This window comes from Spea bombifrons, chromosome 9 (genome assembly GCF_027358695.1).
Source record: "Spea bombifrons isolate aSpeBom1 chromosome 9, aSpeBom1.2.pri, whole genome shotgun sequence".
NCBI lineage: Eukaryota > Metazoa > Chordata > Amphibia > Anura > Pelobatidae > Spea > Spea bombifrons.
In genome coordinates, this window is record NC_071095.1 from 31971292 (window position 1) to 32115470 (window position 144179).

Sequence of the window (144179 nt, forward strand, 5' to 3'; positions counted from 1 at the left end):
GATAAAAGGCATCTTTTATTATTTTTATGTCCGTACATTTCGACCCAGTCCTGACAAGATCTTGGATATAAAATGTTAAGAAATACAGATCATTCTCCACTTGGTAAAAATGTTTGGTACTGGAACCTTAGTTTTGAGACCATGGCAACTTTCTGATGCTGGAAGACATCATGGCATACTTTGATCTTTATGCTATAGTTAACATAATTATGTTTTGTGCTTTATTTATAGGATGTGGCGTATATGATTTTGGAGATTTGAACTTTCCCCAAGTTCCTAATGACATACTTTACAATAACAATGTGAAACATCCTCGTACGGTGGGACTTGCTTGTCGGGTGTTGGCTGATGCAGTAAGCAGGGCAATTGGTGCTGGACATACCTGTATAACCCTGGGAGGAGATCACAGGTGGGTGTTTGAAAGTCTTCGTTCAAAAATGTATCTACAGTTAAATCATACTTGTGAAAACATCCAGTGTATAATTAACACTTACACTCTGTAGAATTGAATCCCCCCCCCACCAAAAAAAAGCCAACGTGTTTTGTCCTCTTGGAGTTCCTCAGGGCTGTATGATAGACAACATTCACAGCATTTAACCCCTTGAAGACAATGTGATGTCGTGCACAAACATCCAGTTAGCGACAATTGATGTGCCAGAACGGTCATGGCTTTAAACTGGTGTAGAAAGACATTTATGTTCGCTTTCAGCACCCAAATGGTGTTGCTGTAATGCCTCGATGTGGCAACACTGACATCGGCATCAGGGGCCATGCTTGGCCACTCCCCGGGATGCCCGTTTTAAAAGTTTAGGAGGCAATTAACGATCGCCTCCTAAACTACAATGGTGTTGCTGAAATGCCAGAAATACCAGATTTGGGAAAAAATTGTTTTGAAATAGCAAAACGCTACTTGCAGTTATTGCCCTATACCGTGCAGAAAAACGCAAAAGAAACCTAAAAACATTGGGCATTTCTAAACTCAGGAGAAATAGTAGAATCTATTTAGCACATTTTCCATTAGCTTTTATAAATTAGTAAAATATTTTTAAAGTCAAAGTCCTTCCTTTACCCAGGAAGGGTACAAAAAATAAAATCAGCTACTGTCACAAAGGGGTTAAATATACAAGCGGATCAACTAATTCATCATTTTCTAACATAGTAAAGTGCAGGTGTGTTTTATGAGGTGCAATTGATGCAATATATCCCTCATAAATAAATGCATTATACAATTTATAAAGAAAATCAATTAAAAAAACAAACAAACACATACTTCATACATATAAAATAGGAGTACTAAATTATAAAAAAATAAAATAAAAAACAGTATATATATATATATATATATATATATATATATATATATATATATATATATATATATATATATATATATATATATATTGTAGGGAACAGCTCACACATGGGGCGGCAATGACAGTATTCACACAGGCAGCAGGTTTCAAAAGTTCAAGAGGGTTTTATTTAAATGATTTAGGCACAGAGCACCTCGCAAACAAAACAAACTCGAAGCCTGTCCGGCTCTAACTAAACATCAGGATACCTCACTATCCCACTACAAGCCTAAGGTCTGGCACCACGCAAAATAACAAGTTGTCTATAGGGGAAGGTTCATACCTGGTGGGCTGCAGCGCTGGCTGTAGCCGCTCCTTGACTCGGTCTCTCCTACACCCTGCAAACCTAACAGCCCTCTCTTTTTAAGGCTTCCTCCCCAGTAATAAGCATAGGAAGCCTCAGCTGAGGACCCCTGGGAGTAAGGAAAACCCGTAGTGGACTAGGGGTGTGGACTGGAGCTCTCCCACTTCCAACCTGTCCTCCAGTCCAAGAAATCCAGCCCATGTAACTTTAAACAAAAGAGCCCTAGCAGACTACGCTCTGCTAAAGCAGCATGGATCCTCCTCCCGTCCTTGCTATATGGCTCTTGATTGTTTGCCATCTATGTTACCTGGTTTTGTGTACTCACCTCGTCACCTATGTGCTTCTGACAATAGCTACCTTGGAAATCCTGCCTTGTTTTTCTGTTATATTTTGAAAAATATAATACATTTCTTCTAAAAAAAAAAAAAAATTAAAAAAAAAAAAAAAGGATGTAAAGTCATAATTTTATAAATCCAAGAAACTTTGTAATCTGCAAGTTCTGTCATTTAAATCAATACCCAAAGAGATACTATAGGGAGACACTTATTTGATTTATAAAATTGTAAACTTTACTTCCTTTTGGTTTAAAGCCTTTCATGTATTATAGTATTTTTTTATATTGGTTTTATATATAACTGTATTTACAGGGGATATATTGCATCAATTGCACCTCATAAAACACACCTGCACTTTATTATGTTTTTTTTTTTTTACTTTCCAAGGCACTGTAGTCTGTTTCTCTTTGGGGGGGGGGGAGGTTGTGATCGAGAAGGGAAGCTGCTGAAGTTACCAGAGATTTTGGGGTGCCTTTAGGGTGCTTTCAAACCAGTCTTCCCACCCCCTACATTTCCAGTCCAGGAGGCTAACATAATAATATTATTAATAATAATAAAGTTTCAAACCATATGGCATCTTGCGTTGTTTATATCACATTTAGGATGTGCAATCACAACAGAGCTGTGCCAACTGTTTGGTGGCCCCTCCTAATTAGTCAGTACAGTACTTATTCCCCTTATTAATAATCAAAAATATCTATTTTTACTGCATCTCATGATATGGACAAGGCCTCTTCTAGGATACTAATATTAATTACATAACTCATTTTTGTTTTTCTTACATGACCAAAGTATTATTTTACAATGCAAAAGGATAACCCGTCTTTCATTTCTTTTTTAATCCAGTTTGGCACTGGGGTCAATCAGCGGCCATGCTCAACACTGTCCAGACTTGTGTGTAATATGGGTGGATGCCCATGCAGATATCAACACCCCATTGACAAGCAAATCAGGAAACCTTCATGGCCAACCTGTATCATTTCTACTCAGGGAGCTGCAGGATAAGGTACAGCAGGGGAACACTGGCATTCATTAAGTGTGACGTATTGGTTTGTTTCCAGGACACAATAAGACTTGTTTTTTTTTTTTTCTCTAGCTATTTTGTTGCCATTTCACATTTTTTATTTGGCCTCTCTGCTATTTAAGTGTCATGTCTTTGCAAAAAGCCCAGTCATTCCTGCATTATCTTCGGTTGATCTTTTAGAAAATACAGCTTTCAGTCCACCTGCTCACTTACTTATAAGCTGCTCACATCTATACAATTCTGTCTCGGCATGTTACAATCAAAATGAAACTGCAAAGGAAGAGGTTTAACTGTGGAATTATTATTTCTATACAGGTCCCACTAATTCCTGGATTCTCTTGGACGAAACCATGCCTTTCTAGGTCTGACATCATTTACATTGGTTTACGGGATCTTGATCCAGCAGAGCAGTAAGTTTTATTGTTTTGACATATATATATATATATATATATATATATATATATATCATATATCACTAATGCATTTTTCGGACTCATTATAATGAATTGGGGGTTTTATGCATATCTTTTTACAAATATCAATTAAAGAAAAAATTACCCCTAATGGAGCTAGTATATAGACCAGGCACTATGTTTTATTGCACCTTAAAGGTGCTGTTCCACCTAGATTTTTCTCCAATTTATTAATCTTGTGTAAATGTTAAATAAACCCGTTCCTGTTTTAAAATAATGTGCTGTTTTTCCTAAAGATTCTTATTTTTAAACCTTTCACCAAGAACTCTTAATTTATTCCCTCTGCAATATTCTGCTCTCTCTACCAGTCTGACATCACAGAAGCGGTTTTTGCTTGAAGCTCTTCTAGTTTAATGGAGTAGTTGTAGAAGGTCAGACAGTTGTGATGTAATACGTAGTTTCCCTTCTCTTTACATGATGCAGTACTTATCTGGTCATATTTTATGAGGCAATGTAGACAGAACTGCACCTTTTTAAACAGTGTTTGCTTCTCAGATGCCTTCCTTTCAGGTCAACAAGCAGTGTTTTAATTTGGGGCAGCAGCCACTAGGAAAGCAAATCGGTCTACAACACATGAGTGCATGATTAGCACCCATGCACTCACATGCTCCCAATGCATCCTCTATAAATGGTAGAATATAGGAATCAACATGGCTACTGTTTGAGACGCGTCAGCAAAAGTTTTACTTTTCTGAGAAGGTGGTAGATACATTTATCAGAAGTGATGGAGGCTAATCCAGTAAAATTTAAACATGCATCTGATGAAGCTATCCTGAATCTAAGACAAGATCAAAGACTGATTAAGGTCTGCTGTCAAATTCTATGTTTCTATGTAGGGAAAAAGTGAAGCTAAGTTCACATGGTCAGGAGAGGCTGCGGTGCGGCTTCAAAAGAACAGAAGTAAAAATAAAAAATGACATGTTTTATGTAACAGGTGCCTGTTAAGATTTGTTTTCTGCCTATGCAAAACTTTTTAAATTCTTAATCACGCAATTCCTCCAAATCTGGGTCTTTCTTAACTCTACCTATCATTAATCTATTTTTTATCATTGATTAAACACAAATGTAGATTTCTTGTAGCAGTATCACTAAAAGTGTATTATAGCTACAATAACTACAACTAATCAATATGATTTCATTTTCACCATTTCAGGTTTATTTTGAAGAACTATGATATTACATATTATTCAATGAGACACATTGATTGCATGGGAATACATAAAGTTATGGAGAGGACATTTGATCAGCTACTAAGCAGGTACATTTTGGAAGAAAAACATTGCATATTTTTTTAAGCATGTGTGGGCCCTGTTACATGAGGGCCGGCGGCTACCAAATGATATGTTGGATACATGTGGCCACATGTTAGGTTTTTATACTTTTGCTTCGCATATTCAGCTAGCAGCTGCACACTGCTGGACCCGTTCTGCCACTGGAGTGTGCCAGATGGTCAGTGTGGTCATGGTGGATGATGTTTCCAATTATATGAAAGAAGTTAAATATATCTCACAGGTCCTAAAATAAAACATTTAATACCTGTCTGTTCTCTACAAAATCCTACTGGAGGAAGATATTTTACAGAAGACCATGACACAGGAGAGTTGGTCTAAAATCTGCATCCTAGTACATTCTTGCATGTTGGCAACTGAAGTGCAGGAGAACCCCTATAAAGTATTAAACTTCTGGTATTGCACGCCTCTCAAGGTTCACAAGATTTTCCCAGAAGCAGACCTGATATGCTGGCACTGCCGCAAGTTGGAAGGCACTTTTCTCCATTTATGATGGAAATTGGAATTTGTGTGGCCATTCTGGGAGACAGCTCACTCTATGATTGCTTGATTGGTCCACCTCACTTGGGTCTGGGAGCAATGCTCCTCCATTATACCCTCTATGATGTGTCACCCTACAGACCCTTGCTCAGAATCCACCTCCTTTAACACTGCAAAATGCTTGATATCCATGCACGGGAAACTTGTAAAATCACCCTAGTCTCCTCTACTTTGGCCACCCGGTCCCTTATGGGGATAAGGGACTGGGTGGCCAAAGTAGAGGAGACTGGGGTGATGGAGGAACTATTAAAACAAACAAAAGGCAAATAGGAGGGGTATGTGGCAACCTTGTTTCCATGGACTCGGTTTACCTCTCCTAGACTGGGCCCTTCAATGTCCTTTCTCTGTTCTCTTTTTATCTTACTCTTTCGATCTCCCTCCTGTCCTTTTCCACTTATATATATATTCATTTTCTTTGTTTCTGGAAAAACATAAATAAACTTTGATATACAAAACACATATGATGCCAAGCAAAGTCAATACTGAGCCAGCACATTCATCCTATATGTACTATGTGAATTATAAGATCTCCTGTTTAATGTTCACCCTCTTTTTTTTTTAGAGAGGGGTGCACATTTGATGTAGTAGTAAAAAAATGCCTACTATACACAGGTGTATATCTCATACTTGAGATTATATGGTAGAAAATAATGGTACAATAAGAATAGTCATTTTATTGGCATGTTTAACTATTATATGGCAAAGGGATGGATGACTTTACTGAGATTATATGGACAAGAATACTTTATAATTATTTACCAGATATATTCTCTCTCTCTCTCTCTCTCCTTTTTTTTTTTTTAAATATAATTTAGGAGACAGAGACCTCTTCATTTAAGCTTTGACATTGATGCATTTGACCCATCCCTTGCTCCAGCAACAGGAACTCCAGTTATGGGAGGATTAACTTATCGAGAAGGTATATACATCACAGAGGAAATCCATAACACTGGTGAGTGTGTTCTGTAATTGCTGTTTAAAAAAAAAAAAAAAAATATATAATACTTAACATTCAATACTATATTGTACTTGTTATGAAAACCATGCCATAGGGTTGAATATAACAGATTTGTAATTCCAACTTTATATGTTAATTGCAGGGATGCTGTCAGCCATTGATCTTGTAGAAGTGAATCCAATTCTTGGGGCCACATCTGATGAAGTCAAAGCAACCGCCAGCCTAGCAGTAGATGTAATAACCTCATGTCTTGGCAAAACAAGAGAAAGCGGTCACACAATTATAGGTGAACTACCAACACCCAACACAACATATGAAATAGACAACGAAGAGCAAGTGCGGATTTAGTTATGTTACTGTTACCAGCACTGTGCATTCCTGGACTATAATATAGCACTTAAGTATTTAATAATGGACCTTTTTTAGTATCCATGTTATATTGACCAATTATTGCCAATAACATGATAATACTAAGAACACAATGTGTTTAAGGTATCATTTATCGTGTAACTGTAAAAGAACAGTATGGTTTTATATTTATTGCTTTGAGAAAAGGTGCTCCTCCATTCAGTTTCCACTGAGTAGTGCATGGTTTGGTTTGTGGCAGCCCAATATAATTATGTTGCGTTGTGTTCCTTACCTGTTCCTCTAGTCCAGATCTTTCATTGTTTGGCTCCTAGTAAATTATTAAAGACCCAGAAGGGCTGGTTGACCCCTCTTGATTAGTTATTTAAATCGCTATATAAATAAAAGAATAATAATAAATTGGTGAAAAGTCAATTCATGGGAGATGGTGTCTAAAATATCCCACCATTAAAAAAAAAAAAAAAAAGCATATTCAAATCCCTTAATATTCTACTACTATAGCTCATGTTATACACATTATTTTATTTGACTGGGGAAAGAATTGTGCTTGACTGGGCATTTAATTCCTGAAAATATGTTATAGTAAGTACACCATATTCATATTATGTTGCTCCATAATATAAACAGATCTTTGTTTAGAGACATAATATTTGTCAATTACACTTTCAACCTAACTAGCCAAGTATAAGCAAATCTGTGAAGACACACATTCTAAAATCTGAGAAGCAGAATTCAATCTATTAGATATATGAGGGTATTTTGTCTTGCATTGTCAATCAAGGCCAATGATGGGTATAATTAAGTAGATAAACATAAGCCTGGATTTTTTTTTTTTATTAAGGGTCCTAGGGTTGATGCTTAATATGGAAATTATAAAAAAAGAATATGGGCTTGACACGAGAAGAGCATAATTTAGATAAATTAAAATTGGATGGGACATAGGTAAAAAGGAGACTGCCTTTAAGACCATCCCTTTTGTCTCCAACAACACTCCTAAATATATGGCATTTAAGGGACATGACTAGTCTGCTTGTTGGAAAAAAAACAGCCATGTGTATCACTGTAATAATTTTTCTCATACTCATGCACGAGAAAATGCAGTGTATATAAGGCCATAAAATGTACACTGTTTTTAAGTGGGATCTTGTTTGTGATAAATATGTATTGGTCACTTCCACTATGGCTTTCTTAAACATATCATTTCTATTTTAATTTTGTTTTTAATAGCATGTAAAGTTTGATTGTGATATGACAATATGTATATGTATCAACTATATTTTAAACTTTAGTCTTGTTATATTATGATCAATAAACCAATGTATTATTCATTGTTTCAATCACTGTTACCTCTTATTAAAATATTTTAATTAAAAGAGACTGTCCTTGACACTTCCACTATATTCATTCTTCTAAACTGGAAAAAAAATTAAAGCACGTAGCCAACATGGAAGTTTGGCGGCAAAGGTGGCGCTGAGGGACATGTTGCTTGTGAAGTTAGGGCCTCGGTGGACCCTGTGGTTTCTAGTTATGCCCCCGGTGTGGTTGGAACATGAGCTCGACCACACAATAAAATAAAATGGTTGGTGTCCAAATATTCCCAGTCCGGCCCTGCCCTTTAGCCCCCAAACAACCCAATAAACCCATGCATAGGTGGTATCACTGTACACATATTGGAGTGTTGTGTGGAAGGGATGTATGCCAAGAGCTGTAAATTCATACCTGAATTACAATGTGTGTGTCAGGATTCCACCCTGTTAGCCCGGACTCTGTATTTGTGTATACGTGTCATATCTGGCAGCCTCTAGAGGTCACCTGTCTGATCACAGCACTGTGTGGACTAACAACCTGACCAGCTGTATCTCCTTACCTGGGTGCAGCCCTCCCCCTTAAATACCTGCTTACTCCTCTATTCAGGGCCTTTGCACTGCAGTTTATATGGCCCTGTTCTCCTGCTAGCAGCATTCTGTTTTCGATTAACCTGTTGTGACCTGGCTTGCTTCTGACTTTGTCCCTTGGTTCCTGATTTGGCTCTTTCGCTGCTCGTGTTGGCCCGGCTTATTCCGACTCTCCTCCTGGATTACAATTTGGCTTTGATACTGACCCGGCCGGCCTGACTATGTCTGCTCTGCCTGAGCGTGTGCCCTGCCTGAGGGCTCTCTGCCATGTGCCCTGCCGTGTGTCCAGTGCCCTGTCTGAGGACCTTCCAGCCATGTGTCACGGACAGGACACCCCTCTACCGGGGTTACAAGACAGGACACCCCTCTACCGGGGTTACAATACAGGACACCCCTCTACCGGGGTTACAAGACAGGACACCCCTCTACCGGGGATACAAGACAGGACACCCCTCTACCGGGGATACACAACAGGACATCCCACAGGATAGCCTAGGACTGTATGATAACTATTGGAGATTCCATCACATCTTACGGCCATAGTATGCTTTGCCCACCATAACGCCAAAGTACTCCAATGATGGTGGGTCCTAACGCTAAATTCCTGTCTACAGAGGTACTAAACAAACCAAACATGAAATCCAAACACATAGCACTGAGACATACCTTTAGACTGCTGACTGAAACAAACAGAACACACAGGTGGGGCACACCTTATAAAGGAAATAGAGCTGAAGCAAAGAGCAAGACTGGAATCAAGGAATCAGGTTCAGGACAGAAAAGAATTCAGAAATGGACCACAGCAAGACAGGGAAACATAAGACATGCAGCTCCGCAGCCTGGGTAGAGCGTGACAGGGTGGTAATACATGGGAGAGTTAATTATTTATCCTCCAGCCTTAAGCATTGTACACAGACTTTAAAATTACTTTATGAACAAATGTACCACATTTTCAAACAGAACAACATCTGCAGAATTTAAAATAAAACTTCACCTCTAAAGGAAACTGAGTTTAAAGTATGCTCACCAGCAATCTCGGAGCACAATTAAGAAAAATAAAAAATTAAATATCTAACTCTAACGCATAAGTTAATTACTCCCCAATGGCTCCAAATGGAAATGTCGTCATTGCCGTTTGGAGCCATTGTCTATAACGATATCAGGACCGGATGACCCCTGCACGAGTTTCCATTTTTTTGCCTTGGCCACGAGCTGTCTTATCATGCTGTAGGGTCACCATTGAATCCTGAATTGTGTACCACAACTCTACTTTGCTTTGACCTTTATTCCCGCCTCATGCCTTTGTACTGCTTCAATATACTCAACCTCAGCCTGCCCTGACTGGGATTTTGCCTTGCCTTCCTGTACTACGTTCCTGCTGTTCCTGTCCCGTATTTTGTCCATCGGGCGATACCTTCTCTGTACTCCTGTACCTGGCGTGGAAATTATGCTGCCTATTACTAACCCAATTATCTTGCTTTCTTACTTGCATAAAGAATATAGTTCAGTCTGAGTGCTGCCTAATACAAGGATTGTTTCAGATATAATCAAAGCCCTTAAAAAGTCATTCCCATATTAATGGAGCTACGATTATATTAAATATTTGGTTACTAAAAATGTGGCTCACATTTATAAAAGAAAATATATGGTATAAGAGAAAGTGGAAATCGGATATTTGGTCTTCATTTAAATTGTCATGGATAGGTCAGGTCACATTTCTAACCCCTTCGTGACAATAGCTGTTTTTTTTGTATGCTTCATGACAATGGCTGTTTAACATTTCTGCGGTGCTTGTGTTTAGCTGTAATTTTCTTCTTTCCCATTTACCGAACCCACACAACGGCTTTCTTTAGATGTCATTATTTTGATTGTTTCATATAATTTACTATAAAAAAAAGGTATGGTGAAAAATTTAGAAAAAAATGACTTTTTCTGACTTTTACTTGACAAATCTCTTACTCATTTGCAAGTTAAACGGTAATAAGTACAATAAGGCAGGTAACCTGGAGGTATTTTGCCATGATGAATGGGCAGCTATACCTCCTGCAAGAATTTGGGGCTGTTTTTTTTTTAGAAGGGGTTAATACAGGATTACCACGGTACACACTACGCAGCAGCTCTGGCGCCAGGATTTTAAAGGTCTGTACAAGCAACTCTATTGCCCGCCGGCAGGGGCCTCCTCTGCCATCAACCAATGAAGTGCACCAGTACATTACTGGTTGATGGCAGACAAGCCAACTGCTGGGGAGTCGCTCGTACATACTTTTAAAATCCTGGTGCCGCAACTTGGCCAGGGTGGTCTCCCCGCTCCAAGAGTTAAAGGTCCGTACGTATGACCAATAGAGTCGCTTGTATGGAACTTTCACTTTTGGAGTGGGAGGCCATGATCTCCCCAGGCCAAGTTCCGCCGTCAAGAGTTAAAGGGCAGTGCAAGCAATTCTATTGGTCACCTGCAGGGGCCTCTTCCTCCTCCCTGCAGGCGACCAATGGAGTACAAGCGACTCTATTGGTCGCTGGCAGGGAGCTTGTTTGGTGGCAGACGAGCCCCCTACTGGCTACCAGTAGAGTACTTCTGCTGGGGCTTCTATGATGGAGCGCCAGCATCACATGACCTTCCGGTGCTCCACCATAGAAGCACCGGCGGAAGTGCCGGCAGAAGTGGAGGTTGTCCACGTCTACTTTTGAGCACAACTGTATATTTCTTCTAGTATTATTAGGGTCTGACCTGCACATTTTACAGAAATGATTGAATTTGTTGCACTTGTAACACCTTTGCACTTCAGCAGGATACATGGTTTAAAATGTTTAAAACCATACTAATTACATACACAGTTCTTTCCTTTGCGTACATTTGCCTCTGTGCTTTCCACTGTGTGCTACCTTGTACTACCATTTGCTTGTTTGCAGTATGAGATCATCCTCTAGCAGTAAATCTTTGTGCATGTAATGGAAGTGGCTTCTGAAGAAGCACGGTAGTACAAAACGCGTCAAGCATTTGCTTTCATGTCTCTGCATTTAATTTTGTTTGGTCTCCAGAAGAAATATATTGTTGTTTTTTTATATTCATGGATTGTAATAAAGAACAGCTTTTATTACATTGTTACCACTCCTGGGCTTCTACCCTTCATTTCGGTGTGACCACCTTCATCTCTTTTGGAGTCATGCCACAGCATCTCAATCAGATTCAAGTCAGGACTTTTACCTGGCCACTCCAAGAATTTCATTAAGTTTCTTTTGAGCCATTCAGAGGTGGACTGCTGCATTTTCCAACTGTGCTTGAGCTTTAGGTTCTCCTTTAGGATTTTCTGGTAGAAAGCAGAATTCATTGTTCCATCAATTATGGCAAGTCGCCCAGGTCCTGAAGTAGCAAAGCAGTCCGAGACCCACGAATACATTTACCTTCTAACCCCAGCAGCCCCCTCCACGTGGGAGTCTGTGCTTCCTTAAAAGGTGCCATTGCAGTCTGTTTCTTTTAGGTGCACAGCTCCATGGTGAAAATCGGCAGGTTGAGGAGATGAAAAATCTCCCTTGGAACCGGTCCATTAAGCAGCAGGATACTGTTTGGCAGCAGGGGGCTAAAGGTAGAAAGTTATATCCCACAGAATTGGCAGGCTCTGAGGGAAAATATACCTGGATTGGAAGTTGGTGAAAATTCTCAGACTCGATCAATGTATTAAGTGGAGTACCTCAGGGGTCTTTTTATTAGTGAACTCAAATATAGCATTGAGAGCCACGTCTCAGTGTTTGCTGATGATATAAAATAGGTAATACTGTCTAACCTTACAGTTGCTTCTCTGCAGAAGGGAATTGGAAGATCTAAAAAAAGTTGCATCTATAAACGTTAGATAAACAGATTCTTAGAGGCGATATTATAACATTGTAAAAATATGTGCAGGGCCAATATAAAGACCTCTCCAAATAATTAATTTTGTTAATTAACAAAAATGTACAAAGAACAAGAGGTCATCCTTTGAGACTGGAAGAGCAAAGATTTCATACACAACAAAAGAGGGGATTCTTTACAATAAGGGCAATAAAGGCATGATAGATGATGCTATCAAATACAATGATGCCTTCAAAAAAGGGTCTGTGTATTTTTTTAGAAAAGCAGAATATACATGGCTATAAATGCTAGAATAAATATTAATATTTTAGAGCTTCTTGAAGAAGGATCCCCCCCCCCCGTGTGTTTCTGTGGGGATGTTTGTCCATTCATCCAGTAGAGCAAAGGTGTTTGATGGGGTTGAGGTTAGGGCTCTGTGAGGGCCAGTCAAGTTCTTCCACACCAAACTCATCCAGTTGTGCCAAGCCAGAGAATGCACCCAAATCTCCAGGGGAAAAATATTACCCAGTCTGAAACAAGGTAAAAGAACTCCAAAATTTACCTTAAAAAGTGTGAGGACGTTTGGGAAGTGGCACCCAAAAGTCTTGGAGTCCTGGTACGTGGTGCTGATAGATAATCCGAAAATCGTGGTCACACAGGCAAAAGGTCAGGCCTGACAGCAAGATTTGTAAAAGTAAAGTCAAGCAGAGTCAAAATCCAGAAGAACAATCAGGACAATACTAGCATGCAGTCTGGTACAAAGTATCACTACAATTGAGCTACAAAAAGAAAGGGCAGGTTGCATTTTATTTTAAGACATCCTAATTAACAGGATCCTGTGACTATGCAGAGATGTACTCTTAAAGAGGTGCACGCATCTTACGTGTGCATAGGGGAGCTCCCTCTAAATAGAGAGAGAAGCTGCAGCTGTCTGGTACACAGTGGCGACTCTAGAAACAATATATAGGGGGGGCACACAAGATATCACAGTCAAACTGGGGGGGCATTCATAATTTCCAAAAGTAATGTGCTATGGAATTATACTTTTGTTATTGGACTAAAATAATACTTGATCATTCAACATGGGAAGCCTGAAGCCACAATCGAGTGCGACTAATCCTTGAAATAAATATTATAACACAATAAATAACTTTTCCACTAAATGATTTCAGGGCCTTGAACGTTTTGTCCCCTGAAGTCAATACAACTTCAGGAGGGCATTTTATCTCTGGATAAATATAAATTAAATAATTCCTACTGTAAGTTAAGTGCCAGGAACAGATGACCAAACACACACACCAACACAGGCTCTGTCACACCAGCACCCAGACACACACACCAACACAGGCTCTGTCACACCAACACTCAGACACACACCAGGACAGGCTCTGCGACACCGACAACCAAACATACACACACACCAGGACAAGCTCTGCCACACAGACACCCACATACATCAGGACAGGCTCTGCCACACCCACATCCAAACACACACACACCAGGACAGGCTCTGCCACACAGACACCCACACACATCAGGACAGGCTTTGCCACATCCAAACACACACAGACACACCAGGACAGGCTCTGCCACACAGACACCCACACACACCAGGACAGGCTCTGCCACACTGACAACTGAACACACACATCAGGACAGGCTCTTCCACACCCACATCCAAACACACACGGACAGGCTCTGACACACTGACACCCAAACACACACCCTAGGACAGGCTCTGCCACACTGACAACTGAACACACACACCAGGACAGGCTCTGCCACACTGACAACTGAACACACACACCAGGACAGGCTCTGCCACACCAAAACCTATACACACACACCAGAAGACAGGCTCTGCTACACTGATAACCAAAAACACACAAACAGCAGGACACAATCCACGTCACAGAAGTCTGCATCAGGGTGGATTTTTCACACTGCATTGTCGTTTATACCCCCCTTAGTGTTTTTGCCCCTGCTGCCCATATATATTAATATTAGCCCCAGTTGCCGATAGCAGGTATAGATCAACACATTAACTCACAAACCAAGCTTTGCATGGATAGATCAACTGAAATTCACTTTTGATCTCAGCACTGAAGGTATATATCAAATAAACAGAATCAGACATACAAATCCTGTATTTATAACAACGAAAAAAATCCAAAAATACGTGCTACTTAGGTGAAATGTGATAAATAATAAATGTGTAAATACTTCCCTAGTATGGACCGCAGCTGCCCAAGCGACACTCTTCCTCAAAGTGTAGAAAATACAAGAAAACCAGAAATGTATGGGGCGCAGGTACATATATAGGGAAAAAAAACAAAAAACAACACAATATAGTGTAGATAGTATGTTCAATAATAGTTGCTAAGTGATATGTTGCACTCACAAGGGAAAGAGGCAAATCCAACCCATCAATATGGACTGTAAAAACTTTAATGTTCTTCAAGGTAAATCTAAAAAACAAACTAAAATAGTGCAGTATCTTCAGGTAAAACAGTATATACCAATGGTAATGCACTCACAGTTTTTTCATGCACAAAGTGCATATGCAGGCATTTGGTTAAAATCTCATCAAAAATACATAAATAATGTATGGAAATATATAGATATGGATCTACAGAATAAAGCAAAAACCCAGCTTTGTAGGTAAAGATCAATTGGAATTCACATAAAAACACGTCATTAAAAGGTATATTTAAAACCCCCTAAATTACAGGCATAGATCACAGGTTGCACACCCCAAAGCCAGCCCTGCCATCCACACTGCCCACACAGCAATCACACTCCTATCATACCCAGGCAACCAGTAAATGCTGGTACCTAGGCATGATGGAACTGTGCTTGCTATGATTGCTGTTAGCAATCACACTCCTATCATGCCAGGTCAGCCAGTACATGCTGGTACAGGGTGGCTGTAAGTGATGTGTAGACCCCATACTGCTGGCAGCATCAATACACAAGGGGGGCAGCTAGCTAGGTTTAAGCATGTACTGGCTGACTTGGCATGATAGGAGTGTGATTCCTAACAGCAATCAAAGTCCCATCATGCCTAGGTTCCAGCACTTACACATCCAACCAGTAAATGCTGGAACCTAGGCATGATGGGAATGTAATTGCTGTTAGCAATCACACTCCTATCATGCCAAGTCAGCCAGTGTATGCTGGTACAGGGTGGCTGTAAGTGATGGGCAGACCCCATACTGCTGGCAGCATCAATAGACAAGGGGGGCAGCTAGCTAGGATTCAGCATGTACTGGCTGACTTGGCATGATAGGAGTTTGATTGCTAACAGCAATCAAAGTCCCATCATGCCTAGGTTCCAGCACTTACACATCCAACCAGTAAATGCTGAAACCTAGGCATGATGGGACTGTGATTGTTGTTAGCAATCACACTCCTATCATGCCAAGTCAGCCAGTACATGCTGGTACAGGATGGCTGTAAGTGATGTGCAGACCCCATACTGCTGGCAGCATCCATAGACAAGGGAGGCAGCTAGCTAGGTTTCAGCATGTACTGGCTGACTTGGCATGATAGGAGTTTGATTGCTAACAGCAATCAAAGTCCCATCATGCCTAGGTTCCAGCACTTACACATCCAACCAGTAAATGCTGAAACCTAGGCATGATGGGACTGTGATTGTTGTTAGCAATCACACTCCTATCATGCCAAGTCAGCCAGACGGGATCCAAATTCGGCAGGGGGGGCAACAGGGGGGGCAAGGATTAACCTAGGGGGGGCAATTGCCCCCCCTTGCCCCCCTGTAGCGACGCCACTGCTGGTACACAAGGCAACGATTGGGCATCTCCCTGTCTAAGGTACTCTAGAATGCTGGCAGTGTTTCATGCTGTCAGCAGAACACATTTGACTAGTAGGGTGCACAGGGCAGCAAGGATCCTGACCTCGCACCCCTTAATTACGGGAATTCCTAAAGTACATTCCTAAAGTAAGGACAGCGTGAGATGCCTTCAATGTCTTGAGTCGGGAGGTAATGTGAGCAGTGCTTGCACATCCCTAACAAGACAAAACGAAATCCAACATTCGTCAAGATGTCTTCCCAGATCATTTGAGACAGATCATTGATAAGTAACCAAATAACCCAAACAAATCTCTTATCCTCTGGTAAAGCCCCCTTTCCATCATATTGGCATTAGTAACTCTTATAAACATGAACATACAAATGTACAAAAGATAATGATTAAACATAAATTAAACCCCTTCACTACCAGGGTGTTTTAGTGCCCCACATACCACACGCTTTTTTCAATTTTTACCATCTGTTGGTTTAACGCCTTAAGGACCAGGCTATTTTTTATTTTCTGTACCGTTTGTGACTAAGGCTTTTTTTTAACACTTATATATAAACTAATGAAAAAAACCTGGTAAATAGATTCTACTATTTGTCCTCAGTTTAGAAATACCCAATATTTTTTAATGTTGTTTTTGCTTTTTTTTTCTGCATGTTATTGGGCAATAAGTACAAGTAGCGTTTTTCTATTTCAAAACCATTTTTTCCCAAATCTGGCAATTCTGTCCCATGTACTATTTCGGGTTTCTTTGATGCAATGCAATTTACCCCATTAGACCATATATTTTTGAAAACTAGACACCCCAAGGTATTTCAAATGCTGGTAGTAGAATTAGTGCATGGAAAGGGTTAACCTTGTGGTAGAATTTCTTTTTTTTTATCATACAAATTGTAATTCAGGTATGGATGTATAGCTCCTGGTATATGTCACAGCCAAACAAAACCCGAATATGTGTTCAGCAAGATCTCCCGATTACAGTGATACCCCCATGAGTGGGTTTGTCGGGTTGTTTGGAAGGTAAAATGCCACATTTGGGAAGTGTGCATTTTTTAACTTGGAACTTTGACATCTAGTCCTACTGCCCCCATGTCCTAAGTGGGCCATCTTTGATGCCAGCTAATACAATTTACCCCATCAAACCATATATTTTTTGTATTTCAAGTGTTGGTATATTAACCCTTTCAATGCACGAGATTCAACCACCAGCCTTTTCCAAAGTTTGTGGTAGTAATTTCTTTGTCTCTTTTTTCACAAAAAATGTATATTGTTATATCCCACTGTCAAAAAGCACCACAATATGTATTCAGCAACATATCCTGAGGACAGTGATCCCAACCACGCATGGGTCTGTCGGGTTGTTTGGGAGGTAAAACGCCACATTTGGGAAGTGCGCATTTTTTAAATTGGATCTTTGACATCTGGCCCTACTGCCATTATGTCCTAGCTTTAATATTCTGTGGGGTTTTTTTTGTTTTTTTTTTACAAATGCTTTGACATTCCATAGGACTTTTGCATGAGTTGTGTGCAACTACAGTAACATTAACTAAAACTTGTTCAGCTATATTTCCGGATTACAGAAATACAAAAAACAAGCATATGTTTTTCATATTTTTAGGAAACTACAGGACCTAAATTGGCACATGCCTGTTACATTTTCTAAACTTCATAAGGATCTAACTATATTGGTCCAACACGTTATAGTTTTAATTCCAAGGTAATACTGGGAAATCTGGAATAGCTTTATGCATATCCCATGCATGTTTAAATTCCCGCCCTGCTTTGTGCACTCATGATTTGGGGGTCTCTCATAGACGTGTAATTCTATTATACTACACAGATGTGGTATCTATGTATTCAGGATACATGGAACATATTTTTTTGGTCTTTTTTTCTTGTTCCATTTCACCCAACATGCAACATTCATATTAAAATGTAAAAAAGAAACTGAGAACAAAAAAAAATTATCCGCTGCTCTTAAAAGATTTGAGGGTTCTTTTGACAATCTCAGTGAGATGTGACACTTTTAGTCACATATTATTGATCAGATAGGTACTACAGATTTAATATTTTTAAACCTGATAAATTGCTATCTGATTACTCATTAGTGACCCTTAAGGTCACTGATCATTAATCTGTCCGACCGAACAATAGCCAGTGATCATCCCTATTTCACTAACCATAAACAGCACCTAAACACTACAAATTGACCTAACAAAGACTATTTAGCCTATTAAACAAAAAAGCTAAATATAACCACCAAGCTGTTTTTTTTTTCATTTTTTGTGCCCTAGTTGGTTTTGAGATGTAAAAAACTATTTCAATTATTGCACCCAAACCCAGGCGACACCAAAAAGCATTTTGAAAACTATCCCCTAGCCCAGGGGTGGAGAGACACCAAAACAGATATTACTTTAAAAAAAATTATTTTATTTTATTGAAATAATGTTTTAAAGTAAATATCTGTTTGATATGGCACCGCGGCCCCAAAAAATTACATCTTCAAGCCTATTTTATCCAGTATGAAACATTGTATAAAGATATGGTTATTGTCATGGTTATGTACAGTACGTTTTATAACATTATCTTATGACGTGCGATTTATAATGTTGAGGCACAAATGATTGTGATTATGACTGTGTTGGGAAGCAAGGTGTGGGGAGTATGGAATGCAGCTTTGTTTTATCCTAGGTTGTTATTTATTTGTTTCCTAGCTTACTTTTACCCAAACTAGGTAAAGTAATACAATGTGAGCGGGATATTACAGTGCTGCAGAGGGATCTAGATAGACTGGGGGTCTGGGCACACAAATGGCAGATGAAATTCAATGTAGTTAAATGTAAAGTTATGCACTTCGGGGTAGCGAATGCACAAGCAACCTACACCCTAAACAGTAGTGAATTAGGGGTTACGACAAATGAGAAGGATTTGGGAATTGTTATAGACAACAAACTAGGCAACAATGTGCAATGTCAGTCTGCGGTTGCTAAGGCCAGTAAGGTATTGTTGTGTATAAAAAGAGGCATCAATTCGCAGGATAAAAACATAATTTTGCCTCTGTATAAATCAATGGTAAGGCCGCACATTGAATATGCTGTGCAATTTTGGGCACCTTTTCTAAAGAAGGATATCATAGCACTAGAAAGGGTGCAGAGGCGGGCTACAAAATTAATAAAAGGAATGGAGCACTATAGTTATGAAGAAAGGTTAACAAATTTAAATCTGTTTAGTTGAGAAAAACGGCGCCTCAGAGGGGATATGATAGCATAAATAGATAGCATCTGTTCATAAACAGGACTATGCATAGGACACATGGTCACGCGTTTAGACTGGAAGAAAGGAGATTTAGCCTAAAGCAGAGGAAAGGATTTTTTACAGTAAGGACAATAAGGATGTGGAATTCTCTGCCTGCAGAGGTCGTTTTATCGGAGTCTGTACAGACGTTTAAACAGCAACTAGATGGATACTTGGAAAAACATAATATTCGGGGATATAATCTTTAATTATGGGGAAACAGCTTAATGATCCAAGGAGAAATCTGACTGCCATTTTGGGGTCAAGAAGGAATTTTTTCCATAGTTTGTGCAAAATTCGAAAGAGCCTTCTTTTGGATCAACAGCAACAAATTAACCGATATAGGAAAGGCTGAACTTGATGGACGCTTGTCGTTTTTCAGCCTATATGTAACTATGTAACTATCACGCAGATATTATTGCTGGCTGATTGTGCCTTTCTTCAGTGTAATCAACTGGAGACGGCACTGCTACGTATGGATTCCCGTTTGTTAGAGTTGGGTTCTAAGGAGTTAGGTGTAGCGGCCAATGGCTTGCTGTTTGGCAATACTTTTGTAAAGGAATTGAATCGACAGGTCTCCATGTTAACTTTTTGGAACAAGGCCGAGACATCTCTGAAGAAGGTTTTTCACGATACATGTTTTTCCTACAGGGCTTGGTGACCGAGGGGCCGGGTCTCCAGCTTTCTCCACAAGGTGTCAGAGGAAGGGGTACTACTGGTTTTTCCAGAACGCTTCAACTTGGGTAAGTCATCAAAAAATGTTATCTTTCTTCCTTGTTTTTGGAGGTTACGTGCAGGATATCAGGTTTTATCCCCAACTGGGAACTGATTACCTCCAATACAACTCCAAAATAATGCCCCAGCGGGGACAAGGGTAAGTTACAACTACAACCAACCAATCCCGTTCCTGGGATCAAAAATACCCTTATTATTACCCCACCCTAAAACATCACTTTTATTAACATGTTTGTTAAAAGGTATAACCAAAAAAGATGTTTAAAGACACCAGTGTCACCAGTCCTACCGTAAAAGGTATACGTCACCGTGACATGAGGGCATATGCCCACAGTCGTATAACACTAATAGTATCACATCAGCTGCAGTCCTAACAACAAGAATAATAGAATTATGACCAGGGACACGGGCTTATTAAAAACTCAGACAAATAGCCCCCCTGACATGTTTCGCTCCTCAGAGCTTCATCAGAGGTCTGGGCTAATGGCTTCCAAAATGGAGACTGTTTGGCCTTATATCTCCTTTGTTAGTGACATCACGGATTAGGGGAGGGAACAACCATATCCAATGGTTATCGATATATTAGATGTCCAAATCCCACCAAGGACACCAAGATCCATCAAGGCACTATATCCAAAAACACCAGTGTAAATTCACATCGTTTTAGCATATCCGCCATAAACATCACAATTTTTAAGAGCAGAGGATATTTTTTTTTGTTCTCAGTTTCTTTTTACATTTTAATATGAATGTTATACCCATCACAATTGAATAATTCCGTTCCCAAAGATCCCTATCACAATATAAGTCTCCATAATACAGTCATACCTCCCTATAGAGTAAGTAAATCATTATCAAATAATCAATATTACAAGTCAAAGAGAGTCCTATTATTTGGAACCTACAAATAGGCTGAGAAGGAAAAACCTTCATTTAAGCCTAGAGGACTCAGACTTTTGAGTCTATAGATCCACTTGGCTTCCTCTTTTAATATTAGTCGATCCAGATTCCCTTTTTCGTGGACCAAGTTTAAGTTGGGAGATACCCCAAAACTTCAGAGACTCTAGATCTCCACCATGTAAAAAATTAATTAACTTGACGGGCCAGAGGTGTTTCTTCTTTCCTCCTTATAGTGCCCAAGTGTTGGGATATACGTCTACGGAACTCCTGGATGGTGATCTTTCTTGTCTGAAGTTCATGCGTGAACTTCATCCCAATGGTATTATTGTTGAGACTATTAACAAAATCCAAGTGCAGGATCCCCATCCCAAAAAATCTAAACGTCATCAAAATAAAACGTGACTAGTGTAAAATAATAAATCCTCATTAAAAACGTGCTCGTGCTCCCACCACCCCAAAAATAAATTAGCATAAATGGGAGCACATGTGCTCCCCATAGCGGTTCCCCTAATCTGGTGATAAAAAGTGGAATCAAACAAGAAAAAATTGTGTGTGAGTACAAACCGTAGTAATATGAGGACAAAAGAATTATGTTCCCTAAGAATAATACTTCTAGTGTTCAAAAAACTCTTCACTGCTTGAATCCCTAAATCGTGCTGGATATTAGTGTACAAAGATTCTACATCAAGACTTGCCAAAAGTGTGGTGTTAGTGACCGTAATATCATTAATTTTCTTCAGCGTATCTTTGGTATCCCCTAAAAATGAGGGTAAAGTCCTCACAAAAGAAGAAAGAATCTTGTCAACATAAATGCTGGCCCCTTGTGTCAGGCTATCATTGCCTGACACAATGGGCCTCCCTTTCATCAGTAAAGTGTTCTTATGCACTTTTGGGAGTGCATAAAATGTGGCCAAATAGGTGATACATTTAAAATGAACAATCTCATTGACATAGCATCATCTAGGATACCCCTTAACGCCTGCAGAAAATCAGCGGTAGGATTATTGGGCAGGACAGTATATGTATCAGAATCATCCAGCAGATTCTTAACCATAGAAACATAATTGGACTTTTCCATGAGGACAATATTGCCCCCTTTATCACTTGGTTTTACAACCACATTATCCAGACTTCTTAGCTCATCCACCCACCAAAGCTGATGGTTCACCAGTAGTCAGATTTGAATGAATCCTATCCATCCTGGGGTGTAGCTTCTTAATATCCTCCATGAGAAGAGTCACGAAAGTCTCAACATTAGGATACTGTGAGATACTTGGTGTAAATTGTGACCGCGGTTTTAAATTTGTTTGGGATGTCAATGGAACCAATTAAGTCCCCTCATTCTCTCTCAAGAGGCTATCCAGAACCCCAACCGCTACTGATTCTCTGTCCCTTAATAACCTAATATCCTGTTCCCTATTGATATGCCACTTGTGTAGGGCCAGTTTTCTGGCAAATAGATGGATATCTTTTGCCCACATAAACTCATCGAATTTAGGAACCGGAGTAAAGGATAAACCCTTTCTGAGAACACTAATTTGGTCCTCAGTTAACTGATGGGATGATAGATTAAAGATCTGTAGGGAGGAATTACTATCTTGATTCCCTCCAATAATATCATCATAGCCGTGACCTATGTGGAGGGAAGGGGGTTGGTCATCCCTAAAAAATGAAGAGAGGGTACAGGGGCTCCGGTATGTTGGGAGGATTGTCCCCCTGCAAACACATTTTGTGACATTGGTAGGAGTTGACCGGCTATATGTGAGGTCTGGTGTGATGTTGGATGAACCATGGGACCTGTACTATGCCAGTAGTCACTGGTCCACTGGGCGCAGCTGATAAGCCAGCACCCAATGATAAAAGGCCTGATCTTGATTGTACCGATATGTTTGGCCGATGTGGTTGATTTAAACATGCTGTACTACTACCGGCACCAGAGTAAAATGGAAATTGATTAGATTTTTTGGGAGCTTCTTGTGGTTTATGTTGTAATCTTCTCCCTTTCCGTTTGGTCCCCAAACATCTGAACCCATCAGCTTCCGAGCTGGATTCCTCGGGACCAGAGGTTTCAGAAACCGAAATGTCTGTGTACGTATTCTGCGTATTATACCTATTTTTGGTTCTATTCTTATAATCGTACACGTGACCAGTCTCAAAGTCCTGCCAGTCCCTGATAAATTTCTTTTGTTTACGCTCCTTGATGTCACTTTTAAAAATCTCAAGATTTTTTTGTAAATGAATCTCAAGTTGTTGGAATATGAGGTTATTAATGAACACCTGTATTTCCCTAATTTCCTTCTCTAACTGCTCCTGTATCTTATTATAGTACGTCTTCTCGTAATCGAGAAGGCATCTAATCATTCGCAGTGAGTTCTCAGTTAGTAATTTTCCCCAACCTTGAATAAAGGAGGGATCCTCTTTATGAGAATTCGATACTATAGGGATCCTCAACCCCCTGTAAACAATATTTTTTGGAGGTAGGTTTCAAAGCTAGTAATTTAACACCAGGTCTTAATTTGCTGGTTATATGTTTTGGTAATATTTTTGAACGCTGACTGAATCTCAAACTGGTGGAGAGGAAGACTCTCAGTGGTAAACACTTGTGCTCCCTCGGCTAATAGGCTCTCTACATTAATATTCTGCTGTAAAAAACCTGCCATATTGCAAGTAGGGCAACAAAAACCAATGGGGACATAACCCCACTCAAATACAATTCCAAAATAATGCCCCAGCAGGGACAAGGGTAAGTTACAACTAAAACTAGCCAATCCCGTTCCCGGGATCAAGAATACCCTTATTATTACCCCACCCTAAAACATCACTTTTATTAACGTGTTTGTTAAAAGGTATAACCAAAAAAGATGTTTAAAAACACCAGTGTCACCAGTCCTAACATAAAAGGTATACATCACTGTGACATGAGCAGTGGCGACTCTAGAAACAATATATAGGGGGGGCAGACAAGATATCACAGTCAAACTGGGGGGGCATTAATAATTTCCACCATTAAATCATACCACTGAAAAAACACACACACACACACATATATATATATATATATATATATATATATATATATATATATATATATATATTGCCAAAAGTAATGTGCTATGGAATGATACTTTTGTTATTGGACAATACAATACTTGATCATTCAACATGGGAAGCCTGAAGCCACAATTTAGTATGACTAATCCTTGAAATCCTTTAAACAACACAATACCTTAACTTTTCCACTAAATATTAGTCCCTGCTGCCGATATATATATAAATATATATATATATAAATATTAGACCCTGCTGCCGATAGCAGGTATAGATCAACACATTAACATACAAACCCAGCTTTGCATGTATAGATCAATTGAAATTCACTTGTGATCTCAGCGCTGAAGGTATATATCAAATAAACAGAATCAGGCATACAAATCCTGTATTTGCAGCTATACAATAATAATATATGAAATGTAGCATTGCAGGTATAGATCAAATCAATACATGGAAACAGCATTGCAGGTATTAATCAACTGAACAAGACATACAAACCCTGTATTTGCAGGTATACATAAATAATGTATGGAAACATAGCATAGCAGATATGGATCTACAGAAGAATACACAAACCAAGCTTTGCAGGTACAGATCAATTGGAATTCACATAAAAACACGGCATTAAAGGTATATTTTAAACCCCCTAAATTACAGGGATAGATCACAGGTTGCACACCCCAACCACACTGCCCCCATAGAACCTGGCCAGCACCCAGATAACGCACATAAGATTTGCCATCTTTGTCCCATATACACCCTGCCTGTGCCATCTCGATCCCCAAGGCTCAAACACCCTGCTAGTGCCCTCTTTGCCCTTCCACAATTATACATCTATGATACACACAATCACATTAACTCATGCTCTCCCTCATTCAGACAAATCATCCACATATTAACTCATGCTCTCCGTCATTCAGACAATTCATCCATTTTAAGAAACTACACCCCTTGGAGCTTCAAATGAGGAGCTACATGTATTTCTAGGACAAAAGTTGAGTGCACAAATAATGATGGAATATGTTGCTTTGGCTTGAAAATATGTTTTTTCTAACCATAACGACATGTTCATTTGTGTCTTGCGCACTCCAGGTTTGTACTAGAAACACATACAGCCCCTCATTTGATGCGCCAAGGGGTGTAGTTTTTGCAAATGTGTACTTTTTGTGCCATAATTTAACTTCCTACGTGAGCAGTAATGCCACGTCAAGGCTTCAACCCTAATTACTGATCATTCACACGCCTTTCATATCTCCATTCACTCACAGAAGCACACACCATTCTTTCCATACATTTACTCACAGTAGCACACACCATTCTTTCCCCTTACAATTCCAAAGAAATGATGGTAAAGGGAGAAAAAAAAAATCACTTTTACAGCAAAAATATATTTTGCAGTAAAAATGCAAGGCGCTCCAGGGATGAGATGGTTACTCACGTACCGCACAGGCTAAATGGCTGATTTTAATAATATTTGCAGTTCATCAGGATTTCAAAAATTGCCTCCCTCTACCGTTGGCTAAATTTAACCCCATGATCAAAGGGATCATAGGATTAAAAATTAGTATCGGCCATTTTTAAAAAGGGAATGTGACTTTTTATAGCTATATGATCGCTGTGGTAACATTGGCTACAGTGATCATTTAGCTAGAATACTTAAACTTTTTTTTTTTTTTTTTTTAAAGTTAAACTACTTTATTTTTAAATAATTTAATTTGGGGGTCTCTAGGCAATTTTGATCTTTTTTTATCTGCCTTTAGAGACCCCCAAACCTTTTTGTTTACATTTTTATTTTTTTTAACTTAATATTTTTATTCTTTTTACAATCTATATACCGTTGGAAAGGTGAGGCGATTACCTTTCCAAGGGTATATGTTGGGGGTATGTAGCTGCTTAGATGCCTGAGATACAGGCATCTAAGCAGCATGCCCCCATACCTCTTTAACTGACAATTGTCAGTTGTTAATAAAGTTACGCGGTGACGTCATCGCGTCATTGCGCGAGACGTCACTGGGCAGATCAGGTGGCCCCGGTGATGCCCTTCAGTGTGAGGGGCAGATCGCCAGGGTAGGTGGTGATGGAGGTCCACAGACCTCCATCAAGGTAAGATAGTGCTAGTGACGGCATGGTGCCGTCGTTAGCACCTGACTGGGACTGCTAGCGATGGCACCATGCCGTCGTTAGCAGTCAAGGACTGTCCTAGGTGGTTACAAATTCGGCGGGGGGGCAACAGGGGGGGCAAGGAATAACCTAGAGGGGGCAATTGCCCCCCCTTGCCCCCCTGTAGCGACGCCACCTGACATGAGGGCATATGCCCACAGTCGTATAAGACTAATAGTATCACATCATATATACTGTTGATGGCTGCAGTCCTAACAACAAGAATAATAGAATTATGACCAGTGACACAGGCTTATTAAAAACTCAAACAAATAGCCCGTCACACCAACCGGTGTAGTACGTACATGGACTGGCTACCCGGTAGAGATGGCACAGCCAATTTCAGTATGTGAGGGGTTAATTCGATTGTATAGGCATGTGGCGCCAAAAGGTCTTTTTAGATAAATTGGTCTTTTGAAGCTGGGACTCCAACCAAGGCCCTCTGCAAGGTGTGAAATTTCACAGGGAGGCAGTGCCTTTAAGTCTGCTAGCCGAGTCCTTCACCATATGCCTGTATCCCCTCATATATAATGGATTCTTTGATATGCTAAGTGACCACTAGCAGTCAGGAAAACCATTTCATATCCAGGTCATATCCAACACACATCAATAATAACTCATATATTCATCATCATACCTCCTTGTGTGCATACCTAGAACGGGGAAAGCGCACCCTACAAAAAGAGTACAAACATGGCAGCGCCACTTAACCAGTTTGGAAGGAATTGTGAAGTCTATGATGTTTAGTCATAAGTAGCTAGTGTGACATATCTATGGGCTTCACAATTTACAGGAAATTCATAAGTGCATGAATTATGGCTGTGGCGAGCACAGGAGGGACGATAAAATGAAAATAAGTTATTTGGACTGATATGTTTCCACCACACAAGGGGGAGGTCACTTATGGTACACCTTCCCTCCGCTTATACCACCTCTGGGCCGGCTTGGAAACTCGAGATGAACTGGGAAAGTGTATAAAATTAACGAGAGAAGATGGGTCATTGTGCTTACCAGGGGCCAAGATCTAATTTTGAGTAAGTCGCCATCTTTCCTTGCCGGAGCCCTACGGACAGAAAAAATGTTACTTGACCATTCAGTGAGTAGTTAGGTTTTCTGTAATTTTCTCCTTTTTATTTTATCTGTTGGTGTAAATAATCTGTTTATCATCTTTTTGTGTATGCACTGTGATTTTTTGTTCATAATAAATATCTGCCTTTGTCTGGTAAAGACTCACGTTACCTGATTAGACCATTTTATCGGTAATCTGAAATCACATAATTATTGTGTTAAAATATATTGTGTGGGTTGTTAGTCTGGTTCGCTTGGGGGTACCAAGGCACCCCATTTCTAAATTGTCTTGGTGGTGGCAGCGTTATTTTGATATTTGTTACATCATTATAGTTAATTGCGGGTGGTATTAAGGGTGGATATTTGTATTTTTATTACTATTTTCGGTCTAGGGCAGACAGATAATGAATTTTAACCCTTTTACCACCAGAACCAAGTCAAGCGCACGCTTGGAGTAGAGTGTGTTCGTGACAGCCCCCCTGACATGTTTCGCTCTTCAGAGCTTCATCAGAGGTCTGGGCTAATGGCTTCCAAAATGGAGACTGTTTGGCCTTATATCTCCTTTGTTAGTGACATCACGGATTAGGGGAGGGAACAATCATATCCAATGGTTACCGATATATTAGATGTGTTGCCAAACCCAGCCAATTGCTTTAAAGGTAACTAAGCATGACATCACCCACATAGTCCAATAGAATTCCATACACATGATGGACAGCTGTTCTCTCCAATTCCCAAAGGTGAACAAACAAATTGACTCACCAATCATTGATGTTCCTTGCCGCTCAGAACCACTCCTATTACTGGATTTCCTACCTGTTGTAATTCTTATTACTCACATTACACCCGGTTCACCAATACAAATTGCTGGGCAACGTTTGAGCGTTCCAGGTTAACGCCATCTTTTTCTTTCCGGAGGGAGTTGTTTTCTCGGTCCATCAAAGGACAAAGAATCTTTTGTCGTCTGTTTCTTATCCATATTTCTCTAAACTTCCCTAAACTTTGTATAGCTAAATGCTTACATTCCTATATCTCTATCACTTCTACTCTTCAGTCTCGTTTGACATCTCAACTACTCATTTCTTATGTAAAGCCTTTCTGACCAGTCTCCTCTGCTACTGTAGCCAGATGGGTTTGTTGGTTACTTACCTGGAGGGATTGACAGATAGTTTGGTGCACAGTCGGTCAGAGGAGCAGCAGTGTCAGGGGCTTTTAGATGTAGTTTGTCCGACGTTTTGAGCACAGCAGATTGGTCTAGTTTATCTAGCTTCCCCACATTTTATTTTAAACCTGTTTCTTCAGCGACTTTGGCTTTAGTTTTGCAGCGTTAAAACTGCTAATATGAGCCTACTGTAAATCTCATGACCCGACGCAGTTGCAGCCCGAAGAGGCCTAACATAACTCCTTTGTCTACCAGTACAGGTCCGGATCTGTTTCTTCCTGCTTTGCAGGATGGACTCCCATACGTAAAATAGAGGGACTCCAGTGTGCAGCATGCATCCTGATACCTCCACTAACTATGCAAAGACAGAAGAAAAAAAAAAAATTCTGAGTTTCCACTAGATTTATGGCTGTTGTGGTCCACCTAGAAAGGTAAGTGTGATGTGTTTGAGATTGTAAGGCAATGTGTTTTCATACAGTTTATGGGGGTTTAAAAGTTAGCTCCACCAACAAATAATGAGGTTTACATCCTCAGGATTTGGGGGTCCCTTGTAATTGTGCAATGACATATAACACATATGTGGCATCTACAGTACGTGCTCAGAAGGCAAAAGCATTTTTTTGGTGTGTGTGTGGGGGGGTTTCTTGCTTGTTCCAAGTAGTTCAATGTGTAGCATCCACCCCACAACATGCCTGACATATGATAAGATGGAGGGGGGCACACATAAAATCCAGTGTTCCTATTAGATTTGTGGGAGTTTTATTTGGTCTGGGCCATCTAGAAATACACAAAGTGTCTCAAATCCTCAGATGTATTATGGAATACATAGTTTGTGGGTATTATTTTGGTGTTCAAAGGTAGCTTTATCCCCCAAAATCATGGTGTCCCGTTTCAACTATAAACCCCACGTTTCAACTGTAAACCCATTCATGACTTGGCCTCTTGTCACTGTGCAGTGCTGCCACACCACATGTGGTATATGGCCTCTGTGTGCGCAGTGGATTAATTTTTTTTAATTTCTTGTTGCACTTGCTATGTGAAAGGAAAGCAAAGCAAAAAACCCTCAAAATCCTGAGTTCCTGTAAGTTTTTTTTAAATCCCCCCACTACGTCAGTTTGCCTGGTAGGGCATACAGTCCACCCCTCCCTTACCTTTTTAAGGGCCCATTCAACTAGACCCAAAAAAGCCCAAAGCTTTACGCATATCGTCTACATTTTTTTATTCTCACACAGCATGTGGCCGGGCATATCTAGTCAGCAGCCAATCTCACAGTGGAGAGAAAGAATGTGTGAGCGTTTGGCAATATCTGGCAAATGCAGATGTCCAGAGTGCCAGGTTGCCTGTCCGGCCCCGACTGTCACCTACATTGTCGGTCAGGCGTCAGTATAACCTAAATCTGTAGAAACAAAGAAGCCTCCCAGCAGCAGTTATGATAAAAGACTGCTTAGTCATATAAGGCTAGTCATTATACTAAATAAGCGGTGTAATAACCTAGAATATTATGAAGAAGCTGAGTAAAAGCGGTTTTATTTCAAATAGTTAGACCTTTTTAACTCAACATCATACACAGGCAGACAAAACTACCTAATTATTTTAGATCAATGTGCAACCTTGGTTAACCTTTACCAAGAAACTTTAAAAGGAAACATCAGTGGAGACTGGTGGCCTTGCTGCCGCACGTAGTCTAAACCAATTCTTTACGGAAATATCACACAGGTATAACAGGTTTACAACATGCTTTGGCTGTAAAAGCACAGGAAGGCAAAATTCTATCTCAAATTTTAATTGCCAGACACCTTGGTACTCAAAGTTGTATATGGCACCAACGATTAGTAGACAAAAATACACTTGTTTATTTAGTGCCATTCTCGATAAACAAGAAACCATCAGAGAGATACTTATTTGGAATGTTTTAAAGAAAAAAAATATCCATATACATGCATTGTAGATAGTACCTCTCAAACTGACACAAACATAGATCAAAAATATACTGTTTTACAGTATAGGCATTTACAATGGCAATTTGCTAGCTAGATTAATGAAAAGGAAAAAAAAGCAGAGAAAATATTTACAAATACAATGGCCATGGGCTCTAAAATAAATAAATGCACAGTCTTAAATTAACCTTAATAATCCTACAGCTATTATATTTAAGAAACAAAAAAAATGTAAAATTCAAAAATGAATAATGTTAATCAATAAATACATTCCTCATAAGTTAAGATGCTGTTTCATATTTTATATGCAGTGACAAGCAAACATTTCCACACTCCAATTTTTCTCCGGAAGTTAGACACTATTAAAAAACGGTTAGAGAGGAAAAACAAAAAACAAACACAACAACCCCATATTCACTCTGCACCACCCAAATGCTACATTAAAGCATAAATGGGTTCTGTAAACCTAACGTTAAGAAATCAAACAGGTCAGGGGCCTTCTTGAAAAACTTCTCTCTACACAACAAATTTGGATTAGAAGAATCAAACAAGCACGAAGATGATTTTCACAATCCTGTTCCACAATCAAGTTTTTAATCTATCACAGCTTGTTCTCCTTGCAGTGCAGGCATAATCACTTTGCAAAAGCAGTACAAAATGGTGCTCTGGGAATAGAAGGTACCAACATACTGCAAGTGTTGGGGTGGTGGTTCAGTTTGAAATGATTGTAGCAGAATTATATTGTGGTTGCCACCAGAGGGCATTTTGGTAATTTGTTATTCGTGTATTCAACGATCAGGAAAAGTATGGTCATTGCCACCTTCTACAGGAAACAATACAAACGAAAATTGAGAGATAATGGGTCATTACAGTTAAATAGACGTATTGGCAAAACTTGGCTGGGCCAAGAGATCAATATAATAACGATGGTATGTTCTATTGTTTTATTTAGATCAACTCATCCTCAATTCGTTGCACTGAGGTGAGGCACAGCACAGTGGAGACTTTCCTGGCTTAGTCATCAAATATTGACAGTCTGCTAAAGATTGGGAGACGTTTAGTGGTATCAAGGGTAGGGGAGCCTGAACCACTGCTGGAGCTGCTCAAGTAGCCTTCTTGGTCTGATAGGGAGTCTGGTGGGCTGACGGGAGGTTCAAAAACTTCTGGCGATTCAGACGTGGGTGGAAGGGTTAATGTAGAGGGCTCATGGCCTTTCCCACTGCTTAGGGGCACTTGCATTTCCAAAGTTTGGGCAAACAGGTTGGGCAGCTCTTGGTTGGATATAGTAAAAGAGTTGTTAGCCCAAATCAAATCTTCACCGCCAGAAAAAACTGGAGTAGTGGCACATGTTGGACTGACCAGCAGCCCGCTAGTAGTGGGAAAACCAGCAAAACTAAAGCTATGATGGAGCCGAGGTCTCTCTGTTTTAGTGGCAGGTACAGGCAACGGTGCTTGGTCATGTAACGTAAAACGACGTTCTTCCTCATTATGTATGAAGTGGCACCTTGGTCCATAAGGACAAAAGCCAATGGTGTGGAAGGTGCGACACAGCTCAGTCTTGTACTTGTGGTGCCTTATCAAACTTCTAAGCTCACGGATGCCATGAGCAAACTGACACTTGTCACCATATGTGCAAGATCCATTCTCTTCAAAGGGACGACACAGCTCTGTCTTGTAACGGCTGGAGTTCACTTGCACATTATGTTTTGGAAGTAATCGCTGTGCACTGTCAGAAAATGATCGGTCTCGAAATTTGCTTTCATTATTACCCGTACTCATGGAAAGTTCAACTTGAAGACCAGGAAGCAGATTCTGATTGTACTTGGAGCTGGGCAAAGTAACAGAGTGCCTCCTTGAGAAACCCACTCTAGCTGGTGTTCCAACTGCCTTCCTGTCCATCAAAGAGACATTTGGATCCCTTGAGTTTATTACATTATTGTCATAGTTTTTCATTGTGTCACTCTGTGGCTGGATAAACAAAACACAATACAGAAAAACAGTGTAAGGAACAAATCTACTCTTGATCTATCATTACTGCAGAACAGTTAGAATTAAGACAAAGGAAGAGTGGTATATACTAAAAGAAAATGGAAGAAGGACCTCCTCGCATTTTAATACATCACAACTAAATTAACAAACGTTATCCTGCAGTAAGAGTATGCGAGGAAAGACTCTCATGAAGAAATCACACAGATTTCGAACAAAGAAAAGGAAATCAGCATGGTTACCAGATATACAAAAGCATATTAGCAAAAGGAAACTAAAAGATCATGAAAAATCAAGGAAGCTTATATTCATTGGTGTAGAAAATAAATAAAATAGACAAAATTGGCCATAAAGACGAAGGCTTAATTGATGACGTGTATATATATATATATATATATTACACTTAAAGATAAGTATTTCGTCTGTTAAACAATAGAGGAAACTCATGACGTAATCAACAATATGGTTTTGTTTATAAAGCGGCTACATATCCTCGTTACAACACGTTAAACATCTACATGGTTAAAAAGGAGAAACGTTACTTGTGCCGTAACAGCTCTTACCTTGTTTAAAACGTCACTTAAATCAAAAGTTCCTGGCCAGATCAATACTGCAGACATATTGAAAACTTCGTAAACCCGCTCGATAAACTTATCACGATAATCACAAAGTTATAAAGTTATAGAGTCCCAAAAGCGGGTGACCACCACGTTTCTCTCCCCTCCCCGCCGTCGATATAAACTTTTATTTCGCTCTTCAAATGATAAAACTCTTCTTCCAGACTTATAAAGTTTTTGTTTCTGTGGCTCGATCGGGTGGAGACTTCGCTGATTTGAATAAGGAAGTGAACGAGTAGGAGGGGAAATAAGAAAAGAAAAAAAACAACAACACCGATTGACGTTGAAGTAGATTATATCTCCAATGCCATATGACAGGGGCGTCCAACATGCGGCCCGCGGGCCAAATGCGGCCCGCGTGAGATCGGCAGCCAGGATCACAAGAGCCCGGCTGCTTGCTTGTGGGAGGGTCTATTGTCCTGCACAGAGGAAGCGGGAGGCCACGCCCCCTGCTGAAGTCTGTGAGCGGCATCGAGAGCTGTAGTGCAGGTAAGGGGGTGGGGGAGGGTGTTTGAATGAGTATGCGTGATTGAGGGAATGAATCTGTGAATGAATGAATTTGTGTGTGTGATAGCATGGATGTGTAAGAAGTGCTGGAACCTAGGCATGATGGGACTGTGATTGCTGTTAGCAATCACACTCCTATCATGCCAAGTCAGCCAGTACATGCTGAAACCTGGCTAGCTGCCCCCTTGTGTACTGATGCTGCCAGCAGTATGGGGTCTGCACTTACAGCCACCTTGTACCAGCATGTACTGGCTGACTTGGGATGATAGGAGTGTGATTGCTAACAGCTAACAGCAATCTGCTAACAGCAGTCACAGTCCCATCATGCCTAGGTTCCAGCATTTACTGGTTGTCTGGGTATAAAAAGAGTGTGTTTGCTGTTAGCAATCCCACTGCTATCATGCCAAGTCAGCCAGTACATGCTGAAACCTGGCTAGCTGCCCCCCTTGTGTATTGATGCTGCCAGCAGTATGGGGTCTGCACTTACAGCCACCCTTTACCAGCATGTACTGGCTGACTTGGGATGATAGGGGTGTGATTGCTAACAGCTAACAGCAATCTGCTAATAGCAGTCACAGTCCCATCATGCCTAGGTTCCAGCATTTACTGGTTGCCTGGGTATAAAAAGAGTGTGTTTGCTGTTAGCAATCACACTCCTATCATGCCAAGTCATATTGTTGATTTTTTTTTGTCCAATTGTGGTGTGTTAACGCACTAAAATTGGACAAAAAATACAATAACTATTAATTTATATATGATTGTTGACAGCACTCCTATCATGCCCAGCCAACCAGTACATGCTGGAATCTGGGTATTGCTGTTAACAATCATAATATATAATTTTTTTTGTACAATTTTGGTGTGTAACTTACTTTTATTAAAAGTGTGGGATTTTTTAAATTATTTTTAAAGGTGAGAGGGGGGGTCATTTTCGGTTTCGTTTAAGTGAACCCTGAATTTTCGGTTTTGGTCCAGAATTTTCATTTTAGTGCATCCCTAAAATGAATAGAACTATTTCATTTTTATTTATCCAGAATCCTGAATTTGTAGTCACAAAACTTTCTAGGCCCAGAAATCAGTGAGAGGAAAAGTAAAGGTTTTGTGTCATTTACTTTATTTTAATCTGCATATCTTATTAAAGGCCATATTTTCTCACAGTGAAAAATGAGTGCGGCCCTCGCACGTATATAATTCTGATTAAGTGGCCCACTGCAGAAAAAACTTGAACACCCCTGCCATATGGGCTATTTTAAGATGTTCCGTTAAAAAAAAAAAAACGATGCTTAAAGCTAACGTTAAAATATCGGTAACATAACGGAAGTGTAGGGCCGGGTTCTTAAAGCAAAGGAAGCAGGTTTCTTACCCATACGGAGTTCAGCATGTTTTTCAATGGCTACCAGCTGGGATCAATTTAACCATAAGCCTGCAGCCAATCAATAGTTCTTGTGTTGTAATAAAGAAATGTTCTAAATGACACAATAAGTGCCCTGATTTATGACCCTCTTTATAGATGTCATTCTTTCTAGATGGTAAGTTGAAGCAGGGGATCTCCTTACCTGTGCTGAAAGTATGATGGCGTGATTAATTCTTCCGTAACCCTTCACCTTAAGGATCAGCTGGGACTAAAAATGGAGACAACTCCCACTTGCTTGCAAAGCCATCTTCTAACAAAATGTCTCACGATTTTTGCAGATAAATCCGGCATCAATCTCGCCAATTGCGTAGGGCACCTATACCAAAATGTTTATTATAGACATTTCCCTGGATATTAGAGGCTTAAGAGCCTGCCTGCATTAACCCATTACGGTCTAAGGGTTTTCTTATAATAGTGTGAATGAGTATATATAAGTGTGTGATGGCATGGATGTGTAAGTGTTGGGGGCACTGGCAAGCTGTTTGGGAACAAAGATGGCAAGTCATATGGGTGCATGTCCTTTGGATGCAATCTGGGTGCCAGGGCAAGTCCTGCATGTGCAGTATGGGTGCCAGGGCTGACCCTTTGTGTGTGCGTCGTGTGATCTATGCTTGCAATTTATGGTTTCCATGCATTATTTATTTGATCTATACCAGGGGAGTCCAACCTGTGGCCCTCCAGCTCCTGCAGGACTACATCTCCCATAATGCTCTTTCAGTTAAGGTGCTGGCTGAGGAGTATGGGAGATGTATTCCTGCAGCAGCTGGAGGGTCGCAGGTTGGACACCCCTGATCTATACCTTCAATGCTGAGTTTGCTTCAATGCTTAATTACTTCTATAACTGCAAGGCTGGGTTTGTACAGTATGTTATTTGTTTCCATGTCTTATTTATTTGCTCAATACCAGCATATACAGGGTTTGAATGCCTTATTCAGTTGATCTATACCTGCAATGTTGTGTTTTCATGTGTTTATTTCATCTATACCTGAACTACATGAGAGCGGAAAAGAGGTGTGGCACAGAGAAGTGGACAAAGGGGTGCACCATTCATGTGCTCAGGGCCGGCCTCCAGGGGGCGCCGCCGCGGGGTCCGCCACCGCCGCGGGGTCCGCTGCCGCCAGTAGCGTACCTAGCGGGGGGGGGGCGGTCCGCACCGGGTGCCGCTCATCAGGGGGGCACCCGGCACCCCTCCAGAGACGGACAATAATGTCCGCCGCTGGAGGAGCAGGCTCGCAAGGGAGCGGTATCGGAGGTCTTTAACAGACCTCCGGCTCCCTTGAGTGATTTTAAGCCGGTTCAAGGATCTCCCTTGAACCTGGCTTAAAATCGCTCAAGGGAGCCGGAGGTCTGTTAATGACCTCCGATATCGCTCCCTTGTGATCCACGCGGCAACAGCTGCTGTGCGCTGGGGTTTGTTGTCAGATCCCGGCGCACAACACTGAAGCCGCGCCCACCGCTGTCCGTGCCCTCTGACCCGGAAGAAGACAGAGAGGACAGAAGAACTGAAGAAGAGGAGCGAAGAGGAGGAAAAGAAGCTGTAAGGAGAAAAGAGGAAAGGTAGGAAAGCATTTAGTGAGAGTGAGAGTGGATGTATATGTGTGGATTAGTGTATATGTGTGGGTTGGTATATGTGTGGATTGGTATATATGTGTGGATTGGTGTATATGTGTGGATTGGTATATACCGTATTTGCTCGATTATAAGACGAGGTTTTTTTCAGAGCAAATGCTCTGAAAAATACCCCTCGTCTTCTAATCGGGGTCGTCTTATAATCAGACCTCAAATAGAGGTCTGATTAGGAGACTAAGATCCAGATCCCCCGCACCGCTGCAGGGGACCTGGATCCTCCTGTCTCACCACCCCCCATCACTTACCGGTGCTTCCTGCTGTATTGCCGGGGCAGCGGGTTGACGTCTACGCGATCCGCGGAGACAACGTCCGCTGCAGCCGGAAGGAGGTGTGGCTAGCAGCGGGGGTTGTCTGCGTCCGTCGCGTAGACCTTCCCCGACTGTCAGAGATCAGAGTTCTCTGATCTCTGACAGCCGGGGAAAGTATACGCGACGGACGCATTCAAACCCCCGCTGCCAACTCCACCTCCTTCCGGCTGCAGTGGAAGGCGACGTCAACCCGCTGCCCCGACTGGAAGCACCGGTAAGAGAGGGGTGAGAGAGGGGGAAGGGGGGTGAGAGAGAGGGGGGGTGTGTGTGTTAGTTAAATGGGGGTATAGGGTGTGTGTGTGTTAAATGGGGGCATAGGGCATTTCTGGAGTGACGTTAAGGGGGCATTTAATAGAGCACTCTGCCTCCTGAAATGCCTTATACCTCCCTATATGCCACTCTGCCCCATAATATGCCTTTTAACCCCCTAAATGCCAGACTGGCATATAGGGGTATAAGGCATTTCTGGAGGCAGAGTGCTCTATACAATGCCTTTTAACTCCCTTAATGCCACTCTGCCTCCTGAAATGCCTTATACCTCCCTATATGCCACTCTGCCCCATAATATGCATTTTAACCCCCTAAATGCCAGAATGGGATATAGGGGTATAAGGCATTTCTGGAGGCAGAGTGGCACATAGGGGGTCAAAAGGCATACCATGGGGCACAGTGGCATATAGAGGGTTAAAAGGCATATCATGGGCCACAGTGCCATATTGGAGTGGCAAGCCTGGGGGCAGATGTGCGTAACTGGGGGACAGGTTGGAAAATACAAGAAATAAAAACAAAAAAAATATTTTTCTCAATCATAGGTTTTATTAAAAAAAATAGTTTACATGAATTAACATTTACTGGTAAAACTTTTTTCCTTTGGGGTCGTCTTATATTCAGGCTTTTTCTTTTTTTCCTAAGTTAATATTCAGATTTTGGGGGGTCGTTTTATAATCAGGGTCGTCTTATAATCGAGCAAATACGGTATGTGTGGATTGGTGTATATGTGTTGATTGGTATATATGTGTGGATTGGTGTATATGTGTGGATTGGTGTATATGTGTGGATTGGTGTATATGTGTGGATTGGTATATATGTGTGGATTGGTATATATGTGTGGATTGGTGTATATATGTGTGGATTGGTATATATGTGTGGATTGGTATATATGTGTGGATTGGTATATGTGTGGATTTGTATATGTGTGAATTGGTATATGTGTGGATTAGTGTACGTGTGGATTGGTATACGTGTGGATTAGTATGTGTGGATTGGTATATGTGTGTGGATTGGTATGTGTGTGGATTGGTATACGTGTGGATTGGTATACGTGTGGATTGGTATACGTGTGGATTGGTATGTGTGTGGATTGGTATGCGTGTGGATTGGTATACGTGTGAGAGTGATGGGTGTTATGCTGTACCATTTCCAATGTCTTTTTCATGATCTAATTATGCTCTAAAAGTACATCATAACTCCCATCACTCTATACTGTTCCATACAGTGGCAGAGCTGGGAGGCAGAGGCCTTGCACCCCCACCGCAGGACTCCTGAAAGGTAAGTGAACTTCAAAGAGGGAAAGGGTAGATAGTTAGGAGGGGGTAGATAGGGAGAAGGGAGTGAGGCAGGGGAAAGGGGATAGATAGGGAGAAGGGAGTGAGAAGGGGTAGATAGGGCAATCATACTCCTATCATGCCAAGTCTGCGAGTACATCCTGGAATCTGGGTATGCCTGGGCATGATAGGAATGTGATTGCTGTTAATTATATATATATATATATATGAATATATATATATATATATATATATATATATATATATATATATATATATATATATATATAATATTGTTATTTAATTGTTTTGTCCTATTTTGGTGTGTTACTTACTTTAAATAAAAGTGTTAGATTTCTTTATGGTCTGGGGGGGTCATATTCGGTTTTGGCCAGGTAAATGCTGCACTTTCGGTTTCAGTCTAGAATTCGTTTCGGTGCATCCCTACTACTAAGCCAGACAATGAAGTGGTAGGCCTACACCACATCAATGTTTGGCGTAGATGGTGATTGGGGTTTTGTTACAAGTTTTTATTCCTTTCTTTTTATGGGATGGGGGGGCGCCAGAGGAGTAGTCCGCACAGGGCGCCAGAACACCTAAGGCCGGCTCTGCATGTGCTATGTGATCAGCATAGTATTGTGCTCCTCCCCTATCCTGCATGTTTGATGAGAGGACATCTCAGTGTGGCAAGTACTTCTTCTGGGGGGTTTTGTGTTGGGGTGCAGGACGTGATTGCTTGCTAGGGAGGGGGGGGGATACAAGCAAATGCTTGCCCAGGGTCCAATCAATATTAACACAGTTAAAAAATGGCAGCCTTAGAGGGAACAGAAGGGGATGCTGCCCTGGGTGGGGCATTATCTTGAAGGAAAACTTGCAAGGGTCAGCCCTTCATGAACTCTAAATAAATAAGGGAGGTCAGGCTAATTTATGGAAAATTAAATACACTAATGTCAACATGGATATGTCTAACTCATAAAGTATATCACCTTTTTGTTTCATATCTCATTATATCCTTTCTCATTTGCACAAGCCTGTTGTTTTACACACAGCCTTTAAGCAAACATAGTTGGAGATAGGATTGCCTGCACATTCTTTGAAGGTTAAGAAAAAAAGGATGGGATATTGGTAGGATATGAGAAAAGAAGAAAGAAATACAGAATACCCAGACATTCACACTAACACACAGCCTATGTGAAGCCACAGCTTGTCTTCAGGGCAGCTGGCAACAATATGTGACTGTGCTGAACCTTACCTCTGCCTGGAAAATATTGTATGGAGATACCCCACTGGTGGTGGGGGTGCCAACCAAGGGTGGTCCGGGGAGGGAGCCGGCTGTAGATTCCCGGCCGACGAGACTTCCAGGAGAGCGGGGGTGAGCCGGCACGGTTACGGAACCTGCGCCCGACTACCTCGCGGTTCCTCCCGGCGGTACTTTGAACGGCTATCGGTACCCTGGGTGAGGAGTACAAAGACAAGTGTGTCTTGCCTACAGTCAAGCATGGTGGTGGGAGTGTCATGGTCTGGGCCTGCATGAGTGCTGCCGGCACTGGGGAACTACAGTTCACTGAGGGAACCATGAATGAATGCCAACATGTACTGTGACATACTGAAGCAGAGCATGATCCCCTCCCTTCGGAGACTGGGCCGCAGGTCAGTATTCCAACATGATAACGACACCACCAAGACCCCCACTACCTTGCTAAAGAAGCCGAGGGTAAAGGTGATGGACTTATTCAGCATCTGTGGGGCATCCTCCAACGGAAGGTGGGGGAGCGCAAGAGCGCTAACATCTACCAGTGATGTGAAGCTCTGGTGAACTCCATACCCAAGAGGGCTGTACTGGAAAATAGTGTTGGCCATACAAAATATTGACACTTTGGGCCCAATTTGGACATTTCCACTTAGGGGTGTACCCACTTTAGTTGCCAAGGTTTAGACATTAATGGCTGTGTGTTGAGTTATTTTGATGGGAAAGCCAAATTTACACTGTTATACAGGCTGTACGCTCACATTTCTTCAATGTTGTCACATGAAAAGATATAAAATATTTACAAAAATGTGGAGGGGTGTACTCACTTTTGTGAGATACTGTATATACAATGTAAGTCAAAAGACATATAGTACATCAGCTTTACATAGGCCTTATACTACCTCCTTGCTCAGTTAACAGTTAACACACAAAAGAAAAAAACCACAAGGGCAGGGATGGGTGAAAGGAAAGTGGGATTGGGTATAGGATAAAGAACAGAAGGGTATGACCATAAGAGATAAGCATCTTCGGAGTGAGTAGGGTGGTGAGAGGGTCAAGGGGCCCAAAAGCACACAAATGCACCAAGTCTGTTTGCACTTAGGGGAGCATTGACCAGTTACTCCCGTCAAAAGTTACTGAGCCTTCTTTACACAAGATAAACTCAAACCAGTTGAGCCATGTATGTATGTAAGGTATTCATTAGGTCCGTGACGGATCTGATCACTTCTTCCATAATCCTGACTTCCTTCACCTTAAGGATCTGCTCTCTATAAAGTGGGACTATTGAAGCCTTCCAGTAAATAGAGAAAAACATCATACACTGGGTTGCATTCAATAGATGTTTAGTGTGCGCTTGGATGTGGGGATCCCCTGTCTAGTATGGTGAGGAGCATCTCTCCTGGGGCAAAAGGTGGAGGCAACTCCACTGCCTTGCAAAGTTTTACAAATATTGCCCCAAAATGGCCTTATCCTAGGCAATTCTAGAGAAATACCAAACTATAAGTTTTTTATAGGTATTTTCCTGGATTAGGAGGCTAAAGAGCATACTTACATTACCACAGTCCAAGTTTTTTCCTACCCTAAAAATCTCATATGAATACAGTATATATATATATATATATATATTGGTATATAGATATTTAATACTTCTGACTTGAGTGATTTGGGCGTAGCAATTTAATATTTGTATTCTTGTAGTGGTACTTTTTAAACATTTTTTGTGTACATTTTTTCCATTGTTCCCAACCCAGTATCTTGCAGTTGGGTTCCCTATAATGCTTTGTTTATTTTGTTTTTATTTTTGTTTGCTTAATTTATAAAACAAATGTTTTACCTTTGTTTTTCATTTCAGGTCAGATTGTGTATTGTCAGCCAATAGGGAGACACATAGGGCCTCGTCAGACTGGGTCTTTACACTCCTCCTCAACCTTCTGGCAAGAGTTAGCATTGAGAACCGACATAAACGCCTGGTTCCACATTGAGCATTCAAACAGTGATGGCGGACAGGCCCTCGTGCCGTTAGACCAGATCTGTCAGCAGGAATTTATTGTGAAATTTTTGAAAAGCACTATACCTCTCTGTCAGTGGGTTGGGGAGGGAGACCCTAGGTTGTGTTGACAACTGCAACAAATCATGCGCATAGGCATAACATTTAAATTGCCTATGGTAACATATCAGTATATGGACTGTATCGCCTCCTGTAGTAGCTCAAGTGTCAATGCAAAGAGCAACAGTAAAAGAAGGCAACCCTTTTTTTTTTTGCTGAAGGAAAGGTTCTGCTCTCTAATTCCCTTTTTAAATCCCATAGGCATCTGGGCATATGCCATAAACCTCCACTCCACCCTGTCGAATACCTTCTAGGCATCCATTCACAGGAAGAATGCAACGTGAATGATATTAAGCCCTTATAGTGTTATCCCTGGTTTCACACCCTGGAGTAATCAGCTTGCTTGAGATGTATAAAATAAGATTTCATAGTACGTTAGGGTGGGACCGTCTGGGCCCATGGAATTACCTTGCTGCATTAGTTGAAAAGCTAACATATTATACATGGTTGGCAACAGTGTATACAAAACTAGTAGTGAGGCAAATGGGTGCTAAACTTTCTGAGCTTTTCCTGAAGACCTTTTAAATAAATGAGGTTATTTGAGAGAGAATAAATGAAGGAAAGAGTATGCATTCCTTGAATCATTTTACTTGGATTAACTATTGATTTTCACAGAAAATTGAAATACCTATTAAAAACAAAATTTCGAAGCTACTTCACCCCCTTTCAAATATTTCACATGGTGAAAAAAAGTCACTTTTGTTCTTAGTGGGGTAGGGTGGGTCTGGGTGACCGCGAGTGGGGTCTGTTGGATGTGCCTAAAACAAATCACTGCTCTCTGGCACTGGTTTAAGTACAGGGGTTGCAGCTGCGACCAGGCTTGTGCCTCCACTACACTACAGAAGGGGGACCCTTTAGTGCCACCACATATGCAATATATATGCTGTATGGACACTAGCTACAGTCCCTTTAACAACTAAATGAGGTGGAATAATCATAAAAACATAATAGCTGCTGTTAAAAAAAAAGCAGTTTGCCCATTTTTTGTCCTTGGTGTTGTCTTAGATTCAAGATACTGAATGCCTATTCCATGCATGTTTAAATTCCCTTCTGCTTTTAGTAAATTAGTTTTAGATGATGACCTCTTCTTCGAACATTTCTTTAAAATGTTTGGGGTACAGACTGTTGGACCTTATAGTGCAATGAAGGTATTTTACATATTTCACTTGTTAAATGCCTTTATCAATATAAATGTTTTTTTATCAGGTCTCCTTTCTCTCTTCCTTCCCTTAATTTTCCCTGATAATGCTTATCTTGCAATCATTCACCATCATAGAGATCCCAAAAACAGGAACCTTCTCTTCATATAAGCAACATATATATCATATATATCATAGAATATTGGTTTTAATATGCTATCTTGTGTATAACGCATCCTATTATGTTATTTCGAACATGTGCAATCCAAATAACCTCCCTAACTGTGGAAAAAATGTCACAATATGAGCATTACACATGAGATTCTACAATATATATATCAGAAACACTCCATAGTTTAATCTGTAGTCATCATTACATAAGTTTAGTATACCAAACTGTAGAAGAGAAGATCAGAGACATGTCATCCATAACATGTTTCAGAGACACCCAAATAAGCCTAAAGTCCCAGACTCTGGGTGGAGTGAACTCTTGCCTTGCCCTCCAATTTGTAATCTGCACACGCAGAACTACCGACATTCCCAATCTTAACATTTTTCTGGGACAGCTGAAGAAGGGCATAAGCCTAGTTATAGTAATATCTCAGCTGATAAGGGACTGTTGGAAGCAATGCATGCAATATACATTGTGATGAATCTTGATGAAATGGAGAAATGGAGAAGTTTTCAAGCTGTCTGACCCAGAAATTTTCCAGCTGGGGATGGAGGGCACATAATACTGGTATGATTACAGTATTATACATCACAAAACTGTCCATTTGAAGACATTAAAAGACACTTATTATCAGGCCTAGACTGGCCAACAAGCACGCCAGGTTAATGTCCAGTGGATCAGTGCCACCCACCTACCTTTACCGCCAACCTAGCATGCGGGAAAAGGGCGTTTTTTTCCTCCTCAGGTTTGCCCTGCTTATTATGCACAACCACAAAATGCATTTCAGATTTTAAAACAAGTTTAATCGTCATTATGTGTATCCAACTGGAGGTTTTTTACAGAATCTCCCCTTTAGGTTTTAGTTCATTTTCCTATTAGGATATATGTTCACATAGTTCGTTATGGCATTCATTCACAGCTACAAGTTTTCAAAGCATTACACAAGAATAAGGTGCTTCCAGATAAGAAGGGGAATTTTATGGGACATTTGTATTATTGTTTCAGGAACCAGGAATTAATTGATTGATTAGGCAGATTATTACAAAAAGTTATGCCCTTTAATAGGTCACCTCACCAATAACAACCATTTAACTTTTTCTTCAAATCGGAAAATGTACCAACTGATAACATGGATCACACCAATTCTTTAAAGAACACCAACATTCATTTTTGTAATATTTTAATTGTTTGTTATCAAAGACAATGCCAATAAACTTGAATAAGAATCAGCTCATGGAGTGTTGTACAAAAACAACATAAAATTTGCAAAAAAAAAAAAAAATCTTTCCTACTATAACAAACAGTGAATGGTTTCTCTTTTCAGATGGAGTGTTCATTACTTTATTACTAATGTCCTGACATTCATTAATTGAAATATCTGGAAAAAATATTCTTAAATACAGCAATCGCTAATTTTAACTCTGGAGTATTCCTGGCAGTTTGTTGTTAATTAAGGGTAAACTGCACAGTATTTTAAGATACACCTGGCTCTCGTGTACAGGCAACCAGTTGGTCACAGGCACCAGTCATAATCTTGCACGTATAAAATAACTTCATGTTAATTGCACAACATGGCAGTGTTAATAGTCTGAGTGTTACTGTCAGTATGTGGCGTTAGAGAGCACCAATGCTCCATTTGGATCATACTAAGGCAGTAGCCCTCCCTTCATTCAAGCGCATGTGAGTGAGCATTTGTACTGTAAAAGTAACAGTTCTCCAAACGTATTGAATATCATAAGTTTAAACTTCCGTTCTTGCACTTAAAGTAAAACCGATTCTTCTTAATTTTTTTTTTTTTTTTACTTAAATTAAAATGGGAATTAACCATCTGCTTCACTTTGCACTTGGCACCAATGTTTCCAAAAAGGCTGTCTTATGTTCTACTTTCCTGCTTCTTGGTATGTTGGATATTTAACAGTCTCAATTTTTTCCTTTACTTTATAGGAGGGATAAAGACCAGTCCTGCCTAATTTGCGGTTAATGCCTTTTGAGTAGCCATCCCAGTGGTTTCCAGCAACCCCAATAATGTCTCCAGGTTCCATGGGTATTTCATCTGCATTCCGCGGATGGTGGGGGTAGATTGCCACCTGATTATGAGCATTTTGTCCACCAAAGTAATAAATATCATCCAGGGAACGAAAGTAGGTCGACGCATCAGGATGGTGTGTCTGCATGATTTCATAGGCGACTCGACAGACCTCAAGTGGACAGAAAAAATAAAAAAGGAGAAATGTGTGTTTAGATAGACTAAGACTTGCAGCAATTCCTTAATACTGTAACTTGTGCTGGACGTGTAAAGTGGAATGGTATAATGCGGTTGCACCACATACTTGAATATAATAAATCGTTTTATGATGTTGATCTAGATACATGTTATACTGTTATCTACAAGCATCAAGTCAAAACAAGAGCCAGAAGATACTTAGGATTCCAAAAACGTATTCCTGTATGTTTAGCATATCTTTCCTGTATACTCCATTATAGTTTAAATGTGGGATTATGTATTATGCAACAGTCCACAGCTAAAATCCTTTTGCCTACTTTTATACTGCCGCAACGGATTGAGAAAGTTTCCAATAGTTATATGAATACATTTCTTTTATATTCATTACACACAGATTCCCACTATATTCACTTCTTTTCATTTCATGCAACATTGTGTGGTACAGTAAGTTAAAAGTCATAGTGTGTGACAGGGCTGCAATTGGAGCAGATCAGCCTTCCAAGGGCCATCTTCTATAATAATACACTAATTAATACACACTCACAGGTAAACTTCAAGTCTGAGTTGAATTCCAGTAGTAACAACAAACAAACCAGAAATTTGAGGGATGTTGTGTTGGTGACCCTGACAGTTCACCTTATCTCCTCCTGAGGAGTCTCAAGCCGTTTTTTAACATCTTGCAATATTTTCATCTTTGCAGATGAATTCACTTTAGTGAATACATGAGTTGGTTCTAAAGCGTTAACTGCCACTCTGTCTCAACTCAACTTCTGTCAAAGTCTGACAGCACACACAAGGCTTAGTAAAGGTCTCCTCCCACTATATTATATACATATACCGTACTTGCTCAATTATAAGATGACCCTCCCCAAATTTGAATATTAATTTAGGGGAAAAAAAGAAAAAGCCTGAATATAAGACTACCCCATACAAAAAAATTTCTTCGCAAATATTAATTCAAATGTAAACAATTTGTTCATCTTTAAGAATGATTGAGATTTTTTTTTATTATTTCCTTTAATTTGCCACTCTGCCCCCAGTTATCTTCCAGCAGATCTTCCCCCCAGAAATGCCTTATACCCCCCTATAATGCCACTCTGTCTCCCAGATATGCCTTGGAACCCCCTACTTGCCACTCTGCCCCAGATATGCCTTTTAACCCCCTATATGCCACTGTGTCTCCAGAAAACCATTATACCCCCTGACTTACCAGTGCATCGCTAGACTTGTCCCCCGTGCTTCAGACTCCCTGGTATCTAGTGGGGACAGCCGGTTGAGGTCTGTGCGATGCGCGCAGACAACCTCCACTTCTGCTGGCTGTTACTTCACCCGGGGCTCCTATGACTGAGCACTGGAAGGTCATGTGACACCAGCACTCCGTCATATTAGCCCTGGCAGAAGTGCCGGCATAAACTGCCAGACAGGAGGATCCAGGTCCCCTGCAGCTCTGCCGGGGATCTGGATCTTAGTTTTGTAGGCAGACCTCCACTTGAGGTCTGATTAGAAGACGACCTTGAATATAAGACGAGGGGTATTTTTCAGAGCATTTGCTCTGGAAAAAAAAACTCATCTTATAATCAAGCAAATACGCTAATATATAGCTAATGGGAAATCTACACAATCAGATATATTTTTGCTGTGTTAATTAATGACTGCATACATTTAAATCTGTATAACTTACCTGGGAGGAAAATGTACATACAAGGAAGTCTGCTTGAGATAAGAAGTGGATATCAAGAATTACACCTCTGAGAGAGTTTTCAGTATACCTGTTATGCAAACCGGCTGACCACGATATGGAATTATCACTAATAAATTCATACTGTGGGTACCTTAAAAGAAAAAAAAAATGAATTGACTGACATATTTAGAAAATCACATATATGTAAAAGTTGTACATGACACATACCAATAAAGTTTATGTGGATTTAGTCAAATCCATATGGAGACAAAAGGGGTTTTCTGAAGGTCATATGTAACAAAAATACCTTTGTATACAAGAAAGATGTGTGGTTATGATTTGTAGTCAATTATTCTCACTGAATATTCTTCTGTATTGCAGAACAAAGTATTTGTGCACAGAAATTGTGACATGGGGCCATGGGGGTGGTGAATTCAAGATTTGAAGTTGAACATGAATGTACCTGAAAAAGAACAGCCCCTATATTTACTGCATAAAATGCCCGGGTTACTGTCTGCCTCTGCGTCCAGGGTTCGCTCCAAGTCCCAAACGGTAGCAATATGAAAAATCAAAACAATGACGTCGGTTCCGGAAATAACAGCAGGCTGCTTTGTGAACAAGCACCAGAGGCGGGAAACGTGGCAAAGCGTGGCCCTTATTCCTGCTGGATCCTCTGTTATGCTGTGATTTTGCTATTATCCAAGGACGTGAAAGTTTGTTTAATTTTATTTTACCTCGACTTGTTGTTATTTCCAGAGCCAACATCTTCAATTTGATTTTCCACCACTTTCTAGGAGCCTGCATTCTGTGGCAGTATTTTGTCCATATACCTAGAGCAGGCACAGACAAACCAAAAAAGGTGCTATGCAGAATACAAAGAAAAAACAATATTTTATTCTATCCTATGAGTCTCATATCATTAATTTTTGGTGAATGGTACAATAAAATATTATTTCTATTAGAATGTTCATGGCACCTTTCTTTCTTTCTTTTTTTTTTTTTTTATATAACCTGTGGTATTGTTCCCTTTACCTGATTCATCTTGATAACCAAATTTTACATTCTGTTTTGGTGCTACAAACTCTCCTTTTTTCAGACACTAGGTAGTTTCCATGTAAAAGAGACCAAGTACCAGGGATGTGAAAGGAGTTGGGGGAAGCAAGTATTTGGTACCGTATAGTTTCCTACCTACTGTTTCTGTGTGAAATTTTATTGTACTAATGGATTTTTATTGAAAATTCAATACATAAAATAAAGAGGCTTCACCCAAAGCACCATGAAGGGTTCTTTACAGTAAGAACAATAAATTGGAATTGATGCCTTTACAATGTGGATGCTTTTTTGTAGCCCAAAATACACAGGGATATTGAGGGAAATAAGGATTATGTACTTTGATCCAGTGAAAAATAAAGCACAAAAATATACACTCACTGGCCACTTCATTAGGTACACATTGCTAGTACCAGGTTGGACCCCCTTTTGCCTTCAGAACTGCCTTCATTCTTTATCGCATACTCTCTACAAGGTGCTGGAAACATTCCTCTGAGATTTTGGTCCATATGGACATGATGGCATCACGCAGTTGCTGCAGATTTGTTGATTGCAAATCCATGATACTAATCTCCCGTACCACCACATCCCAAAGGTGCTCTATTGGATTGAGATCTGGTGACTGTGGAGGCCATAGGAGTACAGTGAACTCATTGTCATGTTCAAGAAAACAGTTGGAGATGATGTGAGCTTTGTCCTGATTTGCATTATCCTGATGGAAGTAGCCATCAGAAGATGGGTACACTGTGGTCATAAAGGGATGGACATGGTCAGCAAAAATACTCAGGTTGGCTGTCGCATTTAAACAATGCTCAACTGTTACTAAGGGGCACAAAGTGTGCCAAGAAAATGTCCCCCACACCAATCCACCACCACCAGCCTGATACAAGGCAGGATGGAGCCATGCTTTCATGTTGTTTACGCCAAATTCTGACCCTGCCATCTGAATGTCGCAGCTGGAATCGAGACTCATCAGACCAGGCAACGTTCTTCCAGTCTTCCATTGTCTAATTTTGGTGAGCCTGTGCAATTTGTAGCCTCAGCTTCCTCCTCTTAGCTGACAGGAGTGGCACCTGGTGTGGTCTTCTGCTACTGTAGCCCATCTGCTTCAAGGCCAGACGTGTTGTGTGTTCACAGATGGTATCTTGAGTTGCTGCCACGTAATTGGCTGATTAGCTATTTATGTTAACAGGCAATTGAACAGGTGTACCTAATAAAGTGGACAGTGAGTATATAATTCAACATGTAAAAAAAGTCAAATTCTTTGAATAGATTTTATTTGCAGAAGTTTGGATTCCCTGTAATCACAATCTCTATATTAAAAGGCTGTATATGTATTTAAAATATGGCCACATCCAGCTGCTGAAAAAAGGGCTTAGGAAGCCATCAATGATGGCATCCTAAGCTCAGCTGGTTTTACAGGGGCCCCATGTGTGCCACAAGATGGCTGCGCCCAGTACAAAGTAAAAGAGTTCCCAGAGGGTCTGTCATGGGTAATGTGCTAACATGTAAAAATAATTCTCCAGTGATGTCAGTTCCTACAAATTGTTATAAAAAAAAAAAGTCCAAAAAAATCTAAAAAATAAAAAGTTTATTTTCACGAACCTAAAATAAACACTGTATGTTCCCAAAAATCCTGGCATGGAGAGTTAAAATACAATCATTTGAAATACCCATGGGGTGTCTAGTTTTCATAAATGTATGGTTTGATTGGGCAAATTGAATAGGATTCAAAGATGTCCCAAGTAGGACTACAGATACCACAGTCAACCATGCAGGTCAATGGAGCCCAGCTTATCTAACTTAACTAATCACCATATAATCAATAAAATACAAAATGAAAAAGAGTTTGATAAATAAATAAAAATGTAACAAGTGATGTCACCATCCAGTTCCAACAAATGTAAAAATAAAAATGTCCAAAATAATACTGTGCAACTTACTTGGACTTTGCTTCTTGAAGTAAAGAAGGGTCATCAGTTGCCAGGTAAACACGTTTTTTATCAATCTGCATCCGCCGAGCAAGAAGCTGGAAATGTTCTTCTACATGCACCATGTACTCTTCTATCGGGTGAAAAGCTGCTTCTGTCCCAACTTTATCAGTCCTCCTGACATGAACCCTGAGAAACGGCATTTTTTTTTTAAAATCTCGGTTTATTAGGTATGCATATTGTCAAAACAGAGAAGATACAGGTAAAACGTGTATAATATGCATGATGAAGTACAAAACTGGAGGACAGCGGATAGCCATGATCCACAAGTCTTAACTGCAAACAAGCTAGTGACGACATAGTGAATGGATCATGTGCAGACGGCAAGCCAGAGTCCGTGTAACCCTTAAGCATGCGTGTAGCAACTGGTAACCCAGTGTAATGTTGACGGAGCGTGAATCGGAGAAGTACGGTATAAACAATGATACAAAGTATCATGTGGTTTAATATACGAACAGTGACTGAGTCACACCACACAAAAACAAAAGTTTTAGATTTTAGAAAAGCTGACTTTTCTAAAATGAGAAAATGTATAGAGGAGTCATTATCAGACTGGCACAATTTAAATGGTGTTCAGGAGAAATGGGATTTTGTAAAAGCTGTTTTATCGAAGATAACAGAAAATTGTATTAGGTTGGTCAGTAAGAGTAAAAAATTAAGGAAACCGCTGTGGTACTCTGCAGAAGTGGCCAAAATCGTGAAAGACAAGAAGTTAGCCTTTAGTAGATACAAAAATACCCAAAGTGAGGAAGATAGACAGATCTATAAAATTAGGCAGAAAGAGGCAAAGAAAGTTATAAAAACTGCCAAATCACAGGCAGAAGAGCGAATTGCCCTATCAGTAAAAAATGGAGATAAAACATTTTTTAGATATATAAATGAGAAAAGGAAAGTTAAACAAGGATTAGTTAGACTAAAAACAAAAGGCATATATGTAGAAGAGGATAAAGGTTTAGCTGACTGCCTCAATTAATATTTCTGTTCAGTTTTTACAGATGAGAATGATGGAATGGGACCTCAGTTGGGAAAAAAGACTGAATCATTTGAAATATGTGAGTTTATCGAGGCGGAGGTTTTACTTCAGTTGTCTAAGGTAAAGACAAATAAGTCGATGGGGCCTGATGGGATACACCCCAAGTTATTAAAAGAGCTTGGGGGTGTACTAGCAAAACCGTTAACTGATATATTTAACGAATCATTGGTAACGGGAGTTGTCCCTGGGGATTGGAAAGTAGCGAATGTTGTGCCTATACACAAAAAAGGCAGTAGGGAGGAGTCGGGCAACTACAGGCCAGTTAGTCTTACATCTGTAGTGGGAAAATTAATGGAAACAATGTTAAAGGAAAGGATTGTTGAACATCTGAAGTCACATGGCTTTCAAGATCAAAAACAACATGGGTTTTCCTCAGGAAGATCTTGCCAAACAAATCTTATTGATTTTTTTGATTGGGTGACTAAAGTAATTGATCAAGGTGGTGCAGTTGACATTGCGTATCTGGATTTCAGTAAGGCCTTTGACACTGTCCCACATAGAAGACTTATAAATAAACTGCAAAAATTATCTCAGCTATGACCTTAAGACCGTTCTTCCATCAGTGGCATGCACAGGTTGGGTATTAATATTTTTTAGTTGTTACACAGAACCAATATTGAGTTAAAGGCTGCCCTTAAGACAGAGACAAGGGCTGCTTCCATCATGATTTCATTCCTTAGATGGTTTCTCACCCTGTCTTCAACTAAGAAGGAAGAAAGCTGCTTGAAAACCAATATTAACCTCACATACAGCACTTGTCGTACTTACCCAATAACGGGATGCTTGAATCCCAGTTTTTTGGTAGATTCCTCTATCTCTTTCTCAAGCCATGGCTGAGGACGGATCAAGTATTTCACAAACTGCGAAACCCACCACACAGCAGGATCACCATGTAAGCGCATTAATCGGTCAGCAAGGTCTTCTGGCACACCGAGCGGCAGGTATGGTGGCCTTGGATGCAGGCTGTCAACAATGGGTAATTCTACAACTTGGACATGTTTATCATTTACCTCACCTGAAAGAGAAGATATATAGATTGCTCCTGAACAGAATAAAAACACAAGTGGCTTGTTTTTTTTTTCTTCTTCTTTCTTTCCTCAAAGGTTACAGAAAATAGAAATCTCTGAGGATTTCCCAATGTCCACAAACTAGTTGATATTGTTCATTTCACTTGGTGCTTTCTTTAGGCGCACAAATACTAGCAGAGTAGATCATTACAAAATTAGCATTTAGGGACGCATGGTAAATACCCAAGGGTACTTAAGGAATTAAGCCTATTTCTGGCCAGACCATTACTTTCGATCTTATGGTATTCTTTCAGCTCAGGTATACTGCCAATAGACTGGCGCAAATCAAAATCTCAGCCAGGAAATTACAGGCCAGTGAGCTTGACATCTGTAATGGGGAAATTATTTGAAGGGTTGCTAAACGTATACATTTATGAATGCATCCTAAACAGAATATAATTAGATGTTAACATGGTTTTGTGAAAGGTCTAGTCAAACCAACTTAATAGCATTCTATGAGGAAGTCTGTAAAAATATAGATCTACGTGTGATACCTCAGGGGTCTGTCCTGGGGCATCTTCTTTTTTAAAACCTTTATTAATGATCTCCCACGTTGCACTGACAGCCATGTTTCAGTGTTTGTTGATGGCACAAAATTAGGTAGGGTTATACAGTCTAACTTAATGTTACTTGTCTGCAGGAGGACTTAGACAAAGTGGGGGTTGGGCAAGCAAGTGGAAAAAGGTTCAATACAGATGAACGTAAAGTTATGCATAATGGGGCAACATGGAAGAAGTTGCATCTGTATACGCTAGAAAAACGGCCTCTTAGAGGGGATATTATAACATTCTATAAATATGTGCAGGGACAATATAAACAGCTCTCCAGTGACCTGCTCATTAACAGAAATGTACAAAAAACAAGAGGTCATCCTCAGCCTTGAAGAGCGTTTTTCCCAGACACCATAGGAAGGGATTCTTTAAAGTAAGGACAATAAAGGTATTGAATAAAGAGGTGTTTCTACAAAATACAATGGATTCCTCAAAAAGGGTCTGAATATTTTTTTTTTTTTTTATAAAAGCAGAATATACAGGGCTATAAATAATAGAACAAATATTAATATTTGGAGCTTCTTCATCCTAGGACAGGGGCGTCCAACATGCGGCCCGCGAGACCCCAAGGTGCGGCCCGCGTGAGATCGGCAGCCAGGATCACAAGAGCCCTGCTGCTTACTTGTGGGAGGGTCTATTGTCCTGCACAGAGGAAGCGGGAGGCCACGCCCCCTGCTGAAGTCTGTGAGCGGCATCGAGAGCTGTAGTGCAGGTAAGGGGGTGGGGGAGGGTGTTTGAATGAGTATGGGTGATTGAGGGAATGAATCTGTGAAAGAATGAATTTGTGTGTGTGTGATTGTATTGATGTGTAAGTGCTGGAACCTAGGCATTATGGGACTGTGATTGCTGTTAGCAATCACACTCCTATCATGCCAATTCAGCCAGTACATGCTGAAACCTGGCTAGCTGCCCCCTTGTGTATTGATGCTGCCAGCAGTATGGGGTCTGCACTTACAGCCACCCTGTTCCAGCATGTACTGGCTGACTTGGGATGATAGGAGTGTGATTGCTAACAGCAATCACAGTCCCATCATGCTTGGGTTCCAGCATTTACTGGTTGTCTGGGTATAAAAAGAGTGTGTTTGCTGTTAGAAATCACACTCCTATCATGCCAAGTCAGCCAGTACATGCTGAAACCTGGCTAGCTGCCCCCCTTGTGTATTGATGCTGCCAGCAGTATGGGGTCTGCACTTACAGCCACCCTTTACCAGCATGTACTGGCTGACTTGGGATGATAGGAGTGTGATTGCTAACAGCAATCTGCTAACAGCAGTCACAGTCCCATCATGTCTAGGTTCCAGCATTTACTGGTTGCCTGGGTATAAAAAAGAGTGTGTTTGCTGTTAGCAATCACACTCCTATCATGCCAAGTCATATTGTTGATTTTTTTTGTCCAATTGTGGTGTGTTAACGCACTAAAATTGGACAAAAAATACAATAACTATTAATTTATATATGATTGTTGACAGCACTCCTATCATGCCCAGCCACCCAGTACATGCTGGAATCTGGGTATTGCTGTTAACAATCATAATATATAATTTTTTTGTACAATTTTGGTGTGTAACTTATTTTTAAAGGTGTGGGGGGTCATTTTCGGTTTCGTTTAAGTGAACCCTGAATTTTCAGTTTTGGTCCAGAATTTTCATTTTAGTGCATCCCTAAAACAAATAGAACTATTTCATTTTTATTTATCCAGAATCCTGAATTTGTAGTCACAAAACTTTCTAGGCCCAGAAATCAGTGAGAGGAAAAGTAAAGGTTTTGTGTCATTTACTTTATTTTAATCTGCATATCTTATTAAAGGCCATATTTTCTCACAGTGAAAAATGAGTGCGGCCCTCGCACTTATACAATTCTGATTAAGTGGCCCACTGTAGAAAAAACTTGGACACCCCTGTCCTAGGAGAAATACGATTGCCTTTTGGAGTTAAGAAGGAATTTTTGAAAAGTACCCTTAGGCTAGGTTTCCACTTGGGTTTTTGTCCTGCGTTTTTTTCTTGATGGAAAACGCCAGGAAAAACGCCAAGAAAACTGCCACTGCATTTACCTGCCTTTTGGCGTTTTTTCTGGAGTTTTTTCTGGCGTTTTAGCCTTTCTGTGGAAATTGCTTTTTTTGACCTTAGGCAGTTTTTCCAGACTTTACAAGTTAGAATTTTCACCTAGCAAAAAGGGATTCGGATAAATGGCAAGCATCTGCCCTCTCCTGATGTCATTTACTTGGTAGAGTTCTACTTAAACTGGCCCCGGCGGACCCTTTTGTCTCTTTTCTGTGGTTTGTAAGGCATGCTTTATTCCGAATGTCTGCTCCTCTAGGAAGATTGGCCCCAAATGATGGTGCAAATTGTTTGCTGTTGCTTTTGGCACGCAGGATCCAGTCGGGTATGTTTGTTTGTAATGGCATGTTTGTTCCAAATGGTGTAAAATTCAATATGAACTTTGTTTTGTGTGAAACTGTTTGTTTCCAGCCTATTTCTCGTAGGACACACAGATACTGGGTCCATCCTTTGCATTGTAAGTGTGGAAAAAACGCCAAGGCAAAAAACCCACATGGCTTTTTCATGGCGTTTTTTCTCTCCCATAGACTTCTATTGAGTGTCAACATGCTGCGATTTTGAAAAACTGCCACAGAGCCCAAAAAAGCAAAAAAACGCCAAAGAGGACTGAAAAAACGCCAAACAGAAAAACGCCAAGTGGATATGGCATTCTGCGATTTCCTATTGAAGAACAGCTAACATCTGGCTGCAGCGGTTTTTTCACTAAAAAAACGCCAGGTGGCGCTATTGGCGTTTTTATGGGCATTTTTAGCAAAAAAAAACAAGTGGAAACCTAGCCTTATTAGGGTATTTTGGATCAAAAGCAGGAAGGATAGGCAGAAGAGTTGATTGACTTTTTTCAACCTTAATTACCAACTACTCCCACTGGAACTGAAATTTGCATCACCCGAGGCTGATCCTTTCCCCCTATATTAAAGTGTCAACTATGTATGGTTTGCAGCTGGTAAACTGGACAGGGTATACCTAAGATAATTACCACATGTAGTGGCACTTTTAAGTGTCCCCATATTAATTAACTAAAAAATAATTATAAAAAAAAAAAATAAAGAACAATATTCTGTAGTTTACCTCCCTAAGAGGAAGTATCGGGTGATTTCTGTTAAATACGGATACCTTCCATTTATACTAACAACATAATGGTGCTAATTGGCCAGCGACTGTTTATATCACTATTCTCCATATTTTTTAGTGAAATAAGTGTTAAATTCTGGCTACCTTTCTCATCCCATTCATGTCAATCTTGTATCTCTTACTTTAGATGACAACTATCTCATTAAAAAAATAAATTAAAACCTAATATAAAAGGAGGCATTTATGGAGACACTGGTCATGTTATGGAGGCTTTATGGTGAGAACAATAAAGATATGGTAATCATTACCAACAGGCATGGTGGTACCCGACACAAAACGTGATATATACTATATGGACAAAAGTATTGGGACACATGACTATTACACCAACAGGGACTTTTATGACACTGGATTATTAAATACATAGAGATTAATATGCGGTTGGTCCCCCCCTTTGCTGCTATAAGAGCGTTCACTCTTTTGGTAAGGCTTTTCACAAAATTTTGGAATGTGTCTGTAGGAATTTTCGTTCATTCATCCAGTGGGAGCATTTCTGAGGTCAGGCACTGATGTTGGATGAGAAGGCTTGGCTCGCAATCTCCGTTCCAGTTTATCCCAACGGTGTTAAATGGGATTGAGGTCAAGTTCTTTCACACCAAACTCATGCAACCATGTCTTTATGGACCTTGCTTTGTGCACTTGAATGGAAAAGGGCCTTTCTCCAAACTATTCCCACAAAGTTGGAAGCATAGCATTGTCCAAAATGTGGTCCTGTCCCAGCATAGCTCCCTATTGGTCGGCCATTCACTCTCATGTTCGATCCCTCACTGACAGGGACATTCCCCTTTCGCCGGAATTCCTTCTCCTTCTCCACATGCCCTACCCGATTTCGTGGTACAAGAATTCAGTGGTCCGCTACCTTCTGACAGCTGCGAAAGCCCTTATCCCCTTGCATTGGGGTGATTCTTCCCCCCCTTCTATTCGGGAGTGGATCCAACGGGTGGAGCGGACTCGAGTCCTTGAGGAACTGATTTACTCTGCCACGGACCGGTCTGAAAAACATCACCGCATCTGGTTTCACTGGTTGCAGCTGCTCGCTAGCCCCCAACTTCGGCCATTGCTTGACGGCGTGCCCTCCTGAGCTGCGGCCTCCGAGTTGCCTTGCCTCCCTCCGGGTAGTGGAAACGTGGTCACTTTGCCCCTCCCGACCCCCCTCTTTTTTTTTTTTTTTTCTTCCTTTCTGTTTTCGCCTTCCCTTCTTCCCTTCCCTCTCGTATCCTTGCCCTGCCCTCCTTCCCTGCAGGTCCAGGGCTATGCCACCAAAGCCGGGTGCTGGGGGTGTTCGTGCGGGTTATCTCGCTGAGCTCACTCAGAGTTGCACAGGGAGTGTCGGCGTTTTTCCCGCTTCGCCCCCCCCGTCATCCAACCCTAGCGCGTCCCCGCGCCGAGCATACATGGCATGCAGTCTCCGCGTCAGTTGTACCCGCCTGCCTGGTTTCGAAGTCTGCCTCGGCACGCATGGTTGCCCCCTGCTCCCCGGCGCCAGCGCCCCTGCTCCTCCTGGCACGTAGGCACAACGCCTCGGCACCCCCCCCCTTGTGGGTAACGAATGCCGGAGTGCCTGCGCACTCCCTTTTTCACGTGCTCTGTCTTTGCGGAAAAGGTGTATTTGTAACCTTGTGCCCTATTGCTCTGGAGCGGTCTGTTCCTGCCGTGCCGTTTGATCCACTTTATTTCTATGTTGTGACCATTTTCCTTTGTACTCATATTCTGTCGACGTGATATCTGTACATTGCTCATTGTCAATTGTACCTGCTCCCTCCCCCCCCCTTTGATTCTTTTGATTTTCTGTATCCTTCCCCCTTCCTTCTCCCATAAAACTGAAAAACCTTAATAAACATTGATTTACCCTAGCATTGTCCAAAATGTCTTCTTGGGAACCGATTGGGGAAGGCCCTTTTTCTATTCCAGCATGACTGTGCCCCAGTTCTACAGTGAAACATTAGTATGTTTAGCTGCCAATGTCATAAACAGAGCTAAACCCACCAGGGTCAAAATTATTTTAAACATATGTCCATTAAAATGGCTACAGCATAAAGTGTAAAAAAAAAAACAAAAAAAAAAAAAACAAAAAGCTAGGAATGCACCGAAATGAAAAAAAAAATTCGGGACCGAAACGTAAACCGAAATTTCAGGATTCACTTGGCCGAACCACAACCACACACCCTTAAAAACACCCCCCCACACACACTTTTAATAAAAGTAACACACCAAAATTAGAACAAAAAAACACACAACAATATTAATATATATGATTAACAGCAATCACACTCCTATCATGCCCAGGCATACCCAGATTCCAGCATGTACTGGCTGACTTGGCATCATAGGAGTGTGATTGCTGTTAATCATATATATATAAATATTTTTATTGTTTTTTCTGTCCAATTTTGGCTTGTTAACCACACTTTTAATAAAAGTAAGTAACACACCAAAATTGGACCAAAAAATCATATACATAATTGCTAACAGCAATCACACTCTTATCATGCCCAGGCAGCCAGTACATGCTAGAACCTGGGCATGAACCTGGGTGTGATTACAGGCTCCCTATGCCATGGTATCCCCCCACACTTACACATCCATGCTATCACACACACTCATTTACAAACATTCATATACTCATTCATTCCCTTAATCACACATACTTGCTCATACACCCTCCCCCACACCCTAACCTGAACTGCAGATCTCTCACTCGAGGGCTTCTGCAGGGTACTGGCTGTACGAGCAACTTCTCTGGCCCTGCCCCCAGTGGAAGAAGGAACTGAGCAGAGTCCCGTGATGTGCATTGCCATGACTCAGAGTTCCTGCTTTTCCTGGCCGGTACAAGAGACGCTGCTCGCACACTGTGCGACCAACGCACAAGCAAGCAGCCCAGCCCCTGCGGACGATTATTTTCATTTGCGTTTTGCCGATTATGCCCTTTTCGGCCGATATATTTCGGCCACCGATATATCGGTGCATGTTAACTGCCCCATGAAATAAATATATAAAATAATGCCAAATATTTATACAGTACCAGAGAGGTTTGTCCAAAGAAGTTTGTAATATTTTCTTAGTGGACCAGCTGTCATACAGTAAGATGTCGAGTAACATAAGCTTTGAAGACCTCAGAGGTTCCTTCTTCAGATGTAAATTCTGAAAAAGAGATGCCTGCCGTTTTGAAAGCTTATGTGACTACATTTAAATTTAGGACAGCAGTTAACATCCAACTGGCCCACAAAGTCTTCCTATTTGGATATATAGGGTTCTATTTACTAAAGGGATAGTTGGCAGGAGAGTTGTGGCTTTAACTTTCTCGCTTCATTAGCCATCATGAAGGGCCAAGACTTTGGAGACATCTGACCATACATTATATAAAATAATCTGTTACACCTATCTAGTCTTGTATTCAGCGATGTACAATTTTGACATTGTCTTTTACTTTGTATTTTGTTTATTTTTATTTATTTCTTTTTTTATATATGTCTTTTATATACATATATACTCAATAAAGAACAATAAATTATAAACCATACATTATACAGGCCCAGCAAGCTCTTCTTGCAGCAGGATGGGCCTTTATAATCTATAGGTGCTGAAACACAGCTATCCTGCAAACTCTCATGTCAACTCTCCCTTTATTGAACAGACCCCATAGTAATTTGGGCCATCAATTTTAACCCGTCAATTTTACTTTGTTAACCGGCAGCGCAGCTTTATAGAATCCAAAGCAATCATTAATTATTTTATTGTATCATCAATTATAAAACACACATATTAATGGATGGTATACACATAAGCTGTGTTTTTAGTACCAAATGTTGCTTATTTTTATACTGTATGTAAATCACTTTACATTAAATATTATGTATATAGAACTGTTTGATATGCTTATTATACAAACACAGAGCATCTGTCATGAAAGTTGTAGTGCTACTTCAGGAAGATTATAAGGTTACAAATTCGTAACCACAGTAAAAAAAAAAAAAAGTTGGCATTAGGTTGTTTGGTTAAAATGGAAGATTCCCTTTAAGGAATATATTTGCATGTGTAACATCAACTGCTCGAATACTTTATCCCTGTGGTTGTTACAAAGATTAGCATATCTTACATTTGTGCTACAGTTGATCTGCTTACCTGACCAATGCCCTGTAGAGGTACCAGATCTATCTGTGCATGTGTCGCTGACCGGCTTAAATACGGTTTCCCATCCACCAGTGGCATACCTCCAGCTTTGAGACTCAAGGATAAGTGTCCTCTGTGTACCAAATGCAATCATAAAGCAATAGACAACATGGTGCAACTGGCAGCCATACCCACAGCCCTTGTTGATGTTGCACACAAGCTTCTTAGCTTTGCTGCAATCCTTAGGGTTCTGTAACAGTAAAGGAGAGAATTAGAGGGCATACAATAAAAAAATATATACAAGTTTTCTTAAGATTAACTAAAAAGTTAAAAAAAGTATGTGAATACTCGATCGAACATCCAAAATCACTAGCATTAACATAGTGTTTGTCCTCATTCGCTGTTATAACAGCCTCCACTCTTCGGGAGAGTTTCAAACACTACTGTAGAGTTTTACTTACATTCAGCCACAAGAGCATTTTCAAAGTCAGGCATTGAATTTGGCGATTAGGCCTAGTGATTAGTCAGCATTTTAAGTATTTTTCATTTTAGGGTTATAGGCAAGGCGTCTTTAGTTTACTTGTCGGAGGGAGTATTTCCAAATGGATTTTCACTTGGAATACCAGTAGCCCTTTTGGACCAGTGTTTGCAGTCACCTATTATTTATTGCAAATGCATATGTTACATATATATACAAGTTGCATGACCTGTATGTTGTAGATGTATAAAAATATATGTGCTACTATTTTGCACATTAAGTACTGCAGCCATATGAAGTACAAACTAAACGCTGATAAATTAGAGAGAGAAGTGGAAAGAGTAGGTTAAAAGATGGAAAGGAATTTTTTTACTTTAGTTCAAAAAATTCATTCAGAAACCTTAGATTCACAGGTTCAAATCCCATCCCTTCATCCTTCTGAGGTCGACAAATGAGTACCATTGATTGGGTAACAACAACATCTATTATTCAGCTGCTGACTCGGTTAATTACGAGAGCATGCACTAAAAAGCACTTTGAGTCCCACTGGGCACTATATAAATATTAGTTATGTTATCAAAATATTAAAAAGTATGAAGGCGGCACCCACTAAAAAATAAACGGGTTCCCATGCGGTTCTGTCCAGACCATCCTGTGAACTCTGAGCGCTCCCTGCAGAATCAACCATGCAAGTTGATGGAGCCCAGCTTACTAATCAAAATGTGAAAAGTAATATGTATAAAAAGGAAAAAACAGTTAAAAATAAAATAAAATGTGGTAACATGCAAAAATAATGCTCCAGTGACATCCTGGCACGGAAAGAGGTAAAATACTAGCATTTGAAATACCCATGGAGTGTCTCGTTTTCCAAAATGTATGGCTTGATGGGCAAAATTGAATTGAGTTTAAAGATTGAACCTCCCAAATGTGGCAACCTGTTCACGGGTAGTACTCAGGAGATGCTGAACACACCCGGGGGGGGGGGGGGGGGTTGTGGCAGTGACAGATACCGGGAGCCAAAAATTATTTTAATGTGATTTCCATTAATTTTCTAACTACAGACACTGGATTTACTGATCTGTATTTGCCTGAGTCTTCAATGCTACCTTTTTTTGTGAAGCGGTACTATAAATTACTAACTTCCAATCTTTTGAAATCATGTCAATAAGTCTGCTAGTGGTTTTGCCAGAAGGCTCTGAAGCACTTTTAACAAGTTTGCTGTATATCATGTGTTTGTACTTTTAAGTATTACTTCTCCTTCCATTCATTTTTTTCAAACTGAAAAGAAGTATTTAAGACCAGTTTATACATTTCTAGATCTTTCTGTTCTAAGAGTATCAATTTAAGACTTGTCATACAGATTTTGACACAATTAGCTACACTAAGTAAAAACTAAATTAAAGTTGAATTAAAACATTACAAAATGCTTGCATTCTCTCGAGTGAAAAACATGATGTGTTATCCAAGCTGAATTCTGGTATCACAGTTGCAAACTGAAACTTTGAATGGAGTTTAAGCTACTATAATGTGTAACAAGTGATAAACCCTAGGTTGTTACTTCATGTTTAATGTTTTACCAAAACAGAACTTCCTTACTTGAAGATATGTGATCCTTCTTTGAACCAGATCTGTTAAATCTTTGGCCTCGGTCTCCCGCCACTCCCCTGCACCATCTGTCTGACTGAGGTAGTAGAGATCCGTCATCACTGATCTAAAGGAGAAGAAAAAGCAAAGTTTAAGTAATAGATATATACTATGGCAGCAGTGCATAGACATGTCAACAGACTGGGTGCAGCATAATCAAGACATCAAACGAAAGATGAAGTGGTACCTTTCTCTAAATCTTTGGCTACAGTCAGGCTCATGAATACTTATTTACCGTTCTTGTGCCTGCAGTAGCTCCTCGTTTTTACGATGGCTCGACTTATGGTATTTATGATGGTGAGGTAGCGATGCACATTCAGTACATTTACTTGATTACCCAAGGATCGCACAGGTACAGTGTATGTAGTGATATGTGGATTCGATATATTAAACTTAAGATGGGTTCCTCAAAACGTTACCCTGTTGTCATTTGAAGAGCACATGTATTTCAACTTCAAGATAGTGCTATATATTTTAAGGACCAAATATCTGAGGTTGTCCTGTGAAAGCTACAATGCATGATTCATTCAGATAACTGAATGGAATCGCGCCACATTTTAATTATGAATAGTGTAGGGTCACCTACGTTTCTATTTTATACTAATCCTGGGTGACTTCAAAATACCTGTCAACAATCCCTCTTCTGCCGCTAAACTAGTTGCCACCATCTCCTCCTCTATACAACGTGATGGCCACAAACTTAACTGGATTTTTTAAGGCTCCTTATTGGCTCACTATCACCAGCTTAACCCACATCCTTTCCTTGCCATACGTCATATTCCTCTTCTACCCAAAGGAAACCACAAACCTTTAAGAGGTCTGTGACCTTGATGCACTAGTGCTAAATGCTCTTTATTCCAATACCTCTTCCTCCTTGTACCCTGATCTTGTTAGCAGTCCTACATGGAATTGCTTCTGCTGGGGCGCCCCACAACCCACACCTTCCACCACCGCACTACAAACAGACCACCTGCCTCCAATAGGTGTTCTTCTACACTACAAATTCATGCTCTGTTCACATACCTATGCTCTCCACCTCACCCTAGAAAGTTAACTTTGTTTCAAAAATCTAATCCTCTTCTTGCAATCCTAAACATCTGTTTTCCACTCCTCTATCCCCAATGCCCCCTTTCTAACTGCTGTTGAAGACCCTGCCAACTATTTAAAACATCAGTTATTATATCTTATGGTACCACTTACACACTATCATAATCCATCTCCTTGCAAACAGCCACTGCTGCTTTAGTCCGATAACGTCTAGAAAAGGTTCTGATGTACTCTTGCCCCATTACCTCACAACCTGCCCACCTCATCCTATTCTTTCCTCTAACGTGCTTGACCTTTTCCAATCCAGTTTCCATCCACAAAACGACTATCTAATTATTGCTAAAACAAAAAGGTCACTTTTCCTTACTTACTACATGGACCTCTTTGCACCCTTTGAGACTGTTGACTTCCCTCTTCTCTTGCAAACCCTTTATTTTTTATGACACCAATGACACAACTCTCCTGGCACAAATCCCACTCCTTTATAATGTTTCCTTCTCTGACAATTGTTCATTACTCCATGACTCCATTGGTTTGCTGAATGGCACAGTTCTGAGGAGTCTACTCTTCTCTACTTACACTTCCTCTCTTGGAAAATTGTATCCTTGAATATCCCTCCAATCACTGCTGAAATTACAAAACCTAGCCATCAGCTCAAGTTCATTGTCTTGGTTTTACACTTAACTCTCTCCTTCATCCAGACTCTCAATTCCTGCCACCTTCGCCTACTAAATATCTCTCAAATTCGTTCCGTTCCTCCTACAAGACACTACTGTAATTCATTATTTTGTGATATTCTGTCTGAATTATTGCCACTACTCTAATCCATTCTGACTTTTTTCATCCGATTGCTCTCTAACTGTCAGGACTACCCGTACAATGGCACTTACCGCAGGAGTTATTCTGCCCAGTCCCCTGATACAAAGGGAGAAGCCCCAAGTAACAGAGAACCAGGACTTAGAGGATCCCAACAGTAAGGAGGCCTAGTACAGGCAGGTAGATATAGGTACTGAGTAAACAGTTGAAGGAATCGCCGGACGAGCCAAACTGGTACACAGAGCAGGTAGTCACACAAGCCAGGAGTCGAGACACGTATCGGGTAGTCAGAAGAGCCAAACTGGTACACAAATCACCGAGCAGAGGTACAGAAACGCAATATACGAGGTATAGGACCACAACAGGGTGCAGGAGAAACGGACTTCCGGCTATTTAAAGCCGGCGCCAACCTAAAACCCCTCCTCCAAGCTGACGTCACGGCCGAGCCCTCAGCCGTCCGTCACCACCCCGATGTCAGCCACGCGGCATAGCCGCGCCCCCAGAGTTCCTGCGCTAGCCGCCAGAGGAAGAGGTAAGTATGGAGGCCGGGGGGACCTCAGACTCAATCCCTTGAGTTCCGTGCCAGCGGCGGGTATTACGGCCACCGGCAACGGAGCTCCGGGGAGGGATCTCGAACTCCCGGTTACTGCGGACGGTAGCCCGTCCTCCGGTACCGGGAACCGAGGGATTGAGAACCCGACGTCTGCGAGCGGCGGTCCGCCCGCCAACGCCGGGAGTCGGATCAGTGACACTAACTCTACCAGCTCCACTTAAATATCGATTGTGTTCCTGCCTTCTGTTCTAAAACCAAAAAAACTAACTTTTAGGTAATCGATACAAATTATATTTAATGTTTTAAATTGCTTAATCTGGAATAATTCCGCTCACAAAAACGTTATAAGGTTTTGTTTCATCCACAGTTAATAATACGGAATTGTTTCTAATATTTTATTACATAACAAATTGCACAAACCTTTTAACCCAGGAATTCCAACTGTCATTTCGCCTGTTAATCTCTTGAATTAACCATATTCAGATCAATGATTCAAAAAAGCAGCTTGTTAAGTAACTAACATTTGCCACTGTAATGTTTGCAGGTTTCAGTAACAAATGTCAGAGAAATAGACAATGCAAACCTGCAAATCAACTATAAAACTATTACAGGTTAGTTGCATGGTATGCAACTGTGTGTTATGGTGGCCCATGTTGAACACCTTGTCTCGAATATAGCGAGGAATTTCAACCCCAGCCATTTTGTGGCACGGCTGTAGTTGAAGCGAGCTGGAGAGAAACGGGATGCGATGGAGCATGCTGATACGAGAGAATCCACAGGACGGCGTGGGACTGGGGATGGTGGTCGCCCTCAATGGTCGGGAAGAGCGAAACTTGAGCCACTGGACCAGTAGGTGCACACAAAATTAATAAAAAACATTTACATATTTTTTATAAACAAAATTGTGGTGTCTGCCACCATGCGGGTTTATTGATTTGCATAAAGCTGGAAAAAGCTTCAAAGCAATATCAAAGAGTTTACATACTCATCAGTCCAAAAATTGTTTATACACGTAGATGATTTAGTACTGTGGTACTCTCCCTAGAGGTGGGCACCCAACCAAAATGCCTCAAAGAACACAAGGCAAAACGCTTAACGAAGTGAAAATGAACTCTACAGTAACAGCAAAAGGTTTGAAAGAATCATTGGCACTGGCTAACATCCTGGTTCATGAGTCTACCATATGCAAAACAGTTAACAGGTGTGGCGTCCACACACTACAATTTAACATTGCCTTTCACCTGAAGTTTTCCCAGTACGAAACCAAGATTACATTTTTCGGGAAGAACATGCAGCACTATGTATGGTGTAAAAAGGGCACTGCATACCTACAAGAAAATGGTGAAGTATGGTGGAAGAAGCATCATGATTCCAAACCAAATAGTGAAAGTAGCAAACTGTTACATCGTTAAAAGCTGTCCTAAGATGTCCATTAGTACTTACTGGTATGTCCTGACTTTGTTGCAGAAGCAGGGACATGCTACTTCTGCAACACAGAAGATCAGGCTGTCTATTGACCTGACGACCAAACCTGTATACCATTGCACACTAGTATGGTGATGGGAGCTGTAATTCACAAAAAAATCTTATCTGTCCATGTTTTTTGTTTAAAAAAATGCATGTATTTAAATAAATGTTTCTTTGCGTCTATTTTGTGGTTGGTGGCATTGTGATTTCATGATTCTTGATCCCTGAATGGATCTCGTAATTGTTCAGCATATTGGTAGGTTAATCCCCCTACCATAGTAACATGATTTCCCATTATATAGTCTTTTATTAATAGAATGCCAGCAGATCCCTTGGCAGTAATACAATTATCCTACCATAGTCCTGTGTTGATCTATGATGAAGGAAAAACCAATGCAGTTTTAATATAAAACATTATAAAACCAGTGGATGGCTTGAGTTTATTCCTTCATATTATTTGAATTGTTATGCGAGGAGGACCACCTTTCTGGGAACTGGCCTACCACCTTTTCTGTTTCGGGACACTTATGAGGCCATTGGTCCAGCTCTCTATTACCAAAAACCATGTGACATTTACTCATTCCTACAGCTTTATTATATTGTTTATCTTCTTTTCATAAACACCCTATTAAGATGGCAACTTCTTCATAGGCAAATGTGCAAGGAAACATTCCCAGAAAAAATACTTTCTTGGCTAATTTATAATGTGTGATACTGAGGTATGGTAACCAACACCACTTGCAACTTATAGATATGTTTTTATTATTGCAGATATGCTTTAGTTACCACACACAGTTAGACAATGTTTAACCCCTTAAGGACAGAGCTGTTTTATTTTTTGTACCCTTCATGACAATTGCAGTTTTAACATTTCTGCTGTGCTCATGATTAGCTGTAATTTTCTTCTCTCTCATTTACTGTACCTGCGCAAATTACATTTTTTTAATGACAAGAAGGGGTTCATTTAGATACCATTTACTATAATAAAAAATGGGGAAAAATTTAAAAAACAAACACCTTTTCTGATATTTCTTTTTCTTCTACTCATCTACAAAAGCTAATGAAAAAAACTGCTAAATAGACTAATATGTATCCCGAGTTAAGAAATACACAGTGTTTTTATGTTTTTTTTTGCATGTTATAGGGCAATTTTTCACAACTGTCATTTTACCTGCAATGTTCCATGCACTAATTCTACCCCCAGTCTCTGTCAAGCTTTTTGATAGTAATTTTTTGGTGTGTTTTTTTTTTTTTATTCACACATATTGTACTTCAGGTATGAATTTACAGCCCCTGGTATATTTCAGTGTCACAATACACCCCATTGTCTCTGAGTTAAAAGGCAACATTTGGGAGGTGCGCATTTTTCAATTTGGAATTTTGACAACTGGTCATCTGGCCTCCATGTGTTATTTGGGACACCTTTAAAGCTGGCCAAGTCAATGAACCCTATCAAACCATAAATTTTTGAAAACTAGACACCCCAGGGTATTTCAAATGTTGTATTTTAACCATTTACATGCACTAATTTGCACTAAATTTATCACCAGCCTTTGTCCAAAGTTGTGGTAGTAATTGGGGACTAAAAGGCCACATCTGGTAGGTGCCATTTTTTGGAATTTTGACAGTCTGTGCCCATGCCCATTTTTGAACACAGCCAATTAGCTTTACCCCATCAAATCATACATTTTTGAAAGCTAGACACTTCATGGGTATTTCAAGTACAAGTTAATCCTTCCATGCTTGGATTTTTTGTGAAGATATAGCCCTAATTACTTTTTCTTGGAAATGGATAGTTTAGCTGATGGTGATATCACTAGGAAATTATTTTTAATTTTAACTTATCACATTGTGATTAGTAAGCGGGGCTCCATTGACTTGCATCGTTAAATGCAGTACCTGTATTCAACCTGCAGGGCGAGCTCAGGAGAGACCCTCTTGAGAACTTTATTCTTTAATGGGTGCCACTATCTTGTGAGAGGCAAAATCTCTCACTACGGCACTTGTGACTGCTCATTGATCGTCTCTTTAGTTCTTTTAAGCACTCGCCCGGCAGAAGTGCCGTTTGGGAGAAGGAAAAGATCTTTGATCACTTTCTAAGCCCGTTTAACCCCATGACATGCCAGGCACGTCAATTGTTGTCAACGGATGTATTTCCGTGATGTCACATTTCATCGTCAATTGTCCTATTAAAATTCCTGCAGCAAATGATATTAAATGTTTACAACACACTTACCTTTGTTGATGACCCATATCTATCAATATCTCATCCACATGTCTTTGGAGTTCACTTCTGTCCAAATTCTTTAGCTTCTTTACTTCACTCTCGACAAAATACCAGAATTCTTTAGCCCCATTTTCAATTGATCTTCTTAATATTTCATGGTCTTTTCCAATGCCAGCCACTATGACAAGTTAAAAGATGCATACAAATCAGGGGAATGTTTCTCTGATGACAAGACTGTATTGTAATTATACATTATATAGTGATATATAATATATACATTGATGTCTAACTTCAGAAACAAGACAATGTTTCCTAACCTCATGAGAAAAAACTTTCCTTGAAGGTCATCTCTCTAATTTAACCAAGCATTATGCAAGAACTACTCACACCTTCCTATAGAAGTCACTATTTTTTCACTTCATAATGAATATTTGAGTCTAGGGCTGCAACTAACGATTATTTTAATAATCGATTAGTTGGCCGATTATTTTTCGATTTATCGATTAATCGGATAAAAAATACATTTTAAATTGAAGAAAAATTGCAATAAAAAACGTACAATTTACACTTTCATCTCTTTATTGCAATGGCCTCTCTCTATTCACCTTCTTATTTTACTGACAAAATAATAAAAGCTACAAGAACCCAAACACAGTGTTTCTCAAACTAGGTTTTAATACAAAGTTATTAGTAAATATTAATTCATATGTTAACTATTTTTCATATTTAATAAAAACTGAGAAAAAAGCCTTGTTTAAATTTTTTTTATTTACCAAACTGCCCCCAGTTATGCACATCTGACCCCCAGCTTACCACTCTGCCCCCATATATGCCTTATACCTCTTATATGCCAGATTCCACTGTGCCCCCTGATATGCCTTATACTCCTTATATGCCAGTGATATGCAACTGAGCCCCCTGATATACCTTTTACCCCCTGATATGCCTAATATCGATATGCCTTCTACCCCCTATATGCCCTGAAATTCAGAATACCCCCCATACACCACTATAACTCACCCATACACCACTCTGGCTCCTCCCCCTCCCATACACAACTCTGGCTCCTCCCCCTCCCATACACCACTCTGGCTCATCCCCCCTCCCATACACCACTCTGCCTCCTCCCCCTCCCATACACCACTCTGGCTCCTCCCCCTCTCATACTCCACTCTGCCTCCTCCCCCCTCCCCCCTCCCATACACCACTCTGCCTCCTCCCCCTCCCATACATCACTTTGGCTCCTCCCCTCCCATACATCACTTTGACTCCTCCCCCTCCCATATACCACTCTGCCTCCCCCCCTCCCATACTCCACTCTGCCTCCTCCCCCTCCCATACTCCACTCTGCCTCCTCCCCCTCCCATACATCACTTTGGCTCCTCCCCTCCCATACTCCACTCTGCCTCCTCCCATACACCACTCTGGCTCCTCCCCCTCCCATACACCACTCTGGTTCCTCCCATACTCCACTCTGCCTCCTCTCCCCTCCCATACATCACTTTGCCTCCTCCCCCCTCCCATACATCACTTTGCCTCCTCCCCCCTCCCATACTTCACTCTGCCTCCTCCCCCCTCCCATACTCCACTCTGCCTCCTGTGAACCTCCGTTGCTGACAAGACACCAGGGAGCCGGGTAGAGAGGCAGAGTGGCGTATGGGAGGGGGAGGAGCCAGAGTGGTGTATGGGAGGGTGGCTCCCATACATCACTCTGCCTCTCTACCCGGCTCCGTTACTGACAGGCACCTTCACTGCAGCTTCATAGAAGCCTCAGTGTAAGTGAAAGGCAGTAACGGAGTCTGTCTGTGCGATGCAGACCCTCACCGGCTGACAGAGAGGATGATTCTCTGTCAGCCGGTGGGGGTCTGCACCGCACAGACAGACTCCGTTACTCACCTTCACTTACACTGAGGCTTCTATGAAGCTGCAGGGAAAGTGCCTGTCAGTAATGGAGCCAGGTAGAGAGGCAGAGTGATGTATGGGAGGGGGGAGGAGGCAGATGGGAGGGGGGAGAGAGACGGAAGTGAGAGACCGGCCGACAGTGAGGAGAATCCAGGTCCCCTGCAGCGTTGCGGGGGATCTGGATTCTAGTGTTATAATCCGATCTCTGTTTGAGCTCGGATTATATAAGGAGAGGAGTTTTTCAGAGCATTTGCTCTGAAAAAAACCTCTTTTTATAATCGATAAAAATTGATTCGATTAATCGATAATGAAAATCGTTGACAACGATTTTCATTATCGATTTTATCGATTAGTTGAGTCAGTAACTTTGAATGATCAACTCCCCTGCAAACACCTGGGTAAGTGAATATAGCAACTTTTTGTTCTCATATGTCTCACTTTGAGCGGTGCCACATTCGAACGCTTGGCTTGGGGTTATAAATAAAGGTACCACCGCTCCTACTTTTCTGCATCTGCAAATATTAGATATTTTTACGAATCTTTGGTTAATTTTTTGTCCATTTGTTTTCAGAATACGAATTCCGTTCCTTGACCATTCATTTCGGATGAAAATCCGGGGTCATTTTAAAATTAGGAACAAAATTTGTTGTCAGCCGCCCACATTTACTCTCACTCACTCACTTTCTTGCACTCTTTTTTTACTTTCTCATCCGCTCTACCTTCTCTGCTGAGCATCTTTGCTTCCATGTCTCGAATTTTCTTGTTCTGCTTTTTCCTCTTTCCTTATCCTTTTTTTCTTTTCTTTATCTGCATCTCCGCGGGCATTACCTCTCTGCGAACTTCTGCAAAAATGGAGGAGGTTCCATTGATGTCCTCTGAAAGGATGTCACCAAATGTCCCTCCATTTCTGCTGAAATTCACACAAAGTTATCGTATCACAAAACGGCGACTGGATAGGATCAATTGGAGGATCGGGGAGCGGACGTCACCAGAAGCTCCATCATTTGGCGGAAGTTCACACAAGATTATCTTTGGGCAAAACAGCAGAGTTTCCGGTGATGTCCTCTCCCTGATCCTCCAATATGATCATCGGAAGCTCTATTTTGGTGGAAGTTCACCAGGAGGTTATGTCCGTGGAGATGAGGATAATGAAGAGAGAGAAAAGAGAAGAACAAGAAGATGCAAGACACAAAAGCGGAGCTATGAAACATAGAAATGGTCGGCAGAGAAAGTAGGTAGACATTTGGAGAGTGTGAGTGAAAGATTCTGCAAAATTTGTAGCTTTTTGCTTTGGGTTTGTCCATTTCATGGGGGTCTGGCTTTGTATCAATTGACAAAATCTGGAAATGCAGTTAAATTTGCAACTTGCAAGCATTATTTTTGAATAAAAGATAAAAATCGAAAAAATCTTGAAAAATAATGTCCACAATGCTCGAGAAATATGTTCATTTACTTGTCCTGGTTTGCAATGATTTTCTATTGAAGAAATAACAGAGCAACATCACCTAAGCACAGTGCTGATCCACATCCCATGACATCTACTGACATGGTGTTATTAATATAACTTTTATATAACGTTATTTAGCTGTTAATACACATGCCAGGTGCACAGGGGATAATGTGTGCAAAACAAAGTATCACAAACCAATTGATTTAGTGACATGGTGTTATTAATATAACTTTTATATAACGTTATTTAGCTGTTAATACACATGCCAGGTGCACAGGGGATAATGTGTGCAAAACAAAGTATCACAAACCAAATGATTTAGTGGCACCAGGCATCAGCTTTGATTAAAAAAATATATTTTGTATCAGGACAAAAAGATTGTCATGTTCGACAAGTAGATTGGGCTACCACTTTAGTCCCTTGGACAAGTAGATTATATAAAAACTTCCACACCCCTATATAACAAAATCTAATCTATTTTGGTATGCTAGAACATGAAACATAGAATCATTGATGCAGACAGGAAGGGCAGTGGTACCTGGAGTCCTTCCCAATATGCTTTTTGTAGCTGGACTCTGGATCTTTTTTGAGGCTTTCATTTAGTTTTGGGTGTTGTCCAAGGAAAATGTAGGACATTCGCCTTGCACATTTTGAATGGACCCCTCGAAGAGGATCCCTCTTAGGATTTTTAATTGGAATTCTGGGAAAGTGTAGGTCTTTCCAGGCCCAGGCTTCTTTGACACCACATATATGTTGCACATGTTTACCTGGGCAAGCTAAACACCATCCTTTTTGTACCAGGTTTCCTTTTAAGCAACTGCAGGTATGGCTGTAGATGCTGTAGTAGAGGTTTTAGGACCCATTTATGTTGGAGAACACATCTTTTTTGTCAGTGTACCAAAAAGAGTTGGTACTAGGTATGCTGCATTTTGGGGGGCTGACCCAACTGCTTGGGTTAACCATTATTTTTTTTTCCCCAGTGTCACAAGCTGAGGTGTCAAAAAAAATAAAAAATTATATATATATAATATATATATATACAATATCTTCTCACTAGTGCCAATTGATTCTGGGCAGTCTGGTGAATCTAGGTGACTGTCCTTTACTATATACTCTGAAGGAGACAGTATATACGTTATTGCTCTCACAAAGTTTGTACAACTTCATGCCATACCTTTGCCATGTGCTTGGATGGAATCTACTGCATGAAGTGCAGTCTGCCCTTGAAAGGTATTCTGCAATTGAGACATTCTGATCGGGGTATGAACTACTGAAATTTGATTACAAAAAGATTTGAAACTGGACCTTAACTTATATAATTGGTCACCTCCGGCCATTATATCATCTTTAATGCATATGAACGGTCCCTTTACATTTAGATGGTGTCCCCTTACAAAAGGCGTGGAGGAGTTGATGCATTTGCCTCCTTGCACCACCCCCAGCTATTTTCTGTGGAGGAGGTGTGTTTATCTAAACACATCTCCTGACAGGTAACACAGTTCTGGCCAAAAGTTTTGAGAATGACACAAATATTAATTTTCACAAAGCCTGCCGCCTCAGTTTAAAATATGATAATTTGCACAAACCTTCAGAATGTTATGAAGAGCGACCAGATGAATTGCAAATCAATTGCAAAGTCCTTCTTTGCCATGAAAATTAACTTAATCCCCAAAAAAACATTTCCACTCTATTTCAGCCCTACCCCAGAAGGGCCAGCTAACATCATGTCAGTGATTATCTTGTTAACACGGGTGAGAGTGGTGACGTGGACAAGGCTGGGGATCACTCTGTCATGCTGATTGAGTTAGAACAACAGACTGGAAGCTTTAAAAGGAGGATGGTGCTTGAAATCAATTGTTTGTCCTCATTGCTTTGCACAAAAAGAGCTTCACATGCAATGTGCTGCTAGTAAGATTGCACCTAAATCAACTATTTATCGAATCATCAAGACCTTCAAGGAGAGGTTCAATTGTTGTGAAGAATGTGTCAGGGCGCCAAAGAAAGTCCAGCAAGTGCCAGGACTTCTCCTAAAGTTGATTCAGCTGCGGGATCGGGGCGCCACCAGTGCAGAGCTTCCACAGGAGTGGCAGCAAGCAGGTGTAAGTGAGGCGAAGACTTTGGGAGAATGGCCTGGTGTCAAGAAGGGAAGCAAAGAAGCCCCTTCTCTCCAGGAAAAACATCAGGGACAGACTGATATTCTGCAAAAGGTACAGGGATTAGACTGCAGAGGACTAGGGGTAAAATCATTTTCTCTGATGAATCCCCTTTCCGATTGTTTGGGGCATCCAGAAAAAAGTTTATCCGGCTACTGGTCAGACAAGGTGTAAATCAGTAAATCATCCTGAGACCATTCATGTGTGGGGCTGCTTCTCAGCGAAGGGAGTGGGGCTCACTCACAATTTTACCTAAAAACACACCCATGAATAAAGAGTGGCACCAACACTCCCTTCTAAAGCACCTACTCCTAAACATCCAAGAACGGTTTGGAGACGAACAATGCCTTTTCCAGCATGATGGAGCACCTTGCCATAAGGCAAAAGTGATAACTAAGTGAGAACTTGTGGTCAATCCTCAAGAGGTGGGTGGACAAACAAAAACCCAAACTCCAAACATTGATTATGCAAGAATGGGCTGCCATCAGTCACGATGTGGCCCAGAAGCTAATTGACAGCATGCCATGTAATTGTCAAAAAAAAGCCTTTGACACTTATGAATTGCTTGTAATTATAATTCAGGATACCATAGTAACATCTGACAAAAATATCTAAGAACACTGAAACAGCAAACTTTGTGAAGACCAATACTTGTCTCGTTTTCAAAATTTTGTCCCACAATTATACTTACTGTCACCCAGCTCCAGCACTAGCTCCACAACTTCTCCCTTTAGGGAAACCCCGTTGTATTCTGTTTGCAGCAATCAATGACAGGATTTGTGCATCCCTACTTTAATAGGTTTGTCACATTTGGGGCTCTTTTGTTCAAATTATATGCTTCTAAAATGTAGATAACCCAGTGTATTTTACTATACTTCTCATGCAGCTATTTCACAACCAATCTTACAAAGTTTGAGGCAAAAAGTATGGGCCTAAAAGTGTAACATGCACTCTTAGAAATCTCCTTGCATGTTACACTTTTGGGCTATAACCATAGAACCTGACCCTGTTTAAAGTTCCATTAAGTTTGTTTTTGGATGAGAGTAGAGGCTTTTGTCTTGAAACCCTTCCAAACAACCTATGTTGGCGTAGGGGACGTCAGATTGTAGTTTTGGAGACCTTCTGACCCCAAGATGCTACTGAGTTCTGCAATTCTCCAGCTGTGATCCTTGGCGATTTCTTAGCCAGTGGAATCATCCTCTTCACAGTGCATTGAGACAATATAGACACACATTCTCTTCCATGTTGATTCATAACATTTTCAGTTGACCAGAAGGTCTTAGTTATTGCCCTGATGGTGGAAATTGGTATTTTCAATGAATTTGCTATTTTCTTATAGCCACATTCCATTTTGTGAATCTCAACAACCTTTTGCCACACATCACAGATTTACAGTATTTCATTGTCTTTCATTGTGATGAATGACTAAGGCAATTTGGCCTATGTGTTACCTAACATTATACCCCTGTGAAACAGGTTTCATGGTTGAACAATTTCCTGTTCCTAATCTGCAAAATATCAATGGGAAAAATATTTTTGGATTTGCAAATTGAGAGCACTACAGAATGAAAATTATTCTGCAGGCTTAAACAGAGAAAAAAAATGGTCAGTGGTTTTGTAGAATGGGGTATTGTATTTTTGTGCATTTTCATTCGCTATCAGATTGTTTTTACCTACAAATTGAATTTATGTGCATGTCACTTTAATTGTAACACACCCTTTTTGGGTTAATTAACCCTGTGGGAAGTAAATATAAACTACCTTGTTCAGTTATGTATGTTTACGCATCACCTTGAAGATAGCGTCTGAACGGCGAAACCGGTTGGTGTTATGATTGCCAAAAATTAAAATTACCACCATGGTTTATTTACAGTTCTTTCCAGTGAATTATTCATTCCGATGGGACCGGCTCTTTAGTCAATACACTGCTAAATTGAGATACATTGTTTCCAGCAGACACGTGAAGCTCCTCTACACTTTGCCCCCATATTGGTGAGGGCTATTTTGTGGCTAAAGATAGGATACATAGCATGTGGATTTTGTATATCCCAGGATAAAGTGTCAAGATAATGAAAGTTGATTCTTAGTTGATTGATTAGCATTATTCTTCAACGAGAGACCATATTTTAGCTGTCATATGTAATGGTAGCGATAGTGCAGTCTATGTTCTAATTTACCAAATTGTAATCTCATATTAGAGGGAAACTCTAGGAAGTGCTGGAACCTAGGCATGATGGGACTGTGATTGCTGTTAGCAATCACACTCCTATCATGCCAAGTCAGCCAGTACATGCTGAACCCTGGCTAGCTGCCCCCTTGTGTATTGATGCTGCCAGCAGTATGGGGTCTGCACTTACAGCCACCCTTTACCAGCATGTACTGGCTGACTTGGGATGATAGGAGTGTGATTGCTAACAGCAATCTGCTAACAGCAGTCACAGTCCCATCATGCCTAGGTTCCAGCATTTACTGGTTGCCTGGGTATAAAAAGAGTGTGTTTGCTGTTAGCAATCACACTCCTATCATGCCAAGTCATATTGTTGATTTTTTTGTCCAATTGTGGTGTGTTAACACACTAAAATTGGACAAAAAATACAATAACTATTAATTTATATATGATTGTTGACAGCACTCCTATCATGCCCAGCCAACCAGTACATGCTGGAATCTGGGTATTGCTGTTAACAATCATAATATATAATTTTTTTCTACAATTTTGGTGTGTAACTTACTTTTATTAAAAGTGTGGGATTTTTTAAAATTATTTTTAAAGGTGGGGGGGGTCATTTTCGGTTTCCTTTAAGTGAACCCTGAATTTTCGGTTTTGGTCCAGAATTTTCATTTTAGTGCATCCCTAAAATAAATATAACTATTTCATTTTTATTTATCCAGAATCCTGAATTTGTAGTCACAAAACTTTCTAGGCCCAGAAATCAGTGAGAGGAAAAGTAAAGGTTTTGTGTCATTTACTTTATTTTAATCTGCATATTTTATTAAAGGCCATATTTTCTCACAGTGAAAAATGAGTGGGGCCCTCGCACGTATACAATTCTGATTAAGTGGCCCACTGCAGAAAAAACTTGGACACCCCGGTATATAACTATAAAACAACAAAACACTGACAGATGAGATGCAAAGCGATTTGTTTTCCTGGGAAGTCAAAAACAACCAAGGATTTGTGATTAGTCAAAAAACTGGGTTTTGGAACCAGTCACAACTTACCAACACTGCTGGACTGCTGCTTGTACATCTCTATCTGTTCTTTGGCCTTTAACAGCTGTTCCTCTAACGCCCGTATCCTCCCTGCTGCAGCTCCCTGTTCAATAGGACCTTCTGGTATCCTATTATAAAAGTAAATAAATAATGCAACTTAAAGAAGATATTATTTCAACAACTTCTTATTTATAGTGCATGTATTTTTATGGCAAACAGGGTTTTCATTTGAAACCACTGATCCCGATAATTTATAATAAGGTAGCAAAACGGGGGGGGGTCTTATTTTTGTTTAGGATTTCTTCCACAGTATATGTGCCACTACAAAAAAAAGCCTTTTTAACCTTCCCTAAGTACAGCAAAACCTTATATGCATGGATTTCTTTATGTTTTGGAGAGCCAAGCTATGTTTCTCTCTCTTTTTACTGTGACCTCCCTGCTTGCTGGTTAGTGACGTATCCTGACCTAGGCCAACTAGGTCAAGGGTGGCAGGTCCCTAGCTGCAAAATGGGAAGGGGGGTAGATCATCCTCTTTGGTGATCAAGCCCCATGGTATCCCACTGTACAATGGGCTGATTACAAGGGAAATCTTACCTAGGTCATAGAGCAGGGCTTTTGTCGTGGCGCCCAGGTCAGGGGCGTCCAACGTGCGGCCTGGCGGACTTCAATGTGCAGCCCGCGTGAGCAGGGCCAGACTGGCCCTGCTCACGGTGCAGCACGGTGTGTGCAAGCCGGCCGCCTAAGAAAATTTAAGCGTCCAGTGTGCACACACAGCGGTCTTATCACCTCACGTCAGTGAGGCTCTTCTTCCCGCCTCTCAGTGAGGCTCTTCATCCCGCCACTTTCAAGACGCGACGCTCGAGGGGGTGGGGCTCACAGAAGAGTTCCTCGTGACGGGGAGAGGATCGTCGCGTTGGTGGAGTAGGAGGAAAAAAGAAAAGCGAGAATGTAAGTATTTAAAAAAAATAGTTAGGGGTTCGAGGAAAGTGGACCCATATTTAAGGGAGAGGAGGGGAATTCCCTTGGGACATCATTAAAAGGGGGATGGCTAGGTTTTGAAATTGCAAAATCAATATAAACAAGGGTTTGGGTGTGGCTGGGGCTAATACACATGGCAATGGGGGCATCAATAGAAAAAAAAGGTGGTTGGGCATCACATAAAATAATACTAAAGGGGGGCATCACATTAACTACTATAAAAGGGGTGGGGGCATCAATACACAAGGGAGGAGGGTTGGCTGGGGGCAACACATAAATCAACGCACATGGGTGTGGTGGAAAAAATGAGCAAAGGAGGGCAATATACAAGGTTGTGAGGCGGAGCACATTAATCAATACTAAAGGGGGGCTGGTTGGGGCATTAATACACAAGGGGCAAAAAATAAAAGGGGAGTTAATGACAACGCAGTGAATGCATGTTCATGGTCACAAAAAGCCAAGTGAAAAACACTAATTTATTATATAGAAAATTTTAAGATCTGTTATTTTGGTCCTTGAAAATAAAAAAAACTTTATTAGTTAAAAAAAAAAATCCTAACTTTTTTAGCTGGCTCCTAGATTCAAAACAAATTTTTCAGGCCTTGTCATAGAGGCTCTGTTAGCTGTCAGAGGTTTGACACAATATATAGCATTTAGAAATAATTCACATTCTTGGATGAGCCATTCAATAGCTACATGCATTCAGTTCACTCCAAAAATGTTAGGCTTCAGGGTGTACCTTGATTTTTTAGGCAGTGTTTTTTACAGCAGAATGTTTTACTTTGCTGCACAGGTATCAAGCTATGGTACAGCACACTCAAATGTCAAAGCGCATTTAAATGTCAAAGGAAAAAGGAATATAACCAGAAAATACACGGTATATAGTACAGTGCTATATGCAGATAATATGTATGATTGATTAATAAATTTGTTTAATCCAAAAGTATCCTACTTTTAGGGGAAAATATAATAATTACACAGAGGACAGGGCTGAAAATACTATAAATGCAGGTATTTGAAATCAATATTTTAAAAATAACTGCAACTGTTGTGTCTTGGACTAGGACTATTTATTTATATTGTTTAGATTTGCATGCCTAAATTATCTGTTTCTGGTTAAGATTTAGCAAAAAAAAAAAAATTCAAATATATTGCATTTACTTGTGGTCATGTTATTTCCTACACTGGTAAAAACTCACCCTGACATACAGTCCTTTGTATGCCTAGCATGGGTAGAGGGGAAAAAAGAGGATGCATTTGTCCTTAAATAATTCTGCAGAAGCTCCCCAAATGCATTTGCCCCTTTACCTGACCATTAGCTATATTTTCTATGCTGGTATACTTCTAGCCAGTCAGCATGATGAATGTGTCCCCTTAAGTGATTGTAAGAGATTGTGGCCAGAGTTTCATCCCACCTTTTTCAGTGACAGATCGTGATGGTAATAGCCACACAGTTACCTTCACAATATTCTTATACACACACTGATAGGCGATAGGTCATAGATTTACAGTCCCCTCCATTAATATTGGCACCCTATGTAAATAGGAGCAAAGGCAGCTGTGAAAAATTCTTTGTTGTTCAACATTTGATCTTTTTTTTTTCTTCTTCAAAAAATACTGTGTTCGCATGGATATCAAACACAACACAGGTTTCGCTAAAAGTGAAATATATGTGTGGCACAATTATTGGCACCCTTTTCAATGAATACTTTGCGCTATCTCCCTTTTGCCAAGATAACCGCTCTGAGTCTTCTCTTATAATGCGTGATGAGGTTGGAGAATACATGGCAAGGGATCTGACACCATTCCTCCTTACAGAATCTCTCCAGATCCTTCAAATTTGATCCTGGTGGACTCTCCTCTTCAGTTCACCCCACAGGTTTTCTATGTTTTTCAAGTCTGGGGGCTTGGATGGCCATGGTAGGACCTTGATTTTGTGATCAGTAAACCATTTTATGTTGATTTTGATGTAAGTTTTGGATCATAGTGTGGTAATTTGTCTTGTCTTCGTGATCTCCATAAACAAAGCAAATAGGTTTAGGTGGGCTTAGAATCCTTGCGTACTTAAAGGAAGTGAAGCATCAATACACTGGAAACAGGATGTGATGTCAAATGAAGGGTAAATAATATAAAGCCAAACAGGAAATCCTCCTGTTTTTCTTTTTCCTCCATGGTGGATGCGGTAAGAGTCAGCTCCCAGCAGTATGTGAGAGAGAGAGTTTCATCTAACCATAGAACCTAACCCTGCAAGGCAAAACTTGGATGCTTTCTGCCCCAAGACACAACTTACTTCTGCAATTCTCCAGCAGTGATCCTTAGAGATATTTTGGCCACTTGAACCATCCTCTTCACGGTGCTTTGAAACACACATTCTCTTCCAGGTTGATAACATTCATAACATTTCCAGCTGACTGGAACGTCTCTGATTATTGCCCTGATGGTGGAAATGGGATTTTTTAATGCTTTTGCCATTTTCTTATAGCCACTTCCCATTTTGCGAAGCTCAACAACCTTTTTTCCCATACATCACAGATGTACAGTATTTCTTTGTCTTTCATTGTGACGAATGACTAAGATAATTTGGCCTATGTGTTAACTAATATTTCTAGACGTGTGGCAAAAGAAGTCATGGTTGAATAATTTCCTGTTCTTAGTCACCCAGGTGTAGTAAAATATGTGACATATCAATGGGAATATACTTCAAATATATTTTTCTCTTATGAATTCAAGGATGCCAATAATTGTGCCACACATATATTTAACAATATTTGGAGGATAAATCCTGTGTTGTGTTTGAAACCGTTTGATATCCATGACAGCCAGGGCCCTTTTTAATATTGATTGGACTTTGGGCAAGCATTTGCTTTGCCCTCCACCCCCCACAGCATTCAATCACACCCTCCACTCCAACACCCCAAAACATCCCCACAAAAAAAGCATAGTACTTGCCACACTGATTGTACAGATCAGGCAAAGTTAATGCAGTCTTCCCTCCCCCTACAGACACAGGGCAGAGGAGCACAATATTATGCAGTTCGCACTGCTGATTTGTCTGTTGCAGTCTCACACTTCCATACGTTTCGGCAGCTTACTTCTACGTTGCACGCACACAGCGTGCAAATAAATTTCCAAGGGGAAGCAGGAACGCAGCAGTCACGTAATGTAACGTGACATGCTGTGTCTTTGCTTTTCCTGGCGGTACAAGAGAGGTTGAATATGTAAGTGATCGTGGGGGTCGCCCGGGCCCCCTAGAGTTGTGGGCCCGGTCGCAATTGCAACCCCTGCGACCGCGGTTGCTGTGGGCTCAAAGGGCAGCTGCTATGGGCTCCCCCAGTCATGACTGGGCCAGGGTAGCCACCACTTTTGGCCCACATTTAAGATGGCCCTGATGAGAGCAGAGTAGTTTTGTGTATTCTTAGAAGAAAACATCCATAGGTTTAAAAACAAACACAAATTTTCACAGCGTTCTTCGCCCATATTTACCAAGGGTGTCAATATTAGTGGTGGGAACTATATATTGTGACAGAAAGTCTGGTACAGTAGTGGATGCGCCGTATGTACGGCCTACTTTGGCTAATTTTGTTTGAAGCCCCGGGGAAAGATTAGCATGATAAATAAAATATAAGTGTGAGACTAATAAATGGTGTTATGGGTCGCTGGGGTGGAGTATTCAAAAGAGTAAAGTGGGCTGGTTCTCCAACAGCCTTATAAAATCTAGACCAGGATTTACAGGTGACCAAGTATAGTTCACCTAGCCTAATTAGGAGGCTTTAGAAAGTACAAGCTTGGTCCCCTTCTTACCCCAGCCAAAAAAGCTGCTGGGCAAAAAAACTTGCTGGTTTTTTTTTGTTTGGTTGCAGTATTTGGTGGGGAAGCCACCCCAACCTAGAGAAAAAGCTTGTGTTTATTTAGCGCTCAGAGGAACAAGGATTTATTTTGTTTACATTGTATATTTCTTTTTCTGCTGTTTTGAAGAAAATACATACTTCAATTTTAGCTGTATCTGGAATTGGCTTTTATTTTATTCTAGAAGACAAGTGGTTGTTAATGATCTCTGACAAATTTCTTGTGCTTTAAAGGACGTTCATTCACAATATATATTTATACTGTATATATAGCAAGACAAATATGCTTTGTGCGGCACATCTGCTTAATGGCACATTAAGAATACACATACACAAATCATGATCATCAGATAAATATAAGATAAGAGTTGTCAGATGCATCAAAATTTCTAGTTTCTTGTTATTTAAATGAAATACATCAGTCCACAGGGTGGAGATACAAAGGCTAACTGGGGGAAGGAAAAAAAAGGGGTTTTGAGCATGATGCTATATGGAAGATAGTAAAACCAGATAAAATGCAGAAGCATTTTAGATTTTCATCCATGTGGATTTTGAAAAACCTTCAGAATAGCTGTGTCTTTTCCAGCAAACATTTTGTTACATTTGTTAACAGTATACTGCTTACAAAATAACACAGGTAATACTAATTCCACTTTAAACAGATACCAAAACTCATGGGAAATTAAAACACACTTGAAACACACACATTGAAAAAAGAAGAAAAGTGTGCAGACCTGGCTTTCAAACAGAACTGCAAACTTACTGCAAATAGTTTACTAAAACTAAATCACCAAACCATGCTAAGCAGTACCTGAGAGACTCTGCCATTCTTCTCAAGTCCTCATTTTGCTGTTTCAGTCGTTCAAGTTTTGCCAATATCTTAGACAACTCTCTACTGGAGTGGTCTGGGTTATCATTATCTCGTACCAAGTGTCCACCAATATAGAACAGTAATGATCCCCAAGCAAAAAGGATAAGCATTATCCAACGCCATGAACCTGTCCATGGTCGCATCTTCAGCAGTAACGAGGAATATCCTGTCTCATGAAAGAAACATTGTATGTCCTTTGACGTGGTCTTCAAGATATCTGGCCAGCCTCTTTCTTTCTCTATGTTCACCACCTCCTAAGTGCAAGACTCATTTTGGGTTTTTTTACCGCTACCCTGGGGAAAAAGAAAGCAAGTATAAATTAAGTATTCATTACACAACAATGGTATACTAGGTCAAGAATAAGCAGCCTGATTGAAATTAAAACAGATTTTCAAGCAACCAAACTGCGTTAAATACCGGTACGTATTGGAGTTTATGTGCACAGATTCCAATGCACTTTGTAGCATAAAAATCAGCACAAACATTCTTTAGTTATTGGAGTTAAAAAAAAAAATATAATAATAGATTTAAGGCTCATTTAACTCTTCCCCAGCAGCTTCTAATAAAAACCGAGAGCATGTGTCAGCACAAACACTACCGAGAATCTACACGAAATATGCTTCATGTCTGCACTTCAGGCTTCAGGAGAGGCAACTAGAAGAGGAGTTAAATGAGAAGTTTAATTTGCATGAGGTAAAATGTGATGGAGTCAATGCAAAAGGGACTCAAATATGCATCGAAATATAAAAATAAAATTTGGGCAGGGGCGGGCTGGGCCGGGGGGCAATTGCCCCCCAGGCCGCCCGAAATCTAATCTAAACGGCCGCTGGGTGCTGATGCCGCCGGCCGGCGCTACTTTAATACTTTTTTTTAAAATTTAATATGGCAAGCCGGATTGGCTATTAAACAAAAAAAAAAATAGTATTAAAGCAGCGTGGCCGGCGGCATCAGCACCCAGCGGCCGTATGCGATGGCCGCCAAGTGATGGGAGCAGCGTGAGGAGTGAAAGCTCCGCCCCCTCGCACTCACCTTTCACCCCTCACGCTGCTCCCATCACTATGCGGCCATCAGATTGTTGGAAATTGAATCTAAACGGCCGCTGGGTGCTGATGCTGCCGGCCGGCGCTACTTTAATACTTTATTTATTTATTTTTAATATGGCAAGCCGATCCGGCATATTAAATAAATAAAAAAAAAGGATTAAAGTAGCTCCGGCCGGTGGCATCAGCACCCAGCGGCCGTTTAGATACGTTTTCCAGCAGTCTGATGGCCGCATAGTGATGGGAGCAGCGTGAGGGGTGAAAGGTGAGTGCGAGAGGGCGGAGCCACTTCACTTGACTTGCCCCCGAGGCCTTAGGCTGCCAGCCCTCCCCTGAATTTGGGGTACTAGACTGTTTCTTTGGTACCAGTTTCTCTCCATTTGCCATCTCCACCAGGACTAGCCAAAGCTTCGGTGTTACTTTCCCCTCCGGAACTTTTTGTAAATCCAAGATATTTCAAGGATTAAGGTTGGCCAAGAGGAATATAATTTAACCACTTTGGTAATAGCATTTTTTCAAAGTAGATTTGGCAGTTTTCAAAAATCCTATATTTTGTAATTCACAAAATAAATCTAGGAATGGTGTTTAGAGACTAAAATAAGATGTATTTATGTATCAAAAATCCACCTTGTTTGTATACCATGGAAGCAACCATTTAAACAGCTCACAATTATTTCTCTTTTCATGGCCAGGACTATTTTGTAACTCACAAACTCACAAACCAGGGCTTTTTAGGACTCCACTCTGATATTGTATTTATGTATCTATTACCTATTACATTGAACTTAAAAATAGAAGAAATTTGAAAAAAAAAAATATTACATAGTTACATAGTTATATAGGCTGAAAAAAGACATCCTATATCTGTTAATTTGTTGCTGTTGATCCAAAAGAAGGCAAAAAACCCCCCCCTGGTTTCGCTCTTTACAATTTTGAAAAAAATTCCTTCTTGACCCCAAAATGGCAGTCAGATTTCTCCTTGGATCAATAAGCTGTTTCCCCATAATTAAAGATTATATCCCTGAATATTATGTTTTTCCAAGTATCCATCCAGTTGCAGTTTAAACGTCTGTACAGACTCCGATAAAACGACCTCTGCAGGCAGAGAATTCCACATCCGTATTGTCCTTACTGTAAAAACCCTTTCCTCTACTTTAGTCTAAATCTCCTTTCTTCCAGTCTGAGTGCATGACCACGTGTCCTATGCATAGTCCTGTTTATGAACAGATTTCCACACAATGGTTTGTACTGGCCCCGAATATATTTATATAATGTTATCCTATCCCCTCTAAGGCGCCGTTTTTCTAAACTAAACAGATTTAAATTAGTTAACCTTTCTTCATAACTATAGTGTTCCATTCCTTTCATTAATTTTGTAGCCCGCCTCTGCACCCTTTCTAGTGCTATGATATCCTTCTTTAGAATAGGTGCCCAAAATTGCACAGCATATTCAATGTGCGGCCTTATATACATATTATACAAATATAAACATATTTTCTCGCAGATGCACACAACTAAGGAGCTAAATGAGATTATCCCAAAATATGTGTTCTAATTTGGAAACATGTAAAGATTGTATCTACTTTGGAAATAACTGCAACTATTATAAGCTGTTTCTTATTAGATAATTGAAGGGGATATTACAATCAATAGAAAGAAACAAAAATGGTATTCAGCAAGCTTTAACAAGTATAAAACAAGTTGTTTATTTCAAGTTATTCAGACTTATTCATCACTGTTAGGCTTAAGTTAAATAAGGTATCAGATCCTCTCAAACACTCATTAGCTGCGTTACTGCAACCTAAAATCAGAGCCCTACATTAAGGAGGCAGCGGGAGCTTAGGAAGATGAATGTGTGGCTGCGAAAATGGTGTAGGGAGGAAGGATTTGGGCAGACTTTGCAGTCGTCTACAGACTCATCGTAGGGATGAACTTCACCTCAAAGATGAGGGGGCTGGTTAGAGGGTTGGAAGAGATTTTAAACTAGAGTGGGGGGCTAAAGTTAGCTTTAAAGGGGTAGCTAGAGGAGGTACAAGGAAGGGCTTAGCTTTGGGAAGTTAGGAAAGGAATTGTGTGATCAGTTTAGATATTGAAAAAGCTAAACCACAACACATGTTAAAAAATAGCTTGGTGGTGATGTGTACAAATGCCCGTAGTTTAATGAATAAGATCCCTGCGCTTAATGCATTAGTGACAAGTGATAATGTGGTTGTTCGCATTGGTGTGATGTATAGACCCCCCTGGACAAGAAGAGGAGCTTGACAATCTACTACTTAAATAAATTACTAACGTCAATGAAAGGTGATGTAATTATTATGGGAGATTTTAATATCCCTGATGTAGACTGGAAAAACCAAACAGCTGGGTTTAACCAAGAGTAGACATCCTAAATTCCTTACATGGACTATGTCTAAAGCAGTTGGTAGAAGAGCCAACAAGGAAATACAAATACAAAGCTAAACTTAGAGAGGCAAGGCACATACTGACGAGAAAGTTGCCGGGTCAACAAAAAAGAGTGATAAAGCCCTTTTTAGATATAAAAGTGACAGAAGAAAACATTAACTAGGAAAAATGAAAGACAAATGAAAGGATTTATGTAAATGAGTATAACGAGCTAGCTGACTCCTTAAATAAATACTTCTGTTCTGTTTTTACACAGGAGGATGACTGTGACGGACCTTTGTTAGCCAAGAGACATGGGGTGACATGTAAAACAGCTGTGTTGACGGAGGAAGACGTTCCAATGGCACCTGATGGGATACAACCAAAATTATTAAAAGAGCTTCAAGGTGTCCTGGCAAAACCATTAGCAGATCTATTTAACCAGTCACTGCACCAAGAAGGTAGTAGGGAATATCTTAGACAACTCTCTGTTGGAGTGGTCTGGGTTATCATTATCTACTACCAAGCGTTGTTTATCTCTCCCTCTATTGCCGAGATTCCCCCATCAGTTTCCCTCAATGTTAATGGTGCTATCATCTCCCCATCCCCTCATGCTTGCTGTCTTGGTGTCACCCTTAACTCCAACCTTTCGTTCACCCCCTACATTCAGTCTGTCTCTAAAAACTGCCGTCTCCATCTTAAAAACATTGCCCGCATCCGTCCCTTCCAAACACAGCATGCCACTAGGGCTCTTTCCATGCCCTTATTATCTCCTACCTCGATTATTGTTACTCTGTCTTAGCTGGTCTCCCTACTCTACAATCCACCATGAATGCTGCTGCCAGACTTATCTTCCCCTCCCATCGCTTTACTAACGTCTCTTCCCCTCTGTCAGTCTCTTCACTGGCTACCCATGCGCTTCAGGATTCATTTCAAAATCCTCTTACTTTCAAAGCCATTCACAGCGGTTCCCCTACTTACATCTCCTCACTCATCTCTAAATACACTCCTAACCTGTCTCTACGCTCCAATGATCTCCTCCTATCCTCTCCTCTGATTTCTAGCTCTCATGCGCGCTTACAAGATTCCTCAAGGGCTGTCCCTATGCTCTGGAATGTTCTCCCCCGGCCTATCCGTCTTTCTCAGTGCATTCATTCCTTCAAAAAATCAATCAAGACCCACGCTTACAACATTGCACACTTTACGCCCTCCCATATTCCTTTAGCTCACCTTTCCTATTCCCTCTCCTGCAATACTTATAGTAGTGTGGCTGTTCCAACCCTAACTACGGCACTTTTGCCTTTTACCAATTGCGTAATACCCCCAAATCCCTCTAGATTGTAAGCTTATTTGAGTAGGGTCCTCCTCACCTCTTGTTTCTGTAAGTCAAATTGTTATGTTACATAATACTTGTTATGTCCTGTCTACCCACTGTACAGCGCTTTGATGGCGCTATATAAAACAATAAATAATAATGATAATAACTGTAGTGTCAGTAACAATGGAAGAGTAATTTCTGATGACTAAAAAGTAAGCAGAAAAAGCAATGAGGCATCTCAAAAAGCAAACAGGATGCTAGGTTGCATAGGGAGAGGCATTCGAAGCAAGGAGAGGGAGGTGATTATGCCACTTTACAGATCTCTGGTCAGGCCTCTCCAGAAGGATTTCAATAAATATTAATTCATAAGTTAACTATTTTTCATATTTAATAAAAAACTATGAGAAAAAACGCCTTGTTTATATATTTATATTTTCTTTTATTTACCAAACTGCCCGCAGTTATGCACATCTGACCCCCAGGTTGCTACTCTGCCCCCAGATATGCCAGAGATTCCACTGTGCCCCCTGATATACCTTTTACCCCCAGATGTCTTATGCTCCCTGATATGCCTAATATAGATATGCCTTATACCCCCTATATGCCACTGTGCCCCCTGACATGCCTTATAACTTCCAATATGCCACTCGCCCCCATTTATGCCTTATACCTCCCTATATGCCACTGTGCACCCCGATATGCCGCTCCGCCCCACATAAATGCCCTGCACCACCGTGAAATTCATTATACTCCCTGATTCACCACTCTGCCTCCCAGATATGCCATTCTGAAATTAATTATACCCCCTCCCCCAGATATGCCTCCCTGAAATTCATTACACACCCATACACCACTCTAACTCACCCATACATCTCTCTGCCTTTCTCCCCCTCCCATACACCACCCTGCCTTTCTCCTCCTCCCATACACCACTCTGCCTCCTCCCCCTCCCATACACCACTCTGCCTCCTCCCCCTCCCATACACCACTCTGCCTCCTCTCCCCTCCCATACATCACTCTGCCTCCTCCCCCTCCCATACATCACTCTGCCTTTCTCCCCCTCCCATACATCACTCTGCCTTTCTCCCCTCCCATACACCACTCTGCCTCCTCCCCCCTCCCATACACCACTCTGCCTCCTCCCCCCTCCCATACACCACTCTGCCTCCTCCCCCTCCCATACATCACTCTGCCTCCTCCCCCTCCCATTCATTACTCTGCCTCCTCCCCCTCCCATACATTACTCTGCCTTTCTCCCCCTCCCATACATCACTCTGCCTTTCTCCCCCTCCCATACATCACTCTGCCTTTCTCCCCCTCCCATACATCATTCTGCCTTTCCCCCCCTCCCATACACCATTCTGCCTTTCTCCCCCTCCCATACACCACTCTGCCTCCTCCCCCTCCCATACGCCTCTCTGCCTCTCTCCCAACTCCCTGGTGTTTTGTGAACCTCCGTTGCTGACCGGCACTTTCACTGGAGCTGATAGTAGCTATGCAGATCTATTGTACTTCGGCACTGAAGTGCAGCGGAAGTGAAGGGGAGTAATGGAGGCTGTCTGCGCACATCGCGCAGACCCCCACCAGCTGACAGAGAGGATGATCCTCTGCAGGAGAGAGCCGGTGGGGGTGTGCACGATGTGCACAGACAGCCTCTGTTACTCCCCTTCACTTCCGCTGGGGCCTCTACATCATGTGATGCTGGCACTGCATCGTAGGAGCCCCAGAGGAAGTGGAGGGGAGAGGCGCAAGTTGTCTGTTTCATTATCGATTATTATCGATTTTATCGATTAGTTGTTGCAGCCCTGGTTAAAGGATCTTAATATGTATAGCTTGGAGGAAAGAAGAGGGGATGCAATAGAAACACTTAAATACTTAAAGGGATTTAACAAAGTACAGGAGGCAAGCTTATTTCAAAGGAGGAGCAACATTAGAACAAGCAGTCATGGTCTAAAACTTGAAGGCCAGAGGCTTAGATGTAATGTAAGGAAGTTATACTTTACTCTGAGGGTAGTAGATAAATGGAACAGTCTCCCAGTAGCAGTGGTGGAGGCCAATATAATAAGGACATTTAAACAAGCATGGGATAGACATAAAGCCTTTCTCGCCATAGGACCTGACCAAAGACCGATAGGGGTTTAAACCTCTTACATCAAGAAAAATGGGCAGACTAGATGGGCCGAATGGTTCGAATCTGCCATCAAATTCTATGCTTTTATGTTTGATATTTTTCTAGTACAAAAATATGCCAAGTCTACCATCATGCATGGGAAAAGGGAATCAAGTCCTCTAGATTCAGATAAATAGTCAGTCATACGGGAACCCAGCTTGAACCGGTTTATTTTTCATAAAACAGATGGTACAACACAACTCAACAATTTGAGTGGGCAAGCTTGATGCTAATCTATGCTGGAAAGAATATGTTCAGGCTGACACATAGATCCACATTCAGTGGACTTATCCAAAGCCAGTCTGAAAGAGGAATAGCATAACAGTCATCCGTTTCGTGAGATTCTTTCTTCTCAAGCACCGACCTAAAATTTTATGGCAATGTTAATGAAGTCTAATTATCTAATAAAACCATTTTCAGTCATAGTCTGAGTATGAGAGTCCCTCTTGGTGATTAAGACAGAGATATTCTATTGTTCACCACAAGTGGTAGTATAAAAACACAAACAGCTAATATGCAGCTACATGAAGACATTATCTGTAAAAACTAGAACAGTTTAAAACAATATTTAACCCCTTAAGGACAGATGTTTTTATTTTTTGTAACCTTAGTGGCAATGGTTTTAACATTTCCACGGTGCAAATGTGTGCAGTTGTAATTTTCTTCTTTCGCAAGTTATATATTATTTTTTCAGGACAAGAATGGCTTTTTTAGATTCTGTTATTTTGATTGTATCATATAATTTACTCTAAAAAAAAGTATAAAATATGGTGAAAAATTTAGGGGGGAGAAAGCACGTTTTCTCATTTTTATTTGAAAAATCTTTTATCATCTAAAACAGCTAATGGAAAAACCTGCTTAATTGATTCTAATATTTGTTCTGAGTTTAGAAATACCCAATCTGTTTATGTTTGTTTATAGGGCAATAAATACAAGTAGCTTATGGCTCTTTACTGCCCCATATCGTATTTGGGACATCAGTTCAACTGACCCCATCAAACCATACATGTTTGAAAACGATATGCCCCAGGGTATTTCAAATGCTAGTATTTTAACACATTCCCTGCACACATTTTACCACCAGCGTTTGTCAAGTGTTGCAGTAGTATTTGTTGTGGGGTTTTTTCCACGCACACTTCAGGCATGAATTTACTTTTATTTTGGGACATCTTTACCCGTCCTTACTGTGGGGAAAATTTTTAATAAAAATAATTATATAATATTGGGGAATTTCAGTCCTGCTCCACAGGGCTGGATGTGCCTATGATGTGCCAGTGTCTGCCTGCTCATGTCCAGTGCTCTACTATTACTGCTGCTGTACCTCCTGTGACAGGACATGGACTTCACTACTCTACATTGTGCTCCACCAAGGGCATTCTATCCACAGGACATCAGCCATGACATGAGAGTGGTTGGTGGTACTGTCCATGAGTTAATGTAAACGATCAAGATACTCTGCTTTCATTTTCTTCTCACTCGTTTTAAAACAAACAAAAAGCTTTCTAATTAGCAGCCACTTATAAGAGGGAGGACTGTTACATACTAAAGTATCATGTGACATGTTAAAGGTGTTAAGGTAATACTGAGTACTTTTTGTCTACCCTTAACAATGGCGGGATCCACTATTGTTGCTATTAAAAGCGGTCACAACTGCCATTGTGGTTGATTTTGCCACTGGCAAGAGGGCGGGGCGTCCTTTAAAAAAAAAAAAAAAGTAAAATGTTCACTAGAGGGTCTCCAGACCCTATTGAGAACTCTGGCTCCATTTGCAGGTTGAATACCGGTACTGCATTCAACCATGCAAGTCAATAGAGCCCATCTTTCTAATCACAATGTGATTAGTACAATATTTTTTAAAGTAATAATAAAAAAAAAAAAAAAAAAAAAGCTAAAATTTAAAAGCGGAACCATCCAGTTCCAGCAAAATGGAAAAAAAACCCAAAAACAATAAAATAAATAAAAAATTACTTTTATTATTATGAACAAGTGCTAAGATTAGCAAAATAGCAGGGTCTCAGAGAATAGCGCGGTATCTTCCCAAAAATCTTGACATGGAAATAGTTAAAGTAAAAGCATTTAAAATACGGAAGGGGTGTCTAATTTAGAAAAAAATATTGGCTTGACGGGGTAAATTGGGAGTGCTTGGGGAGCTACAGTTCATTGAGGGAACCATGAATGCTAACATGTACTGTGACATACTGAAGCAGAGCATGATCCCCTCCCTTTGGAGACTGGGCCGCAGGGCAGTATTCCAACGTGATAACGACCCCAAACACACCTCCAAGATGACCACTGCCTTGCTAAAGAAGATGAAGGTAAAGGTGATGGACTGGCCAAGCATGTCTCCAGACCCAAACCCTATTGAGCATCTGTGGGGCATCCTCAAATGGAAGGTGGGGGAGCACAAGGTCTCTAACATCCACCAGCTCCGTGATGTCATCATGGAGGAGTGGAAGAGGACTCCAGTGGCAACCTGTGAAGCTCTGGTGAACTCCATGCCCAAGAGGGTAAAAGCAGTGCTGGAAAATAATGGTGACCACATAAAAGTTTGGCACTTTGGGCCCAATTTGCACAGTTCCACTTAGGGGTGTACTTACTCTTGTTGCCAAGGATTAGACATTAATGGCTGTGTGTTGAATTATTTTGAGGAGACAGCAAATTTACACTGTTATACAGGCTGTGCACTCACTACTTTACATTGTAGCAGAGTGTCATTTCTTCAGTGTTGTCACATGAAAAGATATAATAAAATATTTATAAAAATGTGAAGGGTGTACACACTTTTGTGGGATACTGTATATATGTGTTCTAAACTCAACTGAGAATCTAAAATAAAAATGTCAGCTCTGGTTTGTCGAGAAGGGTAAACAATTTACTTCAAAAGTAATATATTGTTTTTATGATCCTACAAACATAAAAGGAACAACTGAATAGTGGTACCAATGTTCTGCCCCCTTTCCTTTGTGGGGCTGATGTACACTTACATGACGTACATCATGTTGCCTACCCTAAACCTTGGAGTCCATTACACCCTCTTTGAAATACTTATGGGGCATATTTTTGTGTTCATTGTATTTACTACTATATTCCTATTCAATCTTAGTTGCTCATAAGTATTAAAGCCCAAAATAAAATAACCATGTTTTGCAATACATATAAGAGTTAAAATGTATAGAAATTGCACATGTGGGAGGATTTTAGATAATCTCTAAAGAGATTAGGTAACATATCTTTAGAGCAAACAGTAAATACATAGCTATAACGTTTTAAGAAGGTCATTTTCTCTGATTTAAGGTGGGGCTGCAGAGAACAGTGATATTCTTCTCTACCTATGCAGAAATATCACAGACTTTCAGCATAAACCCTAGGGACAGAATAAAAGAACAATGTTATTTCCCCTTTGGCAAGTTTACTTGGGACTAGTATAGAAAAAACAGGTGATGAAATAGCAGCATAAGAAAGGTAACAAAACAATGCACATCAATATTGCAGATGACACTAAAAGCCATATTGATAAATGACACTAAAAGCCATCAAAAGCAAGCAAGAGACTAACCTTAAAATAAATTAACCTTAAAATATACATAACAATTAATATTCAATTTTATTTACATACCACTTTACACAGTATAGCATATCACAATATCAAAGAGACAACACAATAAATAAATTGGAGAACCTTGCTTGCAAAAGTACGTGGCCACTTAGTTTGCAGATAAACATAAAATAAATAACCCAATAAACATAGCTTTGTATAGGGCAACTGAAAAAAAAAATCACACACAAACTCAGCATCAGTGGTATATGCATGGAAACAATAAATACAGGTTGCACCCAAGGGACTTGCCTCAGCACCCAGATTGCACCCACAAGAGTTGCCCCAGCACCCAGATTACATACAGACATGGGATATTCACAGATTGCATTCAGAGGATTTAACCAGCGCCCAGATTGCACCACAATAGTTTCTTCTGAGTCTGGCTCACGCAAACCTTTTATTCATTCTATACCCTTAGGCACAAAACAATAACAGTAATGGATAGACACATATACACTCAACACACAGACATATAAATACTTTTAAACCCCAAGCAAACTCTCTCCTCTTTCTCAAATGTTCCCAATGTTGTGCATCTCTCCTCTTTCTGGTTCCCACGTTTTATCTCTCAATTTATCATTATATCTATTCCTCTTTCATATTTTCTCTCCCCTTTCTCTCTCTGTTTTCCTTATCCCTACTCTTTGTTTCTCCCCTCCTTGTTATCTATCCCATTTCTCTTTGATCCACCTTCTCATTATCTCTTCCCTTTATTTTTATCTCCCCTCTGTTAATCTCCTCCTATTTACCTCACACTATCCTTACTCTCTGTTTATCTTCCCCTTTGGTTTTATCACTCACTTTGATCCTTCCCTTTCTCATTATCTTATATCTCTCTTCATCTCTGACTTTCTCCCTACCACTTTCCTTTCTCTTTATCGCTCCATTTTCTTATGATTTATTCTATAAATGTATAGATTATTTTAATAGAAATCCCTAAGAGTGTTGTGATGCTAATAGGTAGAACAGTGCAAAAACTGCCTCAACTGCAACAATGGGGTTAAAATTATAGATTTACAGACCATTTCTGAACTTTCCATTCTATACAGATCTGATTCTTTGCTGCTATTCATGCACATTGTGCGCTGTTCTATCAGCATCATTTAAACTGGCATTTGGACAGCATTTAGTTCCTATTCATTTTGGTGGCTGCATCTTCCCTTCGGATGCTACTGGCAACTGGGGGTGAATGCCAGGATAAAGCTTCATATGTCTCAGCACCATTAGCCGACAGTATCGTGAGAGACCAGTGAAACAAGAGGTCTGCGATGCTGCCAGCAATTGATGCTGAGCACTGGATACATCAGATCCCATCATTCACCTACAGTCGCGGGGAGCATCAGATGGGAAGATGCAGCCACCAAAGAGGAACAAGAAGAGGCAAGAGAAGACGAAGAAATGGATACAAAAGTGGTTGTGTAGAAGGTAGGGAGAAATTGTGAGAAAGCATGAGTGTGAGAATGAGAGTGTGAGAGAATATGAATAAGAGTGTGAGAGTGAATGGAAAATTCCAAAAAATGCAAATGAAAAAATGTGGTGCTCTTTGATTCACTTTAGTTTGTTTCGTCGGGGTCCTTCCTCGTATTTGGATTGTTAAAATTGAAACTCCCTTCAATCCGAATGCACATCTCTAGTGTGTACCATCCTCTTAACACACTAGGAAAATTGAGTGTCCCCATAAGGGGGCAGCAATCCATCAAAAGAATTCCCTGACATGGCCACCAGATTCTGCCCATTCCCCATCAGTAATACATGGCCCCTACCCCAATAGCTTAATCTTTTTAGTTTTACTAATAGCAAATGTATTTATTAAGACAGGGCATAGGTAGCCTGGTGTGCGCAAACTAGCACAGTGAATATGTGATAAATCACAAGACTCCCTCTTTTCTCTTCCTTAGCACAGCCAAAAACGTCGCCCAAGGCACCGGTTTTTGTTTGGTTTACAGAAAATCTAGTCCTATTAGAAACTTTAAAATGGAATTTTGGACCTCCACTACAAAGGGAATGAATACTTCAGTGGCACAAATAAATAAATAGAATGAATTTACCACTAGAGCGGTGTTTAAGGTTAACTATGACTGCATATGTTCTTGGCTTTTACACGTATGTATCTGAAAAGTTCCTACCCTTTACTGCAGAGCTCTACTGACACCAAAACGGCTGTATATAGGTGGAGTTCTCTGACCTATGCAATTCCACCCTGTGTTACGCTCAACACTATGTACACCAGGCGTTTGCAAACAAGGGAGCCCATGTCATTTGATCTAGGTTACTTTGATTTGAAGACTTTACATTTTGGAATGAGCAGGACTGTGTATAGACATACTGGTCAGAGGTTTAGATGTAATGTAGGGAAGTTTTCTGTGCCATCCAAGTCTATGGTTGCATGTATTTGCTTGCAGCAAATTTTAGAAACAATGCTGTAAAAAAATTACAGCTGAAGACATTTTCCTGGGAAAGCATCACAATTTAAGCAACTGAATATAAAACAGCTTAACTGTTCAAAAGAAAAATTTCTCACATACCAAACAACATTGGTTGTGCGGGGCACTTGAATTTGGCTTCGTGGGCCCCCCTTTAAAATAGGTATAGTTAGTGATTTAATCTCAAAACCCCTATATAAAAAGAGGCACAAATAGTGAATGGTGTTATGAAAGATGTAATGTAAGAGTATTATCTTGTTGGCTTGCTAGCAGTCTGAGGAGTTACATAATTATAGCCCAATAATACAGTTGGCTTTATGTGACCAGATGCCAAGAAAAGTTATTGGTAACGATGGTTAGCACAAAAATAGTTAAATTGTATAAATCTATAAATGTAATGATACATCTACTAATGAATGCAGTGTATCAACAGGTGATGGATCCTTAACACATTTAAAGATTGAAAGAAAGTAAAGTATTTTTAGAATAACCACATACAACTTACTTCTGCTGCCACACTGTTGTCTTCACAGGAGAAAGTGCTTTTAAAACTACTTGATAAAGTTACTGGAGAAGGACGACATTCAGAACACGTCACCAATGTAATCTGAGCTGAAGTGTCTCTACCTGCCTTGCTTGGCTGCTGGCTAGTATTTGAGAACACACCACAAAACATGTAGACAAATATGTCAGGGGCACAAAAGAACAAATAGGCTTAAGTGCATGAAAAAGTGCGTAGAATAACAGCAATGTGAGTTGTGCAGGAAACGTATAGAGAGAGCTGTACAATTATGCAAAATTCCATTTATAACACATACAGGCATTTACTAACCTTTCATGTGTCATAATACAATATTGTGATGTCTATGAAAAAGCAAGCCATAAGCAGACATTGTATGTTCTATTTTTGTAGTCTCATTTCATGTTATGCCGAAAATGTTAATTTTAGAAAAAGTGTCTAAATTTTATTGTTGTATGTATTGTGTACTATACGTCGCAGAAACCTCAAACCGGAAGTCTTAAAGAAAACAATGTCAGCAAAGAGCGTGTTCATCTTCAAGGGAAATGTCTATATATAATAACAAAGATACAACCAAGTTTCGAAGAAAGTGTTATACGTGGGACATAATGTATTCACATGCCTACCCACCCAACTTTTATGAAGCATACATGGCTTGAACATTAAAAGTTTCAGTACTTATGGTTTATTAAAAAAAAGATTAATGTTAATATAGAATTTAATAGCAGATGAGAACTGTTCAGTCCATCTAGTCTGCCTACTTTTCATGACCTAAAGATTCAGTTCAGTTCTTAATTAGCCCTTGTTTTTTCTCTTAGATGCTGATCTCACGCATGTTTAAATTGCATCATTATATTAGCCGCTACCACTTTTGCTGGGAGGCTGTTTCACATATCTACCACATTATCAGTAACGTAAAGATTATGGTCTCTTGTACTAACATTTCTCCTCCTTTAAAACAAACTTCCTTCCTGTACTTGACACGCAAGTACAACATCCTGAAAAGACTTTAGGATATGCTAAAGCATTGGCTACTGAAACAAAGCGCTGATACAGTTGATGCTTAAAGTTTACATACACCTCAAGCTCCACATGTTTCACGTTACCATACATTTCTTCTGGCAAGTTAACCCCTTAATGACAAGACTGTTTCTTACTCGTAGTACATTTTGGGACAAAGGCTCTTAACATTTTTCAGTGTTGCTATTTTAGCTGTAATTTTCTTCTCATTTCGTGCTCCCACACACATTCTATATTGTTCTTTTCAGGACAAACAGGGCTTTCTTTAGATACCATTATTTTATCATGTCATCTAATTTACTATAGATATAAAAAAAAGATAACATATGGTGATTTTTTGCTATTTTTTTAAAAAAATATATTTTACTCATCTGCAAAAACTAATGAAAATACCTGCTAACCTTACTACCAGCCTTTGTCAAACTTTATGGTAGTATATTTTGTTTTTGTATTTTTTTCCACACACGTTGTACTCCAGGTATAAATTTACCGCACCTGGATATGTCCATGTCAAACACCCCAATATGTGTTCAGTAACATCTCCTGAGTGCAGTGATACACCCCATGCATGGTTTGTTGGGTTATTTGGGAGGTAAAAGGCCACCTTTGTGAGGTGTATTTTTTTTTTGGGGGACATCTTTGAAGCCGGCCAATTCAATTTACCGCATCAAATCATACATTTTTTTAAAACTAGGCACCCTGTGGGCATTTATAATGACAATATTTTAACTCTTTCCATGCAGGAATTTTTTGGTGAAAGCGGGGAATTTTTACCATATTGTTTTTAATCACACTGATTAGTGAGCTGGGTTCCAATGGCCTTAACTAAAGGTCAGCCCCGAAACTTTATAGGCCCAGAAATCAGTGAAAGGAAAAGTAAAGGTTTTGTGTTACTTAATCTATTTCAATCTGCATATTTTATTAAAAAGGATTAGCGGCAGTAAATTGTGGCTTCAGGCATCCCGTGTATGATGACTTTTTATAGTGTACTGATGAACTCCCAATACCATCACATTATATCAATATGCGTTTGAAAATCAGGAAAAGATGGGCATGGATGGTGAGCTGATTCAGTGGCGCAACGGGCCACTTGACTAGACTTGCCCCCCCCAGGTCTTAGGCTGCCAGCCCTCCCCTGGGCACAACGAAAAATCGCCACCTGCCGCTGCCTGCTATACAATCAATTACTTCGGGCTTGTTGCGGCTGCCTGACTACTGTAAAAATTACGCGCGCATCGCGCAGCGGACAGACCGCGGCGCTGCATGGGAAGGCTGTGTCTCCAATAAAGTTTTCCACACTGTGTTTTTTTCCTGTTTGGCGGCAACCACGAGGAAGGAGGACATGCAGCCAGAGAAGGGGCAGCTTTAATTTAATTGACAAGTTTTATATTTAAACACAGCCAGGTATGGAGTGCTGTGGAGTATTATAAATATATTAATAATGGATAATAATAAATATATTATTCATTATAATAGAAGTAAAATGCACAATAAATGTAATGCAATTGAATCAAACCCAAAACCTCCTGGCCCGTGGAAATAGTCTTCCACAAAACTGGTCCCTGGTGCCAAAAAGGTTGGGGACAGCTGGTCTAAAGCACGCTGCCACTGGAGCAGGGGAATCATGTTCTATGGACTGAGGAATTGGGCTTTTCTGATGAGCGTGTCTGGGTTAGGTGGATACCAGGAAAACTTTACCTGCCTGACTGCATTGTGCCAAGTTTGGTGGAGGAGGGATAATGCCATAGGGCTATTTTTCAGGGGTTGTGCAAGGCCCCTTACTTCCAGTGAAGGGAAATCTTAGTACTTGAGCATATCAAGTGACTGTTCCCCAGTTCACAAACCAAGGTCCATGAAGACATGGTTGGATGAGTTTGATGAGGAAGAACTTGACTGGCCTACACAGAGCCATGACTGCATCGAACACCTTTGGGATGAACTGGAATTGAGACTGCAAGGCAGATTTTTTTGTCCAACATCAGTGCCTGATCTTACAAACACTCTGCCCTGGATGAATGGACAAAAAATCCCACAAAAACACTCAGAAGAGTGAAAGTTGTTATAGCTGGATAAGGGACCAACTACCTACGAATGACTATGTATTCAGAATGCAATGTTATAAAAGTCCATGTTGGTGTAATGGTCAGGTACCTCAATACTTGTGTCTATATAGTGTGTGTGTGTGTGTGTATGTATGTATTTTACATATATATATATATATATATATATATATATATATATATATATATATATATATATATATATATATATATATATATATATATATTCACACACACATATGTTTAAAACAACCCTTACAAAGTTTTTACATTTACAATAAATGAAAACATTCTATGAACCCATTTACCATAAACAGGTGAACAAATGTTAGTTTGAAGGGCACAAATCATATAATAACTTAGCAGCAAAGAAAACAGAAGGATAAAGAGAAAAAAACATTTGGTAGTACATTTTTGTGCATAAAACATGTGCCTTAAAGGCATGCCTTAAAGTGCCGTTTATGTGGAAATCAGCTTCCATATATCACTAAAATCAGCAATGCTACTGTAGGGTGAGAATTTCTGGTTGACTGAAAAGTGAAAAGAATGTGGCTAGTAAAAGTTTGTTTTGGTTGATTTGCAACTCAGTTTTCTTAAAAATTTTCTTAAGTACGGGTACTTTCCCTTATAATAACAGCATTTTAAAAGCTTAAATAAGATTAAGTTATAATTACAGAAGATTGCTTTGAGTCTACAGAGATTGCTTTGGCCAATAGGGTTGAATCAATGAGGTCAGCTGTGATTTTCTCCCTATAGATGAGGTACAAAGAAATATGGAATTTGACAGCAGATAAGAACAATTTAGTCCATTTAGTCTGTCCATTTTTCTGATGTAAAGACTTAGAACCTAATCAGTCCTTGGTCTTATCTTAAGATTCAGGATAGCTTTATACCCATCTCATTCATGTTCCCTCACTGTATTAGCCGCTACCACTTCTGATGGGAGCATGTTCCATTTACTGAACATTCTGTCAGTAACGTTAAACTTCTTGTTCTAACATTTCTCCTTAATGTCACTGAGATGGCCAAGCAGATGGTCTTTCCGTTTCAGACAATTTATTTTACTGATGTATTATTCAACAAATAGTCCTCAAATTTTCCTAAAAATATTATTTTTTGCCTCGAGTCAAGATCGCTCAATGGACTGAGTGTGATCTCTTGTCTTTAGGTCGACCTAGTTGTCAAGGAAGCCTCCATGCCATGGGCTCCAACCTCCCCCTTACAAACTTTGGGGCCTGGTCTTGGAAGGGGTTCTGTTTTTGAGGAGGTGGGTACAAGGGATCCCTTGGGACTAATACTTCCACCTGGTACAGAGTGCCACATTTCCCCAATTACCAGAGACTCTAAAGACTGTGGAGCTCGGACATGGATTTGGGGTATCTGCAATTTGGGAGGGGGTTTTATGTCTGTGTGTTATAAAACCTAATAACCTGACCATGGAGGTCATAAACCTCCATGGTCAGTATTTGCACCAAGATCTGACATCCAGCCGGTTTCGGCCAGAAGTCAGGGAACCGCCCATGATTACCATCTTCCCCACAGACTACAATAGCAACTACTGGGCTGATGTGGGCGCAAATACTGAGGCGTGGGCAAAGGAGGGCCTCATGAACAACTATGTGTGGTTTTCTGTGACTATAGTACTGTTTAAATACTGGTGTGTTTTCAATAAAACTCAGTCCTGTTTTTACCTCAACATTGATTCTGTCTAATGCTTGGGGTGGGCTGCTGTCATAACTCACTGTCCTTTTCAGGACAGTACATGCACCGAATATGCTAAGCAACAGCTAGCCACAGCACCAATGCACCAACGGTTCAGCGGCATCCCCCTTCTCTCTACAATGATGGCTCTGTCTAGTGGTGAAGGGTTTAACCCCTGGTGTCTCGGCAGAAGGAAGCGCAGTTTGGCGGGGTAGCATTTTTTTTCCACACAAATTCTATTTCAGGTGTGAATTTACAGCTCCTCCTGGTATATGTCACTGTCAAACAACACCCCAATATGTAGTCAGCAACGGCTCTTCAGTACAGTGATACCACCCATGCATGGGTTTGTCTGATTGTTTGGGGCTACAAGGCCACATTTGGGAAGTACACTTTTTTTTATTTTGGTCAGTGTGTGTCTATGCCCTATTTGGGACATCTTTGAACCCGGCCACTCTGATTTACCTCATCAAACCATTCATTTTTTTTCTTTTATAGTAGGCACCCCTTGGGTATTTGAAATGCTAGTATTGTAACTCTTTTCATGCCAGGATTTTTGGGAAGATACAGCGCTAATTTTGCACTTGCTCATAAAAATAAACTATTTAAAAAATGTTTTGGACCCTGATGGCGAGATCACTGCATAATTTTAAAATTTTTATTTTTATAGATAGCTATATTTTAAAATATTTTAGTAATTAACATGCATGGTTGACCCTCTTCGAAACGTGTTTATTTTTTTTTTAAAGAACATGGCTATCATGTGAGAGGCTGAATCTCTAGCAGTAGCGCTTGTGACCACTGTCCAGAGCAGTCAAAGTGCGTCCTGGGGTCGGTGTTCAGTGCCGCTGAATGACTCGCATTTAGGCATTTCAGCAACACCATCTCTTTTAAAACGGGTGTTCGCTGCAATACAGTGTATGGCGGACGTTGACGCCATGGGGAGGGGCCACACAGGGCCCCTGATACAATCTCGGTGTTGCCTCACACATCACTGGTCATTAAGGGGTCAACGCATATGATAGCTGCATGGTCCAGTTTGCAAACGTGTGCAGATTTTGCAGAATCCACTCAAATGCATCTGTCTCTTTTCCATACTCCCAGCTAAATGCCTGCAGGAGATGTATTTGGCACGCATCTTCCAGAATGTGATATACACACCTCCTGGCTGGTTCTGGGAATGCCACAGGCCTGGGTCTGTGCAGAGCATATGCATACGTAGAGAGCTTTCCCACGGTTTTCAATTGATTCAAGCAACCAAAAACTGGCAACAATAATCAGACTATGCAGGGCTGCACTTTCTGTATCAAGTACCTCTGACAGCATTTCCTCTAGGGATGCAATTGCAACTTTGGTGGTTAATACTCAGGAGTACCTCCGATAGTTGCAGGCAGAGTCAACTTCCGCTGCTAGTCCATCGGCTGGGTTCTCCTTCCTCTCTGGCAGAATGCTGCCTGTCTCCTCCTCCACCGAAACTGGCTCCCCTGCATTTTGGGGACAGAAGCCAGTTGCACTCTGCCCTGATGCCAGCTCTTCTGCTGGGGCTGCGTAGATGGTCTCCAGGGCATGCTGCTGAACGCGTTCTAGTAGACTTTGGTATGCCCTTTACAGCTCCCAGTCCTGCATAGCAAGCTCTGTCACTCCTTCAGGATCCTGCTGCCTTTCTCTGGCATCCTGAATTTCCCAGAACCGCAATTCATAGTCACTTCCACAAGTGCCCTCTTCCTCTAAACTCTTCCACAATAATGTAGGGCTTTCAAAACCATCCCCCTCGGTAAAGCCATCTCCCTCAGGATCATATTGCTTCTGTGCTGCACACCACCCCAGCGCAAGATATTGTCGCCTAGGTCAACTTCTATGTGAACCAGCCACTCCACGTCAATTATCCATTCAGCTCTGAGCTGCCTTCCCCGGAGGTACCTCCGAGATTCTACCTGGTCCTATATACAGTGCCCTGGAAATGCCCTGTGAGGAGGAAGCAGATCCCACCTCTACCACCAATAATAGCGGGTCTCAGTATCTGAATATGCACACTTAATTCAGCTTCCCGACGACCACTGAACCTCTCGCTGATCAATACCAAAATATCAGTGGCTGAAGTTAATATAGCTACTCCCAAGAACATTAGTTGATACTGAATGCGTGATCTGACTATATATAGTTAATCTGATATGGGTTGAAAAAAGAAAAAAAATATTTTGCATATATACATGCCTCTATGATTTGGGTTTAACTGTATTCCCTTTTTGTTATTTTTGTGTATTAATTATATCTATACATACACTCAGCGGATGTGCCGGCACCGGAAGTTGTATACGCGTATTGCGTAGATGCCCCCCGCCGGCCCCGCAAGACAACCGGGAGTCTGCTCTGGTAAGTCTTGGGGGCAGAGGTAAAACGCATCGTGTGGACGTTCACCGGCTGCAGCAATGCGCGTAAACAACCTCCGCTGCCGGCACGTCTGCGCGATGTGCTTTAACAATCTCCCTTACCGGGACTCCCCCTGTGGGAATTCCCGGCAAGGGAGATTGTTAAAGCACATCGTGCAGACGTGCCGGCAGCAGAGGCTGTTTACGCGCATCACCGCTGCCGGTGAACGTCTGCACGATGCGCTTAGACAACCACCCGTGCCGGCACTCCCCCCTGGGAAGTGCTGGCAGGGGAGGCTGTCTCAGCGTATCGGAGAGTAGGATGCAGGTCCCCTGCACCGCTGCAGGGGATCTGTATCCTAAACCCGCTGCCTGGAACTGCATGTCCCGGGCGTCGGGCGCTAGACCCCGAATATAGGCCCCACCCCCACTTTAAAGACTTAAAGTGGGGGGGGGAGTGCGGCCTATATTCGAGCCAATACGGTATATATATATTATATTTTAGTAGAAGCATTATTAAACACTCATCTACAGACACCAGAAGGCTTGTTTTTTTACTCAGAAATCTCATGATGCTGCCACAACCACAAGGGATTCTGGATAGACACATGCAAATAAGGTCAGCAATGATCACCTTTTATATATAGTTTGTTTGATTAGAAATAGAGACTAGATTAGAAGTCCAGACCCAGAAGAAGCCAGTGTGGTGAAATGATTGTTGGTTGTGTTGTGTATGGTTCTCTGATGGTATGTTAACCCCTTCAGCACCGGGACGTACCTGGTACTTCCTGGTTACTGGTCACCGGTAGACCGGGACGTACCAGGTACGTCTCCTCCAAAAAACGCCCCCACATCACCACGATCGCGGTGATCGTGGAGGCGCTGCTGCTACTGTCTGCCCAGGACTCCTGGGCAGACAGCACAGCCTGTCTAAGCCCGCCCCCATGCCTACGATCACTCCCACGGAGTGATTTTGTAGGCAGAAACAGCGATTGCAGAAAGATCTGCAATCGCGGTTTCAGCTGCCACAGGCAGCTTCAGGGAAGGGGTGGGGGTGTTGAATGGGTCCCCACACAAGTGTGGGGACCTGACCCAACACCCCCCTGCTGCCTGATCGCTCCATGAGAGCGTCAGTGCAGCGTTAACCCCTTCAATGCCGCAATCGCATTGAAGGGGTTAATTCCCGTTTTGTAGGGGGCTCTGCTGCTGGTGGTCTGCCTGGAAACCCAGGCAGACCAGCAACAGCAAAAACGACCCCCCAGAAGTCCTCTGATCAGTCCTGTAGGACTGATCAGAGAGACTCCTCCCCTACAATCTCCAGTCTGTTGGAGATTGTGTCCCAGCTGCCAGAGGCAGCTTTAGGGACAGGGAGACAGGGTTCTTTGGTCTCCACATGAGTGTGGAGACCAGCCCCCCCACCCTCACCCTTCCTCAGTTAACCCCTACCCTCCTCTTCCTCAATTAACCCCTTCAATGCTGCGATTGTGTATGACCCCCATCGCAGCATTGCAAGGGTTAATATTAGTCCCCACAAGCTTGTGGGGACTAAATACCAGTCAATGCTGTGCTTCAATGGAGCATCAGCATTGAAAGAGTTAAAAAAAATGTAAAAAATAATAATAAAAAAAATTTAAAAAATAAATTAATTTAAAAAAATTAATAAAATAATAATAATAAAAAAAATAACAGCACTGACCTGAAAGTCCAGGGTGCTTCCAGGTCAAATGCTGGGCTGATCAGATCGCTCCTGGCCAATAGGAGTGATCGGATCATTATGGCAGCCCACGGATGACCCTGCTCTACAAAGAGAGAGGGGTCATCTAGGGTAATTATGAAAAAACAAATTATTAATAAATGAAAAAATCATAATTATTACCTGATCACTTGTCGGTGACATTTTAAGTCGCTGATTATTGATCGTTCTCCCTGATTGATGTCAGCGGCCTAAACCTGTCACTTACAAGCAATCTGATAAAAAATATTTAAAAAAATGTAAATGCACATGTTCCAGTTTTGCCCTCATAGCTTCCTCAAATAATGCATGAACCACGCATGTGAGGCCTTGTTGGACTCATGGGATGTTGGTGAACAAAATGTGGTGCTTTCTTCCACTGTTGCACTTATGGTGTGCAAGAAATTCAGTGCAACGTTGAAATGTATGCGTTAAAAACGCAATAAAATAATTTCCCTGTGAAGTTTGGCAGGCATCAGTGAAGAAATGGCTAACTGAAAACTGTCAAAACTACCCTAGTTGAACACCTTGACTTGTCTACTGTTCATAAATGTATACTTTTATGGGGTAATTTACATTGGGGGGCTTCCAAAATCTCCCAAATGGGATATGGGCCCAGGAAACCAATTTCTGAAAATTCCAAATGTGAAAACGAAAATGCGCATGTTCCAGTTTTGCCCTCATAGCTTCCTCAAAAATTGCATGAACCATGCATGTGAGGCCTTGTTGGAACCGGGGGATGTTGGTGAACACAATTTGGTGTTTTTTTCTGCAGTTGCACATATTCTATACAAAATATAATATAAAATCTAAAGCAACATTGCAACATATGCAAAAAAAAAATAAAAATATAAAAATACCTCAAAATTTGTCAGCAATTGGCGATAAAATCCCTGTTTGAAAAGTGTCAAAATGACCCTAGTTGTACACCTTGATTTATCTACTGTTCATAAACATATAATTTTGGGGGGATAATCAGTATCTGTGACAACTATTGCAGTTATTAGACTACCATGCCAAATTTGAAAAAAATTACATTTCAAAAACGTAATGCATGCCTTGCAATATTTTCCCTATACTGGTCAAAATAGATAAAAATCCTGGCCATGTTGGGTGGTTTCCAAATCAGGACAACTTAATGAATATATTTGGGATAATTTTTTCCCATTGGTTCAATGTGTGTACAATTTGTATGTATACAAAACTGTAAAAAAATGCATTTTTTTCATTTTTTCCCCACTTTTTCCAGTTTATTTCAAATAAAACAATGTACTACCCAGCTTAATATGGTTTCAAATGAAAGCCCTACTTGTGCTGAAAAAAACAATATATGATTTGTGTGGGTGCACCAATTGTGTGGGTGCACCAATTGATAACGGCTCCGGTCCTTTAGCGACACCCTAGCTTAAAAATCCCGGTCCTGAAGGGGTTAAGCACGCTTGGCACTTCTGTTTGATGACTCCATTCTGGATACACTGTGTATGTATGTATGTATAAGCAAATAACTGCTGATAATTAATAATACCGTGAAACATTTTAAGGTGAAAAAAATAGGTATAGACTAATAATCATTCCATTGCATGTTCTGATTATGCACCCAGTTTTAAAACATTGCATCATTCGTGATGCAAGGATTTGCAAAAAGTTACTTTTTATTTCTTTTGTCAGGAACCAAAATAGTAGGCTTGTAACTCAGAAAAGCAATAGATCACTTATGTGTATTTATGTTTATAGCAGGGCTTTTTATCTAAAAGCACTCTAAATACTGTCTTAAGACACGTAAAAAGTTCTACAAGCAAGTAACCCAGGAAAGAAACTGCTAAAGCCAGAAGTTTACCAGGGAAGGTTTGCCGCACTGAAAGTTATTTTATATATATATATGTTATAAATTAATATGATGTACAAACATAAGCAAAAAGAAACAAAAAAAATCAATATAGCATTATAGCCTGTTTTGTAACTGCATCATCAAATACCATAAAGTTAAAACTAGATGACTAACAACGGAATTTTTATTTCAACAGTACATGCCTTGTCATAAAACACGTCTGTTGTTAACTGCCACATATTACAGGTATCCTGCAAATATCCGCATCAGCACAGAAATGTTTTCCACTACAGGACACGATTACCTTATAATGCATGACACAATATTCCAGAAATAAATTAATACATGCATTATGTAATAGTAAAAATATATACAATATACAAATTCATAATAAACGTATATATTTCTATAGCAAGGGCTCGCCAAACCTATAGTTTCGCAGTTACAGGATCTAGCCCAGAAAAAAAAAAACATACAGTGGCCACTTGAAGTTTTGGGCCCATTCATACTGATTTGAATGATTGTATCTGTTCCTGATACTGCTGAATCCTAGAAATGTATACTTGGCTATGTATATGTTCTTTCTATTCCACTGCATTATAAAGAATATGTCAAGGATATAATCCCATATCCTACAGTCACCGCCAACCACAACATATATGCGGCGCTCTGAAAGTGCAGTCGGTCAATGTGTATTATTGCCTGTTTGTATGACAGCACACTATGTGCTAAATGGCTGCACAACGCTGTTATTGACACAGATACAAGCAATTCCATCCACAATTCCAAACAATGGCCCACAAAACCCACCATCCGTCCCAGCTTCCCACTTCTGCTGGTGTCACACATCATACATACATGTAGTCTCATACATAGAAAGAATCCCTAATGCATGATCTTAATAAAGGAAAACCTGCCAGCACAGTACATGGCTGCTTATCCTTCACTTCAACCGGCCCTCATATACATGTACATTTACATACAGAGCCAACAATGTCTAACACCCATTTAATACAGGCTATGCCTTCACACAACGTCACGCACGCGCCCGCAAAAATACACAATTTCTGTCATCATTATGCTTCACACAACTCACCACCCCAGCAAGAATAAAGAATGCGACCCACCATCTTACAATAGGCTCCGCACTCAGTTTTGTAACATATCCTACAGGAAGCAAACACAATAACAGATATCGATACACAGCTTGACATCATGCGATATCTCCCAGCCTCGCACACATCCTTGTTGCCACCTACCAGCTAGTCCTCCTCACACCAAGGCCGGATATACGAGCCGGTGTCTTGGGCGTGTAAATCGAGCCCGTCTATTCAATGCACACAGGAAACCCTACCCGTGTTCAGCTTGAAACGAAGACGGGAGAAACATTGGCAGCAGACCTGGAAAGGAGGGTAGCGGGCGGAGAGGAAGCACACTACGCAAGCGTGGTTCTCTGTGCTAACTACAGGGACGATACGGAGGGGCGGGGGGTACAAAATCAACCGCCTGCGGCACTCTTGTCGGAGGTTGTGTACAACCTCTGACCTACTGGCTGGGTTATCCACGACGCCCACTGGGACAGCTAGGGGAACGAATCCGTCCCTGAACTGCTGTGATGTAAACGCTATGTGGGCAGACGGACTTATTACCCCCGGGCCACATCTTATCAGCCGGCCACTGGCCTTAAAGTCCCAGATCTACCATGTCCAGTGCTGACTCCAACCATTGAATGCATTTTAATTCACTTGATAGCTGAGTGTTCTGTTTAAATAATTCTCTCCCATTTGCAAATGCAGCCATCATATGCATGTTAATGCCTATGGTATTTGTGCGGTCCCTTTAAAATTTGGTGTGGCTCTGATTGGCTGTTTCAAGCTCAGAATCACAGACCACAGATGAGGGCAGCAGCTGCCTTAGCATATTTGTGGGTTAGTGTGTCTGTCACTGTAGCTGTGTTAATGTGAGTGTCAGGGAGTGTGTTAGTGTCTCAGTGTGTGTTAGTGTGAGTATCTGGTTATGTTAGTGTCAGTGTGAGGGTATGTGTTAGTGTCTGGGTATGTGTGTTGGTGTTAGAGCGAGCCTGCAGATGTGTCTCACCTGTCTTTCCTTTCAAATTTCTTTCTTTCTGTCTTTCTTTCCTTAATTCTTCTTTTCGCTTGTTGCGTCCCTATGTTTTTTTCCTCTTCCTCTCTCAATTTCGTGTCTCTGTTCTTTTTCCTCTCATTTGCCCTTCTCTCATTTCCCTCTTTTCTCGTTACTTCTTTTTCTTGTTTCTCTTTTGTTTCCTTTCTTTTTTAGTATCTTCCATTGCCTCCATTGTTTTCCTTTCTCCTCTCACACATCTTTAATTTAATTATTATTATTATTTGAATTTGGAAAGCAATATGTTCACCTAAATATTTGCCTTATATCTTCCAAAATAAATCAAACTCATAAGCACATTGGGGCATGTATATGAATATATTTTGTATTTTTATTTATTATTTACACTAATAAATACTGAAATACTGAAAATGCTGTTGTCCGCAAGTCCAAAAATGCTTTCATTAAGGGGTTAAAGAGATATACTATAATGCCCATGATACCTGCGTAAGCATTGAGAGATTTTGGGAAATCCCATTGTATGTATTTGGCCCTCTCCCCAACTATTTGCTGTGCACTAGATGTGTTCACCAGAATATTTACTGTCCATTAGCCCCAGTTCTGGGCTGACAAGTGTTTCTAAGGGTCATGCATGCTCTGAAAGGGATATCACTGATTGGATGCTTCAAGCAGCCAAGAGGTGACATAAAACGTTGGACCACAGAGGAATCATTCTGCTTTAATAATGCCTCCACTAGGTTGTTTTTCTTTGTTTAGGAGGCTGCCTGGGACACTGGGTCTGACATTCAACCATTCAGTTTTAGTAACGTATCCTACAAACTCCCAAGTTAGGTGGTTTTGTTTAGTTTAGTTGTTACTGTAGAAGAAAATGCCTAAATTCTAAAGAATACAGGTATCAGAGTAACAATTATTTAATTTTAGCATTTTTAATGCTCATCCAGGTCTAGATAGTCCGGAGGTAAAAGACCCAACAAGCTATATCATGGTGAATTGGGTCCAGGAGCTAGTCTGCGGTTGACACAAATGCTTAAATCATTTTATGAAGAATAGATCATTGCTTACAAATCTTTCCATAAGTCAATTTTCCATAAATAGGCTAGTAAGAACATGTATCAGGGCAATGCTGTTGATGATGTCTATTTGGATTTTGAAAGTACATCTGCTACAGTGCCTCATGGGAGGTTAGTACTTAAGGGAGCTAGGTCTAGAAGAGAGCATTTGCATTGATATAGAAAATTGGTTGAAAAACAAAAACAGAGTTGTGATAAACAGAGACTCCTCTGATTCTGTTATAGCTATAAGTTGAGTACCTCGAGGGTCAACTCTGCGTCCGTTTCTCTTTAACCTTTATAAAAAAACAACAAGACGTAGGTGTGGAAAACAGAATATTGATATTTGCTGATTAATCCACATTGTGAAGGGTTGTAAATTCCGATCAAGATGTTTATTGTTCGCAGAATTATTTTAATAAATTAGGGCACTTGGCAGATGAAATGTAACATTAGTAAATGGGGGCATTTAATGTCAATTAGCAGCTGCAAAGGGAAATCGAATATTGGTATGTATAAAAATTATAGAAGAACAGAAAATATAACTTTTCCACTATACAAAACACAGGTTAGCCCTCACTATTATAGGGGCATTTCTGTGTGTAAGTGTGTGAGCATAGACGTGTGTGTGTGCGAGCATTGATGTGTATGGGTGTGTTATCATGTATGTGTAAGTTTGGCCATTGATGTCAATAAGTGAATTTGTGTGTTGGCGGGAGTGTGTAAGTCTGTGGGAGAGGCAAGGGAAAAGGGATGCCAAATATAATAATGAAAAACAGTAGAGATAGGGAGAAAGGAAAGAGATAATGAAATGGAAGAGATATGGGCACAAGGTGGAGAGGTAAAGAGAAAGAAAAGACACTGAAATAAAGAGGAGGAGAAAGATAATGAGAGATGAGCAGTAAGAGGATAAATAAAAACAGGAGGCATAATGAGAAAGGGAGAGATAATGAGAAGTGGGGAAGATAGGGGAAAGGGAGTGATAAAATTAAATCAGATGACAGCCAAAGAGAAATGGTGAGATAAATAAAAAAATATATAATGGGAAAGGGGAGTAAAAGGAAATGAGGTAGATAAAAGAAAAGGGAGAGGTAGTAAGAAAAAGGAGAGCGAAATAGGAAAAAGGCGAGGTAAAGAGAGTGGAAAATGGATAAAAGGGGAGAGAGAAAGAGGATGAGTGATAAAGAGAAAAGTGGGAAGTCACATGGGTGCAATCTGGGTGCTGGGGCAAATCTTGTGGGTGCAATCTGGGTGCTGGGGCAAGTCCATATTATAGGTTGCTGGAAAGAACTTTTTTAAACATTTTGCAAATATTTGTGAGTGTGTGTGTGTGTATATATATATATATATATATATATATATAATTTTTTTATATATATATATATATATGTGCAGTGTGTGCAGCCACCTCTCCCAAAGCCCCTGACTATTATATTAATTATGGGAAAAGAGGGATTGAATTATGATGATCGCTTGTCTAAATGGGCTTTCTTTACGCAGAAAAAGTGCCTCAAAGGCGATCTGATAACTATGTTCAAAGATATGAAGGGTCACTACAATGCCTTTTCAGGGGAATTATTTATCCAGTGGACTCAGCAAATTACAAGAGGGCATACTATAGAATCTATCATTCCTGATATAAATTTAAGGATATGGAAAAACGTTGGAATCATGGTAATTAAAGATATCTTTACCGAAGATAACATAAAACCTTTTGATCAGTTGTCTTGTGAGTACAATCTACCCAGTTCAGAAATATTCAATTACTTCAGATTAAAATTTTTCCTAATACAAGCGAGATATAAAGCCGACAAAGAACTTCATTTTAAACTTCAAAATGTATTTAATAGGAAAGATATTAAAAAAAGTTATGTCCAAATCATATGAAGTAATTAATAAAATGGATGAGACCCCACCAACTTCAATTTTAATTAAATGGGCTAGAGGCTCAATAAGATAAATAACAGAGAAAGAATGGTATATTGCAATAAATATGACAAAAAAAACTTATAAATCAATGGTACTTAACACCAACAAAAATAAAAGCTATGTTTTCAAATGCCTCTGATATATGTTGGCGATGTAATCAGGAAAAGGGAGACTTCCAACATATATGGTGGACTTGTAAAGAAGTAAGACCCCTTTGGAGGTGTTATTGGGCACACTGAAATGGCCCGGCTGTGGATCATCAAATACCAAAGTTCAACATTGAAAAATGTGCATGCCACAAATGTGCCCCCCCCCAAACAGCCAGGCAAAACCATTCATGTGTGGTATCACTGTACTCAGGAGATGTTGCTGAACACATATTGTTTTATGATTGTGACATATACCAGAACTTGTTTATTCACACCTGAAGTAAAATGTGTGTGGGAAAAAAAAATGCAAGACAATGACTATGACAAAGTTTAACAAAGACTGGTGGTAGATATAGTGCATGGAAAGAGTTAAAATACTAGCATTTGAAATACCCTGGGGTGTCTAGTTTTCAAAAATATATGATTTCATGGGGTAAATTGCATTGGCCAGCTTCAAAGATACCCTAAATGGCACATGGGGGGAAGAATTACCAGTTTTGGAAAAAATGGCTTTGAAATAGCAAAACGCTACCTGTACTTATTGCTCCATAACGTGCAGAAAAAAAGCAAAAAAACATAAAAATATGGTATTTCTAAACTCAGGGTGAATAGTAGAATCTATTTAGCAGGTTTTTTCATTACCTTTTATAGATGAGTCAACGATTTTTCAACTAAAAGTTAGAAAAAGTCTTTTTTCTAAATTTTTCACCATATTTTATACTTTTTTTAATAGTAAATAATATGATACAATCAAAACAATGTCATCTAAAGAAAGACCTTTAGGTAACCAAAAATATTGGGTGTGAAATATGTAGTGCCAAAGGATGAGCAAGATAAAGATCTCAACAAGGAATGTTTAATTTCCTTTGCCATCTTGAAAGTGTTAACATGAGATATACGGTTTTCAAAATGACAGCCGGAAGATACTTCCTACCAAAGTGTCATGACTGCTGGTAATTGGTCAGGTCTCCATGCAGGTACTGATGTTTATTTAGAACCCTGTGTGGGGCTGGTAGATTCTGAAGTCTCTCCTTGCAGACAGCATCCTTAATGCTCGTTTAGGGCACCATCTACAGGCAAGGCCATTAACATACGACTGTGACGAGAACTGACAGAACAGGTACCAGGTAGATGAGCAAAGGCAAACACATGGCATTCTTGGTTTTCTGGCACTTCCCCACTTCCTGGTGGTAAAGTTGGGAAGATCCTTTGAGTTTTAGAGTCAATGGTAATCTCTGCCGTTGCAATACTGACGTCACCTGGAAGTTCACGGGAGGATCAGGTATCCCTGCAGGGTCTGTCTAGACCCTGCTGGGCTACTCGATCACTCCAATGAGGGAGCTGTAACAGTTTCCGGCACGAATGCCGGTAAACTGTTACAGTTGGAAATGCGCGATCGCGCTTTCCCTTCCGGGTCACGTCACTACTGACGTGACCTGGTAGCTCACGGGAGTACAGGGTATCACTGCAGGGCTACCCGATCACTCCGATGAGGGAGCTGTAACAGTTACCGGCACGAATGCCGGTAAACTATTACAGATACATTCCCTCCAGTGTGTCATTAGCCTTGGGGGACTGCCCCACATCCGGGGCAGTCCCCCAGTGCCACACATCCGGCAGTAATGTCACATGATCGCTGTGATGACCAATCACAGCGATCGTGTGACCGTTACTGCAGATGCTCTTCCTCTCTCCTCCATTATTGTGATCGGAGAGAGAGAGAGATCATCTTGCAGAGCTGCAGTGTTTAGTGCAAAACCACATCATATATAAACCCCCAAATACCTGTCTTACCCAAAATCAACCCACCCTTTCCTCCCCACAATCCTCAAAAAAAAAAAATACAAAAAAAAAATTGGGTTTAGTTTGGTGGGTGGTTAGAGGGAATTGGGGATAGTGTAGTGTTTTAGAAATTGGGTAGTTAGGTGTCGTGTACAATGGCGCAACGTGTCTTCAGCGCTGAGGAGGCTTGTGACTTCCTCACTCAGTCTGATGACGAAGCCACTCTGACTGCGTCAGACAACGATGCCACTCTGACTGCATCAGATATTGATCCAATATCTGATGAATCTAGCTGTGCGTCAGATAATGACGAGTCAGAGGAAGAAGATGATGGCCATGGTCCATCTGCTAAAGCCAGGCGTGGAGAGCCTGACTCTAAATATAATTGGGTGCCCCCAAATATGATAGACCCAGTAATCCTTGCTTGTACTGGGACTCCTGGCATCAGATGTGACATTGATGCTAGTGAGCCAAAGTCATTTTTCAATTTAATGTTTGCCCCCGAGTTTTTTGAGCTGCCAGCAGTTCAAACAAACATCTATGCAGCCCAGTGTCAGGCAGCTGACCAAGGAGACAGAAGCCAGACCTGGTACCCCACTGACTCCCATGAAATTAGAAAGATTTGTTTCATTTTTTATTTTTACAGCAGACCCCGGCATGTGGCACTGTTAGGCCAACCCGCAAGAGTTATCCTAAAAACCTTACATACCCAAAGCAGAGGCGCGGCACTACCAGTGCTCTGCGCAGTCAGGAGCTGTTGGCCCTCAGGTACCTCTCCACTATACACAACGAGAAGGTGGTACCTGTCAGTGTATGTGGGGAAGGTGATGCTCAGGGGCTCAAGCCTCAGTGCATCACCGATTACAACAAGAACATGGGGGGTGTAGATCTTTCTGACCAGTGTCAGCCATACCTGGTGCTGCGTAAGACCAAGACCAGGTACAAAAAGGTGGCCATTTACCTCACCCAGGTTGACATGTACAACACATATGTGTTGTACAAGAAATGTGCCACTGGGAAGATCTACACCTTCCTAGAGTTCCAGCTCAAAATCCTGAGGGATATCCTCTTTGAGCAGCCAATCCCTCATGTGCAGGATGAGAATGTCCTGCGTCTTACCAGCAGCATTTTCCTTCTACAATCCCCACCACTGGTGCCAAACAGAAGCCTCAGAAAAGATGCAGAGTCTGTTACAAAAAGGGTATTAGGAAGGACTCCAGGTACCGCTGCCCTTCCTGTCCCTCTTTGCCAGGACTCTGCATCGATGAATGCTTTATGATCTACCACACCAAGGTAGATTATTAAATTTTTCTTCTTTTTTTTTTTTGGTGTTAGGGTGAGCCACAGGGGGGTATTTTCAATTGGCACAATTCCATAAGTTTTTTTCCCTGCATATTAAAAGAAAACCCCATAAATAACCATATGCATAAAAAACCTATGCGTGTGGGGTATTTCTGTAATCAGTGATCCAGTATGCCGGCACGTTACAACTTATGCCCTGTAATGTCCAGAAAACCACAAAAAACGTAGGCATGTGGGGTATTTCCGTAATCAGGAGAGGCGGCTGAACAATTTGGGATAGATTTCTCTGTACAAATAATCCTAAGAATACTACAAAATACTAAGACGCGTTGTTGAAAAAAGCGCAGGAACTAATTTCTGTGGCCACCTTTAAAAGTGATTGGTGACCAAATACCTGCATGTAGAATGCCCAAATACCCCTGATAGGATAGCCTGGATTGTCTGCTTTACAGAAATATATACCTTTGTGGGTGTTTTTGTTTTATTTGTTTAAAATTAGAGTTACAGTCCCATCATACCTAATGTAAAAATTTTACGGCTTTGTATAAAGTAATGTACACCTTATAGTATGTTGGCTTTATGTGCTGGAAAAGTATGAAAATTCTATATAAATGAGGTATTTCTGAAATCAGGACACCTGAATTGATAAATTTGGATGGAATTTTCTGTCACTTAACCTATCTCTATCTTTCCTTGAAAAAACAATATATAGTTTACATTGGTACACTATTCACAAGAAAAGTGAATAATCGCTGAACCGACATAGCGCAAAAATGGCAAAATTGCTCCGGGCTTTGAGGTACCAAAAACCCCTGGGATTCAAGGGGTTAATATAAGACAAAGACAATGTGGGTAAACACAAAATGCCCTTTTGTGGCAATGGCTGTTTTCCACTGTGTTTCTGCTTAGCTCTAAATTTCTCGTTTACTGTACCCAGACAAATTATATATTGTTTTTTTTTCTCAGGACAATAAGGTCTTTCCTTACATACCATTTTTTGATCATATAAAAAAAAATTAAAAATAGAAACCTCCCACTTTTTTGGGCTATTAATTGGAAAAATCTTTTCGGTATTTCAAAACTATTCTTTTAAAATCTGCTCATACTGTGTCCATGTCCTATTTGGGCCATCTTTGAAGCTGGCCAATTTAATTTGTCCCCATCATATACATTTTTAAAAACAAGACAAATAAGGGTATTTCACATGCTTACATTTTAACTGTTTTCATACACCAAGTCTACCACCAGCCTTTGTCAAAGTTTGTGATGGTAGATTTACAGCTCCTGGTATTTCACAGCCAAACAACACACCATTTTCTGCAATATCTCCTGAGTACCAATGTCGATGAATTGCAACATAATTGTAAATTGTAATGCCCGGCAATTGGTAATGGAGAGAGAGCCTGTTTTTACCATCACAGAGACAACATCAAGGCTCCAAGGAAGTATGGTATGATACTCTGTTTTATCCCTTTTATTTTATACTGTTTTGTACTTGTACTATTTAAGTCTATGTCTCTTTTTATATGCATTTTTGTATAACAGCACTGTGACCCATTTTATACTCAGATTAAACATTTTTAATCAGTTCTGTCTTTGTTCTCTAATCGAATTCAGCCTAGAGATCGCCTTTTGTATACATATAGATATGTCACGTTACTAAGCGGTTAACTATGTAGATATTAGTTTGGGGATTGTGTAGTTATCGCAGTCTGATTGTTTTTGGGTAACCTAAGACGCCCGGTTTTAAAGTTCTTGGTGGTGGCAGCGTGTTTTACACTGGGAGTTTTGGGGTGACTGGTTGGGGTTGGTGGTGGTTGCTTCGTGCCCTGCGGGGAAAGTGACCAGACGCGCCGGAAGTCTGGTTGGGGTTTGACCCTTGTTACGCCCGTACTCCCACGTCGCGGCTCGGCCGATAGCCCTGTCCGTGACACCCACAGCCAGCCCCCCATTGTGTATTTATACCACCAGCCAGCCCTCTTTTAGTATAGATGTAAGTGATGCCCCTAGCCAGCGCCCCTTGTGTATTAATACCCTCACAACCTTGTGTCCCTTGCTTTTCCCCACTGTGTATGTATGCCCCCAGCCCCTTTATTCTTGATTTATTTAATGCCCCAGCCTTCTCCTCATTGTGTATTGTTACCCCCATTGAGTACTTATGCCCCCCCGACCACCCCCTCTTTGTTTAGAACCATAACTATTACCTTTTTTCTGACTTTCCCGCCTGCTTCGTGCCCTCCTCCACGGGACTGACTGCCACTCGAGGAACTCTATTGACTCTGTGAGCCTCTCTGAAGCAGAAGCGTCACGGCACACACAAGCCGGCTGCTTATCATATTCTGTGGGACGGTAAAGCGGGACAGAGTCCCAAAATTGGGACTATCCTGCCTAAATCGGGACAGTTGGGGGGCCTGATTAAACCCCCAACTTCTTCCAAAATTTGAGGCAAAAATAAAATGCGTTTTCATACACACCTTGCAATACCGCTCTTGTCTTAAACAGGATATGTGCAACTGCTGAAAAAATTGTATTTTGCAATATCTCTTGATTGCAGCAATACTTCACTACAGGATCAAGGGGGAACAAAACAACTCTGGTAATCAACAGGTTTTATATATACAGTATCTAACAAAAAGTGAGTACACCCCTCACATTTTTGTAAATATTTTATTGTATCTTTTCACGTGACAACACTGAAGAAATGATGCTCTGCTACAATGTAAAGTAGTGAGTGTACAGCCTGTATAACAGTGTAAATTTGCTGTCCCCTCAAAATAACACACACACATTAATGTCTAAACCTTGGCAACAAAAGTGAGCATACCCCTAAGTGGAAATGTCCAAATTGGGCCCAAAGTGTCAATATTTTGTGTGGCCACCATTTTTTTCCAGCATTGCCTTAACCCTCTTGGGCATGGAGTTCACAGGTTGCCAAGGATCCCTCAGAGTGAAAAAGGAGACCCAGACCGGTAGGGCTGCAAGCGACCGCAATCCCACCAGATATGCAGATAGGTAACCGGTTCTAGACCGCACCTCCAACAGGACGGATCGCTCCTCGGCATGAACCTGCTGTGACAGCCACAGGGGTTCGATACCACAGGGTCATAAGCTTGTAAGCAGTCTCTTGGACCTTTGAAGTGATGGAGCATTTGTGCGTTAAGACGCAAATCTTCTCCCATTGGTGATCAGAGAGGATGACTCCGAGGGCAGACTCCCAAAATCCCATCAATGATGGGGGCACCGAGGAGTCCTTTATCAAAGGCATGCGATAGATAAGGGAAATCTCACCCCTGAGCAAAGTTTCCCTTCTAGTGAGATGTGCAAACAGAGTCAGGTCTCTCTTGAGATTATGTTTACCCGGAAGTGAAGTGACATATCGCTTAATCTGATTATAACGGAAGCACTGCAGCATGGAACGTTGAGCAGTGGGAGAAGCCCTTTCAAAATGTACAGGGGCCGTCCCATCCCAGACCTCAGATGGAGGGGGCCAGACCAGTGGCGTCACCAGGGGGGGGCCAGAGGGGGCCATGGCCCCCCTACATTATGCTGTGCCCCCCAGTGTGCCCCCCCAATTGAAACGCTATACCATTGACCCGGTGTGCCGGAACACTAAGCTCTAATTGCAGCTGATGCGGCTGACAGTTTCAAAGCAGCTGTAAAACCGCCTCCGCTGGCTGCTTAATGGATTGCAGGCATGCCGATCACTGACTGAGGCTCTTCGTCCCGCCCCTTTGAAGGGGGCGGGCTCTTACGGAACAGTTGCTTGTCACTGCCTGACAGGGAGAAGAGCACGAGGGAGAAGAGCAGCCTGCTGTGTTACAGTGGAAGAATGAAGGCCAGCAAAAAAAGTATTTTATTTTAAATAAATAGTGGAGGTGACAGAAGGAGGGACATTAACAAGGGGGGCTGCATTGGGAAAATTAAATAATACAAAAAGATGGTGGTTGGGGACATAATTACACATCAGGGTGGTGAGAAGGATGTCACATATATCAATACACAAACGGGGGGGGGTTAATACACATGGGTATGGGGGCCATTATATTAACCAGTACAAGGGGTTGGTGCATCAATACACAAGGGGGGGGCTGGCTGGGGGCATCAAATAAATCAATACACAAGGGAGGGGGGCTGGCTGGGGGCATCAAATAAATCAATACACAAGGGAGGGGGCTGGCTGGGGGCATCAAATAAATCAATACACAAGGGGGGACTGGCTGGGGGCATCAATTAAATCAATACACAAGGGAGGGGGGGCTGGCTGGGGGCATCAAATAAATCAATACACAAGGGTGTATTGCAAAAATGCACAAAGGGGGGTGGCTGGGGGGGCACAAATACACAAGGGTCAATACACACAAACAGCAAAGCAATGTGGAAGGCATTTTATATGGTTATCCCATCCTGATGTGGGGTCCATGTGGCAGCAGAGCCTGTCCTGGTGTATGTGTTTGGGTGTCAGTGTGGCAGAGCCTGTCCTGATATGAGTTTGGTCATCTGTTTCCTGGCACTTTACTTGCTGTAGAGGGTTAAATAGAACTTTGTAATTTTTATTTATCCAGATTTTGTTGTCACTTCAGAGGACAAAACTTTCTAGGCCTAGAAATCAGAGGAAAAGTAAAGGTTTTGTGTTATTTACTCTTATTTCAATCTGAATATATTATTAAAAGTCAGATGTTGGTTCAGAGTTTGTGAAACGCAATTCTTGATTTCATTATACAGGACGCTATTCCCCTTTGGTTTTACAGGCCTTCACAGACCAAGTGGTACTCAGCTTAGTTATATGCAGCTGTATGCATTGTGTTATCTGTGATGAGGTGTTCATTTGGTGACGCAGCGCTAAGATGGTTGTGATGCATTAATGGCTAAAAGTTTTGTTGAAGTTTCCATTATGTCTAATCTCCTTAATTTATTTGGGCCTTTTAACTTTTTTGATTTCTGGGATTTTAATAATGTGATAAAAAAGAATGATTTATAGTTGTTTGGATGTCAAATAGTGTGTCAAATTCTGTTGATCTCTATCGGCTAAGTTTCCATACATTATTTATGTATACCTGCAAATACAGGGTTTTTTTCTCATTCAGTTGCGTGTGCTGTTTCCATGTGTTGTTTATTTGATCTATACCTGAACTACAGGGTGTAAGTAAAAGAGCGGTATGGTTTAGTGAATGAGGGGACAAAGGGACTCTGGGGATGATTACAGGGGAGAGGACAATGTCACGGTGCAGTCAGAAGGAGGGAACACTGCACTGACTCTCACTGTCTTCCCCTGATCTGCAGTCAGTGTGGCAAATATATTGGCAGCAGGGTTTAATATTAATATATATCGGAAGCTGGGACTAATATTTATATATATCGGCAGCAGGGGCTAATATTAATATATATTGGCGGCAGGGCCTATTATCAATAAATATTGGCTGCAGGGGCTAATATTTATATATATTGGCTGCAGGGACTAATAATATATATCGGCAGAAGGGGCTAATATTAATATATGTTGGCAGCAGGGTATAATTTCTATGTATATCGGCAGCAGGGTATAATATTAGTATGTATCCGCAGCAGGGGCTAATATTAATATATATCCGCAGCAGGGGTTAATATTAATATATATCGGAAGCAGGGTGTAATATTTCTATATATCTGCAGCAGGGTCTAATATTTATATATATATTGTCAGCAGGGGCTAATATTAAAGAATGAAAAATAACTGTCACTTTAGCTGTTATTTTGAAATCATATTTTAATCACAGTCTTTACTTCAAAGAGATAAATACATATTATGTAGTTAAAAATGCACGTCTAACGTGTGTATGTATATATATATATATATATATATATATATATATATATATATATATACATATATACTGTATATGTACCGTTTTATAATTGGCCCCCCTACTTTGGTCCCTGGCCCCCCATGTGCCCCCCCTAAATATGAAAGCTGGAGACGCCACTGCAGAATAGAGCTCTTCAAAGGCAATAGGTTATTTTTTCTTTTTCAATTTTCTCTGGTAAATGCGGAAGATAGCAGAAACCATATAGGTCATTATGAATGTAGTAAAGGTTTATTATTTATACTTATAAAATATATATATATATATACTTTACATTTAAAACATGTAGAAGATCCAGGCAGGAAAATAGACCAAAATAAGTAGAGAAATTAAAGCCCCCCTAAATATTAATAAAGTCCCCAAAATAAAAATAATAAAATAATCAGGGTTGCCAGGAGGAAGCCCAAAAGAGCGAAACGCGTTAGACATTTACTGAGCTGATTAATTTGATTAATCATTCGATAATGTAAGATACTACTTCTATATAATCAATTAGAATACTAATTTTGCCTAACCTTTACACTTATTTTGGTTTGGTTCTTCACATTCCCCAAGCATACAAAGGAAGAAGACCCATATCACTGCTTTTTGAGGAGCCTTTTGATACTACTTACCTTTTATATGAGTGCAATATTTTAAGACATGACATTAATATGTTGAACTTTTACACTATATATTTTTATTTTTATGTTGGACATCATACACAAAGAAGATCCACATCACAGTTTTTGAAGAGCCTTTCATCAAACAAGTATATATGTGGGTGTAATATATAAAGACATTTGTCATTTTTAATTTAAAACTGCTAAACTATATATTTTTGTTCTCTAATTTTTATGTTTAAAATCCTCTGGATACTGGTCAAAGAATGCTGCTTTAACAACACTTATTTTGAGGAACCTCTTTTTTTTAACAAATGTATACACTGGAGTTGCAACAATCCTATGTGAATGTGGAATTAGATTTGCAGTTTGAGCAAAAATAACATCATTGTTTAAAATATTTTTAGAGGGTATCATGTGCATGAATTACATTTCAATGTACCAAACTGCTGATTTGGCCACTCCTAATATTCATGCTCCTTGCAGTCTAAGGATGGCCTGTTTCACTTGCATTGAGAGCTTCTTTGACTGCATGTTGTGGGTTCACGACAGCTTCCAAATGCAAATGCCACAACCTTCAATCAACTCCAGACCTTTTACCTGCTTAATCGAAGAAATAAAGGAATAGCCCACACCTGTCCATGAAACAGCTTTTGAAGCAATTGGCCAATTTCTTTTGGTACATTGAAAAATTGGGCGCTATATATTAAAGAGCTGTAATTCCTAACCTTTCCTCCAATTTGGATGTGAACACCTATATTATATATATATTATATATACATACACACACACACTGATCAGCAATAACATTATGACCACCCGCCTAATATTGTATAGGCCCCCTTTTGCAGCCTAAACAGCCCTTACCTGTCGAGGCATGGACTCCACCTTACCACTGAAGGGGTGCTGTGGTATCTGGCACCGAGACGCTAGCAGATCCTTTAAGTCTTGTAAATTGTGAGGTGAGGCCTTCATGGATCGGGTTTGTTTGTCCAGCACATGCCTCAGATACAGGATTGGATTGAGATCTGGGGAAAGGGCCAAGTCAACACCTTGAATTCATTGTTGTGTTCCTCAAACTATTCCTGAACCATTTTGCTTTGTGGCAGGGCGCATTATCCTGTTGGAAGAGGCAAATGTCATCATGGAATAACACGTCCACGAAACGGTGCACACCGTCTGCAACAATGTTTATGTAGGTGGTAGGTACCAAAGTAAAATCCACATGAATGGCAGGACCCAATGTTTCCTAACAGAGCATTGCTCAAAGTATCTTGCCTTGTTCCCATAGTGCATCCTGGTGCCATGTGTTCTCGTAAACAACGCACACGCACCTGGCCATCCACGTGATGTAAAAGAAAAGGAGATTCATCAGACAAGGCGACCTTCTTCCTTTGCTCCATTGTCCAGTTCTTATGCTCACGTGCCCATTGCAGGCACTTTCATCAGCGGAAAGTGATCAGCATGAGTACCCTAACTGGTCTGTGTCTACACAACAAATTGGGATGCACTGTGTGTTGACACCTTTCTATCAGAACCTGCATTAACTTTTTTTCAGCAATTTGAGCTAGAGTAGATTTTCTGTTGGATTTGATTACACGGACCAGCCTTTGACCCCCAGATGCATCAATAAGCCTTGGCCGTCCATGATGCTGCTGCTGGCTCATTGCTTTTCCTTCCTTGGGCCACTTGCTGCCTAATATATCCTACCCATCGACAGGTGCCAATATAATATTATCACTGTTATTCACTTTAGCTGTCAGCGGTCTAAATGTTATGGCTGATCAGTGTATAAATATATATACACACACTAGCATAGATAGATTATATATACATATACACATACACACACAAACATGGTGGTAACTGGAGGTTGGTTCCTACATCATTGACAGATTGTTTCTATGTTATTCACATAGATAATACCTTTCTAAACTATGAAAACCATGGGGGGGAAAAAGTTAAGTTAATTCAAACACTTTCCTCATCTGTATTTATTTCATGAAGGGAGAGTTGTGGTTTCATTTCCCTCACTTTACTATTCATCATGATGGGTCAACACAGCAAGTTTCTTCAGGAAGATAGGGTGAGGCGGCTCTGTGTAACACATACATGGGTGAGGAGACTTTGAAGAGCTCACCGATTTAATTCAACCATGTGCTTCTTGTAGTTAAACCATCAAAGCCGAACCTTACCTCTTTTGCAAACTTCTTTTGTGAATAAGCCCCTCTGTCACTTCTACTCTCCCCTTCATCCAACTCCCTATCTAGATATATGTATCTCTCTCTCAGATACGTAGGAAAAAAAAAAATAGACATCAAGGTTGGTGGGAGCGGGGTACTTTTAACTCAGTTCATAACAAGGAAAGACATACATTACAGATAGCATGTTAACCAGCTTGAGGATAAAAAAAAAAGACTGACCAAATGCATAAAATAAGCCATAATGCTCACCGTGTCTATTTTATATCTACGAAGAGATTCTTGCTCCAAAATTAATTTATATTTCTACTATCAGCTTACCAAAAATCGGATACAAGATTAGACCACATTACAAGGATAAAATAAGTCTTTATTTATAGTTTTATAGTAAAGGTGACTAGTAACTTTGATATGTCTGTTGGGCTGTACAATATAGCCATGGTCTCCAGTGGGTAGAAATGAGAATAAAAATAATTAAATATTTGTTGGTTATATTAAGATTAATAGAAAATAAAAATCTTGTGATTAGCTGCATTTTCCTCTGTAACAACGAGAAATGGTATAAATAGTAGTTAATTTGTTGTCATGTTGTGCAAATCCTTTTTTTAATTAATCCACCCATGAATGCGACCCTGATTGTATCTTGGAAAACACCCTGCAATCCATTAGAAAACCATTTCACACAATATTAAGTTTGCTTCTCTATTAAGACAAAAGGTATACTCCCCCACTCAAGAAGAAAAATAATAAATTACAAGCATATCGCTATAATATGTGCATCAAGCTTTTTTTCACATCTGGTTTGTTTTACTAATATATAAATGTAAAAATTTGAGTATCCATTTGAAAAGCCACATTGATTGAAAGAGACTAGCAGAGTATCTGAATTAAGATGGCTCCCTTTTTTAATGAAGCATAGAGAAGAGGTTTAAAAGAAGCAAACAGCTGTTGTGTCATAAGTAGCCTTAGGTTAAGATCTAAAGCATTCCATATATATATTTAAAAAAAAATGTGCCAAGCTAAGCTCAGTCCAAATGCCTTTTGTGTGGAGAAACATATCTGCTTTGAACATTCCAGTTTCCATCTAACAAGACAACACAGTATACATTGTGAAAATAACAGTACGCAAGTATTATTAAAGACAACAATGCTCTACTTAATCCACTAATTCCTTTCCTGTACAAGAGGAAAGTCAAGTTATTTTTCTGTTTACCACACTAATAGCATTTAAATTATTGGATTCTTGAAAACTGCATTTTGAAGAAGGTTGCTGGTTTTTGTAGTTGAGGGCAAATTTCATTTGGCAAGTACATACAATTGACAAAAAACAAAAAAAAAAGAAGATTACAAATCTGTCAAATCACAGCCAACTCGATAAGTAGGCAGTCAGATTATGATAATGTGACTGCTGCAACATGTAGCTACATCATCTCGGTGTACGAAAAGGCTGTGGGGGACCTTTTATTACATGTTGCACACACTATTTTATGAGCATGTCAACTGAATGCATGAATGAAGAAGAAAAACAAATTTCCTCATGGAATCTTTCACATCTCACATAAGGATTAATTCAAAATATAATTTAAAGCAAGTGGGAATGTAAAATTATAATGTTATAATAGATACATGTAGATTTGAGCCCAAAGGTTCACATCAAAGTAAAGCACCAACTATGTACCTTTTTGAAACCTCTTGTGGCACAGTTAATTTTTCAAACTGAAATTCAGTTAGAAGTATTACAAAAAAGCAATAAACATGTGCAACTGCATGATGTTTTTTTTTTTTCTATACAGGCTTCCATAACCCGCATCATTCACTGTGCTTGTTACTATCCATAGAGCAGCTAAACTGTAGTCATAGGTGCTGGGGTATAGCAAGCAACTTGCACAGAATTTCTCTTTTTTGTACTTCTACTGATTTAAGATGATATTGCCGTTATGTTAAATAAGAAGTGGAAAATGGGGTGTGAGTAAGTCAACAAAAAATATTCAGTCCATGAGCCTAGTGAAACTGTAAACTAACAGAAGTTCTTAAAGCTGATGGAAAGGGTCTAATTTTGAACTATGTTGTGGGTGAATAAGTCAAACTTGGTACAGGATGTTTGTTTATTGCTGGATCCTTAGCTTGCTTCCATTCGTAGCTTCTTTCTGCTTTGGGGTTCCTCGGGCTCTGATTCAGAACTAGAGTCAGAACCACCATCAAAGGCAGAAATGGTGCTGCCCTTGGGATTTGTGTAGAGGCTGCTGTCAGAGGAAGAGTAGTTGGTCTGCAGCTGAGAGCTTGATCTTGCTTTCTCCAGTGCACGAACTGTCCATGGCAAAAACCAAAAGAAAACAACAAGAATGTCAGTACAGTTACATTCTAGTATGCACAACAAAAGTAAAAGTAAAAAAAAAAAAAAAGGATCTCAAGGACCACTAAAGGAGGCAAGCATCTCTATAAAGCTTTTAAGACTCGCTACAAACTCAGGTAATAACTTTCAGAAACTTTAGTGAATAAAGTGAACAATAAGGAGAAGTGAAATAATAATGTCACGGAATGATTACTTAATAAAAACCTATTTAAAATCACACAAAAAATAAGAATGGCCTAAATAATTACATTATATATCTATTCCAAAGTAAAGAAGGGATGGTATATACCACCACAAAACAAAAGGAAAAAAAAAAAAAGATTTTGAATACCATATTTGCTTGATCATAAGACTAGGTTTTTTTCCCCCAGAGCAAATGCTCTGAAAAATACCCCTTGTCTTATATTCGAGGTCATCTTCTAACCAGACCTCAAACAGAGGTCTGACTACAAGCGCTGCAGGGGACCTGGGTCCTCCTCTCTGGCAGCCGGCGGAGGTCTGTGCGATGCGCACAGATAACCTCCTCTGCTGCCGGCACTTCCTCTGGAGCTTCTATGACGGAGCACCGGCATCACATGACCTTCCGGTTCTCCACCATAGAAGCCCCGGCGGAAGTGCCGGCAGCAGAGATTGTCTGTGCGCACAGACAACCTCCGCTGCTGCCAGCACTTCCACCAGGGCCTTTATGGTTGAGCACTGGTCATGTTATGTCGGCGCCCAGTCTTCCCCGGCGGAAGTACTGGCCAGCAGCAGCGGAGGTCTGCATTGCACTAGACACCAGAGAGTCTAGTGCATGGGGGGTTCAATGGTTTTTGGATGCAGAGTGGCATATAGGGGGTTAAAAGTCATATCAGGGAGGCAGAGTGGCATATAGGGGTTAAAAATGCATGCCAGGGAGGCAGAGTGGCATATATGGGTGTATAAGGCATATCTGGGGCAGAGTGGCAAATAGGGGGGTTAAAAGGCATGTCAGGGAGGCAGAGTAGCATATAGGGGTCGTCTTACAATTGAGCAAATACGGTAATAGCAAAGGGATATAAGGCACCTCTGCATTGCAATTTAATCATGTAGTCACTGAAAATAGCAGTATATATATATATATATATATATATATATATATATATAATATATATATATATATATATAATATATATAGATATATATATATTATATATATAATATATATAGATATATATATATATATTGCCGTAATGTGCTATGGAATGATACTTTTGTTATTGGACAATACAATACTTGATCATTCAACATGGGAAGTCTGAAGCCACAATTTAGTACGACTAATCCTTGAAATAAGTATTACCTTAACTTTTCCACTAAATGATTTCAGGGCCTAATATTAGATCCTGCTGCCGATATATGTATATATTAGCCCCTGCTGCCCATATATATTAATATTAGCCCCAGTTGCCAATATATATATCAATATAAGACCCTGCTGCCGATAGCAGGTATAGATCAACACATTAACACACAAACCCAGCTTTGCATGTATAGATCAATTGAAATTCACTTGTGATCTCAGCACTATATATCAAATAAACAGAATCAGATATACAAATCCTGTATTTGCAGGTATACAATAATAATATATGAAACGTAGCATTGCAGGGTTAGATCAAATAAATACATGGAAACAGCACTGCAGGTATTAATCAACTGAACAAGACATACAAACCCTGCATTTGCAAGTATACATAAATAATGTATGGAAACATAGCAAAGCAAGTATGGATCTACAGAATAAACACACAAACCCAGCTTTGCAGGTACAGATCAATTGGAATTCACATAAAAACACGGCATTAAAAAGGTATATTTAAAACCCCCTAAATTACAGGCATAGATCACAGGTTGCACACCCCAAAGTCAGCCCTGGCATCCACACTGCCCACATAGAACCTGGCCAGCACCCAGATAACACACATACGATTTGCCATCTTTGTCCCCAAATAGCCCAGCACAAGTCAACTTTGTCCCCAAACAGCTGGCCTGTGCCATCTTTGTCTCATATACACGCTGCCTGTGCCATCTTGGTCCCCAAGGCTCAAACATCCTGCTAGTGCCATCTTTGCCCTTCCACAATTATCATTCAGACAATTCATCCACACATTAACTCATGCTCTCCCTCATTCAGACAATTCATCCACACATGAACTCATGCTCTCCCTCATTCAGACAACTCATCCACAGATTAACTCATGCTCTCCCTCATTCAGACAATTCATCCATATATTAACTCATGCTCTCCCTCATTCAGACAATGCATCTCAATCATTCACACTTTACTTCAATATTCTTACCACCCACTTTCTCACTATGTACCCTCACTCCCTCCCTCATCACTTTCTACCCCCACTCCCTCATCTCTTTCTACCCCTTCTGCCTCCCTTATCACTTTCTAACCCCTCTCCCCCTTTCTAGTTCATTCACCTGCGGCCGGAGAACGAGGCCTCCGTCTTCCTGCTCTGCCACGGCGCCCGCTGCTTCACTGCTCTTCACTGCTGGGCGCCGGATATGAAGTCATATACCGGCGCTCAGCATGAAACGCCGGCACCAGAGGTCGAGGCCTCGTGGAGGAGACTGAGGAGGCCCGAGCGGTTGCTAGACGCCCCTCTCTCTCCTCCGCGTCCAGGGACTGTTCTAGGCAATCCGTTGGGTGGTTCCAAATTCGGGGGGGGGGTCAAGGAATAACCTATTGCCCCCCCTTGCCCTCTGTAGCAACGCCACTGGAGGGCAGTATTAAGATACCTACTGCCATTAGCACAATACAATGTGAGACAATCACACATCTAATCACCTTGTTGTTCTAATAAAGCATTCTGTCTTTTCAGGTCATCGATATCTTGCTGGTGTGTATGATTTTTCCTCCTCATATACTGAATGTACTCTGTAGCTTTGTCCAGTATTTGAGCTCTTGATGCCTTAGAAAGAAAACATCTTATTAAAAACACGAAAATAAAGAATGCTGGCTTTTAAATTTATATGTAACAGACCAGCAATTCTTTCTTTATTGTTAACCTTTTTTTTTTTTTTTTTTTTTTTTCTTAACACAAAGTGTGAAATGCTATGTCCCGGTCCGTCAACGTCTGCTAGGCGGTGGACGCACGTTCAATGGTGTAGCTGAAATGCCTCGATAACGAGGCATTCAGCGACATCGAACACCCACCCCAGAATACGGGGTGACCTCTTCGCAGTGGCGGTTGTGAACGCTTTTTAGAGCGATTTAGCCACGAACAAGAGGTGTCATGCCATGGCATGAGTAACTGGAGCTTGGCACTGAATGGGTTAAGGGATTTGACTGATGCTAGGTCCAGTAACATTTGTTCACACCTTTCCTTTTGGAGCCAGAACCCAAAATAAAACTTGATTACCCCATGCTGGGTATTGTCACCTTGGACAGGAAGGGATTCCTGTGGAAGAGTGAAAGGCCAGACATCCTGGCAACATCTCACTGGGGTGTGGAGACAGGGTATCAATGGACACAGGGTAAAATTAATAAATGCATAATGTCCAAAATATGATGAGTACATAACTTTTGGGCCCCATCATACATTGCATCCTTATGCCTGTGATGTGCTGGTTTCAGGGAGACCAAACACGCCATGCAGGCATGTCCATAGCAAGTGTCATGCGAAAGTGTCCTTGTGCCAACTGATACAGGTGTGGAGTTTGGTATGAAAATGATCACTAGGACCAGAGAATTATGATGATCCTGGTGTCATAATTATGCCAAGCTCAGCCAGCGTCATATTACATATTTTGTGATCTCAGCCCAAAGTTGAGAAGATATAACCCCGCCTTCAGAAGGTCATAGTTCTGAACCCCCTACTCCCATCCCCTTGCTCAGGTAACAGGAAAAGGGCGGTCTTGGGGGGGGGATAAAAAGGTGGGCAATTGGTAATGGGAGAGAGCCTGTTTTTACCATCACAGAGACAACATCAAGGCTCCAAGGAAGTATGGTATGATACTCTGTTTTATCCCTTTTATTTTCTACTGTTTTGTACTTGTACTATTTTAGTCTATGTCTCTTTTTATATGCATTTTTGTATAACAGCCCTGTGACCCATTTTATGCTCAGATTAAACATTTTTAATCAGTTCTGTCTTTGTTCTCTAATCGAACTCAGCCTAGAGATAGCCTTTTGTATACATATAAGTCACGTTACTAAGCGGTTAACTATATAGATATCAGTTTGGGGATTGTGTAGTTATCGCAGTCTAATTGTTTTTGGGTAACCTAAGACGCCCGGTTTTAAAGTTCTTGGTGGTGGCAGCGTGTTTTACACTGGGAGTTTTGGGGTGACTGGTTGGGGTTGGTGGTGGTTGCTTGGTGCCCTGCGGGGAAAGTGACCAAACGCGCCGGAAGTCTGGTTGGCGTTTGCCCCTTGTTACGCCCGTACTCCCACGTCGCGGCTCGGCCGATAGCCCTGTCCGTGACAAACTGGTGGCAGCGGTGGGATAGATAGATATATTGATAGATATATTGATAGATAGATAGATATATAGATATATCTTTTAGAGGTTTTTAGTGCTGACTGGATTCGCCTGAAGCACTAGAAGAAATTGCATACCTTTTTGTGTAATTTCCAAAGACAGAGCTCAGTGCTGATTTAAAAAGACATACAAAGTACAAAACAGTTTCCCCTCCCTACTCTTGTTTTTCTTTCTCTATACCATTTCCGAATATGGAGGCCTATCGGAAACAACGCAAAGAGGCCCTGGAATTGATGTGCCAAGCAAGGAATTTACAAACTTTTGGCAAGAGCAAGGAACAACTTATTGCTGACCTTATGGAGACCGACAGGCACACTGTAGAGCCAGAGACGGACATCGAAAGCGTTACAGAGCTCCCTACTACTGCAGGAGCGCTACTTGTTGGAATGCCCAGTGGTTGTACCCCTCAAGGTGCTATGGACGTTTGCACAACGGATTTATTTCGGCAACTAATGGCTTCAAATCCTCGGGAGGCCATGCAGGTGATGATTCAACAGCAAGCTGCAGAAAGAGAAGCTGCGGAAAGGCAGGTAGAAAGAGAAGCGGCGGAACGGCAGGCAGAAAGAGAAGCTGCGGAACGGCAGGCAGAAAGAGAGGCACAAAGGAGACATGAGCTGGAAATGGCCAAGCTGCAGTACACTGTTCAGTCCTCACTGAACAGTAATGCATCAGATCCCAGCACACGGAGGCTCCGCAAGGATGATTTTCCCTCCCTGGAAGAAGGGGCTGATTTGGATGTGTTCCTAAAAAGTTTTGAAAAAGTGTGCAGGCAGCACCAACTACCCTCAGACCAGTGGGGGAGATATTTAACCCCACAACTGAAAGGAAAAGCCTTGGATGTGTTTGTGTCCCTTCCCTCAGAGACTGATAACGATTATGAGGCAATCAAATCTGCCTTGCAAAAAACTTTTAACCTTACTCCTGAGGCTTATAGGAAAAAGTTTAGGAGCATGCAGCAGAGTGCGTCATCCAGCTGCATTCTATATGTTGCACAATTGGAAACCGCGTACAAGCAATGGGTAACTGGAGTACAAGTTACTACCTATGAAGCTGTTAATGACTTAATGGTCCTAGAACAGTTCTTACAGACCCGGAGCCCTGATGTACGAGAATGGATTTTGGAAAGAAAGCCGAAAACAGCTAGGGATGCTGCAGAGCTGGCAGATGACTACGCCGACATTCGTGCATCTAGACGTGGAGTTGTGTCAGCTGGTACTTCCACCTGGAGAGGGGCTACAGTTCCATCATCGTCAACAAGATCAGCAGTGAGGACTTCACCACCAACTGCCAATGGGGTAAGGGCTATGTCTAGTGGGTCACATGCCCGCCGTTGTTTTCAATGCAACCAGATTGGGCATATGAGCTTTAATTGCCCTTCTAGAAATCCACCCCAACCTGCTCGTGGGGGTGGGAGTGCCCCTGAAGGGGCACCATCAGTTTTGCTTGTGGGTGGGCCTGTGGGGAGAAAGGAGGATAACCTGCAGAGTGTAACTGTGGGTGACCGGGTGACCATGGGACTGAGAGATTCTGGAGCTTCATTCACCTTGGTGCGCCCTGAAGTGGTGAATACGGAGGACATAATCCCTGGAAGAACCATGTCCATCAAAGGAATTGGGGGTGTGCGCCCTGCTGTGCCCATGGCACGTGTGTACCTGGATTGGGGTGCGGGGAAAGGTTTGCGGGAAGTGGGTGTTTCAGAGGATATCCCTGTTAATGTTCTGTTGGGGAATGATTTGGGCCGGATGCTCTGTCACTATGCTCCAGAGGACACTGCTTGCGAGTCGGAAGGGATAACTGACAGCCCTGCTTCACCTAAGGTACTGTGTGAAACTTTGGGGGACACTGTGAAATGTGGTCGCTGGGAGGGAGAGCCGGAGATAGATAAATCCCTACCTATAACAGAACCAGTAATGCCTTCCACGTATGAGATGGGGTGTGTTGTAAAACGTGCATACAATGAATTCAAAATGACCGAACCTAGTGGAGACGGGTTAGGGAGAGGGTTTTGTGTGCAACTGGAAAGGAATATGGACGAGGGTGATGTGCCCGGGTCAAAATTCTGTAAGACTGGGATGTCTGTGAGTAAGGGGGAGGAGGAGTGCGAGCGCCAGGGATGTGTACCACTAGTAGCAGTGGTAACACGTCAGCAGAGCGCCAGGGCTGCAGTGTTAGCCAACGAGGAGGATGGTGATGGAAGGGTTGATCTGTCTGACCTGCGAGCAGAGGGAGGGGGGACCCCACCCCTTGAGGCTCTACCAGAGGGAGCTGTACTCCATGGTGCAGCAAAGTGGGGAGAAGGCAATAAGGATTTCCTGGAAGCTCTGCACAGTGACCCCTCCCTAGAAGATTTGAGATATCGCGCTGAACAACCAGTTGTTGACACGGATAGGCACCGGGTATTTTGGGATAACAATATTTTATACTGGCAGTCCCTACCCATTGACAAGCGGGGACCCAGGGAGGGAGAAAGGCAGCTAGTTGTTCCTATGCAGTTCAGGAGCGAGCTGCTGAGGTTAGCCCATGAAACGCCCTTGGCCGGACATCTGGGGGTGGCCAAGACAAAATCCAGGTTGGCCCACAATTTCTACTGGCCTGGTATGGGCACTGCAGTTGCGAATTACTGCCGGTCTTGTCATGTTTGTCAAAGAGTGGGTAAATCTGGAGATGTTACTCGTGTTCCCCTAGTGCCCCTGCCCATCATAACTGTACCTTTTGAACGAGTGGCCGTAGATATTGTGGGACCGTTAGCTATACCCAGCAGCACAGGGAAACAATATATTCTTACCGTGGTGGACTATGCCACTCGGTACCCTGAGGCCATCGCCTTATCCTCGGTCAGGGCAGATAAGGTAGCTGATGCTTTGCTCAGTATATTTTGCAGGGTGGGTTTCCCTAAAGAAATGCTCACTGATCAAGGTCCGCAGTTTATGTCTAACCTGATGCAAAGTCTCTGTAAGAAAGTAAATGTACAGCACTTGGTAGCAAGCCCATACCATCCCCAAACAAATGGTCTCTGTGAGAGGTTTAACGGGACCCTGAAACAGATGCTCAAAACGTTTGTAGAATCACAGGGCCGGGACTGGGAGAAGTATTTACCCCATTTGCTATTTGCTTACAGGGAGGTACCACAGGAGTCCACAGGTTTCTCACCCTTTGAATTACTGTATGGTCGTAGAGTGCGGGGACCCCTAGATTTAGTTAGGGAAGAATGGGAAGGGAAGCTACATACCCCAGAGACTTCTGTAGTGGAATATGTTCTAAAGTTTAGAGACAGGATGCAGACATTGACCGGGCTAGTACACGATAATCTGACAGCAGCGCAGTCTAGGCAGAAATATTGGTATGATCGCACTGCTCGGGACCGGGTCTACGAGGTGGGACAAAAGGTAATGGTTCTGAACCCCATCAGGCAAAATAAGTTGCAGGCGGCCTGGGATGGCCCTTTCCTCATTTTACAGCGTTTAGACCCCACCACCTATGTAGTAGCCCTTGATGAGAAAGGTGAGAGGCAGAGGCAGTACCATATTAACATGTTAAAGGCCTATTATGACCCAGAGAACTTGGTACTCAGTGTATGCACTGCACCAGAGGAAGAACTAGGTAATGATCCTTTGCTGGACCTGGTACAGGAAGCCAAAGGTGAAGGATCCCTACAGGATGCAAAGATCAATCCAGAGCTCTCCGTTGAACAGAAGAGGCAGCTAAATCAGATGTTAAGCTGCTTTGGTGACACATTTACCGGGAAGCCAGGACGAACCACACTAGCCACCCACCATGTAGACACTGGGGACCAAACACCCCTAAGACAGGTACCCTACCGGGTATCCCCAGAGGTAAAGGCCCACATCCAGAAGGAGATTGAAGACATGTTAGGGCTGGGGGTAATTAGGAAGTCAAAAAGCCCCTGGGCTTCCCCTGTAGTGCTGGTTCCTAAGAAAGATAAATCCACCAGGTTTTGTGTAGATTACAGAAGGTTAAATGCAGTGACCACCTTTGATGCTTACCCCATGCCCAGGATAGATGAACTGCTTGATCAGCTAGCAGGTGCCCAATATTTAACTATCATGGACTTGAGCCGAGGGTACTGGCAAATCCCTATGACCCCAGTAGCCCAGGAGCGGTCGGCTTTTATTACTCCCTTTGGGTTGTATGAGTTTAGCGTGATGCCTTTTGGGATGAAAAATGCCCCAGCCACTTTTCAGCGGTTGGTTAATCAGTTGTTGGAAGGCCACGAGGAATATGCTGTGGCATACTTAGATGACATTGCTGTATTCAGCAAAACCTGGGAGGAGCACCTGGTTCATTTGCGCAAGGTGGTAGAGAAAATAAGAGGGGCAGGGCTCACCATAAAACCAGAAAAGTGTCAGATAGGCATGACAGAGGTGCAGTACCTGGGACACAGAGTAGGCGGGGGGTCCATACGCCCTGAACCCAGTAAGGTGGAGTCCATTACGGCCTGGCCAGTCCCTAAGACTAAGAAACAGGTCATGTCATTTTTGGGGACAGCAGGGTATTATCGCAGATTTGTCCCAGACTACAGTGAGATAGCCAAACCCCTCACAGACTTGACTAAGAAGAGGGTATCAAAGCAAATTACATGGACTGAGGACTGTGAAAAGGCTTTCATTGCCCTAAAGACAGCATTATCTAACTCTCCAGTCCTCCAGGCCCCTGATTTTAGTAGGAGGTTTGTGGTACAGACAGATGCTTCTAATTTTGGGCTGGGAGCTGTGCTCAGTCAGGTAAACTCCAAAGGAGAAGAACACCCAATACTTTATCTTAGTAGGAAGCTGTTACCAAGGGAAGTGGCCTATGCAGTAATAGAGAAGGAGTGTCTAGCTGTGGTATGGGCTTTGCAGAAATTGCAGCCATACCTGTATGGTCGAGATTTTACTGTCATAACCGATCACAACCCGTTACATTGGCTAGACAGGGTGTCAGGTAACAATGGCAAGCTGCTTCGCTGGAGTCTTATACTACAACAGTATAATTTCTCGGTTCAACACAAAAAAGGCAGCCTACATGGAAATGCAGATGGCCTGTCTCGTCAGGGGGGAATAGAGGGTTAATGTTGGACAGATTTATTAGCCTGTAGCTGAATCCCTCTGTCCACCATCTTAAAGGGGGAGGTGTCATGCCATGGCATGAGTAACTGGAGCTTGGCACTGAATGGGTTAAGGGATTTGACTGATGCTAGGTCCAGTAACATTTGTTCACACCTTTCCTTTTGGAGCCAGAACCCAAAATAAAACTTGATTACCCCATGCTGGGTATTGTCACCTTGGACAGGAAGGGATTCCTGTGGAAGAGTGAAAGGCCAGACATCCTGGCAACATCTCACTGGGGTGTGGAGACAGGGTATCAATGGACACAGGGTAAAATTAATAAATGCATAATGTCCAAAATATGATGAGTACATAACTTTTGGGCCCCATCATACATTGCATCCTTATGCCTGTGATGTGCTGGTTTCAGGGAGACCAAACACGCCATGCAGGCATGTCCATAGCAAGTGTCATGCGAAAGTGTCCTTGTGCCAACTGATACAGGTGTGGAGTTTGGTATGAAAATGATCACTAGGACCAGAGAATTATGATGATCCTGGTGTCATAATTATGCCAAGCTCAGCCAGCGTCATATTACATATTTTGTGATCTCAGCCCAAAGTTGAGAAGATATAACCCCGCCTTCAGAAGGTCATAGTTCTGAACCCCCTACTCCCATCCCCTTGCTCAGGTAACAGGAAAAGGGCGGTCTTGGGGGGGGGATAAAAAGGTGGGCAATTGGTAATGGGAGAGAGCCTGTTTTTACCATCACAGAGACAACATCAAGGCTCCAAGGAAGTATGGTATGATACTCTGTTTTATCCCTTTTATTTTCTACTGTTTTGTACTTGTACTATTTTAGTCTATGTCTCTTTTTATATGCATTTTTGTATAACAGCCCTGTGACCCATTTTATGCTCAGATTAAACATTTTTAATCAGTTCTGTCTTTGTTCTCTAATCGAACTCAGCCTAGAGATAGCCTTTTGTATACATATAAGTCACGTTACTAAGCGGTTAACTATATAGATATCAGTTTGGGGATTGTGTAGTTATCGCAGTCTAATTGTTTTTGGGTAACCTAAGACGCCCGGTTTTAAAGTTCTTGGTGGTGGCAGCGTGTTTTACACTGGGAGTTTTGGGGTGACTGGTTGGGGTTGGTGGTGGTTGCTTGGTGCCCTGCGGGGAAAGTGACCAAACGCGCCGGAAGTCTGGTTGGCGTTTGCCCCTTGTTACGCCCGTACTCCCACGTCGCGGCTCGGCCGATAGCCCTGTCCGTGACAAGAGGGTCTCTCCAGACCCTCCTGAGAACTCTGGCTTTCCTTGCAGGTTGAATACAGGTACTGCACTCAACCATGCAAGTCAATGGAGAATGGAGGCCACAATCACAATGTGATTAGCAAAACAATTTATAATAAAAAGAAAGTACAGCTAAACACGAGCACCGCAGAAATGTTAAAACAGCCCTTGTCACAAAGGGGTTAATAAGTGCTATTTCTGTGACTCTTCTGGCCATAGTCCCCTGAAGAGAACAGGCCAGATTTGCTGTCCATTAGAGCCCGCCTCTGTATTTTTTAACGAATCTACTGGTGCATCCAAACAGACACATTGCCTTACCTTTCATGGACATACAGGTAAGTCCATATAGTCACAAAGGGGTAACGTCGCTCTAATAAGTATACTAAACTACAGGAAAAGTGAAAGCTATACAGGAACAAAAATGAATACTAAATATAAGGACAGTAGCAAAGTAAATGGCAGAGGTGACAGGGGGGAGCACGTTTTATGACAGCGGACCTACCTTTTCACCTTGCAGTGAAGGTACAGAGTCTCTCAGACTGTGGAAGCTGTCTTTGATGTGATCTCTCCTCTTACGCTCCAGTGCATTGTGATGAGCTCTTTTGTCTGCCTGTAAACAATAAAAACACATCATACGCCTGAATCTGGTGCAGCTAATGCAAAGCCTTCATAACACTCTCCAAGAAGTGCGGTTTTTTGCAATATATAACGAAGCAACAATATAAAAAGAAAAGAAAAAAAGCCTGTATGATGTTAAGGGTGTGTGAACGTGAACATATTTTCTACGTTTATCTTGTGTCTACACGAACAAAGCAAAGTTTATCTTTTAACACTGACCGATCTAAAATTTTGGACTGGCCCAGGGAGGCAGGAACAGAGCATGATTAAATAAAGGTCACATGATCCCACGGCTAAAGCGAGGCTGCTTGCACATATAATGAAAAGGAGGAGCTAACGGGGACAAAGGGAAGCCAAAAAAATAAGGAGACTTTATTACTATTATTGTTTTATACAGCGCCATCAAATTCCGTAGCACTGTACAATTGAGAGAAATAGGATGAGAGAGAGAAAGAAAGAAAGACAAGGATAGTGGGGAAGATGAAAAGTGCATAAAATTTGAGATACAGTTGTGCTCATATGAGACCATTTGTGATCACATAGTGGTTTGGCTCTTTTTTAACAAATGATAACAGATATCACCCAAAGGGCCCGATCAAAAGTTTATATACCCTTCAATGTTCGGCCGTGTTACATGGTGACACACACAAGTTAAATGCCAATTAAAGGTTAATCTCTTGATACCAAGCTAATGTCAGGTAGACCAAGAAAGATTTCAGCCACAACTGTCAGAAGAATTGTTTAGGATACAAAGAAAAACCAACAGGTAACTTCAGGAGAAATACAGGCTGCTCTGGAAAAAAAGACAGTGTGATTGTTTCAAGGAGCACAATACTTGGGAAAAAAAAAATAGCTGCATGGTCGAGTTGCCAGAAAGAAGCCTTTGCTGTGCCAATGCTACAAAAAAAAGCCTGGTTACAATATGCCCAATGCCACCTTGACACGCCTCACAGCTTCTGGCACATCACAACCATTAGCACTATGGAGAGGGGTCAACAAGGCCTATGGCGAAAAGAATACCATCCCCACTGTGAAGCATGGAGGCAGCTCACAGATGGGTTTGGGGGACTCTAAAGGCACAGGGAATCTTGTGAAAATAGATGGCAAGATGAATGCAGGATGGTATCAGAAAATACTGGCAGAGAATATGCATTCTTCCGCACAAAAGCTTTGCATGGGACGCTCTTGGACTTTCCAGCACAACAATGACTCTAAGCACAAGGCCAAGATGACCCTTAAGTGGTTACAGCAGAAAAAGGTGAAGGTTCTGGAGCGGCCATCACAGTCCGCTGACCTTAATATCATCAAGCCAATCTGAGGAGATCTCAAATGCGCAGTTGATGCAAGACGACCAAAGCATTTTGCCATGATGAATGGGCAGCTATACCACCTGCAAGAATTTGGGGCCTCATACACAACTTGGGCAACAGAAGCATCCCTTGGGTACTACAGTAAGAGGTGCATCACTACTGGGTAGATCAGGGGGGACATCACTGAGTCAAATGAGGCATGTCCTCCTCTAAAGTCCCTTCTCCCATTCTTAATGCATCCTTTTTGAATCCCCCTCCCTGTCATGATGATCACACTGAAGAAACCAAGGATGCCCCCTGTCATTGTAGTAAGGTTGAATGGATGATTACTATATATGAAATCTAAAATACATTGAAAAAGCTATGATATATGGGACATAAATAAAGTGATAAGGAATAATTTGTGTGATTGCCACCTACATTCTTGAAGCAACTTTAGGGGATCCCATCCCTTTTTGATGGGCTCTCAAACTAAGGGTGGATCATTAAAAGTCTTAAAATGACTATAAAATATAGGGCTATAATACTTGATAGGGGTTTTAAGGCCCCCCAATATTCATCTTGAATTAAGCCCCTACCAGCTAAGGATGCATAATGAATTAAGGCGGGAACCTAAAAACAGCTATTAAGTATGAGGCTACAATACAAAAGCCTACGTGTAGCCTTTTAAGGTACCACTTTAATTCATGTTGTAGCTTAGAAAATGCATGATGAATTAAGGACAGGAGCATAAAAAGGATATAATTTATTGTAGCTCAATACTTGATAGGCCCACCTTAATTCACACTCCACCTTCAGAGTGCATCATAAATTAAGGCTATAAAGTGTGGCTATAAAGGCTATTAAGGCTATAAAGTGTGGGGCTACAAAATAATACCTTATAGCCTTTAGTTTCCCCTTAATTTATGATGCACGCTCTAAGGGTGCATCATGAATTAAGGAGGGAACCTTTTGTTTCTAACGTAAGGTAGGAGGCTACTACCACCTTACCAGCTGTGGAAATGCAGCAGATGGTAAGAGGAAGTGGAGGTTGCACGTTTATCAGGGGACCGCATTAATGATGGACTGCACGCAACACAGGAGAGGTAAATATCTAAGCTCTGATTTTAGGCTGCAGCCTTAATTTAAAGATTAAAGTTAGGAGGAAACATGTATGCCTATAATCAGGACAATACAAAAAATGTGTAGTGTGCGCAGCGACCACTCCCAAAGCCGACTTCAAATTATAAAATCTGCTGTGGCCGCTAGCCCCGGATCTTTTGTAAACACCACTGCCTTAACATATCGAATCCACTAGAGATATCCCTTCAAAACGATTGTACTGCTTTCATCTGGGATACAAAAAAGTCACATACATAAAATGGACCGCTACCTATATAAAAGTGGTCTCATACAAATGGTAAATTGGGTAAATACAGGATCAAACTGAATTGTAACACTTAAAACCGTCTTTATAAAGAAGGCTAGAAATAGTGACCGGCCTGTAGTTGCCTAGATATTCACATACTACTCCATGGCTAGATCCTTGTCAGTTTTCTGTCACTGAAGCCAAAGCATCACTTTTGGACTTAACCTGGAGTGTTTGACACCTAAGGGATCAAAGACGGATTTACTGATAGGAAGGTCTCTGACTGTGTCATTTAGCTAGGAATGGGAGTAGACATCCCAGCCATGCCTACTGTAAATGGGATGGTTGACAACCAATAAAGTGCACATTCTCTGCCCTTCTAACTGTGGGCACTGTACATACCAGCTCCAGCACACTCTTAATCTTGGGGTTTAGGGCTTGTGATTTTCTGGATTTAGAAAGCAAACCTAGAGTCAAAATGAGCTTCTTGCACAGGCAAATGCACAGTAAAATGGTAGATGTACGTAGCCCTCACAATTAGGGATCATGTAAGGCAGCTGCCCAACGGACTCATAACTAATCATACAATTAGAAGATTTTTGCACCGGAGGATGCCAATACTCTTGAATCACCTGCCAAACATGGGAGGTCATGTAGATCAAGTACCAAGTAGCTGTTCCACAACCCATACAGGAAGTGTGACACTAATGCAAACACAAACGGTCATGGACATTATCAGTCACAATAGGTCTATCATCCAAAAAGTCCCCACAATAACAGGCAGAAAGGAGGAGAAAAAAACAATACAGATGCTGATTTGAATGCCAGAGGTGAAATCATGACATGGTGATTAAGAAACAGGTGCCTGGCTGTGACAGTTTGTAAAGATGTATTCCTGTTCACTGAATGCTGTAACTCACTCCATTTATTCAAACAAGAACATCCTACCTTTTGTGCTTTCTATACTAGATGATGCTCTTTTTCTGCCATACCTACACTACATTCACTACACAGCACTACACTAGCAGTTCCCTGAAAGTATTATTTCTATAAACTTTTGCCTTATTTGCTAGGAAAACTCATACATCTTATTTGACACAGAAGAAGGGATTGATAGACCACTGCCATAAAGGAAAATCTTCTTTAAGTGGGATATAGACCTTTAAAGGTCTTTTAGACTAAAAAACGTTTGGGCCTCCGGCTATCGTGGTTGGGAATGTGGAGCCTCTTGCTATGCAAAAGTCATTAAACATTTAAAAAAAAAAGATGAAGAGGCATTGGTCAACCATCTCCTATATTTGAGATCACTGCCATTTTATTGGCATATTGACTTGGACTTTTAAAAAGTTTTGTTGAAAAACACACTTTTCATATTGTGTATGTTAAATCAGATTAGTATTAACCACTTGGTGGTTATTCCCAGTCTTTTTCTTCTCTTATTGATACCCCAGTTGTTTTATGTTATGTTCATAATACTGAGAGTATAATATCTGTTTTATTATATGCTTTTTCATTAGTTTTGAAAACTAAAGCTCACCCAGCTCAATTATTAGACAGCAACTACATTCTGTGAGAATCTGTACACTACTTAAAACGGATGGACGATAGGGTCCACAGTCAATATATTACACATTACATATACAATGTCCTATCGTGTGTGTGTGGATATACACACACATCCACCTGTACACGCTCCCCGACTGCCTTCTGTTTATGGCATGTGCACCATTGCAATAGAGTGGGGAGTATTAGGAGTGCGCGTGCCTGCACCACAGCAGCCATGTTTGTAGTTTTCATTTATATGCCACCAAAGATAACAGCGACAGTGGTGGGATTTAAGATGATGCATAACATTTTACCCATACACTTGCTAGCTAATGACAGGTGCACCTTGATTCACGGTTCCAATAAATGTCAGGCGTTTATGATTTAGGTTGTCTAATATTACAAAATGTGTATTGTACTGGTGCTTTATTGAGCAAAACCTTTGTTTGACACACCACACACATCCATTTATCAGTTTTAACTAAAAAAAAGCAATATATATTAGGAAAATTAGCAAATTCTAGTTTTTATGTTCGTTGGAACCCCTGTTACAATGCAAAAAGTGAATACAGAATGATTTCTCTTAAAAAGCTGACTTTGGTTATTCATTTTAATTTGTTTTCTGAAGACAGTTTACAGGAATATAAAAAAGGAAGCTAAACACTCAAAACTGATCCTGGCAGATGAATAAAAGTGAGAAAATACCCTGGCACCGAATGGGTGTAACTCACTGTAATTACTTAGGAAAGATTTACAGACACAGTTATAAAAAAAATGCAGAATGTCCAGAGCCTAGAAGATACAAACTCGTACATGGGCTTCGAGTAAATAACTGGTCAATAGCTAATTCACAAAAACAATGGCAAGATTTGTAGGATCTTTTATAGTGTTGGTTGCATGTGCCATAAAAGCACAGTATTTACAATTACACCTGCTGCTGACCAAGTAGATTAAATCGAAAGTTAGGTTCCCAAATCATAGGTGAAGTTTGCACGCAATATGACAGAAAGGGGGGCAGCTGCACCCTGAATTTTAGTCTGTAAAATTTGGAGGGGGGGGGGAAAGAAAATATATTCTTATATCAACACCACAAAGATCTGATTTACCAAGAATATATTACACGGGCGATCGAACCAGGTTTCTTTACTACAAGTTCAGGCCATGATCACATTTTAGACACATATACCTAAATACATAGATCAAACCACCGGATTTAAAAATACTGATCGCAGAAGCGAATATTGTGTGTGTGTGTGTTTTATGTCACACTTCATCAAAAACCCACAGCTAACAGAGTTTCTCCAAGTTTGACCCAAACATTCCAGTTGCTCTGACAGTTCAATAGTAGATATTTCAAAGGCTTTAGTATACCCTCAGCTGAATTATCTTATTTGATCCTAACACTGTAATAACTGCAGTTTTTTATATTTATATTAAGAATATACAGGACTTCAAATGGATTTTCAAAATCTATAGCTATGAAAAGACACGACTTTCAAGATGAGCCTTTTTTGTTGCACTTAATCATATCCTTAAACGTCAATAATGACACTACCCGCCCACTACTCCGTTGAACCAAAAAGAATATTTCCTTTTTTTCCATTTATAGTGAACTATTAAATACACCGCCCCCCCCCAAGCCAACGTACCGAATCACCTTAGAAAACCCTTCACCCCAATGAAACCGACCCACAACACAAAATGAAACAAGATGAAGACTCACGTCGCTTTCAACCTCGATGTCATCGTTATCGCTCATGCTTTCATACAACGACAGGAGGTGGAGTGTCTTATATTTAGAAGGAAGATCAAATGAGAACTGAATTATGTTAAATCTGATTTAAAAATTAAAGAAAATAAAAAAAAAACAAAGCCGCGCTGGAAAACCAAGCCGAAATAACACACAACAGAAAGGGGTAGATCTTCACTGTGCCTAGGAAAACAGATCAACGGAAGCCACACGTGACTTTGCACAGCTCGGTATCATTAGCCAAACCCTTAACCTCTGACCGAGGAAGCAAAGAGAACGCTGGGAAACGATGTTCAGGGACTACTAAGGTACAATGCAAGTCAACTAAACAGTCCATACGGAGTGACTACATCCCCCATCAGCCTCTGTAAGCTTAGTAAAGTTCTTGCGCAAGCGTAACCCTCGCAGGGATTGCCGGGATTTGTAGTATATGGTAGTGAATTTCCCGGAAGTCAGGGGCAGACACGTGGATGTAGGAAGGAACAGTGTGTTTGGCTTGTACGCGGTAGTAGTCACTCGTGAATGTCACCAATGGATAATTTTCATCCTTAAGAAGAAGAAGGGCCTTCGGAAATACAGGC

At 40.9% G+C, this 144179-nt stretch overlaps 4 protein-coding genes across 4 annotated transcripts in view; 1 reads left to right on the forward strand and 3 right to left on the reverse strand.

Annotated features, from left to right (window-relative positions):
• The window catches only part of ARG2 (arginase 2), a 15123-nt gene extending 7145 nt beyond the window's left edge, over nucleotides 1–7978 (forward strand). The window contains exons 3-8 of the mRNA XM_053475171.1: nucleotides 232–409; nucleotides 2838–2997; nucleotides 3331–3425; nucleotides 4642–4746; nucleotides 6133–6269; nucleotides 6418–7978. Coding sequence (XP_053331146.1) covers nucleotides 232–409; nucleotides 2838–2997; nucleotides 3331–3425; nucleotides 4642–4746; nucleotides 6133–6269; nucleotides 6418–6623 — 881 coding nt within the window. The 3' untranslated portion in view covers nucleotides 6624–7978. The remainder of the gene's footprint in view (nucleotides 1–231; nucleotides 410–2837; nucleotides 2998–3330; nucleotides 3426–4641; nucleotides 4747–6132; nucleotides 6270–6417) is intronic.
• Nucleotides 7979–31417: 23439 nt separating this feature from the next.
• On the reverse strand, nucleotides 31418–33112 carry ZFP36L1 (ZFP36 ring finger protein like 1). The gene is made up of 2 exons (XM_053475537.1): nucleotides 33037–33112; nucleotides 31418–32455 (listed from the first exon to the last, which is right to left on the reverse strand). Exons 1-2 carry the CDS (start codon nucleotides 33091–33093, stop codon nucleotides 31502–31504), a joined length of 1011 nt encoding a protein of 336 aa, XP_053331512.1. The 5' UTR covers nucleotides 33094–33112; the 3' UTR covers nucleotides 31418–31501.
• An 11210-nt stretch (nucleotides 33113–44322) lies between these two features.
• FUT8 (fucosyltransferase 8) lies at nucleotides 44323–108343 on the reverse strand. Its single transcript, XM_053475536.1, has 10 exons — nucleotides 108120–108343; nucleotides 82639–82991; nucleotides 77014–77132; nucleotides 68296–68464; nucleotides 62129–62243; nucleotides 60067–60304; nucleotides 51907–52153; nucleotides 50058–50234; nucleotides 47065–47215; nucleotides 44323–45357 (listed from the first exon to the last, which is right to left on the reverse strand). The coding sequence occupies exons 2-10, from the start codon at nucleotides 82839–82841 to the stop codon at nucleotides 45040–45042; spliced, it is 1737 nt and encodes a 578-aa protein (XP_053331511.1). The 5' UTR covers nucleotides 82842–82991; nucleotides 108120–108343; the 3' UTR covers nucleotides 44323–45039.
• A 15823-nt stretch (nucleotides 108344–124166) lies between these two features.
• On the reverse strand, nucleotides 124167–143716 carry MAX (MYC associated factor X). The gene is made up of 4 exons (XM_053475542.1): nucleotides 143572–143716; nucleotides 137530–137637; nucleotides 128989–129112; nucleotides 124167–126124 (listed from the first exon to the last, which is right to left on the reverse strand). Exons 1-4 carry the CDS (start codon nucleotides 143605–143607, stop codon nucleotides 125937–125939), a joined length of 456 nt encoding a protein of 151 aa, XP_053331517.1. The 5' UTR covers nucleotides 143608–143716; the 3' UTR covers nucleotides 124167–125936.
• Between the last annotated feature and the right edge of the window lie 463 nt (nucleotides 143717–144179).

Excerpts from the sequence above, each read along its gene's own strand:
- ZFP36L1 (XM_053475537.1), bottom strand. The coding sequence starts at position 33,093 with ATGTCTGCAGTATTGATCTGGCCAGGAACTTTTGATTTAAGTGACGTT. Across the intron at positions 32,456-33,036 it reads TAAGTGACGTTTTAAACAAG|CCACAGAGTGACACAATGAA; the intron begins GTAAGAGCTGTT and ends TTGTTTATCCAG.
- FUT8 (XM_053475536.1), bottom strand. The coding sequence starts at position 82,841 with ATGCGACCATGGACAGGTTCATGGCGTTGGATAATGCTTATCCTTTTT. Across the intron at positions 77,133-82,638 it reads AGAATGGCAGAGTCTCTCAG|GATACCAGAAGGTCCTATTG; the intron begins GTACTGCTTAGC and ends CTTTTATAATAG. Across the intron at positions 45,358-47,064 it reads TATGTACATTTTCCTCCCAG|GTCTGTCGAGTCGCCTATGA; the intron begins GTAAGTTATACA and ends TGTCCACTTGAG.
- MAX (XM_053475542.1), bottom strand. The coding sequence starts at position 143,607 with ATGAGCGATAACGATGACATCGAGGTTGAAAGCGAC. Across the intron at positions 137,638-143,571 it reads ACATCGAGGTTGAAAGCGAC|GCAGACAAAAGAGCTCATCA; the intron begins GTGAGTCTTCAT and ends TATTGTTTACAG. Across the intron at positions 126,125-128,988 it reads TGCTTTATTAGAACAACAAG|TTCGTGCACTGGAGAAAGCA; the intron begins GTGATTAGATGT and ends TGCCATGGACAG.